Here is a 144,179-nt window from a genome sequence, read left to right on the forward strand (position 1 = left end):
ATTTCTGGGGAATCGAATTAGCCAATTCCCACGCGATTTGGAGATGGAACCGAGTAAAACGAAGGGTTTAAGAGCCATTGGTGCCATTCAATAGGATTTTTCTTCCGTGTTCGGGTTGAGATCCAGCTATAGCTTTGCGATTGAATTTCGGAGATGATCATAGCAGGGTTCCACATTTTATTTGAAAAGACTTTTAAGTTTCTATGTTTCCATATAATATAGCATGCTATCCATTTGGTGGCAAGCCATAAAGATGATCCAAAGGCGTTTTGTGGGAAACCTTGATCGGAGATGATGGCCCCGTTTATGTCGGAAATTGAATAGTTATTTTGATTCCACCAGTCAAGTATTTGTGTCCAGATTGAGGAAACCTTAGGGCAAGTGATCAGCGCGTGTTCAATGGATTCGATATGATGTTCGCATAAGGGACATAGGATGGTGTGTAGATCAATTCCTTTTTTATCTAGTTCACTTCTAGCAGGTATCTTTAGCTGTATGACCCTCCAAGTAAAAATGAAGACTTTTTGTGGGACGAATTTGTTGCGAGGTATATCAATGTTTCGAGAATGGATACCGTATTTGAGTGCATTGATCAAATTTGATAATGATGATGTAGTGAATATGCCAGAGGCGTCGAGGGTGAATTTCCATGCATCGGGGCGATCTGTGATACACACGGATGATATTAAATTGTTGAGTTCCGTCAGATCATCCAATGCCCGGCCGCTAGGTGGACGGGACCAATCCCAGATTCCAATAGACTTGGAATTATCATACGATATTCTGTCGGCAACAGATGCTTCTTTTTGAGATTCCAACATGTAAAGTCTATGGAAGAGAGATTTGAGGTTATCGGATCCGATCCATATATCGTGCCAGAAACTAATCGAGGTGCCATTACCGATGCGCTTTGAAATTGATGTTGTGAAGTGAGTTCCTAACTTGTCCGCAGCTTTTCCGGCCTTAATAATCTCCTTCCAAATGGTGCGACCTGAAATATTCCTGCATAAAACATTAGTATCCAACCCCCCTCCCGCCCCATAAATACTTTTTATAATTTTTACCCATAGAGCATTATGTTCATTTTTGAACCTCCACCACCATTTACAAAGAAGTGATATGTTTTTAGCAAAAAGAGACCCCACATTCAAACCCCCATTTTCGTATGGTAAGATAATCTGATCCCATTTAATCCAATTAATTTTGTTATCATTTGAAGAACCTCCCCAGAAAAATTTACGTCTTTTAGATTCAAGTATCTTAAGGATATCGGTAGGTGCATAGAATAGTGAGAAGTAGTATAGTGGAATACTACTAAGGATGGATTTGATGATCGTAAGGCGACCCCCGAAGGAGATGGATTTGGCAGCCCAATCTGAGAGTCTCTTGTCGAATTTTTCGACAATTGGTTGCCAAGAAGATGCGTGGGATGTCGGTACACCAATAGGGAGGCCGAGATAAGAGAACGGGGTAGAACCCGCGGAGCAATTTATGTAGCTAGCCATTAGTTCGGTTTCAGTGATGGATGTTCCAATACCATAAAGTTTACTTTTGCGAAAATTGACTTTGAGTCCTGAAATGTTTTCGAAGCACTTTAAGAGTTTAGAAATATTTTTGGCATTTCTTTTATTCCACTCACCAAAGAATATCGTATCATCCGCATATTGGAGATGTGTGATGACAAGGTTGTCATGGCCGATTTTTAAGCCTTGCAGATGACCATTGGAAAGTGCTCTTTTGACGAGGATATTAAGACCTTCGGCGACGATGATAAAAAGAAACGGCGATATGGGATCACCTTGTCGAATTCCCCGTTCAGGGGTGAATTCTCTTGTGGGAGAGCCGTTGATTAGTATGGAGATGGATGAAGATGAGAGGCATGCACGAATGAAGCTAATCCATTTAGGGCCAAAGCCCATGAAATGCATGGTATTGAAGAGAAAATCCCATTCGATGCAATCAAATGCCTTTTCGAAATCAACTTTGAAAATTAGGCCTTTTTGTTTTTTACGTTTTAATTCATCGATTATTTCGTTAGCAATTAGTACGCTATCTAAGATATTGCGGCCCTTGAGGAAGGCGGTTTGTTCGGAGCCTATGACTTTATGAATGACTTTGGCTAGACGGTTGGAGAGAATTTTCGTGAGGATTTTATAGTAGCTACTTATTAGGCATATTGGACGATATTCGTGCAGACCGATAGGATTAGGTTTTTTCGGGATTAAGGTGAAGAAAGAGGCGTTGCATCCTTTGGATATTTCCGAATTATCCCAGAACCAATCTAGAGCTTTTATGAGGTCGTTTTTGATCAGTTCCCAGTGTTTTTTAAAGAATTTCATATTAAAGCCGTCAGGACCAGGTGCCTTTGAACTATCACAATTAGAAATAGCTTCCCATATTTCTTTTTCGCTGAATTTAGATTCTAATATTTGATTGTCTAAAGAGGTGATATAGTCGAGGTGTGGATCGTTATCGAAAGGGCATTCATCACGAAGGTGTTTAGATTTAAAGAGGTTGTTAAAGTATGAGAATGTTTCCTGTTTTATAATGGTAGGATCTTCGGACCATGTACCGTTTATTGATAGACCATGGATGTTATTTTTACATGTTCGGCGCTTAATGCAGTTGTGGAAGTATTTTGAGTTTTCATCACCCTCGAGTGTCCATTTAATTCGTGATTTTTGTTTAAGCATATTAGTTTTCTTTTTTTCTTTATCAAGGTATTGCTTTTTTTCTTCAATCCATTTTTGTTTTTCCGATTCGAGTAGTGGTCTGGTTTCCGCAATGTGTTCCCAGTTATTACATTCGGTTTGATGTTCGCGAATTTGTGAATCAATGTTGTCAAGTTGTATGCTATGTTTTTTAAGTTCAAATTTGACATTTTTTAGTTTATTACGGAAGATGCAATCAGGTCTATTACCAGAAAGAGGAATCGACCAAGCACGTTCTATGACGGTGTCGGCATCATTAAGGTTTAGCCATGTGTCGAATACACGTATAGGTTTAGGGCCAGAGTCAAATGGGTTGTTTCTAAGGACGATGGGACAATGGTCAGAGAGATCGCGATCGAGGGTTTTGGAAGATGTGTTAGGCCAAAGTGTGAATATGCTATCGGAGACAAGAAAACGATCTAATTTACTAAATTTCATTGTTTTCTCACATATTCTTGTAAATCTTTTTCCCCCCAAAGGGAGATCAATTAAACCCGCGTTATTAATGAAATTATTGAAATTATCTGCCCAATGTTGGTTATATTCTGTGTTCATACGTTCAGATATATTTCGGACTTCGTTAAAATCACCAAAAATAATTTGGGGGATGGTGAGGGAGTTGGTGAGAGATGTAAGTTCGGTCCAAAATCTTCGCTTTTTAGGACTGGAGTGAGGGCCATATACGTTAATGAGAGAAATATCTGAGTCATAACCCGCCCATGATCCACAGATTGCAAGGAAAAATTCCCCCTCGATAGCATATTTAAAAGAAAAGACGTTGGTATCCCAAATAGTTAGGATACCACCGGATGCACCAACCGAATCCTTTTGGACGAATTTAAAGTCGGAATTTCCCCAGAAAGATTCAATAGTGTTTTCACTAGATTGCCCGCATTTGGTTTCTTGAAGTCCTAAAATCGATGGTCTTTCATTATTACAGATTCGTTTGAGCCAGCTTATTTTACCCGTTTGTCCAATTCCCCGAATATTTAAAGAGATTGTACACATAATAGAAAAATAGAAAAAACTTACAGTAAACGATGCAAGCGGATGGTGAAATCACTGGATGTTGCGTCGGATCCCGATACTTTTTCCGAATTCGTTCGTATCCAAACTGTTACTATTGGAGGGTCCTGCTTTACTGGTGTTTTTGGCGCGTAATGGTTCGTTTGAGATCCCTCTAGTAGAGTGTGATGAGATGCCCCCGACCATAGATGAGGGTTTACAACGTTTAGCCAAGTGTGAGATTCTTAGTTTTTGTCCGCTTCTCGCAAGATGTTTAATGTAGAGCATATTGGATCTTGGTCTAGTTTTTTCGGTTTCATGGGGGGTGTCTCGTGGGATTTTGGAAGTATCGTCTCTGCTAACCCTTTTAAAGGTGGTGGACGCGTGCGTTGAAGTTTTGGTGCGATTGGTTCCGATGTTGACGCTTTTTTTCTTTTTAGCTTTAACGTTGTCGGAGAAAAGTAATGCATCAAGCTCGAATGGATCGGAGTTTGCTTGTTGTGTGTCATTTGGTGCGGGCATAAAATTTAACGGGGAGTTAGGTTGGAGGGTTGAGAGGGGGGCGATTGAACCTTGAACAGTATCCATTGGGGCGGTATTCTCATGTATTAAAGGGTAAGAAGAGGATTGTATCTCGCAACCTTTTGGAGTAGTTTGATCAAAACCAGCCGAGACATCAGACTGCATATGTTCGATGATGTTAGAAGTTTGACCAGGGTTGTTGGGCTCATTAGCATTGGGCTGTGGAGAATCAAATGGCCCATGATTGATAGGATTAGAGGTTGATGGACCAAGGTGAGATTGACCTGCATCGGTTACATGTTCTGGTACATTAACAGCTTCGCTACAGTCTGTATCAGCTTCAGAATAAACAGACTCGGCGTCGACTGTTAGATTATGGGGATTGCACGTTTCATCGTGATCAGAAAAAATAGGTATAGGGGGTGGTTCATGTGTTTCGGGTTCACTTGATGGTTTGTGATTATGTGATAAGTATCCAGAATTTGGAGTATGGATGGGGGTTGAGGGATCTTGTATGTATTCGTTATTGATGGATGTCGAGAGGTTGGATGTTTGTTTTGGTGGGGTATCTATTTTTTGTTGAAGTGGTACGGTATCCATTCGTTTGGAGGAGTTGGTAGACGTGTGTTTTTCGGGTGAATTTGCGTTATGTGATTGACCGGGGAAGTGATAGGATGTATGATTATTCAAATTATTCTTACCTTCAACAAAGTTATCACAATCAAGATGAGATTCTTCGTCCGAAATTTGGTCATCCGATAAACTATCATCATCCCAATTTGATGAGTCGTCTAAATCTCCGTAAAGATTAAACATAGAAAAATTTTGTACTTCATTGATATAAACAGTGGTATGATTGGTGTCCCCGGGGTTGATAATAGCTTGACCGTTTATCGGGGAGAAATCACTTGTTTTGATGATAACCGAACCATGTGAGAGATCTTGGTTGTTTTCGTTGGTGATGGAACAATTAATCGTTTCAATAACGTCACCCCAATTCTTTGCAATATCTATAAAAGTAGATTCCAACCAACACGTAATAGGAACCCCGAAAATGTTGACATATGCTAAACGTCCCGAAGATTTATAAACTTCAGGGTCCCAAGGGTTAATATCCTCAAGCCATTTCCAAAGAGGGTGTTCCGAGTTATTAATCAAGTCGAGAGCCGGTTCAGATTCGTCAAATATGAGCATAATATCATGACCCCCCAAATATTTAATTGTAAAACCACCAAAGTTTTCACTTTCACAGATTTCATTAAAGTATTCTAAATATTCGAGATCTTTTACCTTAGCGATGACGGCTTGACCAAGGATTTGGATAAGTTCAGCGTTAGAGTTTACCTTGATCGACGGAATGTTGTTTTTCGTGGCCTGCCTGTTAAGAATCACATCCAGAAAGTTCCTGTCATCAACCTGTGAAGTGAAAGCTGCAGACGAATTGGTATAAGGTGCTGTTTTAGTAGATTTTTGTTTCACAACATGATTCTTGTCGATTGGATCATGAGCCTTATAAACCTTGAGCATATAATCGCCAACCACGATGAGACTAAGTCTTCTTGCAAGAGAGTCTTTGTGATAATCGGGCACATCAATGAATCTAACGAAACCAAATTTCCTTCCGCTTTTTAGAGTCTTCTTTGGGATGTATACCTCATGAATGTTTCCATATTTTTTAAATATATCCCAAAAGTCTATAGAACGCCACTCATCAGGAAAATTGTGGAAAAGGTAAGATGTTATTCGTTCCTTATTTATCGTTTTAGGGGTGCGATGGTTGCTAGAGTTATCCGTTTTAGGGGTGCGATGGTTGCTAGGGTTATCCGAAACGTGGTTAGGGTTTCCAAAACGTTTGATAAGGTTAATGGATGATTCCTTGTGTTTGAAATTGTTGTAAATCTGATGGAAAGAGGTATTGAATCTTGGGATATTAGGTCTAGTGTTGTGGGAGTTTCGGTTTAGGTTGTTCTTCACATTTTGCGAATTAGGGTTAGGGTTTTTGGGAGGTGTAGGGTTAGGGTTTTTAGGGGATGATTGCTGTTTGTTACGGTTAACCTCGACCCATATACCCTCATTGATCGGTATGTAAGTGATGTGTTGGCTAGTACTGGAAGTTGCAGGTATGTGGTGCGATTTAGGGTTTTGGTGTTTGGGGGTGAATGGGGACACAGGAATATTGAACATGATGAAAAACAGATACGACGGTGGGACAAACAGAGAAGAGTAGTGCAGAAAACTAAAATAAATTAGATCTAGTACGAAGATTACAGATTACCAGAGGTGTTAATCGGTGGATTCATGAAGCGGCGGTGTCACCAGAGAAACCAACTCTTCGATTTTTTTATTATGCATAACAATTGATGAAGTAAGGAAGAATTAGGGAAAAACAAAAAGAAATAATTGTTAAAAATCTATTTGTTTGCGACATTCATACCGGATTGACGGAATCAAAATTACCGGAAATCTTGTCAGCAACTAACTATCAATACTCATTTTTAAGAATTCGCTCCGACTCTTAACAAAGTTTTTCTTATTGTATGTTAGCGAGTGAAACTTTTTAAGAGGTATACCAACATTAACTAATATATTAATCAACAACAAAAAAGTTTAATATTATAATAATGAAGATAATAATGACAATAAAGTACTACGTACTACATAACTACAATTAAAATCAAAAAAGTACTAGCATAAACAACATAGCCTCATCTAATCTTCTCTCTTGCTACTCTCTATTTTAGAACTTATTACCCCATTATAAAATTATCATATAAATATAAATATAATATAATATATATAATCAGGATTAATTAATTAAAATTAACTAAGAAGCAGATGATGATGAGCCATTAGTCCCCATAACATTCCCCCCACCACCACTACTAACACTATCATTATTATTAATATTCTCCTGCTGCTGCTGTTGTTGATGATGATACTCATGCTGATTGTTTGAATTTGTATTTAAATTTGTAAAAAATTCAATTCCACCACCAGCTGAAGATCCGTTATCATCTTTTTTAACCCCAAACGTCATCTTATTGTTATGCATCCAAACTTTAAAAACCCCTTTTTCAACCCCAATTTCGCTGCACGAATTAACGATTAAATCTTCATCCTTTTTCTGCATCTTCCACTCGACTCGTTCAGCCAACTCGTGCATCTTCTGTTTCTGATCTTGTGTGAATTTCGTACGGAATCTTTTTTTTCCGTTGGAGTTTGATCTGATGACGGAGATCGGAATTGTGGGATTTTGGTTGTGGGTGGTTTCCGGTAAGCCGGAGCTGAGAGCTAGTAGCATGTGTGGAGCTGATGGGTAGTAAGAGGAGGAGATCGGCGGTGGGGATGGTGAGTCAGCTGGGCTGATGCTGGAACCTCTAGCTCCGGCGACGGAAATTGGTTGTGGTGGTGGCGGTGGGTGGTGGCGATGGTGGGGTTGGTACTCGATTATGTGTTGTGGAGGTGGGTTGGCAGGAAAAGATTCGTCAGGGTCACGGCGGTGGAAGTTCCGGTGGCAGCCGCACGCGGCGCATTTTAAAGAGGTGGGGTCGGTTGGGGTGGATGTCGGCGACGGCATGAACTCGCCGCAACCGTCAACGGCGTGGGCGCCCATGGCGGCGGCGTGGTTCTTTAAACATTCTTTGTAAGTGATGACTATTGGTGGTGGGGTAAGGTGGTGATGATGACGTGGCTTATGGCGTTTTAGTACTCCGTTGGTGAAGGGTGGTGGGAGGTGTTTTAGGGTGGTGTGATGGTGGATCGGAGAGTCAAGGTCAAGATTTTTGGCGGGGCTAGTGACGGCGGCGGTGGCGGTGGTGGCGGTGGTGGCGGTGGTTTGTGGTGGTGAAGGTAAGTCCATTAGAAAGTGAGTTTGAGTGAGTAATTAAGTGAAAAAGGTTTAGGGCCTAGGGGTCCATAGAAGGATGGAAGGAAATGAAAGGGAATTGAGAAGATTTGAAAGATTGATTTGATTTTTGATGAAATGAAATGAAATGAAATGAAATTTTTGGTAATTTAAATAATTAGATAAAACTGAAATTATGATTTGTAGATAACCTTGTTATGTATGTGGTGGTGCACTGTTTGAATTTCTGCTTAACCTTTGGTTATCTAATATATATCCTATGGTTATCTAATATATCCTATGGTTAACCCGAATTTCAAACAAGGGTTGGGTAACAAGTTTAATTTAATTCGGGCTTTTGTTGAACCGACCCATCATACACATTCTATTTTTGACATATGTGCCATCCAAAAATAGGATTTGGTAATCAATTCGTACGTAGTATGTCTTTATTTAACCATTCATTCACAAAATAGTCTATTGATTTGACTATTCGTATGTTTACAAGAAATTTCATATTAAAATCTCACTATTAACATTAGCATTGAGATCAAAGTAGAAGCGAAAAGGGTCATAGGATAACTTAATTACATCGAATTACTTTGCTCAGATCAAAATATAGATATTGTTCCTTGAGATCTTAAGTGAGCCTGGATGTTCAATAGCAATAACCCGCACCATATTTTATGACCTTTGTGCCGAAAGCCCTCTAAGTAAATTAAGCCTCTTCCCGATAATAACATGAAAAACTTTACTCATGATTACCAGTATTATGTCTTTGTTTAGATTTGACAAATGGACATGCGTTTTTTCTTTATTTATTATTATTATTATTATTTTTTTTTTTTTTGTCAAAAATAATGAAAACTTTTACAAAAGTGAAGTTATTTTTTAAAGAGAAAATTGCGCGGATAATCCCTGTAGTTTGTACTAGATTGCATGGATAACCATAGTTGAGGTTTTGAATGTGGATAGTCAGTGTGGTTTGTTAGAAGAACAAGGATAGTTAAAATGCCTAACGTTCGTTAACTTTTCTGTTAAATTTGAACACGTGCAAAGCATGTGAGGATATTTTTGGAATTTTCCCTACTCTTCTTCCTCTTTCATCATTTTTTCTTTGACTTTCTTTTTCCTTCTACAAAATTAAAAAAAAAAAAAAAAAAAAAAAAAAAAAACATTTATAGATTTACAGAAGCTACAAAATTAAACTCTTTATCTCCCTTATCCTCTTTGACTTTCAACAACTATGTAATTTTAGCACAATGATATTAAAATTCATCTGCTACTGATCTTCATGTGTTAATCATCATCATCATCATCTTACATTCATATAGATACATACAATCTGTTACTTATACAAACACACGCATCCGATACATACAAGATCAAAAAAGCATGAATTGACGAATTCTAACCTTACATCTGGTATCAGAGCTAAAGAGTCAAATCTCATAGATCCTAGCTTCAAAAATTCGCGTATATATCAAATTTTAACTGCTACTGTTCGTTTATTCTTCACTGTTATGAACTCAAAATTTGAAATTAACAATTGAAGAAAACTAAAAGTGCAAATGTGTTAGCAATCACGTCGTAATACTTTCTGGAAATTTATAGCTTTCAATTCCTTCAAATGATCACGAATTTGCAAAGTCAAAAATTAGGGCTAAAAAGTCAATTGTTTTTTCATCAATAAACTCGAAGTGTGGATGTTGTTTCTGGTTCAATTTATGAATTTCGAGCATTAGCAAGATGGTATCTAACAACTTTCATGAGGGAATCATACTCCAAAAACGCCCGGATTTCATTTTTAACGACAAGTGTTCTGTGAAAATGAAAAAAAATAGTGGTGAAAATGAACACTTGATGAAGATTGTATCTGGAAGTGTTTTGTGAACATCGGGACCTTTATGAAGATGAAAATCAATTGAACCAGTGAAGAAGCCTAATGTTTCTGGTTCAATTGATTTTGTTAACGAAAAGTGTATTACGAGAATAAAAAATTAGGGTTTGGTGGGATGAATCAGAGTAAAATAAAATGAAGATGAGGATGAAGAAGATAAACAAGTGAAGAGAAAGGTTAACTGATGAATATACCCTCACATGTTTGCACATGATCAAATTTAACGGAAAAGTTAACGGACGTTAGTGAATTGGACTATCCTTGCTCCTCTAGCAAACCACAGTGACTATCCACACTCAAAACCTCAACTATGGTTATCCATGCAATCTAGTACAAACCACAGGAACTATCCGCGCAATTTTTTTTTTTTTAAAAAGAAAACGTCAACTAACAAGGGATATAAAAAAAATTGGCAGTTATTAAAAGTTTTAAATGATTCAATTTAATAACATTTTAATTTTCATAATTCTATGTAAAACTAGATAATTATAATCTTTGAATATTTAAGAAATTTTACTTGTAATCTTAAGAAAGCAATTAGATATTAGATTTATCAAGCCTATTTATCTATGTTTTTTTATTTTTTCGGGTAACAAGCAACTGATAAAGTGTAACCTAAATAAAATGATAAAATACTATATATATATATATATATATATATATATATATATATATATATATATATATGTGTGTGTGTGTGTGTGTGTGTGTGTGTGTGTGTGTGTGTGTGTGTGTGTGTGTATGCAGGAGAGGTCCGGAGGGGGAATAAAGCGAGCGATCGCGTAGAGCACGGGGTTTTAAGAAACATGGAAACTAAGAAAATAAACTGAAGCAGCGATGACGAAACACAGTAGGCGCAAAAACAACAATTATGTAATAACCCGCCTTTTTCTGTTAATTTATTTTAACGTCGTCTTTGTTTTTAAAATAATATCTTTCGTTATCTAAATTCGTATCTTTCCGTCGACTAGCGTATTAATATTTACCGTTATTTAATTATAACATCTCTCGTTACCCTAGCGTATTTAAAAATTCGTTTGTTTAATTCACGCACCCGCTTTTAAACTCGAGGGACTATAGTTGCCAAGTGGGCAAACTAGTTGACTAGGTCAACTAGTCAACCCACCTCCCCACCATTCATTTCATCACCCACCACCATCTTCATACTTCCATTTTTCTCTCAACTCTCAACAACAAAGATTCATCATCCAAATCCAAATCAAGAAGCTTACAACAAAACAAATTGCATATTTGGAATCCTTGCATCATCCTCTTCAATTTGATACCAATTTCATAGCTTGGGGTAAGCTTTTCAAAATCTCTAATTTTCATAAATTAGACCTTTAAACTTAAAAGTGTGTTATTTAGTGTCTATAGCTCGAGTCTAACATGAATATGTGATTTATTTGCTCGATCTTGTTATTTTGAGTAACTAGCATGAACACTTGAAATGGGTTTGTCAAATCCTTGGTTTTGGGTGATTTAATGTTGTTAGATGTTAATGATATTGTGTTAAATGTGTTACTAGCATCATTAGCTTCAATTTGATATGTTGGTTGGCTTGGTAAGACCTCATTAACATGATTATTGATTTTGTGATTCTTGGTTAGGGTTTAGTAGCATTTAAAATGAACTCTTGATGCCTTGAATGCTATGAGACGTTGTTGGTAAGTGTTTAGTTGTATTGTATGCGAAATTACCTACGAAACGGCATATTATATGTGTGTAGTAAGTTCCCGAATCATGAAATGCGTTTTACGAACTTGAAACTTTAATGATGAACTTTTAACGATCATTCAATGAGGATTTTGTTGTTGTAAATGTTGGATTTGATTGATGAAATGTGTTTAGTTTTTTTCATCGTCAAAATACCTTTCCAACGATATAAGATACGCGTTTTGAGTGTTTACGGTTCATAAATTGTGTTTGATTGAAGTTTGGCTCGACACTTAGAAAATTTTAGCATTTCAGCAGCCCGGGTGTTTTGGATGCCATCACAAACCTTGGACGCCGTCCAGCCATTCCGGACGCCGTCCAGATGGTCTGTCAAGGACTGTCCAATTTTGCACTTTTTCGTTTAATTCCAACTATGCTACGCACCTCCGATTAACATGTAACTTGTTCTAACATGCTCATATATGATTATATAACTCAGAAAAATTGTCTGGGACCCAACCCGAACGTGTTTACTTTTTCGTTGACTTTGACTTGACCAAAGTTGACTTTTATTCAAACTTAACTAATACTTTGTTTAATCGTTTTAACCTTTCTCTTATACTTGATTCTTGCATGAAACTTGACAACTTGATCCACATGCTATATAATCAAGTCGTAACGAGCCATAGGGCTAATTGAACACATTTCGACCGACCTTGTGTCTTACCCGGTATTGATATAACTTACTTGTTTAGGTCAAGACTAAACAACTTTCATTGCACAACGTTTAATTACAAGTACTTTGGCATGCAACTACGGTGAGATCATAGTCCCACCTTTTCAACAACTTTTACTCTTTAAATTATGGGATGAGAAACATATACGTATCATACTTTTATGCTTTGAACACAAGTACGAAAACAAACATTCCACAGCAAGTTAGAACAAAAAGCCTCAATTCAATTATCATTAGTTACACTTGTAGGGTGTAAACGTGAACTTATGTTGTGTGGATCCATACGGGCTTGACGCGCCCTCATTCGGACGGTTTGCTACCGTTAGCGGATGAAATATATTTTCGGGTATAGTGTATGTTCTAGCACTACGTAACAGGGTACAAAACAGTTAAGTCTTGATAATTGGGTGCTCGTGAACGTACAACAACTTTGGAATGCAAACGATTTAGATAATCAACTCATACAAAATCTTGTGGTTCAAAAACAACGTTTACAAATACACCTATGATTTTACCAACGCTTTTTGTTGACATTTTTCTATATGTTTCTCAGGTTCATACTTGGCTACTTGATACATGCCTCCGCACACTTTAATTACTTGTTTGGGGTCAAGCATACATGCATACGCTAGCGATAGCACCTTTGGATTCAAACTTAATGTTTACATGCATACGCTATTGATAGCATTCGTGATTTTCAACTTATATTATGTCGCAAGTTATTTCTTTTATACTTATTAACTTTTGTACACTTATACTTGTTGTCGAACCGTTTGGTTTACTTAAAACTTTGCAAGCCATACACGTTTCAAATGAATGCGACATAATTTTGATCAAACGCGTCTCATTTAGGGACTATGACCACGTAACGAGACCTAAGTTGACAGCTCCGTCAATGGCGATTTTGTCGGGTAGTCACAGTTGGTATCAGAGCGATGGTTGTAGGGATCTAGGATGTGAATTAGTGTGTCTGACAGAGTCGTTAGGATGCATTAGTGAATCTAGACTACAACCGAATAGTTAATCATTTCATTCTGACTTGCATTTGCTATAGATAGCACTTACTTGACTACTTGTGCATTTATACTTGAATCTTTCTATGGTGAACTTCTTAATTATACCTAACTCTCATCATGCGAACTCGTACTCTGCCACTTTCGGGTAACACACGTAAATTCAAGATTCATACGCATAAGGATGCCGACGACTTCCTTAGTTACTGTGACGCCCGTACAAAACCATCGTATACGGTTCATCAACAACAGGATCATTACAAGGTCAAACACTATATGTTATTTGAAAATCAGTTTTGCATTCATAAAAAGATAGCGTTTTACAAAAGATAACGTGCTTCTTATGAATAGAAGCGTTAACATAAGTATGTGACCCAAAGGTAGTTACAAAGCCATTGTTTGAAAAAATAATGTAAGTTACGAATGCAAAAGAAAAGTTCCATGATTGAGACATCTCTAAGTAATGCAGCGGAAATCTAACACAGCAGGTCTGTAACAGCGAGTCTATAACACCAAGACAGCAAGTCTAACAGCGGAAGCAACAACGTTTAAGAACCTGAGAAATACATGCTTAAAAAGTCAACACGAATGTTGGTGAGCTATAGTTTGTTTGTAATCAGTAATGTAGACCACGAGATTTCAGTGCTTCAATAAGCAGTTTAAATCAGTAATTCAAATCAGTATGATAAAGTATATGCTTATCCGTGGGCACCCGGTAACTAACTTAACGTAATAATAATACCCCCTAAAAGTACACTTGGCGAGTGCGTATGTCCTAGAAGTATCAAACACCCGTTAAATGCTAGCGCGACTAGCCCAAGTGGGGATGTCAAACCCTATGGATCCATATCTAATATTCGCGTTCACCGGTTCAAAACCAATGATTAAACGTTACCGTGCTAAGGGAAATCTTTATGCCGTTATATAACCCACACATATGTAAAGTTTAAGTACTCGTGTCAAGTAAGTAAAACATAAAAGGCGCATGTATTCTCAGTCCCAAAAATAGTGTAAGTAAAGAGGGAAGCTATAACTCACAGTGAATAAGCAGTAAAGTCGATATGAAACGTATGCAGGTAGTAAGTCGGTCCGAAAGGTCGTCAACCTAAGTCGAAGGTCACTAGGTCAGTATGTTGTCCCAAAAGGGTTAAAATTGAATAAATTAAGTTTAAGTGTCAGCATCAACATCATCATTATCATCATCATTCATCAACACTAAGGTAAGTTTAACAAGAATAGAGATCGAAACAAAAGGCTGACTTCGGACAGCTGTCACGACCTCTATACAAATCGAAAAGATACGTAGTCAGTGGCCATGGCTCCGTATGTGAGTCCTCTAACCGTTGACCAGTTTTTAGAACCTAACTCATCTTCGTTTGACCATGGTGACGGTTTAAGTGCGAGTAGGTCAGAAATTTCAGCACAACGTTACAAAGGCGTAGTGACTTTCGGAAGGCTATAAATCCTAAACCGTATATCGGATTAAGTCGAGGCCTAAACGTAAAGTCATCTAATCGAAACGAACTATCTGAAAATCAATTTTCAAGAATCCCAGGAATCTGATCAGACCCCCAAAAAACAGCAAACAAGTGCTCCGGTGAGATTCTTGGTGTTTGATGCTCATCACGGTTCTCATCCTTGATGCTTGTAAGCTTCAAGTGTACAACTCGTTGATGTTTTAGCATCACTTTGACCAAGGTTCAACCATCAATACACAACTAAGAGTAAAATCTATCATTCTTCAAGTTTTGAACACCAAGATTGTCTCTTTATTGCATAGATCCAATAAAGCTTCAACCTTTGTCCATTTTACACAAGTTTATGCATCTCCATCATATATGATGATGAAGACTTGATCTTTATCATCACAACAAACACAAAAAGGTTTCAAGTAAGTGAGATCTACAATAATAACTTAGATCTCATGTATTAAGAAAACCCTAAGCTAGAAAGCTTGGATCTTTACAAGATTAATGAGACCATAAGCTAGAAAGCTAAGATCTTTAACAAAATAATGAAAGTAATGAGACCATAAGCTAAAAAGCTAAGATCTTTAACATAATAATGAAACCCTAAGCTAGAAAGCTTGGATCTTTAGTGTTCTTGAAGATCTTGAAGCATAAAGCTTGGATCTTTAAGATACATGAAGATTATAAACACAAGTTTTAATCTTTATAACAAAACAAAGAAATCACAAGCTAGATCTAACAAGTAAATGAAGATACCAAGCTAGAAAGCTTGAATCTTTCATGTTCTTGATGGATTCATACCCAAGTTTGAATCTACAAGATATAACAAGATTAAAAGCTAAAAGCTAGATCCATTAAATGATGATGATGATGTTGACTTTATGAAGAAGAAAAGAAGAAGAAGAAAATTTAAAACTTACACTTTTTAGAGTGAGAAAGACTAGATAGAGAATTAGAGAGTAAGTGTGTGTAATTTGTAAATGAGAGCAAGTGTGAATTGTGAAGAAATAGCTTGGTATTTATAGGAAATGAGGGTGGTGGGGAGGCTCCAAAACCGTAGCCTTTGGGAGGGGACAAGGGGGACCAACTTTTGCTTTTTGATTAATGGTTGTCTAAAGTTGGTGCTTATGTTAGGATCACATGCAACATTAAGGATAATGCTTAACAAAAATGCTAGTATGTTCTCACTAATAAATGGGCATTTGTCTTTCATTATTATGGGTCACTAACTTATTATAATTGGGCTAATTAAATAGTCCACTAGCTAGTGTAGGGTGGGCTAAGGTCCAACAAGGTAGAAAGTCCAACAAGACTAACTAGTGTGCTCTAGTAAATTACTAAGCGTAATTAAGCATCCAAAAACCCAAGTAATTGTTATTATAAAATAACAATTAGTATTTCGTAGTCATAATATCCCGATTATGAACAAAGTTAAACGTGTATCAAGTACATAGCTCGTTTCAAACTTCAAGTGACACCAACGGTCGTAAAAGATTTCGAGGATCAAGTTAAGTGATTACACACTTAATAGCTTGTTGTAAGATATTAATGAAAGTAATTAATCATTAAATAAGATCCCAGAGCATAAATTAGCTCAGTACGCACATATACGCAGTTTCGTGAAAGCACAAAGCCCAAAAGCAAGTCGAAAAAGCCGGGTCGTTACAGTTACACTGGATCAGGAACTTTATCTCTCAGGTTGTTATTCACCACCGTTCCAGCTTACTATCCACAAGTGCTGTAAATTTTCCACCACTATGGCAATCATTAACCACTACCGATGTTACACCGGTGATCTTCACTATCTACCACTTCTTGTTACTACCACCACTACTTTAGATGAGTATCGTCATCACAGCTTATCACTACGGTTGCGTACTACTCGTTATCCTAATTCGTTACTCTTTTCATACCTAAAGACATTATTGTTTGACTTGAACCGCATTGACGTGAACAATCAGTTATACACTTCCCTCGGGAAACGCATCTTCAGAGTTGCACTAATTCTTTCGATTAAATACAAGTCACGTTAGAGATGCCGTTACACTTTGTTCATTTTAAATCTTCACGATTACACGAACTTGACTCTATGGAGTGATGTGGGAATGGAGGTATGAGTTAGCGTAATATAACGACACTCGATCAATGTGGTTATATTATGGTAAGTCATACCAAAGTTCTATTGACTCGTGATGGTGATTGGACTCGATCAACCTAATCACCACCATGTGCCATGTACGTGACTTTATTTTTCCTTGTTGCCATCCGAAAACTTCGAGAATATTGATAACAACCATACGAGGGACACATCTTGATATTGCCAAATCATATTGATGCTTCTGAATAAATGACCAATTCTGTCAACTTCAAAACATATGTTACACGTGTATACTATCTCGTTTTCGCCCACTTTTATCGACGAACTACGAAATGCATGATATGCTCACATCGAGGCGGAAACTCCTCTCACATTACACTCGTACTTCCACGTAAGGAAATCATTTATCTAAATTCTCAATGGAGAGAGTGACTCTTCACGTTATACTAGTATTCACCACGAAGGTGAATAGTCCTACCGAACATTTTCAGAAACCGATAAAAAACTTGTTCTAACAAACGTTTTCAAGTCCTAACAAACTTTTTCAAATATATCTTAAAGAAATATACCTCGTTTTGGATCGAGATGCTCGTTTCACTTCTAGACTTACAAAAATCCTTGGAAACACGTTTAAACATGAGTACCGCGTATCATCCACAAACTGACGGACCAAGCAAACATACGATTCAAACCTTGGAAAACATATCACGAACTTGTACTGTTGCCGATAATTGATTCCTCTTACAATGATAGTTATCATTCGAGTATTAACGCCGCACCTTTTTGAAACTTTATATGGCCGCAAATGTCGTTCTCCTATTTGTTGGATCGAAGTAGGTGACAAGAAAACCACCGGACCCGAACTCATTCATGAAATAACCGTTAAGATCGTTCAAATCCAAGAAAGGCTCAAGACGGCCCGTAATCACCACTATGCCGATGTTAGATGTAAACCTCTTGAATTCTAAGTGGGTGGCTGCGTAATGTTAAAAGTCGCACCTTGAAAAGATGTGATCCATTTCGGAAAACGTAGAAAGCTAAATCCACGATATTTTGATCCTTTTGAAATCTTGGAGCTTATTGGACCCGTTGCTTACCGTTTTGAACTCCCAACTCAATTGAATTCTGTTCATCCTACGTTCCATGTATCAAACTTAAAGAAGTGTCTTGCCGAACAAACTCCACTTCATAGGAGAACCAGTTGAAATTATGGATCGTGAAACCAAACTTTAAAACAACGTAAAATCTCGATTGTCAAAGTTCGTTGGAATGCCAAAAGAGGACCCGAGTTCACGTAGGAAAGACAAGATCAAATGAAAAGAAAGTACCTCACTTATTTGTAGAATTTGCAACGCAAGGTCTTGAGGAAGAAACAACGACTATTACTTCCAACTAAATTTCAGGACGAAATTTCTTGTAAGGTGTAGGTAATGTAATAACCCGCCTTTTTCGTTAAATTATTTTAACGCCGTCTTTTTTTAAAAAAAATAATATCTTTCGTTATCTAAATTCGTATCTTCCGTTGACTAGCGTATTAATATTTCTCGTTATTTAATTATAACATCTCTCGTTACCCTAGCGTATTTAAAAATTCGTTTGGTTAATTCATGCACCCGCTTTTAAACTCGAGGGACTATAGTTGCAAAGTGAGCAAACTAGTTGACTAGGTCAACTAGTCAACCAACCTCCCCACCATTCATTTCATCACCCACCACCATCTTCATACTTCCATTTTTCTCTCATCCCTCAACAACAAAGATTCATCATCCAAATCCAAATCAAGAAGCTTACAACAAAACAAATTGCATATTTGGAATCCTTGTATCATCCTCTTCAATTTGGTACCAATTTCATAGCTTGGGGTAAGTTTTTCAAAATCTCTAATTTTTATAAATTAGACCTTTAAACTTAAAAGTGTGTTAGTTAGTGTCTATGGCTCGAGTCTAGCATGAATATGTGATTTATTTGCTCGATCTTGTTATTTTGAGTAACTAGCATGAACACTTGAAATGGGTTTGTCAAATCCTTGGTTTTGGGTTATTTAATATTGTTAGATGTTAATGATATTGTGTTAAATGTGTTACTAGCATCATTAGCTTCAATTTGATATGTTGGTTGGCTTGGTAAGACCTCAATAACATGATTATTGATTTTGTGATTTTTGGTTAGGGTTTGGTAGCATTTAAAATGAACTTTTGACGCCTTGAATGCTATGAGACGTTGTTGGTAAGTGGTTAGTTGTATTGTATGCAAAATTACCTACGAAACGGCATATTACATGTGTGTAGTAAGTTCCCGAATCATGAAATGCGTTTTACGAACTTGAAACTTTAATGATGAACTTTTAACAATCATTCGATGAGGATTTTGTTATTTTAAATGTTGGATTTGATTGATCAAATGTGTTTATTTGTTTTCTTCGTCAAAATACCTTTCCAACGATATAAGATACGCGTTTTGAATGTTTACGGTTCATAAATTGTGTTTGATTGAAGATTGGCTCGACACTTAGAAAATTTCAGCATTTCAGCAGCCCAGGTGTTTTGGACGCCGTCCCAAACCTTGGACGCCGTCCAAGTCTTCATTATTGTACGCCGTCCAGCCATTCCGGACACTGTCCAGATGGTCTGTCAAGGGCTGTCCAATTTTGCACTTTTTCGTTTAATTCCAACTATGCTACGCACCTCCGATTAACATGTAACTTGTTCTAACATGCTCATATATGATTATATAACTCAGAAAAATTGTCCGAGACCGAACCCGAACGTGTTGACTTTTTCTTTGACTTTGACTTGACCAAAGTTGACTTTTATTCAAACTTAACCAATACTTTGTTTAATCGTCTTAACCTTTCTCTTATACTTGATTCTTGCATGAAACTTGACAACTTGATCCACATGCTATATAATCGAGTCGTAACGAGCCGTAGGACTAATTGAACACATTTCGACCGACCTTGTGTCTTACCCGGTTTTGATATAACTTACTTGTTTAGGTCAAGACTAAACAACTTTCATTGCACAACGTTTAATTACAAGTACTTTGGCATGCAACTACGGTGAGATCATAGTCCCACCTTTTCAACAACTTTTACTCTTTAAATTATGGGATGAGAAACATATACGTATCATACTTTTATGCTTTGAACACAACTACGAAAACAAACATTCCACAGCGAGTTAGAATAAAAAGCCTCAATTCAATTATCATTAGTTACACTTGTAGGGTGTAAACGTGAACTTATGTTGTGTGGATCCATACGGGTTTGACGCGCCCTCATTCGGACGGTTTGCTACCGTTAGCGGATGAAATATATTTTCGGGTATAGTGTATGTTCTAACACTACGTAACAGGGTACAAAACAGTTAAGTCTTGATAATTGGGTACTCGCGAACGTACAACAACTTTGGAATGCAAACGATTTAGATAATCAACTCATACAAAATCTTGTGGTTCAAAAACAACGTTTACAAATACACCTATGATTTTACCAACGCTTTTTGTTGACATTTTTCTATATGTTTCTCAGGTTCATACTTGACTACTTGATACATGCTTCTGCACACTTTGATTACTTGCTTGGGGTCAAGCATACATGCATACGCTAGCGATAGCACCTTTGGATTCAAACTTAATGTTTACGTGCATACGCTATTGATAGCATTCGTGATTTTCAACTTATATTATGTCGCAAGTTATTTCATTTATATTTATTAATTTTTGTAAACTTATACTTGTTGTCGAACCGTTTGGTTTGCTTAAAACTTTGCAAGTCATACACGTTTCAAATGAATGCGACATATTTTTGGTCAAACACGTCTCATTTATGTGACGACCCGGGAATTTCTGACTAAATTTAAACTTAATCTTTATATGATTTCGATACAATAAGCAAAGTATGTAATGTTGAGTCTAGAAAATTTTGAAACGATGTTCATATATTCAATTGACCTTCGACTGCTCTCGACGATTCCCGAACAATTAATTGTAAATAGATTTGTGTGTATGTATATAAAAATAATAATTCGAAATATTATTTGAAGTATTATATGTGTTGTTATTAAAAATTAATAAAATAAAAATAGGATATTATAATAAGTATTATTTAAAATATATCTCTATATATAAATAAAGTATATTAAAAATAAATATTAAATGATTGTAATACTCGTTTGATGTTTCGATTGATATTAAGCAAGTTAAATTCAAACTTATGTAATTTTAAAATAATCGGTGATACGAAAATGAGTTCTATAAATTTTAGGTTTATTAAAAATGTATTTAGGAACTATTTGTTAAGTATGAGCACTTTTTATATTTTACCCATAAATGAGAGCGACAGTTGATGTAATTTTTATTTAACAAATTAAGGACCGAATTTTATACCATAATGACCGAAATAAATAAAGGTGATTAATATAAAATTATGGAAATTTTCTGAAGATGTTTATCCGCCAGTGATTAACTACAGAGTACGATATAATACCTCTATAAAACTGTCGGTAGGTAAATTTTAAATACCATTCCGAGTGGTACTGTTATCACACGTTTTCTTTGATTTTAAGGTTCAATTATTATTATTATTATATTATTATTATTAACCCACTATCTCAATTATATATATATATATATATATATATATATATATATATATATATATATATATATATATATATATTCTTATATATGCACAAGTGATAGAAGTTTACACCCGACAACCACAAAACATTGGCCATTTTTTTCTTCACCCTTATTCTCTTTGTGAGTCACCATCCACTATATTTGTATACTATATTTTTTTTACAGAATCCTATATACCTATGATTAAATAGATATATAAGCTTACCTATAGATTGTATTATCACACCATCTTTGATCCTACTTCTTTTTGATTATCCAGCCTCACCTCCATCGCCAACAAAGAACAACCTACACGCCGCCACTAGCCTCCCATCCTTGGCCATGACCACCGTAACCATCTTGCATATCACCATTATTATGTTTTTGCTTCGGTTCAAGAGCACCACAACTAGCCACCTCCATCAACAAACCATGACCCCTGATTTAGTGACCACCACTGTTGTAGTGACCCGAACTTTTCCATGTTTATATATATATTAAATGAAATTGTTATTTACATGATTAAGTGTTTCCAACATGTTAAATAATCAAACTTGTTAAGACTTAATTAATTGAAATAGGTTTCATATAGACAATTGACCACCCAAGTTGACCGGCGATTCACGAACGTTAAAACTTGTAAAAACTATATGATAACATATATATGGATATATATATAGTTAACATGATATTATGATAAGTAAACATATCATTAAGTATATTAGCAATGAACTACATATGTAAAAACAAGACTACTAACTTAATGATTTAGAAACGAGACATATATGTAACGATTATCGTTGTAACGACATTTAATGTATATATATCATATTAAGATATATTAATACATCATGATATCATGATAATGTAATAATTTAACATCTCACTTGATTTAATAAATAATGGGTTAACAACATTTAACAAGATCGTTAACCTAAAGGTTTCAAAACAACACTTACATGCAACGACTAACGATGACTTAACGACTCAGTTAAAATGTATATACATGTAGTGTTTTAATATGTATTCATACACTTTTGAAAGACTTCAAGACACTTATCAAAATACTTCTACTTAATAAAAATGCTTACAATTACATCCTCGTTCAGTTTCATCAACAATTCTACTCGTATGCACCCGTATTCGTACTCGTACAATACACAGCTTTTAGATGTATGTACTATTGGGAACCATCATTTGGCAACTAACATGAAATATCTCATAAAATTACAAAAATATGAGTAATCATTCATGACTTATTTACATGAAAACAAAATTACATATCCTTTATATCTAATCCATACACCAACGATCAAAAACACCTACAAACACTTTCATTCTTCAATTTTCTTCATCTAATTGATCTCTCTCAAGTTCTATCTTCAAGTTCTTAGTGTTCTTCATAAATTCTACAAGTTCTAGTTTCATAAAATCAAGAATACTTCCAAGTTTGCTAGCTTACTTTAATCTTGTAGAGTGATCATCCAACCTCAATAAATCTTTCTTATTTACAGTAATATATCTTTCTAATACAAGGTAATACTCATATTCAAACTTTGATTCAATTTCTATAACTATAACAATCTTATTTCGAGTGGAAATCTTACTTGAACTTGTTTTCGTGTCATGATTCTGCTTCAAGAACTTTCAAGCCATCCAAGGATCCTTTGAAGCTAGATCCATTTTTCTCATTTTCAGTAGCTTTATCCAGAAAACTTGAGGTAGTAATGATGTTCATAACATCATTCGATTCATACATATCAAGCTATCTTATTCAAAGGTTTAAACTTGTAATCACTAGAACATAGTTTAGTTAATTCTAAACTTGTTCGCAAACAAAAGTTAATCCTTCTAACTTTACTTTTAAAATCAACTAAACACATATTCTATATCTATATGATATGCTAACTTAATGATTTAAAACCTGGAAACACGAAGAACACTGTAAAACAGGACATACGCCGTCGTAGTAACACCGCGAGCTGTTTTCGGTTAGTTAATTAAAAACTATGATAAACTTTGATTTAAAAGTTATTCTTCTGGGAAAATTATTTCTCTTATGAACATAAAACTATATCCAAAAATCATGATTAAACTCAAAGTGGAAGTATGTTTTCTAAAATGGTCATCTAGACGTCGTTCTTTCGACTGAAATGACTACCTTTACAAAAATGACTTGTAACTTATATTTCCGACTATAAAACTATACTTTTTCTGTTTATATTCATAAAATAGAGTTCAATATGAAACCATAGCAATTTGATTCACTCAAAACGGATTTAAAATGAAGAAGTTATGGGTAAAACAAGATTGAATAATTTTTCTTGTTGTAGCAACGTAAAAATTGGTAACAAATCTATATTAATCATATCCTAGCTAACTTATATTGTATTATACATGTATTCTAATATATTATGTAATCTTTATGCAAATGTTTTGACATATCATATCGACCCATGTGTATATATTATTTGGAACAACCATAGACACTCTATATGCAGTAATGTGGGAGTTAGCTATACAGGGTTGAGGTTGATTCCAAAAATATATATACTTTGAGTTGTGATCTAGCCTGAGACATGTATACACTGGGTCGTGGATTGATTTAAGATAATATATATCAATTTTTTTCTGTACATCTAACGTTGGACAACTAGTTATAGGTTACTAACGAGGACAGCTGACTTAATAAACTTAAAACATCAAAATGTATTAAAAGTGTTGTAAATATATTTTGAATATACTTTGATATATATGTACATATTTGTTATAGGTTCATGAATCGACCAGTGGCCAAGTCTTACTTCCCGACGAAGTAAAAATCTGTGAAAGTGAGTTATAGTCCCACTTTTAAAATCTAATATTTTTGGGATGAGGATACATGCAGGTTTTATAAATGATTTACAAAATAGACACAAGTACGTGAAACTACATTCTATGGTTGAATTATCGAAATCGAATATGCCCCTTTTTATTAAGTCTGGTAATCTAAGAATTAGGGAACAGACACCCTAATTGACGCGAATCCTAAAGATAGATCTATTGGGCCTAACAAACCCCATCCAAAGTACCGGATGCTTTAGTACTTCGAAATTTATATCATATCCGAAGGGTGTCCCGGAATGATGGGGATATTATTATATATGCATCTTGTTAATGTCGATTACCAGGTGTTCACTATATGAATGATTTTTATCTCTATGTATGGGATGTGTATTGAAATATGAAATCTTGTGGTCTATTGTTACGATTTGATATATATATAGGTTAAACCTATAACTCACCAACATTTTTGTTGACGTTTAAAGCATGTTTATTCTCAGGTGAATACTAAGAGCTTCCGCTGTTGCATACTAAAATAAGAACAAGATTTGGAGTCCATGTTTGTATGATATTGTGTAAAAACTGCATTTAAGAAACATATGTCGATATCTTTCTATTGTAAACCATTATGTAATGGTCGTGTGTTAACAGTATATTTTAGATTATCATTATTTGATAATCTACGTAATGCTTTTGAAACCTTTATTGATAAAATAAAGGTTATGGTTGTTTTAAAAATGAATGCAGTCTTTGAAAAACGTCTCATATAGAGGTCAAAACCTCGCAACGAAATCAATTAATATGGAACGTTTATAATCAATATGAACGGGACATTTCAGTTTGTATCCGAGCGTTGGTCTTAGAGAACCAGAATTTTGTATTAGTGTGTCTTATCGAGTTTGTTAGGATGCATTAGTGAGTCTGGACTTCGACCGTGTTTACTTGAAAAATGATTGCTTAACAAATTTTGTTGGAAACTATATATTTTTAACATGTGAATATTATGTGATATATTAATCTCTTAACGTGTTTGATATTATGTGATAGATGTCTACCTCTAGAACAAGTTCCATTGACTCACCTAATAATAATGAAGAGTCAAATGTAAATTGGAATGATTCGTGGACTGATTCACAAGTTCCCGAAGAGGAACCGGAAGAAGAGTCGGAACCGGAAGAAGAATCGGAACCGGAAGAAGAATCGGAACTGGAAGAAGAAATAGAACCAGTGGGGGAAATAATAAAATGGTTAAGTAGAAGAAAATCCTCAACCAACCAACCAAAGTTAATTATGGTCAATGGTGTTTTCGCCAAGGAAGCAAAGTATTGGGAGGATTACCAATTCTCCGATGAATCGGATCCCGACAAGGATTCCGATGATGTTATAGAAGTTACCCCAACCCAATTTAATAAGGCAAAAGAGAGCAATAAGGGAAAGGGCATAAAAATAGAGAAATTTGATTCCAAACCCGATGAACTTTATATGTATCGTCAATACCCGTATTTCTTAAGTTGTGACAATAACCCGGGAACCTCTAAACCACCAGGTTTTTCTAAACCAATGTGGAAAACGACGGCTCGTATTAGGGGAACATCATATATCCCTAGAAACTTGGCAAAACGAACCAAAATCGAAGAAGAAGAAACAAGCGAGTTGGAATAAGATAGTTGTATTCGTGTGGTGTAATATATGTAATATAATGTGCTTATGCTTTATGATATATGTAAAAATTGCTTGTATTAATTAGTATTTTTTTTATGAATCTAACTCTTGTCTATTTTACAGTTTAAAAACACAAAATGGATAGACAACCCAATATTTTAAGAGACCTACCCGGAGACATGATTGATGAAATCTTGTCTAGAGTCGGTCAGAATTCCTCGGCACAACTATTTAAGGAGAGATCAGTTTGTAAGACATTCGAAGAACGTTCCAAGAATGCCTTGGTTTATAAAAGGCTTTCGTTCGAAAGATGGGGGATATCACATTGGGAAATCCATAAGTTACGATGTGTTTACTTTGACGCATATATTGCGGGGAACCCAAATGCTATTTTACGCAACGGGTTAAGAAATTATTTTGACTCAATATATCCGAATATAGGACTTCGTGATTTAGAAAAAGCGGCTAGCATGCAACATAAAGAAGCATGTTATGCTTACGGGTTAGTAATGTTCGCTTCTCACCAAAGTGAGAAAAAGAACATCGGGCTACAACTATTAAACAAAACGTTCCCACAAGTGACGGAGTCGGTAATTGGGGTAAGAAATGAGGTTTTTAGATTGTTACGGGACTGTTGGATATTACGTAACCCTCGTCTCTTTGACGACATTACAACACGCTGTCTTATCAACGGCCATAACGGTTATGTTCCACAAGACCAAGGATGGAAAGTAGTCCTAGTAAAACCAGAATGCATGACTTGTTTCTGGACGTATGAATTACGTGTCTTTATTGCCTTTACTGAATGACTTGTGTACTAGCTAGAATTATCTTCACAACTATCTTGTAACAAAGTTATTGTGTGCTATATTTCATGTTATATGTAAAATAAGTGGTATTGTAAGCTTGTAAAATATTGTGTAAAAGTTTGAACGCGAAATATTATTATAATCAGTTTTTCATATAGAATTGTAGTAGTTGAATTGTATATTAGCTACTAAGTATGAACTTAACGGGTAGGTACTACCCGAATTTAAACTTATAAAACGCTAATATGAAGAAAAAGCTTTTATAAAAGAGTTCATATTATGCTACGAGATACTATTGACTACTCTTAATATTCTGTATGATTAACTTGTTTCATTTGACTATTTGAAGGAAATGGCACCGACTACTCGACAAACCATGAATATGAGCGAAGAGGAATTTTGTACCTTTCTTGCTGCAAATATAGCCGCAGTACAGGCTGCGCTACATACCAACAATAACTCCGAATCTAGCAATGCAGCTAACGGCGCAAGAAATCGTGTAGGATGCACCTACAAAGAATTCACTGCCTGCAAACCTTTGGAATTTAATGGAACCGAAGGACCGATTGGATTGAAACGGTGGACCGAGAAGGTCAAATCGGTGTTTGCCATAAGTAAGTGTACTGAAGAGGACAAAGTGAAGTACGCTACGCATACCTTCACAGGTACTACGTTAACATGGTGGAATACCTATCTAGAGCAAGTGGGACAAGATGATACTTACGCACTACCGTGGTCAGCATTCAAGCACTTGATGAATGAGAAGTACCGTCCCAGAACTGAGGTCAATAAGCTCAAGACAGAACTTAGAGGGTTACGAACCCAAGGATTTGATATTACCACGTACGAAAGATGATTCACAGAATTATGCCTATTGTGTCCGAGAGCGTTCGAAGATGAGGAAGAGAAGATCGACGCATTTGTGAAAGGATTACCGGAAAGAATCTAAGAAGATATAAGTTCACACGAGCTCGCCTCCATACAACAGGCATGTAGAATGGCTCACAAACTAGTGAACCAGATTGAGGAAAGAATTAAAGAACAGGCGGCTGAAGAGGCCAATGTGAAGCAAGTCAAAAGAAAGTGGGAGGAAAACGGTGATAAGAATCACCAATACAACAACAACAGCAATTACAACAATAATCGCAACAACTATCCCAACAATCGCAACATCAATCGCAACTACAACAAACGACCCAACAACAACAACAACAACTACAACAATCATCCCAACAACAATAACAACCGCAACAACAACAACAATCAGAAGCAGCTATGCAAAAGGTGTGAAAAGTATCACTCGGGGTTCTGCACCAAATTTTGCAACAAGTGTAGAATAAATGGTCATAGCGCTGCCAAGTGTGAGGTCTACGGACCAGGGGTTAACAGAACGAAAGGAACAAATGGTGTTGGAACGAGTAATGGCGGAGCAAGTAGTGTCGGAGCAAGTTATGCCAATGTAGTTTGTTATAAATGTGGAAAACCGGGCCACATTATTAGAAATTGCCCGAACCAGGAGAACAAGAATGGACAAGGCCGCGGAAGAGTTTTCAATATTAATGCGGCAGAGGCACAGGAAGACCTGGAGCTTGTTACGGGTACGTTTCTTTTTGACAATAAATATGCTTACGTTTTATTTGATTCGGGTGAGGATAGAAGCTATATGAGTAGATATTTTTGTGCTAAATTAAGTTGTCCATTGACGCCGTTGGATACTAAATTTTTACTCGAATTAGCAAACGGTAAATTAATTTCGGCAGATTATATATGCCGGAATCGAGAAATTAAACTGGGTAGCGAAATATTTAAGATTGATTTGATACCAGTAGAGTTAGGGAGTTTTGATGTAATAGTTGGCATGGACTGGCTGAAGAAGGTGAAAGCAGAGATCGTATGTTATAAAAATGCAATTCGCATTGTACGAAAAGAAGGAGAACCCTTAATGGTGTACGGAGAAAAGGGCAACACGAAGCTACATCTTATTAGTAATTTGAAGGCACAAAAACTGATAAGAAAAGGTTGCTATGCTGTTCTAGCACACGTCGAGAAAGTACAAACTGGAGAAAAGAGCATCAATGATGTTCCCGTCGCAAAAGAATTTCCCGATGTATTTCCGAAAGAATTACCGGGACTACCTCCACATCGATCTGTTGAATTTCAAATAGATCTTGTACCAGGAGCTGCACCAATAGCTCGTGCTCCTTATAGACTCGCACCCAGCGAGATGAAAGAACTGTAAAGCCAACTGCAAGAACTATTAGAACGTGGTTTCATTCGACCAAGCATATCACCATGGGGAGCTCCTGTTTTGTTTGTCAAGAAGAAGGATGGTATATTTAGGTTGTGTATTGACTACAGAGAGTTGAACAAACTTACCATCAAAAACCGTTATCCACTGCCGAGAATTGACGACTTATTTGATCAACTACAAGGCTCGTTGGTTTATTCGAAGATCGATTTACGTTCTGGATATCATCAAATGCGAGTAAAGGAGGATGATATTCCAAAAACTGCTTTTAGGACGCGTTATGGTCATTATGAGTTTATAGTTATGCCGTTTGGATTGACTAACGCACCAGCTGTGTTCATGGACCTTATGAACCGAGTGTGTGGGCCATATCTTGACAAGTTTGTCATTGTTTTCATCGATGACATACTTATTTACTCAAAGAATGATCAAGAGCACAAAGAACATTTGAGAAAAGTGCTAGAAGTATTGAGGAAAGAAAAACTGTACGCTAAGTTTTCAAAGTGTGCATTTTGGTTGGAAGAAGTTTAATTCCTCGGTCACATAGTGAACAAAGAAGGTATCCAGGTGGACCCGGCAAAGATCGAAACCGTTGAAAAGTGGGAAACCCCAAAAACTCCGAAGCATATACGTCAATTTTTAGGATTGGCTGGTTACTACAGAAGATTCATCCAAAATTTCTCTAAAATAGCAAAACCCTTGACTGCATTAACGCATAAAGGGAAGAAATTTGAATGGAAGGATGAACAAGAGAAGGCGTTTCAATTATTGAAGAAAAAGCTAACTACGACACCTATATTGTCATTGCCTGAAGGGAATGATGATTTTGTGATTTATTGTGACGCATCAAAGCAAGGTCTCGGTTGTGTATTAATGCAACGAACGAAGGTGATTGCTTATGTGTCTAGACAATTAAAGATTCACGAACAAAATTAGTGGAATTAGGCGCGGTTATTTTTGCATTAAAGACTTGGAGGCACTACTTATATGGGGTCAAAAGTATTATATATACCGACCACAAAAGTCTTCAACACATATTTAATCAGAAACAACTGAATATGAGGCAGCGTAGGTGGATTGAATTGTTGAATGATTACGACTTTGAGATTCGTTACCACCCGGGGAAGGCAAATGTAGTAGCCGACGCCTTGAGCAGAAAGGACAGAGAACCTATTCGAGTAAAATCTATGAATATAATGATTCACACTAACCTTACTACTCAAATAAAGGAGGCGCAACAAGGAGTTTTAAAAGAGAGAAATTTAAAGGATGAAATACCCAAAGGATCGGAGAAGCATCTTAATATTCGGGAAGACAGAACCCGATATAGGGCTGAAAGAATTTGGGTACCAAAATTTGGAGATATGAAAGAAATGGTACTTAGAGAAGCTCATAAAACCAGATAATCAATACATCCTGGAACGGGGAAGATGTACAAGGATCTTAAGAAACATTTTTGGTGGCCAGGTATGAAAGCCGATATTGCTAAATATGTAGGAGAATGTTTGACGTGTTCTAAGGTCAAAGTTGAACATCAGAAACCATCAAGTCTACTACAACAACCTGAAATCCCGGAATGGAAATGGGAAAACATTACCATGGATTTCATCACTAAATTGCCAAGGACTGCAAGTGATTTTGATACTATTTGGGTAATAGTTGATCGTCTCACCAAATCAGCACATTTCCTGCCAATAAGAGAAGATGACAAGATGGAGAAGTTAGCACGACTGTATTTGAAGGAAGTCATCTCCAGACATGGAATACCAATCTCTATTATCTCTGATAGGGATGACAGATTTATTTCAAGATTCTGGCAGACATTACAGCAAGCATTAGGAACTCGTCTAGACATGAGTATTGCCTATCATCCACTAACTGATGGGCAGAGTGAAAGGATGATACAAACGCTTGAAGACATGCTACGAGCATGTGTTATTGATTTCAGAAACAGTTGGGATCGACATCTACCGTTAGCAGAATTTTCCTACAACAACAGCTATCATTCAAGAATTGAGATGGCACCGTTTGAAGCACTTTATGGTAGAAAGTGCAGGTCTCCAATTTGTTGGAGTGAAGTGGGGGATAGACAGATTACGCGTCCGGAGATAATACAAGAAACTATCGAGAAGATCATCCAAATTCAACAACGGTTGAAAACCGCCCAAAGTCAACAAAAGAGCTACGCCGACATTAAAAGAAAAGATATAGAATTTGAAATTGGAGAGATGGTCATGCTTAAGGTTGCACCTTGGAAAGGTGTTGTTCGATTTGGTAAACGAGGAAAATTAAATCCAAGGTATATTGGACCATTCAAGATTATTGATCGTGTCGGACCAGTAGCTTACCGACTTGAGTTACCTCAACAACTCGCGGCTGTACATAACATTTTCCACGTCTCGAATTTGAAGAAATGTTTTGCTAAAGAAGATATCACTATTCCGTTAGATGAAATCCAAATCAACGAAAAACTTCAATTCATCGAAGAACCCGTCGAAATAATGGATCGTGAGGTTAAAAGACTTAAGAAAAACAAGATACCAATTGTTAAGGTTCGATGGAATGCTCGTAGAGAACCCGAGTTCACCTGGGAACGAGAAGATCAGATGAAGAAGAAATACCCGCATTTATTTCCAGAAGATACGTCAACACCTCCAACTGCTTAAAATTTCGGGACGAAATTTATTTAACGGGTAGGTACTGTAGTGACCCGAACTTTTCCATGTTTATATATATATTAAATGAAATTGTTATTTACATGATTAAGTGTTTCCAACATATTAAGCAATCAAACTTGTTAAGACTTGATTAATTGAAATAGGTTTCATATAGACAATTGACCACCCAAGTTGACCGGCGATTCACGAACGTTAAAACTTGTAAAAACTATATGATGACATATATATATATATATATATATATATATATATATATATATATATATATATATATATATATGGATATATATATAGTTAACATGATATTATGATAAGTAAAAATATCATTAAGTATATTAGCAATGAACTACATATGTAAAAACAAGACTACTAACTTAATGATTTTGAAACGAGACATATATGTAACGATTATCGTTGTAACGACATTTAATGTATATATATCATATTAAGATATATTAATACATCATGATATCATGATAATGTAATAATTTAACATCTCATTTGATTTAATAAACAATGGGTTAACAACATTTAACAAGAACGTTAACCTAAAGGTTTCAAAACAACACTTACATGTAACGACTAACGATGACTTAACGACTCAGTTAAAATGTATATACATGTAGTGTTTTAATATGTATTCATACAATTTTGAAAGACTTCAAGAAACTTATCAAAATACTTCTACTTAACAAAAATGCTTACAATTACATCCTCGTTCAGTTTCATCAACAATTCTACTCGTATGCACTCGTATTCGTACTCGTACAATACACAGCTTTTAGATGTATGTACTATTGGTATATACACTCCAATGATTAGCTCTTAGTAGCCCATGTGAGTCACCTAACACATGTGGGAACCATTATTTGGCAACTAGCATGAAATATCTCATAAAATTACAAAAATATGTGTAATCATTCATGACTTATTTACATGAAAATAAAATTACATATCCTTTATATCTAATCCATACACCAACGACCAAAACCACCTATAAACACTTTAATTCTTCAATTTTCTTCATCTAATTGATCTCTCTCAAGTTCTATCTTCAAGTTCTAAGTGGTCTTCATAAATTCTACAAGTTCTAGTTTCATAAAATCAAGAATACTTCCAAGTTTGCTAGCTTACTTCCAATCTTGTAGAGTGATCATCCAACCTCAAGAAATCTTTTTTATTTATATTAAGATATCTTTCTAATACAGGGTAATACTCATATTCAAACTTTGATTCAATTTCTATAACTATAACAATCTTATTTCGAGTGGAAATCTTACTTGAACTTGTTTTCGTGTCATGATTCTGCTTCAAGAACTTTCAAGCCATCCAAGGATCCTTTGAAGCTAGATCCATTTTTCTCATTTCCAGTAGCTTTATCCAGAAAACTTGAGGTGGTAATAGTGTTCATAACATCATTCGATTCATACATATAAAGCTATCTTATTCGAAGGTTTAAACTTGTAATCACTAGAACATAGTTTAGTTAATTCTAAACTTGTTCGCAAACAAAAGTTAATCCTTCTAACTTGACTTTTAAAATCAACTAAACACATATTCTATATCTATATGATATGCTAACTTAATGATTTAAAACCTGGAAACACGAAGAACACTGTAAAACCGGACATACATCGTCGTAGTAACACCGCGGGCTGTTTTGGGTTAGTTAATTAAAAACTATGATAAACTTTGATTTAAAATTTATTCTTCTGGAAAAATGATTTTTCTTATGAACATGAAACTATATCCTAAAATCATGATTAAACTCAAAGTGGAAGTATGTTTTCTAAAATGGTCATCTAGACGTCGTTCTTTCGACTGAAATGACTACCTTTACAAAAATGACTTGTAACTTATATTTCTGACTATAAACCTATACTTTTTCTGTTTAGATTCATAAAATAGAGTTCAATATGAAACCATAGCAATTTGATTCACTCAAAACGGATTTAAAATGAAGAAGTTATGGGTAAAACAAGATTGGATAATTTTTCTTGTTGTAGCAACGTAAAAATTGGTAACAAATCTATATTAATCATATCCTAGATAACTTATATTGTATTATACATGTATTCTAATATATTATGTAATCTTTATGCAAATGTTTTGACATATCATATCGACCCATGTTTATATATTATTTGGAACAACCATAGACACTCTATATGCAGTAATGTGGGAGTTAGCTATACAGGGTTGAGGTTGATTCCAAAAATATATATACTTTGAGTTGTGATCTATCCTGAGACGTGTATACACTGGGTCGTGGATTGATTCAAGATAATATATATCAATTTTTTTCTGTACATCTAACGTTGGACAACTAGTTGTAGGTTACTAACAAGGACAGCTGACTTAATAAACTTAAAACATCAAAATGTATTAAAAGTTTTGTAAATATATTTTGAATATACTTTGATATATATGTACATATTTGTTATAGGTTCGTGAATCGACCAGTGGCCAAGTCTTACTTCCCGACGAAGTAAAAATCTGTGAAAGTGAGTTATAGTCCCACTTTTAAAATCTAATATTTTTGGGATGAGGATACATGCAGGTTTTATAAATGATTTACAAAATAGACACAAGTACGTGAAACTACATTCTATGGTTGAATTATCGAAATCAAATATGCCCCTTTTTATTAAGTCTGGTAATCTAAGAATTAGGGAACAGACACCCTAATTGACGCGAATCCTAAAGATAGATCTATTGGGCCTAACGAACCCCATCCAAAGTACCGGATGCTTTAGTACTTCGAAATTTATATCATATCCGAAGGGTGTTCCGGAATGATGGGGATATTCTTATATATGCATCTTGTTAATGTCGATTACCAGGTGTTCACCATATGAATGATTTTTATCTTTATGTATGGGATGTGTATTGAAATATGAAATCTTGTGGTCTATTGTTACGATTTGATATATATATAGGTTAAACCTATAACTCACCAACATTTTTGTTGACGTTTAAAGCATGTTTATTCTCAGGTGAATACTAAGAGCTTCCGCTGTTGCATACTAAAATAAGGACAAGATTTGGAGTCCATGTTTGTATGATATTGTGTAAAACCTGCATTTAAGAAACATATGTCGATATATTTCTATTGTAAACCATTATGTAATGGTCGTGTGTAAACTGTATATTTTAGATTATCATTATTTGATAATCTACGTAATGCTTTTGAAACCTTTATAGATAAAATAAAGGTTATGGTTGTTTTAAAAATGAATGCAGTCTTTGAAAAACGTCTCATATAGAGGTCAAAACCTCGCAACGAAATCAATTAATATGGAACGTTTATAATCAATATGAACGGGACATTTCAACTGTGACCACCACCGTCTTCACCATCCTTCACCACCCTACAATCCCTTCCATCACCACCTTCCATCTCTCTCTCTCTCTCTCCCCTCTCTCTCTCATCCGAGAACCACCATCGAAACTATTTTTTTTTCTCTCATCGTTGTTTCTTCTACTTGATCAATCACCGCTGCAACCTTTTGCTCGTATACAACCATCAACCACTTTTACAACCAAACACCACCTCATTACCATTGTGGTTGTTACTGTTTTGTTCATGTCCGTAAACCACCAAAACCAAAACTATCGAAACCATTAAAACTGCAACTGTTATTCTTCCTGTTTGAACCTCACCACTCGCCACTTCTGCTTCCATTGTGATGTTTCTGTTTCAATCATCGTAATACCACCCAAAAACTGCCACCAATTACGGTTACTGCTGCTACATTTTTCTGTTTCACTCGACTATTTCTGTGAGAATTATACACGAAGACAAATGAAGATGATAATATAGCCGCTAGATTATGTTTCTATTTATGATTAGCAAAGGATGATGAGGAATTGATGCAAGAAAGATGAGGACTGTGATATTTGATGATGATGATGATCGTGATGACAAAGATGATGATGATTGGCGAAAGTATGATGATGATGGTGATGGTAGATAACCTGGAGGTTGATGACGATGTTAACAGTAAACGAGATGATGATAGAAGTCGTTAGTAATGATGATTAATTGGATGATCAAGAGAAGACAGGCTAGAAATAGTTAAAATGAATTAAACTGGGAATTAAAACAGAAAAGTAGGAATAGAGGGACGGTTAGGTGTGTTTGCGTTCGATCGAGAGGTCCCTGGTTCGAAACTTGGCATAGGCAGTTGTACATATTTTTTTTGTTAAAAATGAGGCTGGGCTGTTATCAAAGTGAGGAGTTGGGCCGAGATTTTCATGTTGGGCCGAGAGTAATTAAATTGCTGTTGGGTCGATGGCTCGGTTTAAATAAATTTAAGTTGCATCATAAAATAGAAAAGTTGGAACAGAGGAGTGGTATAAGAGTGTTGTTGGGGTTTTGAGAGGTCGCGGGTTTAAGTCTCGTCTGGGAAATCTCTTTTTAGAAAAAGCTTTGAGAGGGTATACAATTTTTGTTTTTCTCTATCATTATTATTATTAGTTGTTATTATTATAAGTATTACTAATTACTAATGTTATTATTATTATTTTTATAATTTTAGTATTAATATCATTATTATGAATACGATTATTATTATTATGAACCTAATAAACTTCATTATCATATTAATTAATATTAAAACTAGTATCAGTATAAATATTAGAATTATTATTATTATAAACATAAGTATTATTAGTAATATCATTAGTAGTAATAAAATGGTTAAAATTATTATTATTATTATTAAGTATTAAGTATGAATAGCAAAATGATTATTACCTTCATTATTAAATTTTTCATTTTTATTAAAAACTACTATAATAATAGTTATTATAAGATTTAGTATTAAAACTATCATTAACCGTAAAGATTAATATTTTTATAGTTATTATTATACCATTACATTTATCACTAAGATTATTAACATTATTATTTTTATTAATAATATTAAGTATTATCATTTTTACCATTACAAATGTTAATTTAGTATTATTACAATTACTAGTTTCAACAAACAAATGATATATATAAAAATATATTTAACAAACATAACTTAACTATATTAATGCTTTTTATATACAAAAAGAATACATTTATTGAAATAATGAAAAATATATATAAGTTGAGAATATAAAAGTTAAATCACTAATAATAATAATATATATTTTTTCGATTACAAGTATATGTTTTAATATATATACAAATGATATAGGTTCGTGAATCCGAGGCCAACCCTGCATTGTTCAGTTGTTCAATGCCGTCATATGTATTTTTACTACAAAATACAGTATTGTGAGTTTCATTTGCCTTTTTACCCTTTATATTTTTGGGCTGAGAATACATGCACAATTTTTATAAATGTTTTACGAAATAGACACAAGTAATCGAAACTACATTATATGGTTGAATGATCGAAGCCGAATATGCCTCTTTTTGCTTGGTAGCCTAAGAATTAGGGAACATCACTAATTTTAAGAATTAGTGCACGCCTAATTGGCGCGAATCCTAAAGATAGATCTATTGGGCCTAACGAACCCCATCCAAAGTACCAGATGCTTTAGTACTTCAAATTCGTTTTTATCATGTCCGAAGGATTTTCCGGAATGATAGGGGATATTCTTATATGCATCTTGTTAATGTCGGTTACCAGGTGTTCAATCCATATGAATGATTTTTGTCTCTATGCATGGGACGTATATTTATGAGAACTGGAAATGAAATTCTTGTGGTCTATTAAAATGATGGAAATGATTGATTATGATAAACTAATGAACTCACCAACCTTTTGATTGACACTTTAAAGCATGTTTATTCTCAGGTATGAAAGAAAGCTTCCGCTGTGCATTTGCTCATATTAGAGATATTGCTTGGAGTCATTCATGACATATTTCAAAAGACGTTGCATTCGAGTCGTCGAGTTCATCAAGATTATTACTAAGTCAATTATAGTTGAATATATTATGAAATGGTATGCATGCTGTTAACTTTCGATGAAATGAGAGTTTGTCTTTTAAAAACGAATGCAATGTTTGTAAAATGTATCATATAGAGGTCAAATACCTCGCGATGTAATCAACTATTGTGAATCGTTTATAATGTATATGAATGGATCCTTTCAGTTTGTATCAGAGCGATGGTCTTAGCGAACCAGGTCTTGCATTAGTGTGTCTAACTGATAGTTGTTTAGATGCATTAGTAGGTCTGGACTTCGACCGTGTCTGCATGTCAAAAGTTTTGCTTATCATTTAGTGTCGAAAATTATTTGCTTATCATCCTTAAAGTCTAGGCACGTCTTACTGCCTCTATTGCATAGACAGTGTATAGATAAATTAATATCTTAGCGTATATGTTATTGTTACCTTTGCCGGACAACTTCCGTAGATTCCTCCGTAACTTATGGGATTTTAGTATTATATATGCATATGTAAATTATGTATTATGGGGTACTAATCTACATCCTATAATCTATTTCTTATCGAAAATCCTTCATCTGATCGTACAAGATGAATCCCTCAACCAGTTCGAGGCCCTCAGATTTCGATATCTATTCCGATAGTTATTTTGACAGCTATTCTGACATGGATATTCATCTAAGCTCTGAAAGCAGTGTAAATGAAATGAATCAACCAATCAGCCATCCCCAATTCATCTGATGGGTTCGTAGCCTACTTAATCATTGGAGGCAAGAAGAAGGTGATCCCTTCCATCCACCACATTTCCCTCTTGGCGAAGAACCTGATGCACTTACCGGCAAACCTATCTGAAACACCATTTTCAGTCTCATTTCCAGGGTAGCTCGTCACGATTATATTCTTTCCATAATTCTAAATCTTATTCACCCACTCGTTCCAACCAACAATCATCCCGGAATAATATAAGAAGTCAACGAATTTCGCGCTCGAGTAGTGACTTTGGAAAATATGGTGCAAAATTTACCAGCTTCATCAACATCACCAGCACCAACAGTACCATCAGTAACAGCACCAGTACCACCAACAACCCAAGTTCAAACATCACACGCCTCAACATCTCATTTTGTATCTCGAGCATAATCATCGTTCTACGTATCGTTCTACATCAATTATCTTCATTTTTCATGGCGATTATGTAATCTCTAATGTTTTAGAGATTATATATTCTTGTTCTAACGGTAAATCAAATGAGCCTAATATCATATTGACTCATTAAATCCATGATTACATCTGAAGAAAATATATATGTATATATGTTTTCATAAAGGTTGTAATTAAAAATTCTTTTGTACAAACTGTTAATGGTGAAAATATTTTAACGGGTAGGTAATACCCAAGGAATATTTAGATTTCACATTAATAAGTTATATTGTACATTCTTCGAATCTGATTCAACGGTCATTTACCATCTTACTTACATCCACCGATATACGCAACCGTTCACCACAGAATGGCCATTTTCATTCAATTACATATTTGGATTTCGACTTATCAGAATCCAATAAGTGGCATAATGAAGAAAACATTGGACAAAATAAAATTTGTTAGAAACAAACAAATTAACTATGAGAAAATTTGTTAAGAATCCACGCTAACTATTCCTAGCTAACTGTTCATAGCTAACTGTTAATTCCTTATTTCAATTTATTTATCGCAATTTAATTATCGCAATTTATTTATCGCAATTTAAATTCTCGCAATTTTATTTATCGTCATTTAATTTTTGTTATTTATTTTACGCACTTTAAATATCGGGACACGTATACAAGGTTTTGACATATCATATCGACGCATTTATATATATTATTTGGAATAACCATAGACACTCTATATGCAGTAATGCTTGAGTTAGCTATACAGGGTTGAGGTTGATTCTATAATAATATATATACTCTGAGTTGTGATCGAGTCTGAGACATGTACACGGGTCACGATACGTATTAATTAATTCGAATATTATATATTAAACTATATATGAATTATTGGACTGTTAACTATGGACTATCGACTGTGGACTAATAACATTGGACAATTAAAATGAATTAAAATATTGATTATAACATATGAAACTAAATATTTCTTCAAGTTTGCCACTTGATTTCATCCTAAACCTCATTGTATCTTGACGATTACAATCTTCGTTCAAACCTTTCATGATTCTTGAAAACACCTCAATCGAGAGGATGAACCAACCGCATATCATCTACGGAAGGAAAGATTGATGCATATAGTTATGCACCTGAAAACGCTCAAAACCTGAGTAAACGTTTAACACGTATCTGTGCTAGCTCCTTTGGCGTTGTTATTACCGAAAATAACTTTACAATCCCTCTTCAAAGTAGCCAATTTTTTCACAGCTCCAGCAAGTCAGCTTCGACTTTTCGTTCGAAACAACCTTATTATAACCTTGATATAAACGTTGTCTTTTCGTCATCGTTACCGGGTAACCATTTATATTCCACCACATTAGCAGTAAACTTACCAACAACCTTGTTGATCTTTGACTTTCCGAAGAATCATTACAGTTATCGAAACCCTATCATATACTAATTCACATCTTGTAATGAGAACTGCCATACCAATTACCGAGAATCAGCAAACAGTATTTTGAAATCTCGCAACATGTTTACAACAACAGTTATATGTATACACATAACATTTATCTTATAGAATTATGATCTTCCATTCTGAAATCCTGAAGAGAATTCAGTCTACAAATCAATACTCTGAATGTTGAAAAGTTTAATGAAGTAGCAGAAACTGTAGACAACCGTAAACGACCTTAACAGTTAAAAGTATGATGATAAAGAAGGATACGTTGGAAAAGCTCAGAAAAGTTGGAACTGGAAAACGGATTGAGCTAACCACGAAGGAGACCAAGGACAAATATAAGGACCATACCCTATATTCAAAGAATCCGGGTAATTCTGGATCCGTTGAAATCTTTAGAGAATATCTTGCTCCGAAGTCATGTTAAAATCTTGCGAAAAATTTTTCTTCATCAACCATCGAACTTAGAAATTCTAAAATATCATCATAAATATCTTCGATATTTCTGAAGATATCTTCATAAATATTCTTGTTCGATATTAATTATCTCTCTGCTCTATCTATGTTATATCATAAAAGAAACTGTTTTAGTTTCTAAAATTCTGAAAAGTTCGAACTTAAAATATGAATGTTATTGAAGAAGTGTTGGGAACTGAAGCATGAGTTAGTATAATATAATGACACTTGATCAATGTGATTATATTACAGTAAGTCATGCTGAGTTTCTAATGAAGCGTGATGATTCACAGACCATAACGTCATCATGTGCCATGTTACATAACTCTTTCATTCTGCTTAACTTCTGAACATATCAAGGAAGTATATTCTTGATAGTTCTATTCTTAGTGATTCAGGTAATTTGACAAATCAAATTATGCAATTACTTTCTTTCTTGTTTAGAACATTAAGTCCATTCGAAGTTCCATACTTACGAATTCTGGACCATTACTTGATATGCTTACTGAATAGAAGAGAAAATAGAGCATAAAGCTTTGACGTGTAAATGGGGGTATAAATCGCAGCAAATATGAGAAAGCATTAACTGTGGATGATAATGATTATAGGAGACAGAAGCAGGCACATCAAAATATAAGAGAAAATATAAAACCCAATAACAACACGGAGGTTACAAACCATGGACATTAATACGAATAGCAATATAAAGACACGGTATAATTAAGAATAGTATCACCCCAAGGGCGAAGTAGAAGAAAACAGATTCCTCCGGTGGAAAGTGGAAAAGGAGAATGATTGTTGCGATAGTAAGGATAAGGACAAGGATCAGAACTGGATTAAGCATTTTCATAATCTTTTGAACGTATGAAACTAAGAAAGAAAGTATAGGAATGGTGAGAATAATGGAAAGGAAGAGCTTAATTTATAATGGAAATATCAGACAGAGTAATCGAGGTAGATCACCATATTTAATTATAGAGATCTTAATTTCCTTATTCGCCGAAGAATTAAATCTTTTAGATTTCGAAGACTTTCTTTATATCCCTTGAATTCTGGAATTCAACCAAGACAACGTCAAAAGTTAAGACGCACCTTATTTTCTAAAATCAACAGTGACTACATCATCAGTTAGGATAAACCTGCATATACTCATTTCACTCTTTTGTGATAGCTTTCATTCGTACTCTTTGAATAATCGAATTGTTTTATCCATATTACTCAATGATGATAAAACTCTATTTATCAACTCATATTCGTCGTGAAAACATTTTTATTGTTAACCATGACCACCTCACTCAAATTTCGGGGCGAAATTTCTGTAACGGGTATGTACTGTGACGACCCGGGAATTTCCGACTAAATTTAAACTTAATCTTTATATTATTTCGATACAATAAGCAAAGTATGTAATGTTGAGTCTAGAAAATTTTGAAACGATGTTCATATATTCAATTGACCTTCGACTGCTCTCGACGATTCACGAACAATTAATTTTAAATAGATATGTGTGTATGTATATAAAAATAATAATTCGAAATATGATTTGAAGTATTATATGTGTTGTTATTAAAAATTAATAAAATAAAAATAGGATATTATAATAAGTATTATTTAAAATATATCTCTATATATAAATAAAGTATATTAAAAATAAATATTAAATGATTGTAATACTCGTTTGATGTTTCGATTGATATTAAGTAAGTTAATATCAAACTTATGTAATTTTAAAATAATCGGTGATACGAAAATGAGTTCTATAAATTTTAGGCTTATTAAAAATGTATTTAGGAACTATTTGGTAAGTATGAGCACTTTTTATATTTTACCCATAAATGAGAGGGATAGTTGATGTAATTTTTATTTAACAAATTAAGGACCGAATTTTATACCATAACAACCGAAATAAATAAAGATAATTAATATAAAATTATGGAAATTTTCTGAAGATGTTTATCCGCCAGTGATTAACAACAGAGTACGATATAATACCTCTATAAAACTATCGGTAGGTAAATTTTAAATACCATTCTGAGTGGTACTGTTATCACACGTTTTCTTTGATTTTAAAATTCAATTATTATTATAATTATATTATTATTATTAACCCACTATCTCAATTATTTATATATATATATATATATATATATATATATATATATATATATATATATATATATATATATATATATATATATATATATATATATATATTCTTATATATGCACAAGTGATAGAAGTTTACACCCGACAACCACAAAACATTGGCCATTTTTTTCTTCGCCCTTATTCTCTTTGTGAGTCACCATCCACTATATTTGTATACTATATTTTTTTTACAGAATCCTATATACCTATGATTAAATTGATATATAAGCTTACCTATAGATTGTATTATCACACCATCTTTGATCCTACTTCTTTTTAATTATCCACCCTCACCTCCATCGCCAACAAAGAACAGCCTACACGCCACCACTAGCCTCCCATCCTTGGCCATGACCACCATAACCATCTTGCATATAACCATTATTATGTTTTTGCTTCGGTTCAAGAGCACCACAACTAGCCACCTCCATCAACAAACCATGACCCCTGATTTAGTGACCACCACCGTGACCACCACCGTCTTCACCATCCTTCACCACCCTACAATCCCTTCCATCACCACCTTACATCTCTCTCTCTCTCCTCTCTCTCATCCGAGAACCACCTTCGAAACTATATTTTTTCTCTCTCATCGTTGTTTCTTCTACTTGATCAATCACCGCTACAACCTTTTGCTCGTATACAACCATCAACCACTTTTACAACCAAACACCACCTCGTTACCATTGTGGTTGTTATTGTTTTGTTCATGTCCGTAAACCATCAAAACCAAAACTATCGAAACCATTAAAATTGCAACTGTTATTCTTCCTGTTTGAACCTCACCACTCGCCACTTCTGCTTCCATTGTGATGTTTCTGTTTCAATCATCGTAATACCACCCAAAAACTGCCACTAATTACGGTTACTTCTGCTACATTTTTCTGTTTCACTCGACTATTTCTGTGAGAATTATACACGAACACAAATGAAGATAATAATATAGCTGCTAGATTATGTTTATGTTTATGATTAGCAAAGGATGATGAGGAATTGATGCAAGAAAGATGAGGACTGTGATATTTGATGATGATGATGATCGTGATGACAAAGATGATGATGATTGGCAAAAGTATTATGATGATGATGGTGATGGTAGATAACCTGGAGGTTGATGACGATGTTAACAGTAAACGAGATGATGATAGAAGTCGTTAGTAATGATGATTAATTGGATGATGAAGAGAAGACATGCTAGAAATAGTTAAAATGAATTAAACTGGGAATTAAAACAGAAAAGTAGGAATAGAGGGACGGTTAGGTGTGTTTGTGTTCGATCGAGAGGTCCCTGGTTCGAAACTTGGCATAGGCAGTTGTACATATTTTTTTGTTAAAAAGGAAGCTGGGCTGTTATCAAAGTGAGGAGTTGGGCCGAGATTTTCATGTTGGGCTGAGAGTAATTAAATTGCTGTTAGGTCGATGGCTCGGTTTAAATAAATTTAAGTTGCATCATAAAATAGAAAAGTTGGAACAGAGGAGTGGTATAAGAGTGTTGTTGGGGTTTCGAGAGGTCGCGAGTTCGAGTCTCGTCTAGGACATCTCTTTTTAGAAAAAGCTTTGAGAGGGTATACACTTTTTTTCCCTCTCTATTATTATTATTATTATTATTATTATTATTATTATTATTATTATTATTATTATTATTATTATTAGTTGTTATTATTATAAGTATTACTAATTACTAATGTTATTATTATTATTTTTATAATTTTAGTATTAATATCATTATTATGAATACGATTATTATTATTATGAACCTAATAAACTTCATTATCATATTAATTAATATTAAAACTAGTATCATTATAAATTTTAGAATTATTATTATTATAAACATAAGTATTATTGGTAATATCATTAGTATTAATAAAATGGTTAAAATTATTATTATTATTATTATTATTAAGTATTAAGTATGAATAGCAAAATGATTATTACCTTCATTATTAAATTTTTCATTTTTATTAAAAACTGTTATAATAATAGTTATTAAAAGATTTAGTATTAAAACTATCATTAACCGTAAAGATTAATATTTTTATAGTTATTATTATATCATTACATTTATCATTAAGATTATTAACATTATTATTTTTATTAATAATATTAAGTATTATCATTTTTACCATTACAAATATTAATTTAGTATTATTACAATTACTAGTTTCAACAAACAAATGATATATATAAAAGTATATTTAACAAACAAAACTTAACTATATTAATGCTTTTTATATACAAAAAGAATACATTTATTGAAATAATGAAAAATATATATAAGTTGATAATATAAAAGTTAAATCACTAATAATAATAATATATATTTGTTCGATTACAAGTATATGTTTTAATATATATATATATATATATATATATATATATATATATATATATATATATATATATATATATATATATATATATATATATATATATATATATACAAATGATATAGGTTCGTGAATTCGAGGCCAACCCTGCATTGTTCAGTTGTTCAATGCCGTCATATGTATTTTTACTACAAAATACAGTATTGTGAGTTTCATTTACCTTTTTACCCTTTATATTTTTGGGCTGAGAATAAATGCGCAATTTTTATAAATGTTTTACGAAATAGACACAAGTAATCAAAACTACATTATATGGTTGAATGATCGAAGCTGAATATGTCCCTTTTTGCTTGGTAGCCTAAGAATTAGGGAACATCACTAATTTTGAGAATTAGTGCACGCCTAATTGACGCGAATCCAAAAGATAGATCTATTGGGCCTAACGAACCCCATCCAAAGTACCGGATGCTTTAGTACTTCGAATTCGTTTTTATCATGTCTGAAGGATTTCCCGGAATGATAGGGGATATTCTTATATGCATCTTGTTAATGTCGGTTGTAGTGACCCGAACTTTTCCATGTTTATATATATATTAAATGAAATTGTTATTTACATGATTAAGTGTTTCCAACATGTTAAGCAATCAAACTTGTTAAGACTTGATTAATTGAAATACATTTCATATAGACAATTGACCACCCAAGTTGACCGGTGATTCACGAACGTTAAAACTTGTAAAAACTATACGATGACATATATATGGTTATATATATAGTTAACATGATTTTATTATAAGTATATATCTCATTAGGTATTTTAAAAATGAGTTATATACATAAAAATGAGACTATTAATTTAAGAAACTCGAAAACGATATATATAACGATTATCGTTATAACAACGTCTTACTAGGTACATATGAATCATATTAAGATATTGATACACTTGGTTAATTATGTTAAATGATAAGTAAATATATTATTAAGTGTATTAACAATGAAATACATATGTAAAAATAAGACTACTAACTTAATGATTTCAAAACGAGACATATATGTAACGATTATCGTTGTAACGGCATTTAACTGTATATATATCATACTAAGATATATTATATATCATAATATCATGATAATATAACAATTTAACATCTCATTTGTAATAATAAACAATGGGTTAACAACATTCAACAAGATCGTTAACCTAAAGGTTTCAAAACAACATTTACATGTAACGACTAACGATGACTTAACGACTCAGTTAAAATGTATATACATGTAGTGTTTTAATATGTATTCATACACTTTTGAAAGACTTCAAGACACTTATCAAAATACTTCTACTTAACAAAAATGCTTACAATTACATCCTCGTTCAGTTTCATCAACAATTCTACTCGTATGCACCCGTATTCGTACTCGTACAATACACAGCTTTTAGATGTATGTATTATTAGTATATACACTCCAATGATCAGCTCTTAGCAGCCCATGTGAGTTACCTAACACATGTGGGAACCATCATTTGGCAACTAGCATGAAATATCTCATAAAATTACAAAAATATGAGTAATCATTCATGACTTATTTACATGAAAACAAAATTACATATCCTTTATATCTAATCCATACACCAACGACCAAAAACACCTACAAACACTTTCTTTCTTCAATTTTCATTCTTCAATTTTCTTCATCTAATTGATCTCTCTCAAGTTCTATCTTCAAGTTCTAAGTGTTCTTCATAATTTCCAAAAGTTCTAGTTTCATAAAATCAAGAATACTTCCAAGATTGCAAGTTTACTTCCAAGTTTTCTAAATCCATTCCAAGTAATCATCCAAGATCAAGAAACCTTTGTTACTTACAGTAGGTTATCTTTCTAATACAAGGTAATAATCATATTCAAACTTTAATTCAATTTCTATAACTATAAAAATCTTATTTCGAGTGGAAATCTTACTTGAAATTGTTTTCGTGTCATGATTCTGCTTCAAGAACTTTCATGCCATCCAAGGATCCTTTGAAGCTAGATATATTTTTCTCATTTCCAGTAGGTTTATCCAAGGAACTTGAGGTAGTAATGATGTTCATAACATCATTCGATTCATACATATAAAGCTATCTTATTCGAAGGTTTAAACTTTTAATCACTAGAACATAGTTTAGTTAATTCTAAACTTGTTCGCAAATAAAAGTTAATCCTTCTAACTTGACTTTTAAAATCAACTAAACACATGTTCTATATCTATATGATATGCTAACTTAATGATTTAAAACGTGGAAACACGAAAAACATCGTAAAACCAGATTTAATCCGTCGTAGTAACACCGCGGGCTGTTTTGGGTTAGTTAATTAAAAACTATGATAAACTTTGATTTAAAAGTTGTTATTCTGGGAAAATGATTTTTATTATGAACATGAAACTATATCCAAAAATCATGGTTAAACTCAAAGTGGAATTATGTTTTCTAAAATGGTCATCTAGACGTCGTTCTTTCGACTGAAATAACTACCTTTACAAAAACGACTTGTAACTTATTTTTCTGACAATAAACCTATACTTTTTATGTTTAGATTCATAAAATAGAGTTCAATATGAAACCATAGCAATTTGATTCACTCAAAACGGATTTAAAATGAAGAAGTTATGGGTAAAACAAGATTGGATAATGTTTCTCATTTTAGCTACGTGAAAATTGGTAACAAATCTATTCCAACCATAACTTAATCAACTTGTATTGTATATTATGTAATCTTGAGATACCATAGACACGTATACAATGTTTCGACCTATCATGTCGACACATCTATATATATATATCGGAACAACCATAGACACTCTATATGTGAATGTTGGAGTTAGCTATACAGGGTTGAGGTTGATTCCAAAATATATATAGTTTGAGTTGTGATCAATACTGAGATACGTATACACTGGGTCGTGGATTGTTTCAAGATAATATTTATCGATTTATTTCTTTACATCTAACTGTGGACAACTAGTTGTAGGTTACTAACGAGGACAGCTGACTTAATAAACTTAAAACATCAAAATATATTAAAAGTGTTGTAAATATATTTTGAACATACTTTGATATATATGTATATATTGTTATAGGTTCGTGAATCAACTAGTGGCCAAGTCTTACTTCCCAACGAAGTAAAAATCTGTGAAAGTGAGTTATAGTCCCACTTTTAAAATCTAATATTTTTGGGATGAGAATACGTGCAGGTTTTATAAATGATTTACAAAATAGACACAAGTACGTGAAACTACATTCTATGGTTGAATTATCGAAATCGAATATGCCCCTTTTTATTAAGTCTGGTAATCTAAGAATTAGGGAACAGACACCCTAATTGACGCGAATCCTAAAGATAGATCTATTGGGCCTAACAAACCCCATCCAAGGTACCGGATGCTTTAGTACTTCGAAATTTATATCATATCCGAAGGGTGTTCCGGAATGATGGGGATATTCTTATATATATGCATCTTGTTAATGTCGGTTACTAGGTGTTCACCATATGAATGATTTTTATCTCTATGTATGGGATGTGTATTGAAATATGAAATCTTGTGGTCTATTGTTACGATTTGATATATATAGGTTAAACCTATAACTCACCAACATGTTTGTTGACGTTTAAAGCATGTTTATTCTTAGGTGAATACTAAGAGCTTCCGCTGTTGCATACTAAAATAAGGACAAGATTTGGAGTCCATGTTTGTATGATATTGTGTAAAAACTGCATTCAAGAAACTGATTTCGATGTAACATATTTGTATTGTAAACCATTATGTAATGGTCGTGTGTAAACAGGATATTTTAGATTATCATTATTTGATAATCTATGTAAAGCTTTTTAAACCTTTATTTATGAAATAAAGGTTATGGTTTGTTTTAAAAATGAATGCAGTCTTTGAAAAACGTCTCATATAGAGGTCAAAACCTCGCAACGAAATCAATTAATATGGAAGGTTTTTAATCAATAAGAACGGGACATTTCAGTTGGTATCCGAGCGTTGGTCTTAGAGAACCAGAAAATTTGCATTAGTGTGTCTTATCGAGTTTGTTAGGATGCATTAGTGAGTCTGGACTTCGACCGTGTTTTCTTTAAAAAATGATTGCTTAACATTTTTGTTGGAAACTATATATTATTAACATGTATATATTATGTGATATATTAATCTCTTAACATGTTTGATATTGTGTGATAGATGTCTACCTCTAGCACAAATCCCACTGACTCACCCAATAATAACGAAGAGTCGAATATATATTGGACTGATTCACAAGTTCCCGAAGAGGAACCGGAAGAAGAATCAGAACCGGAAGAAGAATCAGAACCGACCAAGGTTAATTATGGTCAATGGTGTTTCCGCCAAGGAAGCAAAATATTGAGAGGATTACCATTTCTCCGATGAATAGGATTCCGACGAGAATTCCGATGATGTTATAGAAATTACCCCAACTGAATTTAAAAAGACAAAAGAAAATAATAAGGGAAAGGGCATAAAAATAGAGAAATCTAATTCCAACCCCGATGAACTTTATATGTATCATCAACCCCCGAAGTCCTTAAGTTGTAACAATAACCCGGGAACCTCTAAACCACCAGGTTTTTCTAGACCAATGTGGAAAACGACGGCTCGTATTACGGGAACATCATATATCCCTAAAAACTTAGCAAAAAGAACCAATTTCGAAGAAGAAGAAACGAGCGAGTCGGAATAAGATAGTTGTATTCGTGTGGTGTAATATATGTAATATAGTGTGCTTATGCTTTATGATATATGTAAAAATTGCTTGTATTAATAAGTATTTTTTTATGAATCTAACTCTTGTCTATTTTATAGTATAAAAACACAAAATGGATAGACAATCTAATATTTTAAGAGACCTACCCGGAGACATGATTGGTGAAATCTTGTCTAGAGTCGGTCAGAATTCTTCGGCACAACTATTTACGGCGAAATCAGTTTGTAAGACATTCGAAGAACGTTCCAAGAATGCCTTGGTTTATAAGAGACTTTCGTTTGAAAGATGGGGGATATCACATTGGGAAACCCATAAGTTACGATGTGTTTACTTTGACGCATATATTGCGGGGAACCCAAATGCTATTTTACGCAACGGGTTAAGAAATTATTTTGACTTAATGGATCTGAATATAGGACTTCATGATTTAGAAAAAGCGGCTAACATGCAACATAAAGAAGCATGCTATGCTTACGGGTTAGTAATGTTCGCTTCTCACCAAAGTGAGAAAAAGAACATCGGGTTACAATTATTAAACAAAACATTCCCACAAGTGACGGAGTCGGTAATTGGGGTAAGAAATGAGGTTTTTAGGTTATTACGAGACTGTTGGTCATTACGTAACCCTCGTCCCTTTGACGACGTTACAACACGCTGTCTTATCAATGGCCATAACGGTTATGTTCCACAAGACCAAGGATGGGAAGTAGTCCTGGTAAAACCAGAATGCATGACTTGTTCTGGACGTATGAATTACGTGTCTTTATTGCCTTTGCTGAACGACTTGTGTACTAGCTAGAATTATCTTCACAACTATCTTGTATCAAAGTTATTGTGTGCTATATTTTATGCTTTATGTAAAATAAGCGGTATTGTAAGTTTGTAAAATATTGTATAAAAGTTTGAACGCGAAATATTATTATAATCAGTTTTTCATATAGAATTGTAGTAGTTGAATTGTATATTAGCTACTAAGTATGAACTTAACGGGTAGGTACTACCCGAATTGAAACTTATAAAACGCTAATATGAAGAAAAAACTTTTATAAATGAGTTCATATTATGCTACGTAATACTATTAACTACTCTTAATATTCTGTATGATTAACTTGTTTCATTTGACTATTTTAAAGGAAATGGCACCGACTACTCGACACACCGTGAATATGAATGAAGAGGAATTCCGTACTTTTCTAGCTTCAAACATAGCCGCAGTACAGGTGTCACACCCCCAAAATGGACCAGGGGTAATTGTGACCAATCATATCATAACACAGTTGTATAAGCGAGAACGACTCTAAATGAGACGTTTTATTTATTAAATAAACAGCGGAAGCATTATTCAAAGTTTTACATCATAAGAGTACAGTAAATGGAAAATGTCTTAAACAAAATGATAAATATGAATGATGGACTCCATGCAAGCAGCAAAGCCTACATCAATCATCTAGTAGCAAGTAGCTGCTAGCTCAATCATCACCTGAGACAAAACACGCTTAAAGTGCCAACCAAAAAGGTTGAGTGAAATTCATAGGTTTATAAATAATATCCAAAGTTTTAGACCACAAGATTTAGTTTAAAGTTGATTGATATAGAAATATCAATCTAAAAGTGTAGCTGCATTTTGTAATATCGCTACTAAACAAGTTTACCCTATGACACCTTGTACTGTCAGTGTCGTGGAATCATTATTATGTAACCAAAGACCAACGGTCGAATGGTTAGAGACGTTACTCTCAATAGGCCTACTCACAATAATTAAGTTTTCATTTAAACGTAGCAATTAACGATATTACGGTAGGGATTTAGCATGAATCAAAGCATGACAGCATAGTTAACAATTTAGTACTTGTGTCTAAGCGTAAAACAGTTATAAAGCAAGCATGTGTCTCACCCCAAAAGTTGTAAAACAGTTATGAAACAGTAAAAAGTGGGGCTATGAAGTTCACCTTAGTAGCACACGAAAGAATTGAACGGAAGGACGTGACCGAGATCTCAACCTAGAGATAGAACGTATGATCAGACATTGCCTAAAAGACAATAGTATATAGTACTATATTGATAGTAATGGTTCACTAAAGAATTTCCATTTTCAGAAGGTTACTATTTATGAAAAGTTTCCACTTATAGTAATTTTCCAATTTTAGAAAGTTCGGGTTAATCTTTAGCAAGATGTTGTATAATTTTACTCAAACTTCGTTGCTATCAAATAAGTCAGGAATGACCAGATGTAACCGGGGACCCATGATTCTTGACCAGAATCTAAGTCATGGCATTCGAGATCCACAAGCTTACCCATAAATATCATTCACTTACGACCGTGAGTAGCGATGAAGTTCACATGAATTATACATTATCTTTGATTAACCTTCACTTTAGGTGTATACACACAACGAATTATAAATGTACTTAATAATTATATATGTGATAATATAACCTAAGTTTTATTTAATATTTAGTTATTATACCTTAGTATGTCTTATATATATTAAATATAATTACCTTTAAATAAATACCTAAATTACTTCAAAAATAATAGTGTTTTATTAATCGAACATTATTCAAAAATGTCTAAATAATAAATTAAATATCTAAAAATTACATACATAATTTTTATAGTCTTAGTTAATCATATAGATTAGTAGAAAAATTTAAGAAAATATTTTTATTATATTTTTGTATTTATTTTTGTTTTTACCCTTAATGTATTCACAAAACAATTTTAATTCTATATAATTACTAAATAAAAATAAATAATTATTTTTATAATTTTTATAAGTTTCTATCAGTCTAATAACCTATAGAAAAATATTTAAAAAAATATTTTTTATTATTTTATATTTATTCTTAATTTACCTTCTAATTACATAATAATAGAGTTTAATTATATAATAAATACCAATTTGACCCAAGTAATTATTTTTATAATTTTTTTCAGATCTATATAAGTTTTAAAAACTTAATAAAAAATTATATTTATTTTATTTTTGGTTGAAATTATTTATTACGAATTTTACATTATTTTTATGTTTAAACACTACATAATTCGTATTTAATTATAAATAATATTCCATAAATTATCAAAATTATTTTTATGCATCATAACACTTATAATACTAATTATAACATATAAACATAATTAATTTTAAATTTTACAAAGAATATACAATAAATATAAATATAAATAACAATATTGAAAAAAATTAATAAAAATAGAAAGTACCTCAAATTTTCTTCAAAGTTTTGAGAGAATAACTTAAGTTTTTATGTTTGGCAAGAAAAAATGAATGAGGAGCCATGTATTTATAGGTAAAAAATGGTTGGTGAAAAGAAAAAAAATAATAAAATAAAGGTGCCAATTTTGATAAAATAATAAAAACATGTTAAAAATGTTTTTAATAAGTTTTTGTTTTTGAAAATATTTAGTCAAAATTCATGGGCTCATTATTTAATTTATTAAAAAAAATCTTATTTCTTTTTATTTTTATTTTTTTTATAAGCTAAAAATATATATAATGATTAAAATAACTTATCATTTAATTAATAATTATGTTACATATAGTTTTAAATATAATACGCATTAATATTAACTAAAGTTATTTTATATAATTAGTGTAAACTTTAGTTAACAGAATGTGTCAACTAAAAATAAATATTTGATCAACGTCGAATTTAATTATATTTTACGTATGGATAACAACCCTATAGTCAAATTAGTCAATTCAGGTATGGAAATATGAGGGTTGTTATAGTACCTACCCGTTAAAAGAAATTTCGTCCCGAAATTTAGTTGTTGCCATTAATCGGTGTTGTTTGTATATAGACGAGGATATTTATGTTTTATTTGGTTCTCACGTTCCCAGGTATGCTCGGGGCCTTGAGTGAATTCCAACGGATAGAATATTGTTCTGTTTCAAGAATTAAAATCATACATATCATAATTTCTACAAGTTCTTCTACGAAGTGCATTTTATTATTAATGCGGAGATTATTCAAAATGATGATGTTATACAAGTCATTTCAGTAAATTGGATATATAAAATGTGTTATGAATAATATCGAGCTCATTTAAACCTTGAGCGTTTATGCCACAATGTTAGGGTAGACAAAACATAGAGTAGTTCATGAAAATTATAGTCATGAAGTTTAATAGAGATCATCATTGTTTACAACAAGAATATTATAATGATGAATATAAGTTGAAGAATAAAGTTTTATCACTATTGAATAATATGGATAGAACGATTCGATTATAGAAAGAGTATAAACGAAGCTATCGTAAAAGAGTGAATGAGTAAATTAAATGTTCGCCTTAACTTTTGACGTAGTCACGATTGATTTCCTTAATTCAAGGGATTAAAGGAAATCTTCGTAATCTATAAAATTTGATTATCCGGTATTCACGGAATTTTGGGATTTCTTTGATTAAATGCGATGAATTGCCTCGATTGCTGTGTTTGGAAATTTTGCTATAAATTAGCTTCTTCCGTTTCATTATCTTCACCACTTCTATACTTTCTTCCTAGATTCATACTTCCAAAAGATTTGTTAATATGCTCAATCCCGTATTGATATTTGTTATTATATTGACCATATATGCAGTCATGCTTCTTTTTCTTTTACCACCAGAGGAATCTGTTTACTTCTACTATGCTCTTGGGGTTATAGTGTTTTTAATTCTCCCGTGTCTTTATGTCGCAATACGCATTGATATACACGATTTGTAATTTCGGTGTTGTTATCGGGCTTTGTATTTTCCCTTATATGTCGGAGCTCTTTACCTTTTTATTCTGCTCTCGATTCTAAGTTAAGCGAGTAATGGTCCAGAATTTGTAGGTATGAAGTTTCGAATGAACCTAATGTTCTAAGCGTAATATCACGATTTGATTTGGTAAATTACCAGAATTACTGAGGATAGAACTATCAAGAATATATGTTCTTGATATGTTCAGAGATTAAGTAGAATGTAAGAGTCGTGTAACATGGCAAATAATGATTATAAAGTCTATGAATCATCATCTTCCATTAAAAATTTAGCATGACTTACTGTAATATAATCACGTTGGCCTGACGTCATTATATTATACTAACTCATGCTTCAATTTCCAACATTTCTTCAAAACATTTATAATTTAAACTTGAATTTTACTGAATATAGAAACTAAAATAGTTTCCTTTATAAAGATATCGCAAAGAGATACTTAATTGTGGACAAGAATCGTTATGAAAATATCTTCAGAAATATAGAGGATATTTATAACGACATTTTGGAATTTCTAAGTTCGAAGGTTGATGAAGAAAAATTTTCCGCAAGCTTTTAACATAACTTCGGAGCAAGATATTCTCTAAAGATTTCATCGGATCCAGAATTACCTGGATTTTTTGAATATAGGGTTTGGTCCTTGTATTTGTCCTTGGTCTCCTCCATGGTTAGCTCAATCCGTTTTTCAGTTCCAAATTTTCTTTTGAGCTTTTCCAACGTACCATTCTTTATTATCAAACTTTTGGCCATTGAGACCATCTACAATTTTGCTGTTTCCTCTGCATTTAATGCAGCCATATTTGATTCATCGGTTATCAATCCGAGATGGTTTCAAGAAATTTCATTTTTAGATGATTAAACGCTGATTGTAATCGTCAACGGTTCTAATGGTTGATGAATAGGCGTTGTTGATTTCAAAAGTAATGAAAGATAATTTTGGTGGTTTGATGTGATAATTCATCATAGAATACGAATGAATATAATTCATGAATGTAGTGATCTTTAGGAAGATTACACTTGCTAAAGCTTTACTTGGATTCCGATATGTCCAAATCAGAATAGGTAATTAAATTTGTATGAAAATGGTTGTTCTTTAGTGAACGGATACATATGTGGATGTAAGTAGTATAGTTACTAATTATTGAATCAGAATTTGAAGAATGTACAATGTAAGATATTGATGTGAGATATAAATATTTCTCGGGTTTACCTACCCGTTAAAATATTTTCACAATTAACAGTTTGTACAAAAGGATTTTTAATTACAATCTTTATGAAGATATACGTTCATATATGTATTCTTCACGTATAATATAGATTTAATGAGTTAATATACTATTAAAATCATTTGATTTGCGGTTGAAGCGAGAATAAATAATCTTCAAAACTTGAGAGATTACATAATCATCGCAGAATCTTTCTTTAATGAAGTTATGAATCAATACTCCATCGTTCATTGTTATTGATATACCTCGGTATATGATGTTGATGCTCGTGGAATTCTTGTGAAATTCACAAGGCACGAATGATGTTTTCTAAAGAGTTTTGAGTACATCAAAAATGAAAGTGTAAAACCAAACATGTATTTGAATAATACACTTAGTTTATTATGAAATGGAGTTTATTGTGATGAAGCAGTGATTAACGAGGAATGTATATCATAGCATATTAGTGATATGAATTAACCAAGTAGTACATACTATTAAAGATTCACACGTAATAGCTTAATACGAAAAGATTTATTATTGTTCCAAACCATATATATATATATATATATATATATATATATATATATATATATATAAAGTATACATATATAATTTTCAGGAAGAATGAGTCAATACATCTTAACTCATTATTACTAATATTCCTTGGTATCTATGGGGCGTATGATGTTGATATCCGAGGTACAGATTATGGTGTTTGTTATTGGTGAAGCTGATGTTGTTGGTGGTGATGCTGTTGGTACTGGTGGTGATGCTGGTTATGCTGCTGGTGCTGCTGCTGGTGCTCGTAGGTTTCGCACCATATTCTCCAGAGCCACCACTCGAGCGCGAAGCTCATTGACTTCTTCTATTATTCCGGGGTGATTGGCGGTTCGGACAAGTGGATGAATAAGATCTAGAATTTTAGATATTATATATTCGTGACTGGATACCCTGGAAATGAGGGTGAAAATAGTGTTCCGAACGGGTTCGCCGGTAAGTGCTTCAGGTTCTTCACCAAGAGGTGAATTCGGTTGGTGGAAGGGATCACCTTCTTCTTGTCTCCATTGATTAAGTTTACTACGAACCCATCCCCAATTCATCCAAAATAGATGATGACTAATTGGTTGGTTCATTCCGGTTACGCTGCCAGAGGAGTTCGAGAAATCATGTGAGAAATCCATATTATCTGATCGGAATAAGGGTTTTTGTTATGAGATGAGTGTTGAATATTGAATGATATATTTGTCTTCTTGATATACGTATATATAGCAAAAAGATTTTCGTAATTTACGGAGGAAATTTAGGAAAAGTGTTAGACAAAGTTTATTATGATAGATATGATAAGATATAATAATATATGATGTGTCTATAATCCAATAATAACAGTATGACGTGTCGAGATCATAAAATGATAAGTATGTAATCTGATAATCTTTCGATTAAAGACTTTCAATTCGTAATGGCCTATTCAGGTCTAGGGGCTTGAGCTATAGGATCCTTTAAATCGGTAATCCAAACCCTTCCATTCTAGAGTTTCGTAGACGCCATCCGTCAAGAAAATTCAATAACGAGAAATAAAAGGTATAAAAGTAATGAATATGAGTAGTGATGACATTATAATGTCTTTGAGATTCTCGATAACTCAATGACATTTTTCGGTTCACAAACTGATGCATAAAGGCATAAAGCATATAGGTACGAGATATAACAGGGAGTTATATACGTTTGAGTATGAATAGTAACAAATATAGGAGTTTCAAAAATTCATGGATAATATTTCATGTAATACATATGTAATACACAAAACCATGATAAATGACATAGGAATGTCGAGAACGGTGTCGCATTTAAATGTGGTGGCGGAATTGAATAGTACTTAGGAGAATGAGCAGAGTTCTTAGATTGGCTCGGCATTCTAAGATAAGTAAAGTTTCTAAAGTATAGTGTAGCATATAACAGTTAAAGGAAATAATTAAAGGCACTATAGTCAAAGGAAGTTGTAGTCCTACATTGCTAAGGTACCTAATTGTATAAGGCACACATAGGATGCAATCCTGATTCTCTACAACAACCTGCTCTGATACCAATCTGTCACACCCCCAAAATGGACCAGGGGTAATTGTGACCAATCATATCATAACACAGTTGTATAAGCGAGAACGACTCTAAATGAGACGTTTTATTTATTAAATAAACAGCGGAAGCATTATTCAAAGTTTTACATCATAAGAGTACAGTAAATGGAAAATGTCTTAAACAAAATGATAAATATGAATGATGGACTCCATGCAAGCAGCAAAGCATACGTCAATCATCTAGTAGCAAGTAGCAGCTAGCTCAATCATCACCTGAGACAAAACACGCTTAAAGTGTCAACCAAAAAGGTTGAGTGAAATTCATAGGTTTATAAATAATATCCAAAGTTTTAGACCACAAGATTTAGTTTAAAGTTGATTGATATAGAAATATCAATCTAAAAGTGTTGCTGCATTTTGTAATATCGCTACTAAACAAGTTTACCCTATGACACCTTGTACTGTCAGTGTCGTGGAATCATTATTATGTAACCAAAGACCAACGGTCGAATGGTTAGAGACGTTACTCTCAATAGGCCTACTCACAATAATTAAGTTTGCATTTAAACGTAGCAATTAACGATATTACGGTAGGGATTTAACATGAATCAAAGCATGACAGCATAGTTAACAATTTAGTACTTGTGTCTAAGCGTAAAACAGTTATAAAGCAAGCATGTGTCTCACCCCAAAAGTTGTAAAACAGTTATGAAACAGTAAAAAGTGGGGCTATGAAGTTCACCTTAGTAGCACACGAAAGAATTGAACGGAAGGACGTGACCGAGATCTCAACCTAGAGATAGAACGTATGATCAGACATTGCCTAACAGACAATAGTATATAGTACTATATTGATAGTAATGGTTTACTAAAGAATTTCCATTTTCAGAAGGTTACTATTTATGGAAAGTTTCCACTTATAGTAATTTTTCAATTTTAGAAAGTTCGGATTAATCTTTAGCAAGACGTTGTATAACTTTACTCAAACTTCGTTGCTATCAAATAAGTCAGGAATGACCAGATGTAACCGGGGGCCCAGGATTCTTGACCAGAATCTAAGTCATGGCATTCGAGATCCACAAGCTTACCCATAAATGGCAACCTAGACATCATTCACTTACGACCGTGAGTAGCGATGAAGTTCACATGAATTATACATTATCTTTGATTAACCTTCACTTTAGGTGTATACACACAACGAATTATTAATGTACTTAATAATTATATATGTGATAATATAACCTAAGTTTTATTTAATATTTAGTTATTATACCTTAGTATGTCTTATATATATTAAATATAATTACCTTTAAATAAATACCTAAATTACTTCAAAAATAATAGTGTTTTATTAATCGAACATTATTCAAAAATGTCTAAATAATAAATTAAATATCTAAAAATTACATACATAATTTTTATATTCTTAGTTAATCATATAGATTAGTAGAAAAATTTAAGAAAACGTTTTTATTATATTTTTGTATTTATTTTTGTTTTTACCCTTAATGTATTCACAAAATAATTTTAATTCTACATAATTACTAAATAAACCCAAATAATTATTTTTATAATTTTTATAAGTTTCTATCGGTCTAATAACCTGTAGAAAAATATTTAAAAAAATATTTTTTTATTATTTTATATTTATTCTTAATTTACCTTCGAATTACATAATAATAGAGTTTAATTATATAATAAATACCAATTCGACCCAAGTAATTATTTTTATAATTTTTTTCAGATCTATATAAGTTTTAAAAACTCAAAAAAAAAATTATATATATTTTATTTTTGGTTAAAAGTATTTATTACGAATTTTACATTATTTTTACGATTAAACACTACATAATTCGTATTTAATTATAAATAATATTCCATAAATTATAAAAATTATTTTTATGCATCATAACACTTATAATACTAATTATAACATATAAACATAATTAATTTTGAATTTTACAAAGAATATACAATAAATATAAATATAAATGACAATATTGAAAAAAATTAATAAAAATAGAAAGTACCTCAAATTTTCTTCAAAGTTTTGAGAGAATAACTTAAGTTTTTGTATTTGGCAAGAAAAAATGAATGAGGAGCCATGTATTTATGAGTAAAAAATGGTTGGTGAAAAGAAAAAAAATAATAAAATAAAGGTGCCATTTTGACAAAATAATAAAAACATGTTAAAAATGTTTTTAATAAGTTTTTGTTTTTGAAAATATTTAGTCAAAATTCATGGGCTCATTATTTAATTTATTAAAAAAAATCTTATTTCTTTTTATTTTTATTTTTTTTATAAGCTAAAAATATATATAATGATTAAAATAACTTATCATTTAATTAATAATTATGTTACATATAGTTTTAAATATAATACGCATTAATATTAACTAAAGTTATTTTATATAATTAGTGTAAACTTTAGTTAACAGAACGTGTCAACTAAAAATAAATATTTGATCAACGTCGAATTTAATTATATATTACGTATGGATAACAACCCTGTAGTCAAATTAGTCAATTCAGGTATGGAAATATGAGGGTTGTTATAACAGGCTGCGCTACATACCAACAATAACCTTGGATCTAGCAGTACCGGAAATCGTGTAGGATGCACCTACAAAGAATTCACTGCCTGCAAACCTTTGGAATTTGATGGAACCGAAGGACCGATCGGATTGAAACGGTGGACCGAGAAGGTCGAATCGGTGTTTGCCATAAGTAAGTGTACTGAAGAGGACAAAGTGAAGTACGCTACACATACCTTCACAGGTTCTGCGTTAACATGGTGGAATACCTATCTAGAGCAAGTGGGACAAGATGATGCGTACGCACTACCGTGGTCAGCATTCAAGCACTTGATGAATGAGAAGTACCGTCCCAGAACCGAGGTCAATAAGCTCCAAGGATTTGATATTACCACGTACGAAAGACGATTCACAGAATTGTGCCTATTGTATCCGGGAGCGTTCGAAGATGAGGAAGAGAAGATCGACGCGTTTGTGAAAGGATTACCGGAAAGAATCCAATAAGATATAAGTTCACACGAGCCCGCCTCCATACAACAGGCATGTAGAATGGCTCACAAACTAGTGAACCAGATTGAGGAAAGAATTAAAGAACAGACGGCTGAAGAGGCCAATGTGAAGCAAGTCAAAAGAAAGTGGGAGGAAAACGGTGATAAGAATCACCAATACAACAACAACAGCAATTACAATATAATCGCAACAATTATCCCAACAATCGCAACATCAATCGCAACTACAACAAACGGCCCAAAAACAACAACAACAACAACAACAACAACAACAACAACAACAACAGCAACTACAACAATCATCCTAACAACAATAACAACCGCAACAACAACAACAATCAGAAGCAGCTATGCCAAAGGTGTGAAAAGTATCACTCGGGGTTCTGCACCAAATTTTGCAACAAGTGTAAAAGAAATGGTCATAGCGCGGCGAAGTGTGAGGTCTACGGACCAGGGGTTAACAGAACGAAAGGAACAAATGGTGTCGGAACGAGTAATGGCGGAGCAAGTAGTGTCGGAGCAAGTTATGCCAATGTAGTTTGTTATAAATGTGGAAAACCGGGCCACATTATTAGAAATTGCCCGAACCAGGAGAACACGAATGGACTAGGCCGCGGAAGAGTTTTCAATATTAATGCGGCAGAGGCACAGGAAGACCCGGAGCTTGTTACGGGTACGTTTCTTATTGACAATAAATCTGCTTACATTTTATTTGATTCGGGTGCGGATAGAAGCTATATGAGTAGAGATTTTTGTGCTAAATTAAGTTGTCCATTGACGTCGTTGGATAGTAAATTTTTACTCGAATTAGCAAACGGTAAATTAATTTCAGCAGATAATATATGCTGGAATCGAGAAATTAAACTAGGTATCGAAATATTTAAGATTGATTTGATACCAGTAGAGTTAGGGAGTTTTGATGTAATAGTTGGCATGGACTGGCTGAAGAAGGTGAAAGCAGAGATCGTATGTTATAAAAATGCAATTCGCATTGTACGAGAAGAAGTAAAACCCTTAATGGTGTACGGAGAAAAGGGCATCATGAAGCTACATCTTATTAGTAATTTGAAGGCACAAAAACTAATAAGAAAAGGTTGCTATGCTGTTCTAGCACACGTCGAGAAAGTACAAACTGAAGAAAAGAGCATTAATGATGTTCCCGTCGCAAAAGAATTTCCCGATGTATTTTCGAAAGAATTACCAGGACTACCTCCACATCGATATGTTGAATTTCAAATAGATCTTGTACCAGGAGCTGCACCAATAGCTCGTGCTCCTTATAGACTCGCACCCAGCGAGATGAAAGAACTGCAAAGCCAACTGCAAGAACTATTAGAAAGTGGTTTCATTCGACCAAGCACATCACCATGGGGAGCTCCTGTTTTGTTTGTCAAGAAGAAGGATGGTACATTTAGGTTGTGTATTGACTACAGAGAGTTGAACAAACTTACCATCAAAAACCGTTATCCACTGCCGAGAATTGATGACTTATTTGATCAACTACAAGGCTCGTCGGTTTATTCGAAGATCGATTTACGTTCTGGATATCATCAAATGCGAGTAAAGGAGGATGATATTCCAAAAACTACTTTTAGGACGCGTTATGGTCATTACGAGTTTATGGTTATGCCGTTTGGATTGACTAACGCACCAGCTGTGTTCATGGACCTTATGAACCGAGTGTGTGGGCCATATCTTGACAAGTTTGTCATTATTTTCATCGATGACATACTTATTTACTCAAAGAATGATCAAGAGCACGAAGAACATTTGAGAAAAGTGCTAGAAGTATTGAGGAAAGAAAAACTATACGCTAAGTTTTCAAAGTGTGCATTTTGGTTGGAAGAAGTTCAATTCCTCGGTCACATAGTGAACAAAGAAGGTATCCAGGTGGACCCGGCAAAGATCAAAACCGTTGAAAAGTGGGAAACCCCAAAAACTCCAAAGCATATACGTCAATTTTTAGGATTGGCTGGTTACTACAGAAGATTCATCCAAGATTTCTCCAAAATAGCAAAACCCTTGATTGCATTAACGCATAAAGGGAAGAAATTTGAATGGAAGGATGAACAGGAGAAGGCGTTTCAATTATTGAAGAAAAAGCTAACTACGGCACCTATATTGTCATTGCCTGAAGGGAATGATGATTTTGTGATTTATTGTGACGCATCAAAGCAAGGTCTCGGTTGTGTATTAATGCAACGGACGAAGGTGATTGCTTATGCGTCTAGACAATTGAAGATTCACGAGCAAAATTATACGACGCATGATTTGGAATTAGGCGCGGTTGTTTTTGCATTAAAGACTTGGAGGCACTACTTATATGGGGTCAAAAGTATTATATATACTGACCACAAAAGTCTTCAACACATATTTAATCAGAAACAACTGAATATGAGGCAGCGTAGGTGGATTGAATTGTTGAATAATTACGACTTTGAGATTCGTTACCACCCGGGGAAGGCAAATGTGGTAGCCGACGCCTTGAGCAGAAAGGACAGAGAACCCATTCGAGTAAAATCTATGAATATAATGATTCACACTAACCTTACTACTCAAATAAAGGAGGCGCAACAAGGAGTTTTAAAAGAGGGAAATTTAAAGGATGAAATACCCAAAGGATTGGAGAAGCATCTTAATATTCGGGAAGACGGAACCCGGTATAGGGCTGAAAGAATTTGGGTATCAAAATTTGGAGATATGAGAGAAATGGTACTTAGAGAAGCTCATAAAACCAGATACTCAATACATCCTGGAACGGGGAAGATGTACAAGGATCTCAAGAAACATTTTTGGTGGCCGGGTATGAAAGCCGATGTTGCTAAATACGTAGGAGAATGTTTGACGTGTTCTAAGGTCAAAGCTGAGCATCAGAAACCATCAGGTCTACTTCAACAACCTGAAATCCCGGAATGGAAATGGGAAAATATTACCATGGATTTCATCACTAAATTGCCAAGGACTGCAAGTGGTTTTGATACTATTTGGGTAATAGTTGATCGTCTCACCAAATCAGCACACTTCCTGCCAATAAGAGAAGATGACAAGATGGAGAAGTTAGCACAATTGTATTTGAAGGAAGTCGTCTCCAGACATGGAATACCAATCTCTATTATCTCTGATAGGGATGGCAGATTTATTTCAAGATTCTGGCACACATTACAGCAAGCATTGGGAACTCGTCTAGACATGAGTACTGCCTATCATCCACAAACTGATGGGCAGAGCGAAAGGACGATACAAACGCTTGAAGACATGCTACGAGCTTGTGTTATTGATTTCGGAAACAGTTGGGATCGACATCTACCATTAGCATAATTTTTCTACAACAACAGCTACCATTCAAGCAATGAGATGGCGCCGTTTGAAGCACTTTATGGTAGAAAGTGCAGGTCTCTAATTTTTTGGAGTGAAGTGAGGGATAGACAGATTACGGGTCCGAAGATAATACAAGAAACTACCGAGAAAATCATCCAAATTCAACAAAGATTGAAAACCGCCCAGAGTCGACAAAAGAGCTACGCGGACAGTAAAAGAAAAGATATAGAGTTTGAAATTGGAGAAATGGTCATACTTAAGGTTTCACCTTGGAAAGGCGTTGTTCGATTTGGTAAACGGGGGAAACTAAATCCAAGGTACATTGGACCATTCAAGATTATAGATCGTGTCGGACCAGTAGCTTACCAACTGGAGCTACCTCAACAACTCGCGGCTGTACATAACACTTTCCACGTCTCAAATTTGAAGAAATGTTTTGCTAAAGAAGATCTCACTATTCCGTTGGACGAAATCCAAATCAATGAAAAACTTCAATTCATTGAAGAACCCGTCAAAATAATGGATCGTGAGGTTAAGATACTTAAACAAAACAAGATACCGATTGTTAAGGTTCGATGGAATGCTCGTAGAGGACCCGAGTTCACCTGAGAGTGTGAAGATCAGATGAAGAAGAAATACCCGCATTTATTTCCAGAAGATACGTCAACACCTCCAACTGCTTAAAATTTCGGGACGAAATTTATTTAACGGGTAGGTACTGTAGTGACCCGAACTTTTCCATGTTTATATATATATTAAATGAAATTGTTATTTACATGATTAAGTGTTTCCAACATGTTAAGCAATCAAACTTGTTAAGACTTGATTAATTGAAATAGGTTTCATATAGACAATTGACCACCCAAGTTGACCGGTGATTCACGAACGTTAAAACTTGTAAAAACTATACGATGACATATATATGGTTATATATATAGTTAACATGATTTTATTATAAGTATATATCTCATTAGGTATTTTAACAATGAGTTATATACATAAAAATGAGACTATTAATTTAAGAAACTCGAAAATGATATATATAACGATTATCGTTATAACGTCTTACTAGGTACATATGAATCATATTAAGATATTGATACACTTGGTTAATTATGTTAAATGATAAGTAAATATATTATTAAGTGTATTAACAATGAAATACATATGTAAAAATAAGACTACTAACTTAATGATTTCGAAACGAGACATATATGTAACGATTATCGTTGTAACGGCATTTAACTGTATATATATCATACTAATATATATTATATATCATAATATCATGATAATATAACAATTTAACATCTCATTTGTTATAATAAACAATGAGTTAACAACATTCAACAAGATCGTTAACCTAAAGGTTTCAAAACAACATTTACATGTAACGACTAACGATGACTTAACGACTCAGTTAAAATGTATATACATGTAGTGTTTTAATATGTATTCATACACTTTTGAAAGACTTCAAGACACTTATCAAAATACTTCTACTTAACAAAAATGCTTACAATTACATCCTCGTTCAGTTTCATCAACAATTCTACTCGTATGCACCCGTATTCGTACTCGTACAATACACAGCTTTTAGATGTATGTACTATTGGTATATACACTCCAATGATCAGCTCTTAGCAGCCCATGTGAGTCACCTAACATATGTGGGAACCATCATTTGACAACTAGCATGAAATATCTCATAAAATTACAAAAATATGAGTAATCATTCATGACTTATTTACATGAAAACAAAATTACATATCCTTTATATCTAATCCATACACCAACGACCAAAAACACCTACAAACACTTTCATTCTTCAATTTACTTCATCTAATTAATCTCTCTCAAGTTCTATCTTCAAGTTCTAAGTGTTCTTCATAATTTTCAAAAGTTCTAGTTTCATAAAATCAAGAATACTTTCAAGATTGCAAGTTTACTTCCAAGTTTTCTAAATCCATTCCAAGTAATCATCCAAGATCAAGAAACCTTTGTTACTTACAGTAGTTTATCTTTCTAATACAAGGTAATAATCATATTCAAACTTTAATTCAATTTCTATAACTATAACAATCTTATTTCGAGTGGAAATCTTACTTGAAATTGTTTTCGTGTCATGATTCTGCTTCAAGAACTTTCAAGCCATCCAAGGATCCTTTGAAGCTAGATCTATTTTTCTCATTTCCAGTAGGTTTATCCAAGGAACTTGAGGTAGTAATGATGTTCATAACATCATTCGATTCATACATATAAAGCTATCTTATTCGAAGGTTTAAACTTGTAATCACTAGAACATAGTTTAGTTAATTCTAAACTTGTTCGCAAATAAAAGTTAATCCTTCTAACTTGACTTTTAAAATCAACTAAACACATGTTCTATATCTATATGATATGCTAACTTAATGATTTAAAACCTGGAAACACGAAAAACATCGTAAAACCGGATTTACGCCGTCGTAGTAACACCGCGGGCTGTTTTGGGTTAGTTAATTAAAAACTATGATAAACTTTGATTTAAAAGTTGTTATTCTGGGAAAATGATTTTTATTATGAACATGAAACTATATCCAAAAATCATGGTTAAATTCAAAGTGGAAGTATGTTTTCTAAAATGGTCATCTAGACGTCGTTCTTTCGACTGAAATGATTACCTTTATAAAAACGACTTGTAACTTATTTTTCCGACTATAAACCTATACTTTTTCTGTTTAGATTCATAAAATAGAGTTCAATATGAAACCATAGCAATTTGATTCACTCAGAACGGATTTAAAATGAAGAAGTTATGGGTAAAATAAGATTGGATAATTTTTCTCATTTTAGCTACGTGAAAATTGGTAACAAATCTATTCCAACCATAACTTAATCAACTTGTATTGTATATTATGTAATCTTGAGATACCAAAGACACGTATACAATGTTTCGACCTATCATGTCGACACATCTATATATATTTCGGAACAACCATAGACACTCTATATGTGATGTTGGAGTTAGCTATACAGGGCTGAGGTTGATTCCAAAATATATATAGTTTGAGTTGTGATCAATACTGAGATACGTATACACTGGGTCGTGGATTGATTCAAGATAATATTTATCGATTTATTTCTGTACATCTAACTGTGGACAACTAGTTGTAGGTTACTAACGAGGACAACTGACTTAATAAACTTAAAACATCAAAATATATTAAAAGTATTGTAAATATATTTTGAACATACTTTGATATATATGTATATATTGTTATAGGTTCGTGAATCAACCAGTGGCCAAGTCTTACTTCCCGACGAAGTAAAAATATGTGAAAGTGAGTTATAGTCCTACTTTTAAAATCTAATATTTTTGGGATGAGAATACATGCAGATTTTATAAATGATTTACAAAATAGACACAAGTACGTGAAACTACATTCTATGGTTGAATTATCGAAATCGAATATGCCCCTTTTTATTAAGTCTGGTAATCTAAGAATTAGGCAACAGACACCCTAATTGACACGAATCCTAAAGATAGATCTATTGGGCCTAACAAACCCCATCCAAAGTACCGGATGCTTTAGTACTTCGAAATTTATATCATATCCGAAGGGTGTCCCGGAATGATGGGGATATTCTTATATATATGCATCTTGTTAATGTCGGTTACCAGGTGTTCACCATATGAATGATTTTTATCTCTATGTATGGGATATGTATTGAAATATGAAATCTTGTGGTCTATTGTTACGATTTGATATATATAGGTTAAACCTATAACTCACCAACATTTTTGTTGACGTTTAAAGCATGTTTATTCTCAGGTGAATACTAAGAGCTTCCGCTGTTGCATACTAAAATAAGGACAAGATTTGGAGTCCATGTTTGTATGATATTGTGTAAAAACTGCATTCAAGAAACTGATTTCGATGTTACATATTTGTATTGTAAACCACTATGTAATGGTCGTGTGTAAACAGGATATTTTAGATTATCATTATTTGATAATCTACGTAAAGCTTTTTAAACCTTTATTTATGAAATAAAGGTTATGGCTTGTTTTAAAAATGAATGCAGTCTTTGAAAAACGTCTCATATAGAGGTCAAAACCTCGCAACGAAATCAATTAATATGGAACGTTTTTAATCAATAAGAACGGGACATTTTATCGGTTACCAGGTGTTCAATCCATATGAATAATTTTTGTCTCTATGCATGGGACGTATATTTATGAGAACTAGAAATGAAATTCTTGTGGTCTATTAAAATGATGAAAATGATTGATTATGATAAACTAATGAACTTATCAACCTTTTGGTTGACACTTTAAAGCATGTTTATTCTCAGGTATGAAAGAAAGCTTCCGATGTGCATTTGCTCATATTAGAGATATTACTTGGAGTCATTCATGACATATTTTAAAAGACTTTGCATTCGAGTCGTCGAGTTCATCAAGATTATTACTAAGTCAATTATAGTTGAATATATTATGAAATGGTATGCATGCTGTCAACTTTCGATGAAATGAGAGTTTTTCTTTTAAAAACGAATGCAATGTTTGTAAAATGTATCATATAGAGGTCAAATACCTCGCGATGTAATCAACTATTGTGAATCGTTTATAATGTATATGAACGGGTCCTTTCAATTTAGGGACTATGACCACGTAACGGGACCTAAGTTGACGGCGCCGTCAATGGCGATTTTGTCGGGCCGTCACAAATTAAATGCATAGAAAAAAAACAAAGTGCACTAGCACTCAAGCAAAGCCAAAGGACTTTTTAAGAAAAAAACTATATTTTCCGTTAGGGCCAAAAGGCCAATTCCAGGTTTAGGTACTTACATTCTCGTGATCGTCCCTCTGTGTATATGTATGTGTATGTGTATGTGTATGTGTATGTGTATGTGTATGTGCATGTGTATGTGTATGTGTATGTATATGTGTGTGAAAAAGGTACAAACCAAGGGAGGCTCGGAGGGGGAACAAAGTGATCGACCGCTCAGGGCACAGAGTTTTCATGGAACAAATTATATATATATATATATATATATATATATATATATATATATATATATATATATATATATATATATATACACACACACACACACACACACACACACATACACACATAATCGGAGTTTTGAAAGACATGAGAACAAGAGAAACGCAACTTTAGCAGAGAAGGCGAAGCACAATAGGCCCAAAAACAACAATTAAAGACCCTAAAAAAGAAAAAAAATCAAAGTCAATTAGCATTTAGCAAGCCTCAAAGGGGGGTTTTTTTTTTTTAAATGCTTATATTGTTTGTTTAGGCCTAGTGGTGTTTTTTAAATATCTTATCTTATTCTTTATCTTTTTTTATTTCGTTATAGATAATTAAATTTTTGGGACCGGCGTTGGTACAAACTCATGATGGTCGTTTATATATGTTATATTGTACATATTGGTATTTTCGTTTATATATGTCATTTATAATTTCTATTAAAATTCTATAATGATGATGTCATTATTAGGCTAATACTTTTGTTATGAAAAAATCAAAAAAAAAAATTTAGGTCACTTAGATGATGTCAATAATTCTAAGTATTTTATAATTAAAAAAATTGTACTTATAGTGACTATTTATTTAATAACTTAAATAAATTATTACTCCATAATTTTCTGTTTCGAATATATAAAAAGCATGAGTACAGTCAGACACCTTTTCTCACGCCTCCTTCTCTAGCACGCCTCCTCTCTTTAGCTTCTTCTTCTTCTTCCTTTTAATGTTTCTTTTTTAGCTGTACACATCTCCTAACGAATCCTCAATAGTTTATTCTTTTTCCTTTCAGGTTAGAGTTTCTTCTCTTCATTCAATAATTTAATTTTTGAATCGTTCATCATCTTTATCGATTCACCTGGTTAGACTTTTGCACGCATCATTAAAAAAAACTCTAGACAAAAAACACGCATCCTCTCCTTCTTCACTCTTCACCTCCAGCTGTACAATTTAACATTATCATACCTCTGCTTTCAATCTAGACGATTGAATCTTCATTCTATCCAAAAAATCATCATCTTCACTTCTGATTGTTACAAATGCCTCAATAATTAGACGAACTCTTCATCATTCTTTCAGAAAAACCTCAATAACAGGTTAGTATTGGGTTAGTCGATTTGCCCTAATTTTTACTTTTTGAAGAATTCTTTCTAATAGTAGTACATGTTAGTTGATTTACTTTAGATTATTTTTTTTTTCTTTTATGTTTATTGAAGTTAAGGTTTTGATTTTTACTTTTGTTATTTTAAGATGTTTTGGTTGCTGATACAAGTTGAATGGGTGCTGATTCAAAGCAGAGGTATGATACTTGTTGGTAAGTTTGTTTATCTACTAATTTTACTCTTACCAATGTTCATTATTGAAAGTCACCATATATATAATTTTGATTCGTTAAGTTGTTAACTTTGAAGAATATGAAGTTTTTTTTACTTCACTTGCTAGAAAGAAAACAGAAATATCATCTTTTTTTATTGCAAAGGAAACTGAAATGTCAATATGATATTTGTAGGTTTCAAACAAAGCGCGTGGGCAATGAATGTGAGTTTACGCAAATGTTTTATTGTTTTAGTCCAAGATTTTTAAATTTAAATAGTATTTATTTTTGAGATCCCATTTATGGGTTAATTTAACAATTATTTGTTAGATTTTATTTATTATTTTTGTAGCTATTACAGTGGTAGGATAGTAGGCAATTCAAAATCAAATGGTTAGATGGTTTTAACTAAGTTGGGAAGAGTACGAATTCTGAAGATTATTCAAATTAAATATAAATCGTTTGTATTTATTTCAGATTCTAATTGAAAGTGATGAATAATCGATATTCATTAAATGACTTTCTTACTTAGAGTTTGTAGTGAGTTAGGCTCTAATGTCATAGACTGTATTTTTTAAAATAGTTATTTAAATAATGAGATAAAACATATAGTAGATTTTTTTAACTATCTTCATATAATTTTAGTTTGATCTTTTTATGCTCTTCTATAGTGAGAATCATTTGGGTGAAATATTCTGAATTCATATTATTATTTTGAATGTGTGGAATTTTGTTTGTAGGTGACAATTACATCCTTTTCATTTTAAGTTTAGGTTGTAGACAAACGCTAGGAAATTTTAATCAAAAAACTTATTGAGTCACAATTTATAAAGATTCAAGCAAAGAAAAGTCTGTTTCTATGAGAGAAGATAAAGAATAATCAACAAAGTGGTTCAATATGTAGTATGTGTAATTCACTTAAGTTATCCGAACTTAAGTGAATAGGTTCTAATGAGCTTGGTGCGACTGAGGATCTTAGTAGAGATTGTAGTAAAATCGACCCTTTTATAGGTGACAAACTTAACCCATTTCTTCAATGTTGATTACTTTATTTAACATGTTGGCTTCGTATAAATTGTAACTTTGAAAATGTCTTTTAAGTGTTTTTCTTGAACACACCCGTGATTTCATGGGTCATTCAACTAGTATTGTACATATCGGTATTTTTTTGGTATCACATAAAAAATGTGATTTTGTGATTCAACTAGTAATATACAGTTTGGTCATTAAATATAACCATCCAGGCCTAGCCTGGGTGGCCACCAGCACTTTCAGTGAAGGGGAGGTCTCGGGTTCAATCCTAAGGGGTGCCCGCATTTAATGATCAAATTGGAGAATGCCTTACCTGGTAGCGGTGGAGGGCTGGCTTGCCGTTTACCCGGGGTTTACCTGCGGTGGGGGGGGCCAATGTGCTCTGGCCCATAGTGGGGTTCCTCGTAAAAAAAAAAAAAAAAAAAAAAAAAAAAAAAAAAAAAACCTCTCTCGAGTTTGAAATACAGTACGGAGTATATGCTAATTTATGTTAATTGAATTGACTACTTAAAATATAATCAGGTTGACTGGGAATATATTTTTTCATAGACTCACGTGACCTTAGAAAAATGCACGTTGACTTCGTATTAATATGTTTAAGACAACATGAAAAGGGTTTTGAATCATATTGTTATAAACAATGCTTGTCATAAGTCAAGTAACAACAACAAATGTAGTACTCCGTAGTAGTAGATAGGTTAAAATTTTTTTTTTTTTTTTTTTTTTTTTTTAAGTTTATAGTGGGTGTTTGAAATTCGTTTTAATAATAGTTATTTTTTATCATCAAGATTGAAACATGTAAATAATCTATTATTAGAGTTTTACAATAGTATTTTGAAATTGATTATTTGCGTTTATGGACTATTAATACATAGTGATCCGGTCATAAATGGCGATCAATATTGATGTTAAGGGTTGAAGTTTATATGTATATTTGAGGTTTAAAATGCTAGTTCATGAGGTTTTTATAACGAGTAACGATTCGGGGCGAAAACGTTAAAAATGGAGTTTAAACGAGAAAAAGGCAAGAAAAAGGAGCACAGCCGCAAATTGCGGCTGGGGGGCGCAAATTGCGCCTGAGGCTGGAACAAAAACATCATCAGGTTCAAAAGTGGCGCATTTTGCCGCCTGTTTTTTGCGACTGGCCGCAAATTGCGGCAACGAGGTGCAACTTTCGGCTGGGACTATTTTTGGATAAAATTTGAGGCCGAATTTGGTGGGATTCTACTTGGGAAACACTTTACATGATCTCTATAAATAGGAAATCATAAGCTACATATTTATTATCATTCCCATCATTTTCTAGAGCCCTAATTACACAAAAACACATCACAAAACATCATCATTCAAGGATTCAAGTCAAGATTAAAGAGGTGTTCTTCAAGCAACTTCAAGAAATCATCATGTTCGTCATCTTCAACATGAGTGGCCAGTTTCTTTATCTTTATTTCTTCCATTAACAATTAATGCATGTATTTATCATTCAAATTTTATATGGTTTGTAAGATTATGAAACTTATGTCTTTTGGATTGTAATGTTATGAACCAATTATCTATTGATTAATGCAAGTCTTATGATTTTGATTATTGCAAGTTGAGTTATAGTGATTTAACATTGTGTTCTTGATCAAACTTAGTGTTAATTAGATTAAGGATAAAGACATAGTGTCTAGGTTGCATAGTTCAATCTCAAAATAGTTAGAATTGATAGACCTAAGAAATCTTGTCTATGAGATTTGATCAATACTTGATGAACATAAGACTTGTTTGAATGAATGCATGCTAAATTGGAATTGTGAAGGAATAAAGGCTTTTAATCTCATTGTTTACATTTTAATCTTGTAATTGTGCTCTTAGCTTAAGTATTTAAGTTTCCATTTAGTTGGTTAATCTTAGTTACTCATTAGTTAAACAAACAACCGAATCCTGAAAATTGCTTGCTATTAACCACTATTTTTCGTGAAACGAATCCTGCTTGCCCTATCTAAAGTAATGTAATTAGGTTCATTTTTGACCGACCCTTCAACACCGATCACATAGCTTTTGGATCAACTATGGAGGAGAATTGCATTATGGTTGGATTTAAAGGTTAACGCTTTTGAAAGCTCAGAGGAATTTACTCTTTGGTTCGATTCGTAGTATGTAGTTTCATCGAAGAAATCCATAGTTTATGCTATTGTGGCGTCTACATGTTGGTTTATTTAAAGACACATAAATGAAGTTTTATATCCTAGATCGGCTATGAGAAAAGGCAATTTATTTGTATTTATACGTTTATATTCTTATTCATGGATGTATCATAGTGGTAGAAGATATATTAGCTGGAACAACTAGCTTTTGAAGCCATTGTAATTATGTTTTTTTATGTCCTCTTAGTTCTTTACTACATGCTTAAATAAAATTTATCTTGTCGCTAAAAAAACCACATGTGACACCCCGTACAAAACCATCGTGTACGATTCGTCAACAACAGGATCTTTACACGGTCAAATACTACATGCTGTTTGAAAACTAGTTTTGCATTCATAAAAAGATAGCGTTTACAAAAGATAACGTAACACAAAGGTCGTTACAAAGTCATTATTTGAAAATAACATAAGTTACGAATGCATGGTAAAAGTTTCATGATTGAGACATCTCTAAGTAATGCAGCGAAAATCTAACACAGCAGGTCCATAAGAGCAAGTCTATAACACCAAGACAGCAAGTCTAACAACAGAAGCAATTATCGTCTAAGCACCTGAGAAATACACGCTTAAAAGTCAACACGAATGTTGGTGAGCTATAGTTTGTAAACAGTAAAGTAATGTAGACCACGAGCTGTCGTATTCAAAACAGTATGAAAAGTATATGCTTGTCCGTGGGCACCTGGTAACTAACTTAACGTAATAATAATACCCCCTAAAAGTACACTTGGCGAGTGCGTATGTCCTCGAAGTATCAAACACCTGTTAAATGCTAGCGCGAATAGCCCGAGTGGGGATGTCAAACCCTATGGATCCATATCTAATATTCGAGTTCACCGGTTCAAAAACCAAAGATTAAACGTTACCGTGCTAAGGGAAAAGTTTATGCCGTTATATAACCCACACATATGTAAAGTTTAAGTTCTCTTGTCAAGTAAGTAAAACATAAAAAGCGCATGTATTCTTAGTCCCAAAAATAGTAAAAAGTAGTAAAGGGAAGCTATAACTCACAGTGAATAAGCAGTAAAAGTCGATACGAAACGTATGCAGGTAGTAAGTCGGTCCGAAAGGTCGTCAACCTAAGTCAAAGGTCACTAGGTCAGTATGTTGGCCCAAAAGGTTTAAAAGTGAATAAATTAAGTTTAAGCATCATCATTCATCATCATAAAAGCTAAGTAAGTTTGACAAGAATGGAGATCGAAACAATAGGCTGACTTCGGACAGCTGCTACGACCTCTATACAAAACGAAAAGACGCGTAGTCAGTGGCGATGGCTCCGTATATGAGTCCTCTAACCGCTGACCAATTTTCAGAACCTAACTCGTCTTCGTTTGACCGTGGCGACAGTTTAAGTGCGAGTAGGTCAGAAATTTTAGCACTAGTGACTTTCGAAGGGCTATAAATCCTAAACCGTATATCGGATTAAGACTAGGCCTTAACGAAAAGTCATCTACTCGAAACGAAATAACTGAAAATCCATTTTCCAGAAGTCCAGGAATCTGATCAGATCTTGAAAAACAGTAAACAAGTGTTCCGGTGGGGTTCTTGGTGCTTGATGCTCATCACGGTTCCCATCCTTGATGCTTGTAAGCTTCAAGTGTACAACTCTTTGATGGGTTAGCATCACCTTGACCAAGATTCAACCATAAACCTACAATATGTTAAGACCAAGTAAAAACACAACTCATTTAAGAGTCTTAGATGGATGATGAACCAAGGTTACATCATATCCTTAGTCTTAACACAAATACAAATTCTATTTACAACTAAAGCTACAAACTTTACTTCAATCAAACAAATATGAACAAAATCTTAATCAAATGAAGTGATGGAACCCTAAGCTAGAGAGCTTGGATCCTTTTCACACAAGTTATAAGATTACAAAGCTAGAAAGCTTGAATCTTTGGTGTTCTTGAAGATCTTGAAGCATAAAGCTTAGATCTTTAAGTTACATGAAGACCATAAATACAAGTTTTGATCTTTATAACAAAGTAATGAGATCATAAGTTAGAAAACTTAGATCCAACAAAAGGTATGAAGATTCAAAGCTAGAAAGCTTGAATCTTGGTTGTTCTTGAAGATCTTGAAGCATAAAGCTTGGATCTTTAAGTTACATGAAGATTACAAATACAAGTTTGAATCTTTATAACAAAATAACAAGATTAAAGCTAAAAGATTTAGATCTACAAAATAGGTGAAGATTCAAAGCTAGAAAGCTTGAATCTTTCATGTTCTTGAAGGATTCAAATCCATGTTTGAATCTACAAGATGTAATCAAGATCAAAAGCTAAAAAGCTAGACCCTTTAATGATGAAGATGATTTCGTGAAAGAGAAAGGAAGAAGAAGAAGAAAAATCAAACACTTACACTTTTTAGAGAGAGAAAGACTAGAGAAAGAATTAGAGAGTAAGTGTGGGTAAAATGCAAATGAGAGCAAGTGTAAAATGGATAGAAAAGGCTTGTATTTATAGGTGGTGAGGGTGAGGGTGGGTGGTGGTGGCCGTAGGTTTTCAAGGGGACAAAGGGGACACCTTTTTCACTTTTTGGTTAATGGTTGTCTAATGTTGGTGCTTATGTTAGGATCCCATGCAACATTAAGGATAATACTTGAGAAAAATGCTAGCATATTCCCTTTAATAAATGGGCATTTGTCTTACTTATTAATGGGTCACTAGTTATTTATAATTGGGCTAATTAAATAGTCCACTAGCTAGTGTAGGGTGGGCTAAGGTCCAACAAGGTAGAAAGTCCAACAAGACTAACTAGTGTGCTCTAGTAAATTACTAAGCGTAATTAAGCATCCATAAACCCAAGTAATTGTTATTATAAAATAACAATTAGTATTTCGTAGTCATAATATTCTGATTACGACAAAAGTTAAACGTGCACGCAGTACGCAGTTCGTTAAAAACGTCAAGTAATACTAACGGTCATAAAGGCTTCCGGGGGTTAAGTTAAGTATCCTACGTACTTAATGATACGTTTTAACATATAAATGAAAGTAATCAACATGTAGGGAGTTCCCAGAGTATAAAATAGCTCAGTACGCACAAATAAACAGTTTCGCGAAAACACAAAGCACAAAAGCAAGACGAAAAAGTCGGGTCGTTACATTACCCACCTGTTAATGAAAATTTCGTCCCGAAATTTTTGGATGAGGTAGACGTTAGAGTCGGGAAGAGGTGAGGATACTTCTGCATCATTTGATCCTCTCATTCCCAAGTAAACTCAGGTCCTCGTTTTGCATTCCATCGCACTCGGACGATCGGAATCTTGTTGCGTTTCAAGGTCTTGACCTCACGGTCCATAATTTCGACAGGTTCTTCCACGAAATGGAGTTTGTCATCAATCGTAAGCTCCTCAAGTGGTATGACGAGTTCTGGTTCCGCAAGACACTTCTTCAGATTCGACACGTGAAAAGTAGAATGAACGGAGCTCAATTGTGTCGGAAGATCCAAACGGTAAGCAACAGGTTCAATACGCTCTAAGATCTCGAAAGGACCAATATATCGCTGATTCAACTTCCCACGCTTTTCGAAACGGATTACACCTTTCCAAGGTGCGACTTTCAACATAACGCGGTCGCCGATTTGGAATTCACGGTCTCCACGTTTAAGGTCGGCATAACTCTTTTGATGATCACGGGCCGTCTTGAGTCTCGCTTGAATTTGGATAATCTTCTCGGTTGTTTAATTTACGAGTTCAGAACCGGTGAGTTGCTTTTCACCTACTTCAGCCCAACAAATAGGAGAACGGCACTTGCAGCCATACAATGCTTCGAAAGGTACGACATTAATACTCGAATGATAGCTGTTGTTGTAAGAAAATTCAGCTAGTGGCAAATGCTTCTCCCATGCTTTTCCGAGATCAATTACACAAGCACGTAACATGTCCTCCAGGGTTTGAATCATGCGTTCGCTCGGTCCGTCGGTTTGCGGGTGATGCGCAGTACTCATATCTAAACGTGTTCCCAAAGCTTCTTGCAAAGAACGCCAAAATCTAGAAGCGAAACGGGCATCTCGGTCTTAAATAATCGATAGGGGTACATCGTGTCGAGATACAACTTCCTTTATGGATAGTTACGTGAGTTTCTCCATCGTATCAGTTTCCTTCATGGCTAGGAAGTTTGCAGATTTGGTAAGACGGTCAACGATAACCCAGATGGTATCATAACCTCCTACCGTCTTCGGTAGCTTCGTGATGAAATCCATTGTTATTCCTTCACACTCCCATTGCGGGATTTTGGGTTGTTGGAGTAATCGAGACGGCTTCTGATGTTCGGCTTTGATCTTGGAACAAGTCAAACACTTTCCAACATAAGCTGCAACATCCCTTTTGAGGTTCGGCCATCAATATTGAACCTTGAGGTCGTGGTACATCTTACCAGCTCCTGGATGAATCGAATACCTTGACTTGTGGGCTTCGTCTAGAATAAGGCTCCGTAAATCTCCATATTTAGACACCCAAATTCTGCCGGCAAAGTATCGGAGTCCAGTCTCCTTAACCTCAAATCGAGAAACGAGAATGTTCAAGTGCTCATGAGAAATATTCTCCTCCTTGAGAGCCTCATCTTGAGCTACGCGGATCTGGCTGTTGAGATTCGTCTGAATGGTGATGTTCAAGGCACGGACACGAAGTGGTACCGTTCTCTCCTTTCGGCTCAAGGCATCGGCTACAACATTTGCCTTTCCAGGATAATAACGTAGTTCACAATCATAGTCGTTCAATGTCTCAATCCATCGACGTTGTGTCATATTCATCTGCTTCTGGTCAAATATGTGTTGGAGGCTTTTGTGATGGGTGAAGATAGTACTCTTGGTTCCATAAAGATAGTGTCTCCATAGTTTGAGTGCGAAGATAACTGCTCCAAGTTCAAGATCGTGGGTAGTGTAGTTTCGCTCGTGAATCTTCAGTTGTCGGGAGGTGTAAGCAATAACCTTCTTCCGTTGCATTAGTACACACCCAAAACCATTTTTCGAGGCATCGCAATAAACAACAAAATCATCACTGCCTTCGGGAAGAGATAGGATAGGTGCAGTGGTCAACTTCTGCTTCAAGGTTTGAAATGCTGACTCTTGCTCTGTTGCCCAAACGAACTTCTTCCCCTTATGAGTTAACGCAGTCAAAGGATGCGCAATCAAAGAGAAACCTTCAATGAATCTATTGTTGGGTTTTAACAAGTTGCATAATACTTAGAACATTTTAAGAAACAAATTAAAGCGGAAGCATGTAAGTATTAACATTTGGAACTTGTAAACCTTTAACCAATTAAAGTTAAAACCCAATTAGGATCAAGTTATGAAATATGCTTACAAACTACAAGCAAGTAAAGAGATTATACCTTCTCCTAGCTTGTTGTTAGATGATGATGAAGATGATGATGAATGGAGCTCCAAAACAATGAAACCTCAAGTAGCTATACCCCAAGCTTGACACCAACACCTTGTACTTTGGTTAGGATTTAATTAACACTTGAATTAGCTTGCAAAAAAATGAAATGAACCCTCTTTGTTGCTCAAAACCCCACGGCAGTTTCAGCTCAAAGGGAGCAGATTTTTGCAAGTTTTTTTTTAGTATTTTGATGTGTATAGCATGTGTTTTTAGTCTCCCACATTCCTTGGTACTTATGCCCATGATACTTGAAGAAACCATACACATGGCTAGTCAAAGTGCATGCTCCAATGCCACTTACTAGTTAGTTTTTAAATAAGTTTTATAAAAGTTAAATTTTTATAAAACTAATTTATAAAACTTCCATCTTTAATTTATATACACATTACATTATATAAAACCAATTTATATAAAATGTAATATAAATTAATTAATTATTTAACCTATAAATAATTAAATCCATATTATATAAATTATTCCATAATTTATATATATATACACATCAAGTAATATTTAAGAAAACCATTTTTCTTAAAGTTCAAGTGTCGCGTATTTGATCAATGAACCAATCGTTAAAATCAAATACTAATAAGGTGTCGGTAAGCTTGTTATTGGGTATGACCCGACTTAGATCATAACATGTTAGCCACATTAATTTAATATGTCTCTCGGGCATACAGAAAAACCTACAATCTCCCACTTGCACGAGAAACATAAGAAATTAATGCAAGTGATGGATACAGCCTAACACACCGTCCATCACCCCTAATATGTTATGACTTTGTACCATTCAATAACATCATCCCTTTCGAGCTTCCTACTCGAACTGATATATGTAGGTGAATCTTTCATTATATCCTTTTGTCCTAGATGTCATGTTAAATCCAAGAGATACAGAGTGATCACTCTCTTATAGATTTAACTTTTCAGGCCTTAAACATCTGACTCTCAACGAATAAGAGGGACAAATTCCATCTTGACTACATACGTCCTAGATATACACTTTGTAATATACCTGAGTTCTTCCTTATGTACTACCATGTTTCAGAATAGCGAAGGAAAGAATCAAGGCACAGTACTTGGTGAATATCCGAACCCAATATGTATCTCAGGTCAGAGGATACAATGATATTCGCCTTTACTCAAGATTACATGTGATCAACCACAAAGGCTCTATACAGTAATTCTTGAGAGCGGGTCTTCCAATATTTGTTTCCCACAAATATCTATGAACCTTGGTTGCAACCTTGCCCCACATTCAACCTATGAATGTATACCAATCCGAGTTCATAACAGTCTGAACCTTACACTTGTTCCCACAAATGTGATCGACTATGGAAATTTAGAATAATTGCTAATTCATGGATGAAATATGCAAAATAGGAACATAACTCAAATAAATTAACACCATAGTTATATTAATGAGTTTGAATAATTTCGTTCCGGTACAATACATAAAATAGATCATATCCAATCACTAGAATATCGAAGCCCTAATGCACAAACATGTCCCTCATGTTTTGGCCCATGTAAAAGCTTCGTGAGTGGATCCGCAACATTTTGATCTGTATGAACTTTGCGAATACATATCTTTCCTTTTTCAACTTCATCCCTTATGTAGTTGAATCTCCGCTCAATGTGACGAGTCTTTTGATGGGCACGAGGTTCCTTGATTTGAGCAATCGCACCCTCGTTATCACAAAAGATCTCAAGAGGGTCCTGAATGGAAGGGACCACTCCTAAGTCGTCGATGAATTTCTTCATCCATGTAGCTTCCTAAGCTGCCAGTGAGGCGGCAATGTACTCCGACTCTGTAGTGGATAACGCAACAACCTCCTGTTTCGAACTCTTCCAAGAGACCGCACCACCATTTAACATGAAGACATAACCGGATTGTGATCGAGAGTCATCTCGATCAGTTTGGAAACTCGCATCCACGTAACCTTTTACAGCGAGTTCCTCCTCACCAGACCCATATATTAGAAACATATCCTTAGTCCTCCTAAGGTATTTCAATATGCTTTTAACAGCAATCCAATGACTGTTTCCTGGGTTATTCTGGTATCTACTTGTCAAGCTTAGAGCGCATGACACATCCGGTCTAGTACATATCATTGCATACATGATAGACCCAATAGCAGATGCATATGGGACTTTCTTCATTCTCTCTTGTTCATCTTTCGTGGTAGGACACTGAGATGAACTGAGAACGGTTCCTCTTTGAATAGGTACCAAACCTTTCTTAGAGTTTTCCATCTTGAACCTTTTCAAGATTTTGTCAATGTATGTACTTTGACTTAAACCTATCAATCTCTTGGATCTATTCCTATAGATCCCAATCCCCAATATGTATTGTGCTTCTCCAAGATCCTTAATGGAGAAGCAACCTTTTAGCCAAGTTTTGACCTCTTGCATTGTGGTTATATCATTCCCAAACAATAATATATCATCCACATATAGCACAAGGAACATTATAGAGCTCCCACTAGCCTTCTTGTATACACAAGCTTCATCACCATTTTTAATGAAGCCAAATTTCTTTGCCTCTTCATTAAAATGATGATTCCACATTCTAGATGCTTGTTTCAATCCGTAGATTGATTTCTTTAACTTGCATACCTTTTTAGGATTTTTCGGATCAACAAAACCTTCGGGTTGTACCACATAAACATCTTCCTCAAGATATCCATTTAGGAAAGCGGTTTTGACATCCATTTGCCATATTTCATAGTCATAGTAAGCAGCAATGGCAAATAATATCCTAATAGACTTTAGCATTGCCACTGGCGAGAAAGTTTCATCATAATCAATCCCTTGAGTTTGAGTGAAACCTTTTGCTACAAGTCTAGCTTTGTATGTATCCAAGTTTCCATGTATGTCGGTTTTCATTTTGAAAAGCCATTTACAATCAACTAGCCTAGAGCCAGGAGGTTGCGTAACAAGTTCCCAAACTTGGTTGTCATACATGGATTGCATCTCAGATTTCATGGCTTCCTGCCATTTATCTTTATCAATCCTTGATAAAGCATCTTGGTAGTTTGTTGGTTCATCCAAATTAACTGTATAGCAACCATCTATGAGAAAACCATATCTCTCAGGAGGATTGCTAATCCTACCAGATCTACGAATGTCTTGTGTATTTTGATCATCCATTTGATCACTATCAACATTTTCATGTTGAGTGCTAGTGTCAACCAATTGTGTATCATCTATTTGATCACTATCAACATTTTCATGTTGAGTGCTAGTGTCAACCAATTGTGTATCATCTATTTGATCTTGAACCTCTTCAAGATCTATCTTCCTTTCACTATTTCCTTCTATTAGGAACTTAGTTTCAAGGAATTCCGCCTTCCGAGCAACAAATACATTTTGTTCAGATGGATCATAGAAATAGTATCCCATATCATCCTTGGGATATCCTATGAAGATACACTTCGTGGATCGAGCATTCAACTTATTAGGGACGTAACGCTTAGGATAAGCTTCACATCCCCATATCTTTAAGTATGATAGAGAAGGAGGTTTTCCAAACCACATCTCGTGAGGAGTTCGTTCCACTTTCTTGGTTGGGGCCATATTTAAAATACGAGCCGCGGAGCTTAGACAATAACCCCAAAATGATAGAGGTAACGAGCTTCTTGCCATCATAGATCGAACCATATCCATTAGGGTTCGGTTCCTCCTTTCGGAAACTCCATTAAGTTGGGGTGTTCCGGGTGGAGTAAGTTGTGAGATAATCCCACAACTCCTAAGATGATCTTGGAAAGCATCGCTTAGGTATTCACCTCCTCTGTCGGTACGAAGTACCTTAATTGTCTTATTGAGTTGATTTTGTACTTCGTTTTGATATTCTTTGAATGCTTCAAACGTTTCGTCCTTGTGTCTTAATAAGTAGACATATCCGAAACGACTAAAGTCATCAATGAAAGTAACGAAGTATCTTTCACCATTCCTAGTCATGGGCTTAAAGGGTCCACATACATCCGAATGTATTAATCCCAATAAGTCTTTAGCCCTTTCATAAGTTCCTTTGAAAGGTGCTTTAGTCATCTTGCCTTGTAAACAAGATTCACATACATCAAACGAATCCATTTCATTTGATTTCAAAAGTCCATTCCTTTGAAGTGTATGCATTCGGTTCTTGTTTATGTGACCAAGGCGACAATGCCATAAATAGGAATCACTCAAATCCCTTTTGAGTTTCTTGGTGCTAGTGTGGTATATAGAGCTTGATGATGCGTCATCATGAACCAATTCATAAATTCCATTTGAAGGTGAAGCCTTGAAATAGAATACATTATCTAAATAAATGTGGATATCATCATTAACAAAATTAGGATTAAAACCACATTGTTTCAAACGGGAAACAGAAATAATGTTTCGACATAAGTCGGGTGCATACAAAACATCATTCAAAATAAGTTCCAAGCCACTTGGAAGTTTTAACACAAAGTCTCCTTGAGCTTTCACTTGCACTTTAGCTCCATTCCCCATGAAGAGACTTGATGTTCCCGTTTGCTTGTTACTTCTTTTGAACCCCTGCAAAGAATTGCAAATATGAGTTCCACATCCCGTGTCTAATACCCATGTATTAGAAGAAGTAATACTAAGCTCTATATATACCACATATATATTACCTGAGGTTTGCCCTGCATCCCTCTTGTCCTTCAACTCCTTAAGATAGACCGGACAGTTTCGTTTCCAATGACCCATCTCACCGCAACCGAAACATGGGTCTTCCTTGGGGGTTGCCTTCTCGGCTACCTTTTGCTTCTTAGCCTTGTTGATGGTTGGGGTAACCATCTTCCCCTTCCCTTTGCCTTGATAGGCGGGTCCTTTTCTCTTAGCCACCTTTGGCTTAGAGGTCTTACCTTTGGACCCACCTTGATCGATTGCTAACACGGGTAAAGCCCTTTTATCCATGCTAGTTTCCGCCGTTCTAAGCATACCGTGAAGCTCACCTATGCTCTTATCCATCCCATTCATATTGTAATTAATTACAAATTGATCAAACCTTTTTGATAGGGAGTTAAGGATAAGATCGGTGGCTAACTCATTTGATATGTTCAAGTTAAGACGGTTAGCTCGATCAATAAGGTTTTTCATCTTAAGTACATAAGATGAAACCGATTGGGTGTCGTCCATACGACAAGCATGTAGCGCCCGAACCGTTTCGAAGCGTTCGACACGCGCTTGTTGGAGGAACATCTCCTTCAATTGCGTTATCATGTCGTATGCACTATGATGCTCGAAATCCTTTTGGAGTTCGGGTATCATAGTCCCAAGCATTAAGCATGAGACTTGAAGGGAGTCGTGGCAATACTTATCGTAAAAGGCCATTGCCTCCTCATCATCCTCATCCGGTTGATCGGGAATGGGGTCCTCAAGTACATACGCTTTATCCTCTTGTTTGAGGACAATCCGAAGATTGCGGAACCAATCCATAAAGTTGGTATGGTTGAGTTTGTCTTTCTCTAAGAGAGACCTTAATGATAGGTGGTTTAGGTTAAGTGGTGCGTTTAGAATGTTGTTGTTGTTATTGGCGGCCATCTACAAAATTAACAAAGTTCGTTTAAGTATCGATTTTAATTTAACATTCAATACCCTTTAAATCAAATTGAATTATTAAATTCTAGAATCCAACGGTAAACCAAATTTCGGTTAGGTGACCTTTATCCCGCAATTTGATTTAGCTAGGTAGTCAATAAATGACAATTGCAATCCATTTGCAACTTCTAGAGTATGGGATCATGCAATCCTTTTGCATGGCATATTTATCCCATCAACGCCTATTTGTTCCTCATGCTTCGGTGACCCTAAGTTCATGATTCCCAGATCAAGTCGTCCTACTTGTATAGACTTGTAAATTTAACATACATGTGGTTAGGTGACCTTTATCCCACAAGCATGCGAAATTTACCTTAATCATATTAGTTTGCTCATAACGGTTAGGTGACCTTTATCCCATCATGAGTTCCCTAATACTTTTAAGTGTCACACAATAGGATGGCGTTTAACTTGTTTGCCTTGTTAATAAGGGATTTTAAGTTTTCATTAATTCTAGTTTGAGAAAACTTTTGCACCATACACCAACATGCATTTAGTGTATGGTTTATTTGAAAATCCATTTTCATGTTTTGTAATTAAGCCAATTACTTGATATAAACCATTTTATATGTATGATCCTTATCATGTTCTTAATAAGCGTTTATTAATGTCCTTTTACCATTTCAATTTAACCATTTAAATTGTCGTTTTGCATGTTGTTAATAGCGTCTAATTTAACCAATTAAATTTTAGTTTTGTTTGTTGTTTACATGTGTGATTAACTTGTAGCATACAAACATACAATCCACAATCATACAATAACAACCAAGCATGCAAAACAATATGTTCACAATCAAGCCATTTTTGGTAAGCATTTTGTTTAGCCGAAAACAAAATGCCACCGGGTAAGGGTAATAACACAAAGTAGGAGATTTTAAAACTCCCACTTAATCTTGCATCCAAATGCTTCTTCTTGTGTTCTTCATCTTGCATCTTCATTTTTACAAAAAATATATCCTAATACATTTTTCTCTAAAAAATGAAAATACAACCTAATCTATTTTACATACCAAATATAAAATAAATTACATAACCAAAGTAATAATATTACAAACCAAATTGCATGAATATTACAACCACATGAATGAATTAATATTACATACCAAATGAATGAATTAATTCAACCAAACATGCAACCATTCAAACAAAAGGCCAAGGCTTGATTGTGAACTTCAACATACAACAAAATGACCAAAATGGAGCAACCAAAACCCATTTTGGGTCCATACAAATTCGGCCAAAAAATTAATCCCACCCAAACCCAAAGTTTTTGCATTTTACTTGCATGCATGTTCATAAAATGCAAAATATAGTGGGTTTAATAAATCATCTCGAAGCATATTTCAACAACTTCGGCTCTAGATACCATTGTTGGGTTTTAACAAGTTGCATAATACTTAGAACATTTTAAGAAACAAATTAAAGCGGAAGCATGTAAGTATTAACATTTGGAACTTGTAAACCTTTAACCAATTAAAGTTAAAACCCAATTAGGATCAAGTTATGAAATATGCTTACAAACTACAAGCAAGTAAAGAGATTATACCTTCTCCTAGCTTGTTGTTAGATGATGATGAAGATGATGATGAATGGAGCTCCAAAACAATGAAACCTCAAGTAGCTATACCCCAAGCTTGACACCAACACCTTGTACTTTGGTTAGGATTTAATTAACACTTGAATTAGCTTGCAAAAAAATGAAATGAACCCTCTTTGTTGCTCAAAACCCCACGGCAGTTTCAGCTCAAAGGGAGCAGATTTTTGCAAGTTTTTTTTTAGTATTTTGATGTGTATAGCATGTGTTTTTAGTCTCCCACATTCCTTGGTACTTATGCCCATGATACTTGAAGAAACCATACACATGGTTAGTCAAAGTGCATGCTCCAATGCCACTTACTAGTTAGTTTTTAAATAAGTTTTATAAAAGTTAAATTTTTATAAAACTAATTTATAAAACTTCCATCTTTAATTTATATACACATTACATTATATAAAACCAATTTATATAAAATGTAATATAAATTAATTAATTATTTAACCTATAAATAATTAAATCCATATTATATAAATTATTCCATAATTTATATATATATACACATCAAGTAATATTTAAGAAAACCATTTTTCTTAAAGTTCAAGTGTCGCGTATTTGATCAATGAACCAATCGTTAAAATCAAATACTAATAAGGTGTCGGTAAGCTTGTTATTGGGTATGACCCGACTTGGATCATAACATGTTAGCCACATTAATTTAATATGTCTCTCGGGCATACAGAAAAACCTACATCTATGATAGTAACCGGCGAGACCTAGAAATTGGCAAATATGTGTAGGAGTAGTGGGAGTTTCCCACTTGCTGATAGCTTCGATCTTTGCGGGATCAACTTTGATACCCCGGTCGCTCACAATATCACCCAGAAATTGAACTTCCTTCAACCAAAATTCGCACTTGGAGAATTTGGCATAAAGTTGCTCTTGTCTCAAGAGTTCTAGTATTAGTCGAAGATGTTGCTCGTGTTCTTCTTCGCTTTTAGAATAGATGAGGATATCATCTATGAAGACGATAACGAACTTGTCCAGATATGGCTTGCATACTCGATTCATGAGATCTATGAATACAGCAGGTGCGTTGGTTAAACCGAATGGCATCACGAGAAACTCATAATGACCATAACGGGTTCTGAACGCAGTCTTCATTACATCGCTCTCCTTCACCCTCAACTGGTGATAACCGGATTGCAAATCGATCTTAGAGTAAACGCTTGATCCTTGCAGCTGATCGAAAAGATCATGAATTCTGGGAAGGGGATACTGATTCTTAATCGTCAATTTGTTGAGTTCACGGTAGTCGATACACATGCGGAAATATCCGTCCTTCTTCTTCACAAACAAAATAGGTGCGCCCCAAGGCGATGAACTTGGACGAATAAATTCACGGTCTAGCAATTCCTGCAGTTGACTCTGCAACTCTTGCAGTTCGGAAGGTGCTAGTCGGTAAGGTGCTTGAGCTACGGGTGCAGCTCATGGCACTAGATCGATCTGAAACTCCACTGATCTCGGCGGTGGTAATCCTGGTAATTCTTCTGGAAAGACGTCGGGAAATTCGTTCACAATTAGCACATCCTCCACACTTTTCTCTTCAACTTCTAGCTTCTTCACATGCGCCAAAACAGCAAAATGTCCCTTCTTCATAACCTTTTGTGCCTTCAAGCAACTAATAAGGTTCAACTTCAGACTACATCTATCTCCGTAAACAATCAGAGGCTCACCATCTTCGCGTGGTATTCGGAGAATCTTCTCACCACAGATAACTTCGGCTCTTACCTTGGACAACCAGTCCATACCGACAATCACATCAAAGCTTCCCAACTTGATGGGTATCAATTCAATCTCGAAATCTACACCGGCTAAGTTTATTATACCTCTTCGGCCAATTTGGTCAACTTTCTCAAGTTTTCCATTGGCTACCTCAACAAGCATACTCTCCTCCAAAGGTACTAACGACCAATCTATCTTAGAGCAAAAGTGTCTACATACGTAACTCCTATTGGCACCAGTATCAAACAAGACAGAAGCTAATAGATTGTTGATAGTGAATGTACCTGTGACCAAATCAGGATTCTCACGGGCATCTTGGGCGTTCATGTTGAAGACTCTTCCACGTGCTAGCCCGGCATCCTTCTTCTTGTTCGGGCACTCATTCTTGAAGTGGCCCTGTTGACCACACTCAAAACACTTTCTTGGTCCAGTAGGGTTTGTCTTCACAGCTGGGGTGGTGATCTTGCAGTCCCTGCCAATGTGCCCAGTCCTCTTACACTTTTCACAGACCACATTGCAGTACCCTGTATGATGCTTGTAGCATCTCTTGCACTGCGGGAGACTACTCTTGTAGTTAGGGTTTGAGCTAGGGTTCGAGTTGGGGTTCCTCCAGTCGTTGTTTCCCTTGAAACCCTCATGCCTCTTAGTTGGGTTCTGATCAAAGACCTTCCCTTTGTTGCCTTCCCACTTACGCTTCTCATAACTAGCTCCTGATTCTGATTTCTCTTTCTCTGGTTCCTTGCGGATGATCTGGTTCATCAGGGTGTGTGCCATGCGCATAGCTTCTGGGACATCTGTTAGTTTTGAAGAGATAACATTTCCCTGAATGGTCTTGGGAAGTCCCCACAAGTATCGTTCCATTCGCTTAAATTCAGGGGTAACCATCGTGGAGCACATCAAAGCTAACTCTAAATACCTTCGGTTAAAGCCATCAAGGTCGGTTCCCACAACCTTCAGCTTCCAAAACTCAGCTTCCATTTTCTGAATCCACGTTCTGGGGCAGTACTCCTCGATCATAGCCCCTTTGAATTCCTCCCACGGGTAGCATAAGCCTCGTCGATTCCTTTAGCCTGAGCAAGCGTGTTCCACCAGGTTAAAGCGCCGTCCAATAGAGTACAGGAGGCGTACTTAGTTTTGTTCACTTTTGAACAGTTGCTCACACGGAACACAGCTTCCAACTTCTCAAACCACCTTGTCAGTCCAACTGGCCCCTCAGTACCACTGAAATTGTGGGGCTTGCAGCTCTGGAATTCCTTATAGGTGCACCCGTTATGATTGTTCTGGTTATCGGGTGGAGCTTGGGGGTTGGAATTCGCCATAGCTGCAGCTACTCGAGCAGCAATCATTTCCTCAATCTGTGCCGCTGTGGGCGTTTCCCTTGGGACTCTTCCGTTTACCATTGTTCCTCTGAACAAAAGTTTCGACTCAATTTAAAACCCAGCATTCAATAATATTATAGCATAAGGCACCAAGTATGGGATCAACACAACACACAATTAATTAAGTAAAGCAACCAGATACAGATACCACAAAATCATCATACAGCAGCGTAAATAGAACACCGTACAAAATTTAAACAACAATAAGTTCTATTCATTAATAAGAAAGTTGCATACATCCGCATAAGGTTCGTACAACACATGAGTAAAACATGAAACTACTAACAGAGTTACATAAGAAAATCTAATACAATAATCCTACGGTGATGGTGGGTAAACGATGTCCATCAGGTGGGACATCTGTTCCTCGAGCTCAGTTACCCGAGCACGGAGGATATGCACTTCCCTCGTCAGTTCCTCGACGACGGGGGATGCTGGTGGGGTAGGCGGTGCAGATGGTGCCGGTGGTGCAGATGGTGCAGCACCAGAAGTAGATGGTGCGTAACGGGCAACCTTACGCACGAATGGGTCAGCAGGATATGGTACGACCCTCTTACGGGCTGTGACCCTAACCAACTGTCCATGTGCATCCACGAACGGTCTTCCTCCGTTAATTCCTGGGATAACGGTACCATCAAAACAATATCGCTTCTTCGGCGGGGTAGAGGGCGGCTGCACGGGCTCCTCCTCAGGGTCCTCCTCGAAATCATCCTCGGAATCCTCTTCGGAATCCTCCTTGCTGGAGTCATTGGATGATGAATCGGGTCTGAATCATCTGAAGGTGGATCTGCCCGGCCGGTTGTCATAAGTCGATATCTGCCTGGTGGAATCGGTACAACACGTCCATCAGCGGTGAGTCTAGCCCAATGCCCATGCTTGTTACGGAAAGGACCATCTCCATTTCCCCAGGAATTACAGCATCGCCGGAATGGTGCTGTGGCTCCGGGAGTCTAGGGCTGGGTGGTGCTGGAATCCTCTCGGGATCCTCGTCTCTGTTTGAGACGTCCATCAGGTCAAGCACGAGTCCACTAGAAGGTGAATCGCCAGAGTTGTCGAAGGATAGCGGTGAATCAGCAACAATCGTAGGCGAGGCAACAGTCGTCTCTGAGTCACTCTCGAAGTCAAAGGTCATGGGCAGCATGTTTGACATCTGAACAAGGAAAAATAACTTTTTCCATGTCAGTAAGACATATAGCAAGCACAAAATCAGGCATTACATCATCCTAGCAGTACATGACATGGTAATGGAAACAGTTCTAAACAGAAGTAACATGCAATAACAAGAATATGTAGCAGCATGCGGTAAGTTCTCATAGCAGTAACAGTAAGCATTAGCATGCAGCAGTTTTGCAGAAACAGGTAAACAAGCAAGTTATAGATTAGTCCTATCAGTGAATCCTACTTGGCTCGGTCAAGACTCACTAATGCAACCTAATTCCGTACAACCAATGCTCTGATACAAAATGAGACGCCCCGTACAAAACAATCGTGTACGATTCGTCAACAACCGGATCTTTACACGGTCAAATACTACATGCTGTTTGAAAACCAGTTTTGCATTCATAAAAAGATAGCGTTTACAAAAGATAACGTGACACAAAGGTCGTTACAAAGTCATTATTTGAAAATAACATAAGTTACGAAAGCATGGTAAAAGTTTCATGATTGAGACATCTCTAAGTAATGCAGCGGAAATCTAACACAGCAGGTCTATAACAGCAAGTCTATAACACTAAGACAGCAAGTCTAACAGCAGAAGCAATCATTGTCTAAGCACCTTAGAAATACACGCTTAAAAGTCAACACGAATGTTGGTGAGCTGTAGTTTGTAAACAGTAAAGTAATGTAGACCACGAGTTGTCGTATTCAAAATAGTATGAAAAGTATATGCTTGTCCGTGGGCACCCGGTAACTAACTTAACGTAATAATAATACCCCCTAAAAGTACACTTGGCGAGTGCATATGTCCTCGAAGTATCAAACACCCGTTAAATGCTAGCGCGACTAGCCCGAGTGGGGATGTCAAACCCTATGGATCCATATCTAATATTCGCGTTCACCGGCTCAAAAACCAATGATTAAACGTTACCGTGCTAAGGGGAAAGTTTATGCCATTATATAACCCACACATATGTAAAGTTTAAGTTCTAGTGTCAAGTAAGTAAACATAAAAAGCGCATGTATTCTCAGTCCCAAAAATAGTAAAAAGTAGTAAAGGGAAGCTATAACTCACAATGAATAAGCAGTAAAAGTCGATACGAAACGTATGCAGGTAGTAAGTCGGTCCGAAAGGTCATCAACCTAATTCAAAGGTCACTAGGTCAGTATGTTGGCCTAAAAGGTTTAAAAGTGAATAAATTAAGTTTAAGTGTCATCATCATCATCAATCATCATCATAAAAGCTAAGTAAGTTTGACAAGAATAGAGATTGAAACAATAGGCTGACTTCGGTCAGCTGCTACGACCTCTATGCAAAACGAAAAGATGCGTAGTCAGTGGCTAACGCTCTGTATATGAGTCCTCTAACTTCTGACCAATTTTCAGAACCTAAATCGTCTTCGTTTGACCGTGGCGACGGTTTAAGTGCGAGTAGGTCAGAAATTTTCAGCACAACGTTACAAAAGTTATCGGATTAAGTGCGAGTAGGTCCTAAACCGTATATCGGATTAAGACGATTCCTAAACGAAAATTCATCTACTCTAAACGAACTAACTGCAAATCAATTTTCCAGAAGTCTAGGAATCTGATCAGATCCCGAAAAATAGTAAACAAGTGCTCCGGTGGGGTTCTTGGTTCTTGATGCTCATCACGGTTCTCATCCTTGATGCGTGTAAGCTTCAAGTGTACAACTCTTTGATGGGTTAGCATCACCTTGACCAAGATTCAACCATTAACACACAATATGTTAAGACCAAGTAAGAACGCAACTCATTTAAGAGTCTTAGATGGATGATGAACCAAGGTTACATCATATCCTTAGTCTTAACACAAATACAAATTCTATTTACAACTAAAGCTACAAACTTTAGTTCAATCAAAAAAATATGAACACAATCTTAATCAAAAGAAGTGATGGAACCCTAAGCTAGAGAGCTTGGATCATTTTCACACAAGTTATAAGATTACAAAGCTAGAAAGCTTGAATCTTTGGTGTTCTTGAAGATCTTGAAGCATAAAGCTTAGATCTTTAAGTTACATGAAGACCATAAACACAAGATTTGATCTTTATAACAAAGTAATGAGATCATAAGTTAGAAAACTTAGATCCAACAAAATGTATGAAGATTCAAAGCTAGAAAGCTTGAATCTTGGTTGTTCTTGAAGATCTTGAAGCATAAAGCTTGGATCTTTAAGTTACATGAAGAATACAAACACAAGTTTGAATCTTTAAAACAAAATAACAAGATTAAAGCTAAAAGATTTAGATCTACAAAATAGGTGAAGATTCAAAGCTAGAAAGTTTGAATCTTCCATGTTCTTGAAGGATTCAAATCCATGTTTGAATCTATAAGATGTAATCAAGATCAAAAGCTAAAAAGCTAGACCCTTTAATGATGATGATGATTTCATGAAAGAGAAAGGAAGAAAAAGAAGAAAAATCAAATACTTACACTTTTTAGAGAGAGAAAGACTAGAGAAAGAATTAGAGAGTAAGTGTGTGTAAAATGCAAATGAGAGCAAGTGTAAAATTAATGGAATAAGGCTTGTATTTATAGGTGGTGAGAGTGAGGGTGGGTGGTGGTGGCCGTAGGTTTTCAAGGGGACAAGGGGGACACCTTTTTCACTTTTTGGTTAATGGTTGTCTAAAGTTGATGCTTATGTTAGGAGCCCATGCAACATTAAGGATAATACTTGATAAAAATGCTAGCATGTTCCCTCTAATAAATGGGAATTTGTCTTACTTATTAATGAGTCACTAGTTATTTATAATTGAGCTAATTAAATACTCCCTCCGTCGCACTTCAAATGTCCATCTTTCTATTTTGGGATGTCCCATATCAAATGTCCACTTTGTATACTAACCAATGAGAAGAGGCTATTCTGGAGAGAGAAGATTTCTGATTGGTGGAGAATGAAGTTAGTGGAATTTCCTAAAACTGTGTGCAAAAAGTAAGTAGACACTTGTAATGGGACGGAGGTAGTAGTCCACTAGCTAGTGTAGGGTGGGCTAAGGTCCAACAAGGTAGAAAGTCCAACAAGACTAACTAGTGTGCTCTAGTAAATTACTAAGCGTAATTAAGCATCCAAAAACTCAAGTAATTGTTATTATAAAATAACAATTAGTATTTCGTAGTCATAATATTCCGATTACGACAAAAGTTAAACGTATACGCACTACGCAGTTCGTTAAAAACGTCAAGTAACACTAACGGTCATAAAGGCTTCCGGGGGTTAAGTTAAGTATCATACGTACTTAATGATATGTTTTAACATATAAATGAAAGTAATCAACATGTAGGGAGTTCTCAGAGTATAATATAGCTCAGTACGCACAAATACGCAGTTTCACGAAAACACAAAGCACAAAAGCAAGTCAAAAAAGTTTGGTCGTTAGACCACAGTTTTAAAGAAACTCACCCCACTTACTATAGCATATTAATGTCTTGTTGTAACTTACAAAACACAACAACAACAACAACAATAATAACAACAGACTCAATCTCACATGTGTGAGGTATGGGAAGGTGAGACGTAGATAATCCTTCCTCTATCCTAGAATAAAGAGAAATCATTTATCCACCCCGAGTGAAACACTCACAAGAGTAGAGAATGTTCTCCCTCTATCTGTTTTACGGATAAAGATTGCTTCCAATAGGGATGAGATCGGTTCCGGAACCGTACCGAACCGTACCGGAACCGATTAGTACCGGTACCGAAATTGGGTAAATGGAGAACCGAAACTGTACCGAAATTTCAGTACGGTACCGGTTTCGGTACCGGTACGGGACCGGTATTTTTCGGTTTTTTACCCACTTGGTACCGCAATTTTTTGACAATGATGTAGATAATACGAGTGACATGGTTTAATCATGTATTGTTGTAACATCCCGTTTTCCTAGAATATGACTCAAGGTGCGTATTTAACCTTGTGTACATTTAATATTGCATCTATGATCGTTTGTTTATAGTTTAAATGTTAGAAAATGTTGAAAATAGTGTGATCAGGCCTCATGTCACGTCTGGGCACTATGTATCGCGTTTCAGCTAGTCGCGATACGCGACAGGTGAAGCTGGAACGCGACAGGTTAAAATCCTTCAATCTGTCCACTTTGTCGCATTCTGGTGAGGATTGTCGCATTCTGGTTGTCGCGTGATGCGACAGGTTATCGCGAAACGCAACAGAGGTCGATGTTTTACTTTTTTGTCCATTTTAAACGAAATCTTTTGGGGGTGTTTAGGTCTTTTCACTTATGTCCGGTTTTGGAGACTTAAAGGCTGGTTCAAGCTTATCCTAAAACATTAAACACTTTCTCAACCACAGCCCATTCAATTTTAGAGAGAGAGAGTTAGGGTTTAGTGAGAGAAAGCTCATTTAGAGAAGAAGAAGACCGAATCTCGCCCGAACCTAAGTTTTAAAGTTGTTCCTTGCGTCTCTAGCTACACTTTGATAGTCTTGGTAAGTCTTAACTCTATGTTTTGAGTTTTAATTAGTTTATGCTAGGGTTTGGTTCATTTGGAACTTGTATGACCCATTTGGAGGTTAAATGGGTGGGTTTTGGGTTAGATTGATGAAAGTAAACCCTAATAGCCAAAATCTAGGGTTTGGTCTCATGAATTGAGATTTATAAGGGTTAATTGTGTTGTTAGGCATTAAAACACTTGTTTAATGTTGAAAGAGTTGTAAATGGGTCATGTTTGACTAAGTTTGTAAGAGTAAGTGTTAAAATGGGTCGATTGGGTAATGTTGACCTAGTTTGGGTAAAATGAGTATGAAAAGACTCTAAATGGTGTTAGTTGATGATATTGGGCTAAAGTCACTAGCTTATAGTGATTTATAATGAGTCGTGGCCATTTATGGGCGGTTTTGGGTGTAAGTGAGTTATTTAATACTTTGGGTCATTAAATGCCCAAGTGTAAGTAATGTGGCAAATTCCACTAGTTGTATATTGAATGTGTACTTATGTATTAGGTACTTTGCTCGAAGCATTCGGGAGAAATTAATCACCACCAACGTGTTAAGGTGAGTGGAATAATTATATGCGTGCATATATGATGTATTTATTTATGTAGTATGAGTTGTGAAGTGTCGACGTGTTAAGACACCATTTCTCACGTGGCGAGTGATGTGTCGACGTGTTAAGACACCACTCGGGAGTGAAGCATCGACGTGTTAAGATGCCACTTCGAGAGATGTAACGAGTGAAGTGTCGATGTGCTAAGACACCACTCGGGGTGAAGTGTCGACGTGTTAAGGCACCACCCGGGTGAAGTATCGACGTGTTAAGATGCCACCCGTGGGGTTAGTGTACGACGTGTTAAGTGCACTAATGGTTGTTATGAACTCCGACGGTCCTTTAAATACCGTTCCCTCGTTCGATTGGTTAACCATGGTTGTGTGTGGATTGTAGCATATTATATTGTTAGAACTATATGCTATTGTTATGCTAGCTCGCATGGTGGAAGGTTTAGTATTATACTCGTGATGGTATGATTATTTATATTGCTAGCATGTATGCGGTAAATGTGTATGTGATTGCAAGTAAGTAGGTTGTATATGTAATCGTATAATTGTTGCACTCACTAAGCATTAGCTTACCCCTCTCGTTGTTTATCTTTTTAGATGCAGGTGCAGATAAGGGAAAATGGGTGGTTGGGCACTAGGTGTCCTTTGATGATGTTTGTTGGAGATTTTGAAGTTGGCCTAGCGTTTTGGGTAGTTTAGCCACAAACCATGTTCGAAGTGTTGTTTGGATTAAAACTATCGTTTTTGGATAGGTCAAACTTGTATCACATTATTTAATGGCCTTCGTGCCTTATGTAAACACTAAACTTGTTGTATGTTTTAACGAAACGTGTGGAATGGTTTGCATTATTTAATTGGCGCGTAAATGTGTATTACTTTTTTAAAAAAAAATTATCGTATGTAATACGGGTTGGGTTGTTTCAATTGTTTATAAAAAATTTGAAAAAATTCATATAAAATTCGTCTAAATAAAGTTTAACAAAATAAACCAACTAAGCTTCGTCTAAATTAGTTCTATGAGAAAAATTATGAACATTTAACTATATAAGTACCTGCATATAAATCTGACATTATACATTACCAGAATAACTAAAATATGTTGAATCAATCAATTGTTAATACATCAAATTAAGTAACCAACCATTGAAAATATTTATAAAAAGAGTCGATAGAAATATAACATTCAATTGAATCACTTAAAACTTGCGAGAATAGTTGTATTGATATCTGTTAATGACATGAAACCTTAAAAGAAAGACATAGTAAATAATAACTTTCAACAATAAAACATCAAGAAACCGTGGTTGTTTCATCCTTAAGAGGTGGCGGGTCAAGCAATCAGACTGATCTTGGAAGCATGATATATTTATCACATGTAACTTAGCTTCAATATATACAATTATTATCAATTTTACTTGAGTTTTATTATGACACTGACTACGGTTTGTTGATGATGATGTTCGAGAAACAATGATGATGAATAAATCTTTGTTTTTTTAGAAAAAGTCGACACCGTAATAGGGATGTTTTTTATTGCTGATTATGATTTATATTATTCTAATATTCTAATTTATAGTATGTGTATAAGTTCGGTATCTAGTACCGAAATACCCTGTAAATACCGGAACTGGAACCGTAAAATTTCGATACCGAAAACATCGATTTCTTAAAACCGGAACCGATACCGATTACCGTTCAGTACCGTTTTCGGTACCGGTACCGGTTCGGTACGGGATCGGTTTCGGTTTTTCGCTCCATTTGCTCATGCCTAGCTTCCAAGGAGACCTCCGGCCCAAAAAGTAGAAGAAAATAAACAAAACAAATAAATAATAAATAAATAAAATAAATAAATACAGTAAATAATTTAACTAAAATGAAATAAATAAAAAATAAAAAGAATAAAATAGATACATACACGATAAAAAGTAATAAAAAATAGACGTAATGAAAAGAATAAAAAGAATAATAATAATAATAATAATAATAATAATAATAATAATAATAATAATAATAATAATAATAATAATAATAATAATAATAATAATAATAATAATAATTAATAATAATAATAATAATAGTAGTAATAATAATAATAATAATAATAATAATAATAATAATAATAATAATAATAATAATAATAATAATAATAATAATAATAAAGTAGTAGTAGTAGATAACTAATATAATAAAATAAAATAATATATCAATAAAATATATATAATAATAATGGGAAAGTAACCAATCGGGGGAAGCAAAAAACAAATTTTTTTTTCGTTTTTTTGGAATTTTTTTTTTCAGACATCAAGATCACACGAAAATATGAACATTTAAAAAAGACATTTCGTGATGAAAGTTATTATTTAGGCAGGAAAACGATCGGCAAAAATAACATTCAAGATAATATTGATCGTGAAGAATGTTAACGTTTTTTTCTCCTTCATGTTTTGTGAAGTAAAATTTTGCCCGATTTAGAGTTTACGGTTTAGTATTTTGGTGTTTTGGGTTTATTCCAAAAACCCAAAATCCCAAACCCTAAACCCTAAACTCTAAACCGTTCGTGTTAAAAACTCAATCTAAATCCTAAATCTAAACCCTAAACCTTAAACCCTAAATTTCTAAACCCTAATTTCTAAACCCTAATATCTAAAACCTCAACATACGCTCGAAAAACACGATAATTGTTATATATTACTTCTTCGAGCATTTTTTCCCGCCAAAATAAAAATATTTATCACAAAGTGTCTTTATTAAATGTTCATATTTTCATCCAATCTATAATGTTCGTGAACAATGTTTTTTCAAAAAATGAAAAAAAAATTGCTTCCCCCCGCTTCCCCCCAATTGGTTACTTCCCTCTTTATCCTACCACTATATATATATATATATATATATATATATATATATATATATATATATATATATATATATATATATATATATATATATATATATGTATATATATATATATATATATATATATATATATATATATATATATATATATATATATATATGTGTGTGTGTGTGTGTGTGTGTGGGGGGGGGGGGAACGTAACTCAGACTGCTGGGCGGAGCTCAAGACATATCGAGAGAATCTATACTAAAAGAACAATAAACATATATGACCACATACCAACAACCGGAAACACATCTAAATATACATATCTACAACCATAAACTTACATACATACATACATACATACATACATACATACATACATACATACATACATACATACATAAATCTGTGTTTAAACAATACATAAAACATACATGTATACATACCCAATAATAACCATTGAATACAAATGAAAAGAAATAATCCCTTTAAATGTTAACTATATTTCAATAATTTGATATTTTAGTGTTTTTTTCCTATTAAGTACGGAGTATCACATAACTTAATTTTTTCGAACACTCAAAAAATTGATATTCGGTTATTGTGATATCAAAAATATCATTTAATGCAAACACTATTCATATTTAACACTTTTCTCTTCTATTCTAGCATAGAGGAAGGATTGCTTACAATTTTATCTCCTCATATCTCGCATGTGCGGAACTGAGTATTGTTGTTGTTACTGCTGCATAATCAATCTACAACATGTTTTTGTATATAATATTACATCCTAGAAAAAGTATTATCGTTGATTTATTTCTAGGATAGAAACTACAAATTTGTTCATTGTTAGGGGGTATAAGTGGTTGTACTTGATTATCAATCTACAACATGTTTTTTGTATATGATATTACATCCTAGAAAAAGTATTATCGTAGACGAAACTTGTAGACAATTGCCTTCTAACCATGAAATAAACGAGTACCACGAATCAAAATGGGGCATACCACAATTCAGCCATAATCGAATTTTATGCCATAACTCGCGAGCTAAATCACACTCGAAAAACAAATGTTCTCGAGTCTCAACCCCATTGTTACAAATCGGGCACACAACGGAATTGATATCTATCCCTTTCGCGGATAGGTTCCAACGAACAGGAAGATAATCTAATCGGAAACGCCATAAAAATATGTTAACTTTGCGCGGGACGTGTTTGAACCAAATAGTTTCAATAGGAGACGAAGCAAGAAAATGTCGATCAATGTACTCTCTAGCATCTTTAACCGTGTACATACCTTCATTACTAATGGAACAAGACCAAGAATCAGGCCGGTCATTCAGAACCGGACAGCCCAGTTCCTCGAGTAAATCATTAAACAATTGATCGTTTCTACCCCTTAAATTCTCCCTGACCCACGCAATTTGCCAAACTCCGTTTACAAGCTTGTTTGCAACAGAATCATTCGGGGCCGAATCTAAGTGGTACAATCTGTTGAAACGCGAAGCTAAAGGGGCATTACCCGACCAATAATCGAGCCAAAAGCGAATATGACGGCCGTTACCGATAGTCATGCGAAATATATCAGTAGGAATAAGCTCATCAGTGCAACATTTGGAACAAGTGTTCACAATATTTGACCAAACTGTAGAATTAGATGAGGCAGTAACATTAAAACAATTTCCATGAATTGATTTTATGATAGTCACCCACATATCATTCGGACTTGTCAAATATCTCCATCTCCATTTATAAATTAACGCTAAGTTGAACGCTTTAAGACTTCCCACATTAAGACCGCCTTTATCAAAAGGAGCAAGAACTTTATCCCACTTTAACCACGCCATCTTCTTAACCGAATTGTTACCACCCCAAAAGAATCTAGCTCGAATTGATTCAAGTTTTTTAAAACAGTTTCGGGGCATTTAAACAACGACATGAGATAAATACCAATACTACCCATCACAGCTTTGACGAGAGTCAAACGACCACCTGCAGAAATAAGACTTGCCTTCCAAGAAGACAATTTAGATCGGAACTTCTCACATAACGTATCCCACTTTGCAATGGCTTTCATGGTCGAGCCAATAGGAATTCCCAAATACGTCGTAGGAAACGAACAAACTCGAGCCCCCACACTATTGGCAATAGATATGGTCTCGGAATCAACCACACCTAGTCTGAAAAAATCTCCAAAATAAGGATGATACGCCTCATCTCTTGGGCACTCCAGTCTGAAAAAATAATCACATTATCTGCATAAATAAAATGAGATAAATGAATGTTATCGATATCGACTTTAATCCCACGAATAAAATTTATTTCCATGGCACGACGAAAGGCTAAATGAAGGCCTTCCATAACAAAGATAAAAAGAAAAGGGCTAAGAGGATCGCCCTGTCTCAAACCCCTCTTCAAACAAAAATTTCGAGTTGGGCTGCCATTAACTAAAACCGAAGTCTTAGCCGAACATAAACAACCTTTTATCCACGAACACCATTTATGACCGAACCCCAGCGATGATAACATAAATAAAAGATACTCCTAATTAACAGAATCATACGCTTTCTCGAAATCCACCTTAAAAAGAAGCATCTTTTTATTTTTCTTCTTGTACCATGAAATAATCTCGCTTAACATAAGAGGGCCATCTAGAATCTGACGACCTGAAATAAACGCCAACTGCACTGGGCTAATAATCTTATCAATAACACCTTGTAATCTATTGGTCAATATCTTAGTGACAGTTTTATAGAAACAACCCACCAAAGATATAGGACGAAAATCATTAATGAGAACCGGATTATTAACCTTTGGGATTAACGAAAAAAATTCCGAATTAGCTCCTTTGGGCATATTACAGGAAGAGAAAAACTCTCTAACGTCCGTGCAAAAATCAAACTTGAATATATCCCAAAAATGTTTTAAAAAAACGAAACGAAATACCGTCTGGTCCCGGGGCTTTAGAACTACCACAACTCCAAACCGCATTTTTTATCTCTGCGTCATCAACATCCGCTTCATGACACTTAGCTTCATTATTGGATAAGCATATATTCGGTCTGATGTTGCCAAAGTCAGCATCAATTTGAAGGGCTTCAAATTTGGACTTGTAATAATCAAAGAATTTAGATTTAATATCATTAGGATCATCTATCCAAACCCCATCAATGAGTAAACCTTGAATATATAGAATGCGGCGTTTGCGTTTAAGAGAACAATGAAAAAAATTTAGTGTTTTCATCACCCTCTACGTCCCATTTAACACTAGCTTTCTGACGAGAATCAAGATCGATGAGTTTAGATAACTCCTCCTTTTTGGCAGCAAATTCATTTTGAAGGTCGACCTGCTCAATACTTGCAGTACCAGTGATGTGTCAAAACGTAACCTTTAAAATGAAGACAATATGCTTAATAATTAACACATAATACAGGTAACTAAAACCCGATCATGCAGTAACTAGCAAGTAAATTGACCAGTTCGATCCACAGGGAGAAGTTTGTTTTTAAGATTTTACCACTATTAATTATTCTAAAAGGGGGGGTTTTGTGTTTGAAGTTGTATTTTCGTTTAACGAAACAGTAAATAAATATAGTAATTAACAAGAATGAGAATGCGATGTTTACTTCTATGCTTGATAAATGATAGGGATTGTTCTTCTATAATTAAAACCGTTATGTAATAGTTACAATAGAGCAGTTTATATCAATTTCACAATTTCTATAAACTTAAGAGCTATGTTTAATCAACAAGATTCTTTAGTGGTTGAATTCACAAAAAACCTAGTTTACTAAAATCACTCTAAGTAAACTACATGATTGTATATTCTAAATATCGTTCAATTAACATCCTATACTCACATATAGGTGGCTAGATCACTAGGTGTTGAAGTATAAGCTATGGTCTTTGATAAATTCACATAAACCAAGTCATAACTTACATAATTGAACTAGGATACAAGGATGATTACAACTATGGATCTTTTGAAAGAACATGGTGATTTAGATTGATTAACTAATTAGATTCAACCCGGTTAAACTCACGTGAAACCTAAATTACAACAATCATTTGAGGTAATTTCATAACTATGTTGCTTTGGAATTTATTCAATTACCGAATTAAACACATAACAAAATCACTTAAGTTATGCATCTAATCGTCTAGATTACTAGGTGTATTAAAGTATAGATTGTTTTCCTAGTTAACTTACATTAATAGGTTTGCAATCCATATAATTGAAGTAATGAACTAAGCAAGCATAACAATGGTTCTTATGGTTGAACTAGATAATTTAATCAATCAAACATATATATAACTAGCATAACATCAAAGTATAGAACAATCTCAAGCCATAAATCTTACATTGAAGCAAACACACAAGGCTTTTAGCCAAACATAATCATAGTAGAACTAATGGAACAGTAAATACAATTCGAATTCATGTTTAAAAGATAGAGAACAAAAGTACCAATAGTGATGAATGATCCTAGCTTAATCTTGATGTTGAAAGAGTGGAGATTGACTTGCAGCCTTCCTTGAACCTTGAAAATCGTATTAGAACTGAGGGAGAACGTAGTAGTGAAGGTATCTAAAGTATGTAACCAAAGGCTCTATTAAATAGGCTAAAAAGTTAGGTAAAATGGCCAGAAATTGACCAGATGCGCCGCATCTCTTTACGTTCAGTAGATTCCAGCTCAATTCTGCACTCAGGACTGTCGGCAGGGGAGCAGATGCGCCGCATCTGGGACAGATGCGTCGCATCTGGCTTGGATGCGCCGCATCCATCTCAGATGCGCCGCATCTGAGGCTATTTTGGTCCAGAAGTCTTCATGCTCCGCATCTGAAACTGTCAGGAGTTATTTGGTGCATAGATGCGCCGCATCTAAAAGAGATGCACCGCATTTGGACTGTCTCAGTGGTTTTGGGCTGTTTTACGCGTTTAATCTTCGTTTTAACTCTGTTTTCGCTGTTGGTCTTCATTTATTCATTCACAATGGACTTTTACAAATATATATACGAATTACAATACATACGTACAACAATTACATACAAATGGAACAACTTTGGATTGAAATAACGGCAATAAACATATATAATTTTGGCGTTATCAAAATCCCCACACTTAAACCTTGCTTGTCCTCAAGCAAGACTTACAAGAAATCGAAATTTACTACAATAAATACACTTATTTAATTAAGAACATAAAAATGGGAATCACACTCACTCGATATAGTACACAAGATACACAAGTTATTTAGTAACACAATAACTCATGCTATATGGAAATCACACTCGGGTCACAATATATACGCACTCACACTTTTATTTCACATACGAATCAAACTCACGCGTTTTGAGTATACACACACCTTTGGAGTACACACGCTTTTATTTATTTCACAATGTAATACACATACCTTGAGTACACACATGAAATGAAATCACACCAAAGTCGAAAGGTGTGTTTTAAAGTCCACATTTCTTAAAAATTTGGATCCTTAGGGAAATTGGGACCTTTGCGAAAAACCTTTTATATTTTAAAAATTAGACATGTTAGTTTTTACACTAACAAGTTTTCCGGTTTTAACCTCAAAGTCCGGTTGAGGGTAACTGAAAACCGAAGCCTCAGTCGGCGCTTAGCAAGCTACTCGCCCCCATGATTGAAGTATCATGGAACTTGAAACCGGATGTCCTAAAAATGGTTTTATACAATATAGTTCATAAAATAGCATAAGTTTTAGAAGAAACTATATCATGTCCAAATATCATCGGTGAACTATGAGTTTGCACACCTCAATTTGTTATGGCATATGTATGTTGGCCGCAGTCAACATAGATGCGGTTGATCTTTCCGGAGATCATCCATCTGGGGATTAGATTCATTAGTCTTAAAAGCTAATTTGCAATGTGCCCCCCATTGTACGAGATAGATCCATCTCATAGTTAGGATAAGTCTGACCACCAAAAATCCTGTTTGATGCTGAGGTGAGGTGGATTTTCAGCCGATGATAGAGATGACTTTTCAAGATTTTTCGTTAACCTACAGCTGTTCTAGACTACATCTTCTAACATAAGTTAGCAAGTGTGTCATTTTGGAAGACTTGACTTCCTTCATAATCCTTACATAGATGAGCATTGGATTAGATTGTTAGAACAACAAATTACTTGATGATTCTTTTTCATTCAGAATGTGGTATAGCATGATGATTATATCTTTTATATGACTACTAGTTTTATGATTTTTAATAAAATAAAATCAATCATTTGGTTGTTTCTTAATTTGTTTTGTGATAATAATTTCGGTGTATACACCTAGTTTTAAAATCTACAAATTTTAAATAAAATTTGAATTTATAAAGATAAAAGTTTAAAAATTTTCACCATTTTAAGCCTTTTTAACCAAAATCAAAAACCCGAAAGAATTTATAACTTCCTCCGCACACTTGAGTTCATGTATCGCCCTCATTACATGAAATCAGAAAAATTTAAATTCAAGAGGGTTAAAGAGTGTAAGAGAGTTTATTACTTTCAAGGTCTAAAACCGAAGTTCACGTGATGGCGCTGAACTGAATACCAGCATAATAACATCATCCGTTTCTTGCAAAACAAAACAATCATCAATCAAGTATGTGCTGAACTTACTGCCAGTCTTTGTAAAAATGCAGCATATAGCTCAATTCTCACCTGTATCAATTCAAACAAAGCAAACATACGATTCACACAAATAAATGGGGGTGTACTCCATGTACTAAAAACCCCACTTATAATTATCTAAATTATTCAAATTACAATCATCCAAAATACTACCAAGTTATTACACACCAAACATAAAGATAAATTGTTTTTGAAACAAACCAACATCAATCAAGCCGTTCACACACTTCACCAATAATCATGTCAACTTCAGAAAAATCCCCAAAAAGAGTTACTTGGGCCAGCTCCGCCTTCATTTTAGTTTTTCGCGTCGTCGTCCTGAAATATTGAGGGGTTGTACCCCTGATAAGTTGCTTGAGCAGGGACGACAACGGTGTCTTCAGTAGGCGGGTTAGGAGGCGGAGGATAAGGCGCAGGATATGGATCACCCATTCGAACCCATGGTTCGTATGCAGGCCAAGGAGAGGGGGTATAGTTAGCGGAATCTGCAGCATATGACACAGTCTGTTCATGTATCCAGTTAAGCTGATTTTGCTGCCCCGCTTGAGTGTACCACGTTCGATCATTCCATACATTAATGTAATGTTGCATCTCCCTGTTACCTGTATCGTAGTGATCAATTACCTTTTGGGTGTTTCGATCATTATGGAGTCGCAAATCGGAAAACTGTCGCGCCATGTAAGCCTCCCAATCATTTCCCTGACCCAAACTACTTCCAACATTCGGCTGTGGATCTGGCTGCGGTTGTGGTTGTTCTGGTTGCCTGTTCACGGGATCCACATACCTAGTTAGAAGGCCGTTCGACCCCCTCGTCAAAATGTTTGCCCTTGTATAGCTTACTCTATCAAAGGCAATCATATGTTTCTCCTCTAACCCACTTGTATTGATACGAAAATGTTGGGCAATCCTGGTTACAAAATGGCCGCCCATGATTGGTGTAATCTCTTTCCTTTCTTCGAGAAGGAAAGTGAGAATGATTCGTGGAATATGAACATGGGAGTGATCCATTATCTTGTGAATGTACCAGATATCCAAGTTGGTAAGTTTTTCGCTACTGTCTTTTCGACAGTTTATGGTACTTGAAATGAATCTTTGGACGCATCGATGCTCGTAGGTACGTAGCTTGCTACAAGTCTGCTTGCTTGCACTATATGCGCTATTGCTCATATCCACCCATGCTTCTGAATGATTAAAAGAAGAAACATAGTATATACATTGATTTAAGTAATTTTGCATTAATTGATGTGGCAACCCTTCATAGATATCCAACGCCTTTACAAATTGTAGCAGTGTTAATGTTCGATCTTGTCCTCCAAGATGAAATCTCATAAAGGTACCGGATGTTGGTGACGTGTAATCAACCCTAAGTAAACCAACGAATTCTTTGACTAAAAGTGGGTACACTCTTTCTTGCATTCTGAACAGGTTTTCCCATGCATATATTCGATGGCCTTGATACGTTACTCGGAAAAGGTTGCGAAAATTTTGATATTCGCCGGCTTCTTCTAATGGTGTCCAATCGATATATTTCCCCGGATATACGTCTTTGTGTAGAAGTGCCTTCATCCGTTCATGATATTCCGGATGCCTCAAAACTGCATTGATCCATGGATCCGGAGTGGTTAATCCACGGACATTTAACTGCCGGTTGTCAATATCCATTTCTTCCTCTTCACCAGCATGTTCTTCTTCACTTGTTTCCTCATCTACAATTGACGGCGCTTTTTTCTTCTTTGATTTTGGGTTTGATGATGAAGATCTTGTCTACAAAAACACAACAAAACCAAATAAACAAAACAACAAACCAAGTTGATTAGCGTTAAAGAAATTCAAAACATCTTTCATATTGCAAAAGCCAAAACCATGTAGAACACGTTATATCGTACGTATTACACAAACTATCATGTCTATTATGGATGTACTTATCTCATTTTCAACAAACATGTACTAGTATGACTCATAATTTTTATCACTTCATAAGTTCAATCATATCTAGCATAATTAGTTTCACCAAAACAAGTGTATGAAACCATTAGCATTCATCAATAAGCATGTCAAACAATATGCAATCAATGGTTATCATACATTTAGACACTAAATTCTACTCAAGTCAACAATTTCATCAAAAAGCCTAAGCATACAATCCTTAACTTTCACAAGTAAAACTTTTCAATTCGAACAAACACTAAGTTAAGGCATATATGAGTTTAGCATAATCAATGCATTGCTTTAATTCCACTTAGAACACTTACTAGTCAACAAAAGTCAACATCTCCATTTTAAGAACCCTACAATTCAATAATTGTGCAATCGTGTAATTCAACTAAGGTTCATGCGGATTTGCTAATGCATACTAGTAATTGAACTCTAAAACATCCCAATTTAAACAAGTAATGGTCATTTTTTTGAAATCCCCAAATTCATGAAGAACCCTAATTTCTAAAGTAAATTTTTGAGCAATTAGGCATGAAATTCGAGCATGAATAAGGATTAGTGACAATAATACAAGCATATAATGACCAAAACATGAAGATTTAAATATCCCCACACTTAGAACAAGCTAAATCCGAATTTGAGAATGAAGAACACAAGAATCATGAAGAAATGAAGATTAATCTTACCTTTCTCATGTTAATATACGGATTAGATGCTCAAAGATGGGTTTAATCGGTTAATTTAGTGTTTGGAGATGGAATCCTTGAGAGAAAATGAGATGAAAGTCGGAGTTGTAGGTGAAAAAATGAATAAAAATGATAAACTCCCGTATTTGTGCAAAAAAAATGGGCAGTCTCCAACATTCAGATACAGATGCGGCGCATCTGTAGTAGATGCGGCGCATCTGAGGCAGATGCGGCGCATCTGGTGGCCCAAAAGTGGCGCATGACCTAATCTCGGTGCATCTGAAACTGTCAGCTTTTTTCTTGTCCTCAGATGCGGCGCATCTGGCCCTGTTGCACCAGCTTTTGATGTTTTTTCGCGTTTTAAACATTGCGGAAGGTCCCTAAACAACTTGGTTCATACTAAAATTCGAAAAATCACTCAAAACACTCAAAAACAATCAATCCTAAGAAACGCGACACATGAATGAGACTATGTACACGTTGTGAGGTTTATTAGTGAGTCGTTTACGCGACTCCTTCCCAAGCTAATTAGCGTTGGGGGAGAAAGTGATGTCATCTTGAACCGTGGTATTAACTCCATCAAAATAGAGTTTTAATCGATGACCATTCACTTTAAAAGTATTTCCATTTCCAAACAACTCAACATATCCCGATGGATATGCTTGTTTCACCAAATAAGGTCCCGTCCATCGGGACTTCAACTTTCCGGGAGAAAATTTAAACCGCGAGTTAAAAACCAATACCTTATCACCGGTTTTAAACTCTTTCACTTCTTTCAATCGGGCATCATGCCACATTTTCGTTTTCTCCTTATACGAGCTCGAATTCTCGTACGCCTCTAACCTCAACTCTTCCAATTCATGCATTTGCATGAATCGGTTTTCACCAGCCTTTTCCATGTCTAAATTACAAAGTTTCAATGCCCAGTATGCTCTATGTTCCACTTCAATCAGAAGATGGCACGCTTTACCATATACAAGTCTAAATGGTGTGGTACCGATTGGTGTTTTAAAAGCAGTCCTAAAGGCCCGCAACGCATCATCTAACTTGCGTTGCCAAATCTTAGGGTTGTTATCAATCGTCTTCTCAAGTATGCGTTTTAAGGCACGATTCGTGTTCTCCACTTGACCACTAGTTTGTGGGTGGTACGGAGTAGAGAAACGATGAGTTACGCCATACTTCTTCAACACTTTTTCAAGAAGGTTGTTGGCAAAATGTGTTCCTCGATCGGATATGAGTGCCTTCGGGATTTCAAAGCGCGAGAAGAGATTTTTCAAGAACTTCACCACCACCCTAGCATCATTCGTAGGTAAAGATTTCGCTTCAGCCCACTTAGATACATAGTCAATGGCTACTAGGATGTACTTGCACTTATGGGAACTTGGAAATGGTCCCATGAAATCAATTTCCCAAATATCAAAGATTTCACAAACTTGGATGCCGGTTTGAGGCATCTCATCTTTTTTCGTGATGTTACCCGTTCGTTGGCATGCATTACAAGTCCGAACGAAATTATGGGCATCTTTAAAGATCGTGGGCCAATAAAAGCCCGAGTCAAGGATTTTTCTTGCGGTGTAGTTTGGTCCGAAATGACCGCCGGTGGGCCCTTGATGACAATGCTCAAGAATTTGTTGAACCTCTTTTCCGTACACACAACGGCGAATCATTTGATCCGCACCAACATGAAATAGGTCAGGATGTTCCCAGAAATAGGACTTCAAATCCGCAAAGAATTTCTTCTTTTGTTGATAAGAAAGTCCTGTTTGAAGAATGCCTGACGCAAGATAGTTTGCAAAATGGGCAAACCATGGGATTTCAGATTCCTTGTCAACCCTCATTAGAGATTCATCAGGAAATGTGTCCTTGATGATTGTATCATTGAGTTATTCTAATTCGGGGTTTTCAAGTCGGGATAAATGGTCGGCGGCTAGATTCTCGGCTCCTTTCTTATCACGTATCTCAATGTCAAACTCTTGAAGTAAAAGAACCCAACGTATGAGACGATGTTTTGCATCTAGTTTCGAGAATAAGTACCTAAGGGCCGAATGGTCCGTGTAAACAATGGTTTTAGACAGCACCAAATATGACCGAAATTTATCAAACGCATAAACAACCGCCAGGAGCTCCTTTTCCGTGGTGGTATAATTAATTTGAGCTCCCGTTAGAGTTTTGCTCGCATAATAAATTGGGCGAAAATGATTATCGAGATGTTGTCCTAAAACAGCACCTAAGGCATAGTCGCTCGCGTCACACATTAACTCAAAAGGCATACTCCAATCCGGAGATACGATAATGGGAGCTTGTGTGAGTTTTGACTTTAGAATGGAGAATGCATTCTCGCAATTGGAATCGAAGTCAAATGGAGCATCCTTTTCAAGAAGTTTGGTCATTGGGCGGGCGATTTTAGAAAAATCTTTGATAAATAGTCTGTAGAATCCCGCGTGACCAAGAAAGCTTCTAATGGCCTTGACATTCTTTGGTATAGGTAGCTTAGAGATAACTTCAATTTTAGCTTTATCTACCTCTATTCCCGCATGAGATATCTTGTGACCAAGTACAATGCCCTCCTTTACCATGAAGTGGCATTTTTCCCAATTTAGGACCAAGTTTGCTTTCTCACATCGAATAAGCATACGTTTAAGGTTAAAAAGACACGATTCAAAGGAATCTCCAAACATGGAAAAGTCATCCATGAAGACTTCCATACAATCCTCTACCATATCCTCAAAAATTACCACCATGCACCTTTGAAAGGTTTCGGGTGCATTGCATAAACCAAATGGCATGCGGCGATAGGCAAAGGTACCGAAAGGACAAGTGAATGTGGTCTTTTCTTGGTCGTTGGGATCAATTGGAATTTGGAAGTAACCGGAGAAACAATCTACAAAGCAATATTATTCTTTCCCCGCTAATCGTTCAATCATTTAATCAATAAAAGGCAATGGGAAATGATCCTTTCTAGTGGCATTATTGAGACGTCTGTAATCAATACATACTCTCCAGCCGGTAACCGTTCTAGTTGGAACGAGTTCGTCCTTTTCATTTACAATAACGGTTGTACCCCCCTTTTTGGGCACTACTTGTACTGGACTAACCCAAGGACTATCGGAGATGGGGTAGATTAACCCGGCGTCAAGAAGCTTGACTACCTCCTTTTTAACAACCTCTTTCATGTTGGGATTTAGCCTACATTGTCTTTGTACTACTGGTTTGAAGTCATTCTCAAGGAGAATTTTATGTTTACAATAAGACGGGTTTATCCCTGGAATGTCGGTCGTTTTCCAGGCTATAGCCTTTTTATGGGTTTTCAAAACAGAGATTAACCTATCCTTCTCGTTACCAGAAAGATGTGAAGCAATAATTATCGGTAATTGAGATGTACCTTCGAGATAAGCATACTCCAAGTGTTTGGGTAGCTCCTTAAGCTCTAGTACGGGTGGTTCTTCCAAGGAATTCTTTATTCGGAATCTATCTTTATTTCTAATATCTTCAAATGATTCCTCTTCCTTGGGAATTTCTTCTTCCATGGTCTCATCATCCGTGACCACTTTCATCAATTCATCAAAAGCTTCATCAATATTGAAATACTCACTTTCACTTACCGGGGCAAACCCCGATGTATCAATTTCAAGTAGCTCCTGCAATTCATCCTCAACACAAAGATTTATAACATCAATTTGAAAACAAGAGTCATCGGTGGAAGTGGGTCTTTTCATGGCTTTGTTAATATGACAAATTATTCTCTCGTTTCCCACACCTAGACTTAATTATTCTTTTTGGACATTAATGATAGCATCTGCGGTGTTAAGGAAAGGACGTCCTAAAATGATAGGAACTTTTGTGTTCTCTTGCATTTCTAGAATAACAAAGTCGACGGGAAAGATAAGTGAGCCAACTTTTACAAGAATATCCTCGGCTATACCTATAGGAGTATCAAATGATTGATTTGCTAATCGAATACCCATCCGGGTTGGTTTCAAGTCTCCTAAGTCAAGTTTCAAATATAACGAGTAAGGCATTAGGTTAACACTTGCACCTAGGTCGGCTAGTGCATCGTAAACTACCGAATCACCCATCATACATGGGATGATAAAACTACCCGGATCTCCCAATTTTGGAGGTACATTTTGCTTTTTCAAGATGGCCGAACACTCCTCATGGAGGAATGTGGCAGAAACATCGTGGTATTTACCCTTCGAGGATATGAGATCTTTCAAAAACTTCCCGTAATGGGGCATACCCTTAAGAACCTCCGCGAGTGGCATGTTAATGCTGATTTGCTTGATCATATCCGCAAATTTCTGATATTGGCTCGCGAGTCTGTCTTTCTTCAATGCTTTTGGGTATGGAATAGGTGCCTTGTACACCTTCACTGGTGGTTCTTCACTTTTCTTCGATATGACCTCTGGTGGATCATTTTTCTCTTGTTCTTTTTCAACATGCTCATCTACATCAACAGGTACCTGCAAAATAGAAGGAGACAAAGGAACTTTCGGGGACTTCGGAATCTCCGGGTTAGTGGTTAAACCACTTCTAGTAGTTATAGCATTTACATGCTCATTCCTTGTTTGATTGTTAATGGGATTCACTTGAGTATTTGAGGGGAGAGCACCAGGTGGTCTCTCTGCTAGTAACTGTGAGATCCTTCCAACATCCCTTTCTAAATTCTGAATCGTAGCTTGTTGATTTCGAATTTGCTGAGTTTGAAGTTCCGCATTTTGCTCGTGTTTAACCATAAAATCACTCAAAAGATCTTCTAAACCGGATTTCTTCTCGGGTTGTGGTTGTACATGTGCTTGTGGTTGTGGTTGTGGTTGATTGTGTTGGAAATTATTTTGGTAATTTCGTGGAGGTTGATTACGATTGTTTATGTGATTGTAACCCGGTGGTGTATTTCTTTGATTTTGATTTGGAAAATTCCGGTAATTTTAGTAACCTGAATTTCCTCCGTGGTAATTGTTGTTTAAACTTGAAGGTCCCCCTATTTGATAACCATTGACAGGAGGGTATTTTCGGTTCATTGCATCAACCGCCGAAAAATCGTCAAAATTCATTTCACCTTTACGCAAGTAACCTAAGAAATTTGCTTGCTCTTTGGTTACCTTGGCACAATTCACACCCTACCCTGATAGCGTGCATTTCTTTGGTTACCTTCTTAATTTGCCTTGCTTGATTTGCCAATTGAACTTTTAATGCAGCGATTTCATCGTTGCTTTCATCATTAGCAACTGTTGATGATCTAGAGAACTCCATCTCTTGATGCCAATTGTGAGAATGGGCTGCTATATCGGCAATTATTGTGTGAGCGTCTTCGGGCATTTTTTTCATGATTGATCCTCCTGCTGCAACATCTATTTCCTTTCGGGTAGCCACATTGACTCCTTTGTAGAATATTTGGATCTTTTGGAATGTATTCAACCCGTGTTGAGGACATACCCTAAGCATTTTATTGAATCGGGTCCAAGCTTCATAAAGAGTCTCGTTAGACTTTTGCTTGAAGTGATTTATATCACTTTGCAATTTTACTGCTTTTGAAGTAGGGAAGAATTCTGACAAAAACTTGTCCATCATGTCATTCCAATCTTCAATATACCCTTCCAGTAATGAGTCTAGCCAATCTCTTGCATCATCCTTTAGGGACCATGGAAAGATTTTTAAACATGCAACTTCATCGGAGACATCTTGAATTTTGAAAAGCTTGCAAATGCTTACAAACTTACGAAGATGCTCGTTAGCATCCTCATTTGGGGCTCCACTGAATTGGCATGTATTGTCACCATGTGGAGAAATTGGCCCTTTATTTCAAAACCATCAGTCATCGTAGGCTGAACAATTGTGTGGCCCTGACCTGTTCTTGTTGCCTTCATTAATGCATCCATCGTTTGATTTGTATCAGTCATCTCTTCCTCTTCTTTAATAACGGGCTCGATGATTGGCTGAACAATTGGTTCAGAGTTAGAATCTAATGAAAGTGATTCTAAACCCTGAGCAATGGATTCTACTTCTTGAGCTCTTAAGTGTTCGTGAAGCTCTCTTTCAGGCTCAGGATATGAAGGAATTAAATTAGAGTTGGAAGAACGTAGATTCATGCACTAATACCTATCCTGCAATCACAACACCACAAATAAACCAATTGCAAAAACACAAACTTACAATAAAAAGTAACTTTTCTAGGAATTGAATTCCTACAAAAGGATCGAATAATTCAAAGTTTATTAAAATCTTTTAACAAAACCGCTCCCCGGCAGTGGCGCCAAAAAGTTAATGTGTCAAAACGTAACCTTTAAAATGAAGACAATATGCTTAATAATTAACACATAATACAGGCAACTAAAACCCCGATCATGCAGTAACTAGCAAGTAAATTGACCAGTTCGATCCACAGGGAGAAGTTTGTTTTTAAGATTTTACCACGATTAATTATTCTAAAAGGGGGGTTTTGTGTTTGAAGTTGTATTTTCGTTTAACGAAACAGTAAATAAATATAGTAATTAACAAGAATGAGAATATGATGTTTACTTCTATGATTGATAAATGACAGGGATTGTTCTTCTATAATTAAAATCGTTATGTAATAGTTACAATAGAGCAGTTTATATCAATTTCACAATTTCTATAAACTTAAGAGCTATGTTTAATCAACAAGATTCTTTCGTGGTTGAATTCACATAAAACCTAGTTTACTAAAATCACTCTAAGTAAACTACATGATTGTATATCCTAAATATCATTCAATTAACATCCTATACTCACATATAGGTGGCTAGATCACTAGGTGTTGAAGTATAAGCTATGGTCTTTGATAAATTCACATAAACCAAGTCATAACTTACATAATTGAACTAGGATACAAGGATGATTACAACTATAGATCTTTTGAAAGAACATGGTGATTTAGATTGATTAACTAACTAGATTCAACCCGGTTAAACTCACGTGAAACCTAAATTACAACAATCACTTGAGGTAATTTTTATAACTGTGTTGCTTTAGAATTTATTCAATTACCGAATTAAACACATAACAAAACCACTTAAGTTATGCATCTAATCGTCTAGATTACTAGGTGTATTGAAGTATAGATTGTTTTCCTAGTTAACTCACATTAATAGGTTTGCAATCCATATAATTGAAGTAATGAACTAAGCAAGCATAACAATGGTTCTTATGGTTGAACTAGATAATTTAATCAATCAAACATATATATAACTAGCATAACATCAAAGTATAGAACAATCCCAAGCCATAAATCTTACATTGAAGCAAACACACAAGGCTTTTAGCCAAACATAATCATAGTAGAACTAATGGAACAGTAAATACAATTCGAATTCATGTTTAAAAGATATAGAACAAAAGTACCAATAGTGATGAATGATCCTAGCTTAATCTTGATGTTGAAAGAGTGGAGATTGACTGCAGCCTTCCTTGAACCTTGAAAATCGTATTAGAACTGAGGGAGAATGTAGTAGTGAAGGTATCTGAAGTATGTAACCAAAGGCTCTCTTAAATAGGCTAAAACGTTAGGTAAAATGGCCAGAAATTGACTAGATGCGCCGCATCTCTTTGGGATGCGCCGCATCTCTTTACGTTCAGTAGATTCCAGCTTGATTCTGCACTCAGGACTGTCGGCAGGGGAGCAGATGCGCCGCATCTGGGACAGATGCGCCGCATCTGTCTTGGATGCGCCGCATCCATCTCAGATGCGCCGCATCCATCTCATATGCGCCGCATCTGAGGGTGTTTTGGTCCAGAAGTCTTCATGCTCCGCATCTGAAACTGTCGGGAGTTATTTGGTGAATAGATGCACCGCATCTAAGAGAGATGCGCCGCATTTGGACCTGTCTCAGTGGTTTCGGGCTGTTTTACGCGTTCAATCTTCGTTTTAACTCTGTTTTCGCTGTTGGTCTTCATTTATTCATTCACAATGGACTTTTACAAATATATACGAATTACAATACATACGTACAACAATTACATACAAATGGAACAACTTGGGATTGAAATAACGGCAATAAACATGTATAATTTTGGCGTTATCAACCAGCATCAATAATAGAGTCTAAATCAATTATCTTGTCCGTTATCTCTTTTAAACGACCAGCTTCGACGGATCTAGACGAGTGGATCCAACTTTTCAAATGGCCTTTTAGAAGATAATATTTAGCAACAATGTCCAAATTTTGGTTGGCTTTAATAGTGTCCCAAGCACTCCGAACCGTAGACTCAAAATCTGTTCGTGCAAACCACGAGCCAAAAATCTTAAAATAAGTCGGGCCGAAATCAACTTTATCTTGAAACAAAATAATAGGGGAATGATTCGAAAAACCTCGAGGCAACACTAATCCTTTTAAATCATCAAAAAAATTTAGCACATTGTTCGTAATGAAAAAATGATCGATCTTGCTGAATTTATTGCCCTGTTTGTTTCTCCAAGTGAATTGAAGACCACCTAACGGCACTTCATACAAATCATTAGACTCAATAAACTCATTAAAAATACTCGCATCTTGATAGCAAAAAATGGAACCATAATGTTCATCCTCATTTCTAACAGAATTCCAATCACCCATAAAAATATACTCACCGGGTGTGTTGAAACAAATGTCGAAATCTTAGACCAAAGAGTCGCTTTATCAGCCAAAGATTGAGGAGCATACACATTCACCAAAAAAACTTCTAAATTGACACGAAACCAAGTCCCTTTAACAATAACGAAATTATCGTCACACCAAATATGACTTTTACCAAAAACATTCGGGTCCCATAAAGAAATAATGCCTCCTGAGAAACCACGAGACAAACTTACAGCATAATCAAAATTATGATTACCCCAAAATGTTTTAAGACGAGACATATTAAAACGAGACAACTTTGATTCTTGAATACCCAAGAAATCAATATTTAACGTAACACATAAATTCTTGATCCAATTTCTTTTATCAAACATCAACGATCCACAACCATTGATAGATAATATCTTAATCTAAAACCAAAACAATCTGAATCACGGTTTAAAACTTTCTTGTTACCCTTAAAATTGTAACCCAACAATTCTCCAATACCAAAAATATCTTCACTTTGGTCTAAACTTTGAGAAGGATCAATGTCATGATTAATAATGGTAAATGGGGTATGACAACTTACCAAAGAAACGAAACACTGCTTGTCATTATCATCTTTATCAACCGAGAAAATCCAGGTGGATGTGAGTAACTCGTACTCCCATCACTTGAATTAGCAGAAACAGAATCAACAATCGGTTTAGTTGAGACAGACCCAACAGAATCATTAGGCCCAACCTTTAACGAAGCTGTATTAGATTCCTTGTCATTCTTTCCAGTAACAAAACAATCAAAATCAATACCTGCAAATTGCTTTAAGTGGTCAAAAGATGAATGTTTACCTTCTGTAAATGAGTACATCGATGTGTTACTACAAGCTTCATCCTTCTCCAATGTCTCGTCATCTTTTTTCTCTATTTCAATGGTCGAATCAATGTCGAAAAGCCAAGTGCCGACCTCATTAACTGTTATCTCCGATAATACGCCATTAGGTTCGCCATTAATTTCAACATTAACATTAACCACGGCTGAGATTGACATCTTGTTATACGTCGCTAAGCATACCCTACTAGACGATAATGGTAATTTGGAATTTGATTCAAAAAACAAAAATCGTCCAAATTGGGAAGCAAGTTTCTTACTAGCGTTCATACCCCACGCACATGTAGGCAATCCCGAGATCTCAATCCAAATGATTCTTTCGTCAACTACAAACGTGTTAGACGGTTCTTTCATGCAAGAAAAAAGTGATAACATATTGGGATTCAATTTAAATAGCATGCGGGATTCTATCGTGTCAAAGTGGAACCAAACCCATAGTCCACCAACATATTGAATCTTGAATTCTGAAAAACCTTCCACAATACATTGTTGATATACAGTGAATAAAGTTCCTAATTCCTTTACCTCGGCCATAACGATGTGATCATTGTCTGACATGTTGATCACGTCATCCGTATCCAACGTGATTTTCTTGACAGCAGGCTTATCCCCACGTAACGTAGAAGCATACGAATCACCAATAATGTTAATTGTTCCTTTCCGCACCGAATTCTCAGATGAAACATTTACAGCAGCAACAGGATCGGATTTAGGTCTAGAGGTCGGTGGAACCTGAGGTGGATGGGTATTTTGTTTTTTAGGAATATCGACCTTTGAAGCTTCCACATATAGGTGATGATTCCCTATCCACAAGTCCGCCAATCTGTTTTCCATCGCCACCACATTCTTCACCCCCATAAATCTTACAAACGCAAATCGTTTTCCTGTCCTCGCCCTTTTTTCCGATATAGATATCGGTTAAATACCCGTACTTATCGAAAACTTTTCGTAATGAGTCGGTATCTGCAGCTTCTGGGAAATTAGTAACGTAGAATGAATGAATATCATGATCAGATCGTTTTTGGAAATCAACGTTAACTTTCCTGTATTTTGGCTTCCCTTTACGTCTTTCTTTAGAGTACCAACCACCCTTATGAGGAACATCGTGTAGGTTGCCAACCATTGATTAAGATGCGTTTGATGATTGAAGATTGATAGGTGAAAGATGAAGTTTGAAGGAGTAGGTGATCTGCGGCGTTTGATCCCGCCGGAGTTTTAGTTTAGTGGATCTTGATCTAGTGTGAACGCAGGGAAAGGGAAAGTTGAAGTTTTTTTTTCTACTTTCAATGAAGTTAAAACGGGGTATAAGTGGTTGTACTTGATTCTTAAATTTTGTAATGGTGTTTGGAAATTTCACCCCTTTTCCGGAGTATGAGTATTGTTAATGTGTGTCATATGTTTCATATTAAAGTGTATTTATTTTTGGCAAATTTTCTTAAATATTAACGTTTGTATTTAAGAATTCTAAAGTTTCAAATACATACTAATTAATAAAATCTTTTCTTGCTTTAGAAAAAATTCTGAATTCAATCCGTTTTTGTATACACCTTTTCAGTTATTTTTAATTATAAATTCTTATATTCAGAAATTTATGTTTTCATTAAATATATACCTTTATGTATACTTCACCATAAAATGTCTGCATCTTACTATTTTACATCTGTTGCAAATATTTGTCCACTTACCAAAATACTCAACAAATATTATTATTATTTTTTTATTTTTTTATTTATTTATTTTTATTTTTTTTGACAAAGAAAACGAGAACTTTACAAATAAACTTAATTTCGGAAAGAGACAAGAAAACCAAGAATACAAAAGAGAATCACAACCGAGGCTCAAAAACACAAAACAAGAATCTACAAGAAAATCGCCCTAACGCTAACTAAAACCGAGCCTCACACACGCCCTAAACAAGCAAGAAGACAAACATATAAAAGAACCGATCCCTACACAACAAATAAGAACCGACCTTTTAAACATATCAAAAAATCAAACCAATCAAACACCATTGTTGTTGTTAACTCCACCATTCTCATTAGCTTTGAAAGTAAAGGTAGACTCGATTCCGATTTCTTCACCAATGGAGCTTCCCGGCAATTGAGAGTTCAAGCCACCGTTCCTAAATTCATCGAAAAAACCTCCTTCACATCCCGACGCCTTGCCTATATACTTCCACTTAACCGTCCCGTCATCTTGTGTATCTTTGGACTTCCTTTGAATCTCGAGACCCACTTCGTCATCATCACTATCATCCTGCAAACAAAAAGCATTATCATAAGTCACATATAGTCACATGTTAGAAAAACTTTTTTTTTTTTTTTTGATAAAATGACGTACGCATATATAAAAACGACGAGAACTTTCGTTCATGAATGAAAAATTCCGAAAAAGCGTTATAACGATCAAATGAACATACATCAAAACGAAACCACCATCTGAAACAAATCATATATCTAAAACACACTAGACAAACTAAATTCAAATCACAAACCAAAGAATCTAAACAAAGAAAAACATCACCCTAACAGAAAGAAATGATCATAAATCTATGACCAAAATTGAAAATATATAAAAGCTGAGAATACACAAGTAAAGACTACTATCTCATAAACAATAAAAAAAAATGTAATATATATATCACTTAAACGAGTTAAAGTAAACATGATTTTTCTATGTTTATTCACATCTATTACAAGTGAAATCTTATAAACAACGTAGACCCTAATCACTTTTAGGATGACAATGGATTGGATATGGATCGGGTGAGACCGTATCCGTATCCATATCCATATCTATTTATATTTTTTAGTCCATATTCATATCCATTTAAAAAAATTTCATCCATCCATATTCATATTCATATTAATCGGGTGAAGCGGGTTAATGGATAATCGTCCATATTCATTTAAATTTATTTTATTTTTAACAATACGATAAAAAAAAATAATATTTCTTAACAGTTTATGCGATTGAAAGTCACCGTTAAATCGATGTTAAATACATCACCGTTAGAGCACTAGGAGTCGTTTAGTGTTAAATCTCAGTGTTAAATTTAACACTGAATTTAACACTGAAGCCAAAATACAGAAAATGGTTCAGTGTTAAATCATTATTTAATTATTTTTTTAACACTTTTAATAATATTATTTAGTTTAATTATATATTAAAAATATAAAAACATATGCAATACTAAATTTCATTAATAAAAAAATTACATTAATTAAAAAAAAACACAATACTTCATAAAAAAACACTTATTAAAAAAATACATTACTTAATAAAAAACACAATACTTAATCCGTGTGACGACCCGAAAATTTCTGACCAAATTTAAACTTTATCTTTAAATGATTTAATGTTTTCGACACGATAAGCAAAGTCTGTAATGTTAAGTCTCAAAGTTTTGGAACTATATTCATGTAATCAATTATTCTTTGGCTGTTCTCGAAGATTCACGAACAATATATATATAACTTAATGTGCATATATATATATATATATATATATATATATATATATATATATATATATATATATATATATATATATATATATATGATTTCAACTTATTTAGTAACATTCGATTATTGATTCGATTGATATTTAGATAAGTTAACTAAAACGTTTAAGATGAACCAGTAAAACACTAATTTGCTACAGTATTTTCGAATTGCTACAGTACCCGAAAAGCTACAGTGTTTTCGAAAATCACTATTTGCTACAGTAAAAAAACTTTGCTACAGTAACTTTGCTACAGTAAAACACTATTTCAAAATGAAAATGTATATATGTATATGTATATACTACGAGACGATGATTTATAGAAGCAAATAACCAAAACACTTAATTGATTAAAGCTACACTTCGAGTGACATAGTTTATCAATGATTAAGTTTAATTTTTGATAAAGGTACACGTCGCGTAACGAAAAGTACAAAATTTCTAAACGTACGAAAGGACATTCAAAAAATCAGAACCGGGACATAAGTCGAGTGACGACGTACGACTTATCGGAACAAAAATTACAAGTCACCTATACACGAGAATATGATATAATATATAATTAATTAATTTAAATTATATATATTATATATTAATAAATAAATATGTCGAGGAGGAAGAGTTAAAAACATGTGTGAGCTGGAAATGGGAGCCATGCGATCGCATGGCATCCCCTCACATTAACCATGCGATCGCATGGTGGTGTTTGGTGGCCAACATCTATAAATCGAACGTTTTTTCTGATTTCTGATTCATTCTTCATTTCTCCATTCCTCCGTATTATTTATTATTATTATTATTATTATTATTATTATTATTATTATTATTATTATTATTATTATTATTATTATTATTATTATTATTATTAATCCTAATATTATTATTAGTAGTATATATACATAAAATACTACGACGAGGTCATGAGCGTATCACTTTCAAAATGAGTTTTCGTGCGGGATAGAGCTAAGAAAACTATGGGTTATAGTTATGGAGGTTATGGGTATTGCTTGGGGGTTATGACCATGAGTCAAAGGTCAAACCTAGTGTTTATCATCTCTGTTGCGTCTACGTACTTTCCTGCAATATTGAATCACAATATTGATACGTGAGCATTCATATCTTATCTTTTATATATTAATTGTGTATCCATGTCTAGTGCTCGAGTATATATATTTATGCATGCTTGTATGCTAAATTTCGTCGTTAAACAGTTTATGATGAATCACGAATTAAATACATATATTACTGATAAAAGGTATATGATATGCATGTTTTTGGAAAGCTGGCGAAAAATCAATAACTTTTCATTTAGAAATCGCGTAATTTCGAGGAACGAATTAAAAGATATGGTCAACTGAATTATGATTGACGTTAATTGGAATTGCTTTTAAATCGACAATTAATATTTAAACAACTTGTTTGTAAGATTGATAAATTGGATTTTTGAATATTACCAGCCGAGTAAATGAATCATTATATAAGGCACATCTCGTTTTGTTGAACTATTGTCAAAATTGACTTTTTGAAACGACTTTGGATAAATTTTGTATGTCGATCTCGAGCATTATGATTGTGATACACTATGACCTGACCTAGCTTGATAGACATTTATTGACCAACATATGTTCTCTAGGTTGAGATCTACGGTTATTTGGTATTCCAAGTTTCGGTCACATTTCGGTGAACGACTTTATGTGCTGCTAAAGTGAGTTTATAGATCCCTTTTTAATTGCTTTTGCAATCTATATTTTTGGACTGAGAATACATGCAATTTATTTTAAACGCAATGGATACAAGTACATACTAAATTCTACACCGATTTTGAACCAAAAATCCCTTAGCTTTGGTAACTAGTAACTGCCGGTTATAAGAACTGATGAGCGCGAGTAGTTATATATGGATCCATAGGGCTTGACATCCCCGTCCGTTCCAGGTATAGAAACCCTAGCCTGAACTATAAAGCGGACGTATGCTATTTGAGTTTAGTACACATTGGTTTGCGTGTATTGTACATGTTGGTTGCATGTATGTTAAAACATGGGTACTTATTATAACGTCAAAGTTTAGTTACCAGGGTGCTCAATCTTGTAGAATATTTTGATAAACGTTTCTGGATGAAACAACTGAAATCTTGTGATCCACCTTTATGTACAGATTATGCAAAACATTAAAACTATGAACTCACCAACCTTTGTGTTGACACTTGTTAGCATGTTTATTCTCAGGTTTCCTAAAAGTCTTCCACTGTTTGCTTATATGTTAGACAAGCTATGTGCATGGAGTCTTACATGGCATATTTTTTAAGGAAACGTTGCATTCACCTAATCATCACCATGTATCTTATTTTGACTGCATTGTCAACGGAAGTACTATTGTAAACTATTATTTACGGTGATTGTCTATATGTAGAAATCATCAGATGTCGAAAACCTTTGATTTAAATATTCATTTATGGTGTGCCTTTTCAAAAGAATGCAATGTTTACAAAACGTATCATATAGAGGTCAAATACCTCGCAATGAAATCGATGAATGACGTGTTCGTCCATACGGATTTGGAGCGATCGTCACAATCTGACTCCGACGTCTTACAATTAGCCCATACATGTTCAACCAAATACGATCATAGGCCCTCATGCACTTCCCTATCTCATAATTCTTTAGTCCTCCTCCTGTAAGTTTCGCACCTCTCGATCCAAGTTGTTTGCATATTACAAACGGGTTCGTAAACCCAATCATTTTCGGTTAGAGCAAAATCATTATCTTCAACAATTATATTGTGTAAGATAATTCACGTATACATCATTTGTTTCATAACATTGATGCTATATGCCTTTGCTGGTTGTTGTAATTGATGTGCGTAGAGGTGTATATGAAATAGCTTTATTTTTACAACGAAATACTATTAAATATGATACAATTTTACACAAGATATTTATTTATTTATAGAATGGATATACCTAAACCTTGCTACAATACTTATAGGCAGTGTACCTAATCGTACAGTAGTGTAGTTTTTAGTAAGTCCGGTTCGTTCCACAGGGAAAATCTTTTAAACAAAGCTTAACGCTATATTAGTTTTAATTTATAAAAATACAAATATATATAAGTAATATTATTATTATAAAAGGGGGTTTTTACCGTTTAATGACCGGTTTGTCGATTTAAAAACTTTAGTCGCAGTTAAAACCTAATGTAAAATATTAAAAATAAATACAACTTAATTTAAAGCGTTAAGTAAATAACGATAATGAAATTGCAATAAATAAAAATGCGATAAAATAAAATTGCGATAATTAAAAAGTACGATAATTAAAAGTGCAATTAAATACAATAACAATAAATAAAAGTGCGATAATTAAAAGTGCAATTAAATATAAAATAAAGAAAATTAAATATGAAATAAAGGAATTATGCTTATTTAAACTTCCGTAATCATGATGTTTGACGTGTTGATTTTAGTTTTATGCCCATGGGTTAATTGTCCTTTGTCCTGGATTATTCAATATGTCCGTCTGGTTTTTGTCCATAACAGTCCATCAGTCATAAATATAAAGTGCGAGTATCCTCGTCAAATTATCCTTATACCCGAAGTCAAATATTCCAACTAATTGGGGACTTAAACTGTAACAAGGTCTTAATACTTTGTTTAATAATTACACCAGGATATCGACTGCGTGTAACCCAAGGTTTTAATACTTTGTTATCAATTATGCCAAGTGTCCTTGTACATAATTTCACCCCTGTTTTAATAATTCTAGTGACTATTAATCCATTCCCGTGTTCGGTTAAATGAACGATTATTCGTACATATAAATATCCCGCCCATCGTGTCCGATCGAGTGTATATGGTTATTTATAGGTATGTCCAATTGTAAATCTTTATATTAAAATTAACAAACTATCATTTAGTTAAACAAATATAAAGCCCATTAATAGCCCATAGTCTAATTTCCACAAGTGTCGTTCTTTTGTCCAAACCCCAATTTTGGTACAAAGCCCAATTACCCAATTTTAGTAATTAGCCCAACATCATGATTACTTCGTTTTAAATAAGCATAATAATAACTTAGCTACGAGACATTAAATTAAAAAGGTTGAACATAACTTACAATGATTAAAAATAGCGTAGCGTTACACGGACAGAATTTCGACTTACACCCTTACAATATGCGCTAACATACCCTTATTATTAGAATTAAAATTAAAATTAAAATTATATATATATATATATATATATATATATATATATATATATATATATATATATATATATATATATATATATATATATATATATATATATACGTTGAGAGTTGGATGGATGGATATATATATTTGATGCACCAAACTGCGACTTTTATAGGCATGTGGGGTGGAAAAGGGCCTCATGTGATCGCATGAGCTTTGCCCTTCAAGGCCATGCGATCGCATGGCCAGCTGGGGAGGCTCAAAAGTCTTTAAAAAATTGGGCTGCTTATTTATTTATTATATAATATAATATATATAATTAAATTTAATTATATATATATTATATTATATTCTTGTACTTTGTTGACTTGTAATTTTTAGTCCGTTGCGTCGAGCGTTGAGAGTTGACTCTGGTCCCGGTTCCGGATTTTTGAACGTCCTTGCGTACAATTTAATAACTTGTACTTTGCATTTTGAATCTTGTACTCTTGTAATTCTGAGACGTTTCTTATCAATAATTGGAACCTCTTTGATTGTACTTTGTACTTTTGAGCTTTTTGGTCGTTTGCGTCTTCAATTCATCGAATCTGTCTTTTTTCTTCACCTTTTATTATTTAAACGAATATCACTTGTAAATAGAACAATTGAAACTAAAAGCTTGTCTTTCTTGAGGGATAATGCTATGAAATATATGTTCGTTTTTAGCATTATCAAATATTCCCACACTTGAGTGTTGCTTGTCCTCAAGCAATATAGTCTTGAAATACTAGAATCACCTCTTTATTCTTCACACTTTGTACATCAGTGATTTCTATACTGCGGTATAAACAATGGTAGTAATGACGTGGTTTACAGTCCCACATGACTATAAAATTTAGATCCTTTAAGGAAATTGGATCTTTATGAAAACATTTGATCTTTTGAAAATTTCATTCTAGCTTTTACCCTAGATAAGTTTTCCGGAATAACCCTTCACCGGTGTTTGCAAATTCTTTTTGTGGGTTTGGTGGGTTTCATATTTGAAATTTTTAGCTCAAAACTTGTGGTTTTGTGTCACCCACTTGCTAACCTTGTATTGGGAAAGCAACACGTCCAGTATACTTACTCCGTATATTACCTTTCGATAAACTACCGTCCGGTTGTAAAGGAAAGCGTTGAACAAGCAACTGTTAAGGCAATGTCCCCTGACATGCTTTTAATTATGGTCTATAATGTATCGGATGCAATTACTATCCTTGGTAGGAGCAATAGTAAAGCTCACCCTTATAATTTTTCGGTCTGGCACAAGGTCCTGTCTTTGACCATGCTATGCAACCACCGTTCTTACGGTTGACACCCGATTTGGTTCAGGTGACCTAATGAATTCCAGGTGAATTCCTAGGATTTTACGTTCAAAGGTAATGAACGCATTGAAAATGGGTTTTCAGAAAACAAATCGGTTTGTAATTTTGATCAAAATATTTTCTCGTTCAAGCTCGAGTTTAGATATCATCGAATTCCATGAGTTTGTAATTCTCAATCTTTAAGGTCAATCTCTAGGATTGAATAATATCAGTCTTAAAAGCTGATTTTTGATCTTTAAAGGAGATTATCCTTTCTGGGGATCTGATTCATTAGTCTTATCCAGCTAATTTACACGGCGTCCTTCCCATTTTACAAGACAGATCCTCTCATGATTAGGATAAGTCTGACCACTTGGCGACCCTGTTTGATGCTGAGGTCCGTGGATTTCCTGCTGATTTTAGTGATAACTTTTCTAGATTTTTCGTCAACCTACAGCTGGTCTGGACGACAACTTCATGACCTAAATCAAGAAGCGCGTTTCTTTTTCGGAAGACTTTACTTTCTTTTAATAATGGAATTGATTCATCGTGTAGATCCATCTTTCTTACAGTAAATCGGGTAAAACTTTTTAGAAATTGTCCAAAACAAAAGTATCTTCAGTTATTTGTACAAAAATATGTGATATATGTTTTAAATAACTTGGTAATTTTTCCCACACTTGGCTTTTTATTTTCCTTTTTATTGTCCTCTATTCCATTTTAAATGAATTCTAACATTTTGGTTTGTTTCTCAATTTATGTCCTTTCCGAGGTAACAATAATTTCGGTGTTAACACCTAGTTTTATCGTTCATAAATATGTATAAACATGATTTTGAGTTCATTTAATTGAAAATTTTGAAAAATTTTACTAGAATTGGGTAGTCAGTATATAAGACTAGGGCTGTTCTTTATTATCAGAGAGCACTAGATTCTAATACAACTACTGTGTTACTAGTATTTTTAATGGTAACCAAGTGTTTTAAGTTAAAAAAATTTTAAAATTCTGAAAGAATTTAACCCCTTCCCACACTTAAGATCTTGCAATGCCCTCATTTGCAAGAAATCAGTAACAATTTAAATTATTGAGGGTGATTAGCGTAGAAAAATGATTAAATTTTACCAAAGTTTCCAAACATATTGGCGTTTGTTTGCTGAATGATAAATGGTGCACATCATTTGTTCATTCCATCTTGTTGTTACATCACATTTGTTTTTCGTTTTATCGTCTAAAGTACTAGCTTTTGCTGAACTTAATGCCAGTATTTGAAAATGCGCTGTTTTACCCTGTTTTGTACAATCGACAATATACATACATACAAATATAAACATGCAAGGCAATTTGAAATGGGACTTAATAGCCCACTTTCAAATCCTAAATGTGAAATATTAGTACACAATAATAATAAAAATGATAAAAATTACATAAATATATCCAATAACATAAGTTTAAACATGAGAAAGTAGAAAGATAAAAACATAAAAATCATAAAAATAACCAATGGAACTAAATCATTCAGGATAGGGGTTCCAGTTCATCTCGTCAGGTGGGTTCCATTGTTGGTTATAGGTGTTCTGATAGGATTGGTTATAGTCATACCGGTTAAAGGGTGGTCGGATGTCGGGGTTGTGTGGCGGAAAATGAGCAGGTCGAGTAGGCACATAATTATTTGGTACCTGATATGATAGCTGGCTCATGATTTGGTGCTGATGAACTAACCAGCTATCATGTTGGCGTCGCCTATAATCCTCGTATACTCGCTCGGAGTTCCACTGCTCATACATACTATGTCTGGCCGCGTTCGTCATTGATTCCTCATCTATACGAACGTGGACGTCAAGAATAGCATCTCGAAAGACATCCCTAATCTCTTCCACCTCCTCCATTTCCTCGTCTGAGCCTCTCTCTACCTGAGGATGATTACCTTCATAGGGTAATGCCTGGTTGCGTCTACTCTTCAATACTTTAGCACCCACATAAACCCGCAATCCTATGGTCTCATCCTGTTCTCTACAAATCTGTAATTGACCCCCTTGGTTCCTATCAACACCTAAATACTCTCCAATGAGAGTAACAAAAATACCTCCTCCTATTATACTCCCGTCCTGCATTCCTTCTACCATTTTAGATAAATAAAAACCAACACAGTAAGAGATATTAACAAAGCTTCTCGGGTCTCGAATACACTTTAGGTAAAATAAATCATGTAAGGTCATTTTCTCCTTATTATGACCTCTCTGTGTAATCGAGTTAGCCAAAAATCTATGAATCACACGAAGCTCGGCTTTATTAATATGTAAGTAGGAGTGTTTTCCTCCTAGTGTAAAAACATTATAGTTTGAAATACGCCTCCAAACGGCGTCAGCGTCAAAGTTCCTATCTACCCTTTCACCACAATAAATCAAACACATACAATCGGGTAGTAGCAATTCACTAGGAGTGTAAATCTGTAATGCTCTGGCCATGTCCATCATGGACATTCTGTACATCCTACCGCCTGTAATGACCCGAACTTTTCCATGTTTATATATATTAAATGAAATTGATATTTACATGATTAAGTGTTTCCAACATGTTAAGCAATCAAACTTATTAAGACTTGATTAATTGGAATAGGTTTCATATAGACAAATGACCACCCAAGTTGACCGGTGATTCACGAACGTTAAAACTTGTAAAAACTATACGATGATATATATATGGTTATATATATAGTTAACATGATTTTATTATAAGTATGTATCTCATTAGGTATTTTAACAATGAGTTATATACAAAAAAATGAGACTATTAAATTAAGAAACTCGAAAACGATATATATAGCGATTATCGTTATAACGTCTTATTAGGTACATATGAATCATATTAAGATATTGATACACTTAGTTAATTATGTTAAATTATAAGTAAATATATCATTAAGTGTATTAACAATGAACTACATATGTAAAAATAAGACTACTAACTTAATGATTTCGAAACGAGACATATATGTAACGATTATCGTTGTAACGACATTTAACTGTATATATATCATACTAAGATATATTATATATCATAATATCAGGATAATATAACAATTTAACATCTCATTTGATATAATAAACAATGGGTTAACAACATTTAACAAGATCGTTAACCTAAAGGTTTCAAAACAACATTTACATGTAACGACTAACGATGACTTAACGACTCAGTTAAAATGTATATACATGTAGTGTTTTAATATGTATTCATACACTTTTTAAAGACTTCAAGACACTTATCAAATTACTTCTACTTAACAAAAATGCTTACAATTACATCCTCGTTCAGTTTCATCAACAAATCTACTCGTATGCACCCGTATTCGTACTCGTACAATACACAGCTTTTAGATGTATGTACTATTGGTATATACACTCCAATGATCAGCTCTTAGCAGCCCATGTGAGTCACCTAACACATGTGCGAACCATCATTTGGCAACTAGCATGAAATATCTCATAAAATTACAAAAATATGAGTAATCATTCATGACTTATTTACATGAAAACAAAATTACATATCCTTTATATCTAATCCATACACCAACGACCAAAAACACCTACAAACACTTTCATTCTTCAATTTTCTTCATCTAATTGATCTCTCTCAAGTTCTATCTTCAAGTTCTAAGTGTTCTTCATAAATTCCAAAAGTTCTAGTTTCATAAAATCAAAAATACATCCAAGATTGCAAGTTTACTTCCAAGTTTTCTAAATCCATTCCAAGTAATCATCCAGGATCAAGAAACCTTTGTTACTTACAGTAGGTTATCTTTCTAATACAAGGTAATAATCATATTCAAACTTTAATTCAATTTCTATAACTATAACAATCTTATTTCGAGTGGAAATCTTACTTGAAATTATTTTCGTGTCATGATTCTGCTTCAAGAACTTTCAAGCCATCCAAGGATCCTTTGAAGCTAGATCCATTTTTATCATTTCTAGTAGGTTTATCTAAGGAACTTGAGGTAGTAATTATGTTCATAACATCATTCAATTCATACATAAAAAGCTGTCTTATTCAACGTTATAAACTTGTAATCACTAGAACATAGTTTAGTTAATTCTAAACTTGTTCGCAAATAAAGTTAATCATTCTAACTAGACTTTTAAAATCAACTAAACACATGTTCTATATCTATATGATATGCTAACTTAATGATTTAAAACCCGGAAACACGATAAACACCATAAAACTGGATATACGCCGTCGTAGTAAAACCGGGGGCTGTTTTGGTTGGGATAATTAAAAGCTAAGAAGAACTTTGATTTAAAAGCTATACTTCTAGAAAAATGATTTTTCTTATGAACATGAAACTATATCCAATAATCATGGTTAAACTCAAAGTGAAAGTATGTTTTTCAAAATGGTCATCAAGATGTCGTTCTTTCGACGGAAATGACTACCTCTTTCAAAAATGACTTGTAACTTGTATTTCTGACTATAAACTTATACTTTTTCTATTTAGATTCATAAATTTAAGTTCAATACGAAACCGTGACCACTGGAATCACTCAAAACGGATTAGAAACGAAGAAATGGCGAGTAAAACAAGATTGATAAAAACTACTCATTTTACCTACGTGAAAGTTAGTAATAAATCTATTCCAACCATAACCTAATCAACTTATATTGTATATTATGTAATCTTGAGATACCATAGACACGTATACAATGTTTCGACCTATCATGTCGACCCATCTATATATATATTGCGGAACAACCATAGACACTCTATATGTGAATGTTGGAGTTAGCTATACATGGTTGAGGTTGATTCCAAAATATATATATAGTTTGAGTTGTGATCAATACTGAGATACATATACACTGGGCCGTGGATTGATTCAAGATAATATTTATCGATTTATTTATGTACATCTAACTGTGGACAACTAGTTGTAGGTTACTAAAGAGGACAGCTGACTTAATAAACTTAAAACATCAAAATGTATTAAAAGTATTGTAAATATATTTTGAACATACTTTGATATATATGTATATATTGTTATAGGTTCGTGAATCAACCAGTGACCAAGTCTTACTTTCTGACGAAGTAAAAATCTGTGAAAGTGAGTTATAGTCCCACTTTTAAAATCTAATATTTTTGGGATGAGAATACATGCAGGTTTTATAAATGATTTACAAAATAGACACAAGTACGTGAAACTACATTCTATGGTTGAATTATCGAAATCGAATATGCCCCTTTTTATTAAGTCTGGTAATCTAAGAATTAGGGAACAGACACCCTAATTGACGCGAATCCTAAAGATAGATCTATTGGGCCTAACAAACCCCATCCAAAGTACTGGATGCTTTAGTACTTTGAAATTTATATCATATCCGAAGGGTGTCCCAGAATGATGGGGATATTCTTAAATATGCATCTTGTTAATGTCGGTTACCAGGTGTTCACCATATGAATGATTTTTATCTCTATGTATGGGATGAGTATTGAAATATGAAATCTTGTGGTCTATTATTATGATTTGATAATATATAGGTTAAACCTATAACTCACCAACATTTTTGTTGACGTTTTAAGCATGTTTATTCTCAGGTGATTATTAAGAGCTTCCGCTGTCGCATACTTAAATAAGGACGAGATTTGGAGTCCATGCTTGTATGATATTGTGTAAAAACTGCATTCAAGAAACTTATTTCGTTGTAACATATTTGTATTGTAAACCATTATGTAATGGTCGCGTGTAAACAGGATATTTTAGATTATCATTATTTGATAATCTACGTAAAGCTTTTTAAACCTTTATTGATAAAATAAAGGTTATGGTTTGTTTTAAAATGAATGCAGTCTTTGAAAAACGTCTCATATAGAGGTCAAAATGTCGCAACAAAATCAATTAATATGGAACGTTTTTAATCAATAAGAACGGGACATTTCAGTTGGTATCCGAGCGTTGGTCTTAGAGAACCAGAAAATTTACATTAGTGTGTCTTATCGAGTTTGTTAGGATGCATTAGTGAGTCTGGACTTCGACCGTGTTTTCTTTAAAAATGATTGCTTAACATTTTTGTTGGAAACTATATATTTTTAACATGTGAATATTATGTGATATATCAATCTCTTAACGTGTTTGATATTATGTGATAGATGTCTACCTCTAGAACAAGTCCCATTGACTCACCTAATAATAATGAAGAGTCAAATGTAAATTGGAATGATTCGTGGACTGATTCACAAGTTCCCGAAGAGGAACCGGAAGAAGAGTCGAAACCGGAAGAAGAATCGGAACCGGAAGAAGAAATAGAACCAGTGGGGGAAATAATAAAACGGTTAAGTAGAAGAAAATCCTCAACCAACCGACCAAAGTTAATTATGGTCAATGGTGTTTCCGCCAAGGAAGCAAAGTATTGGGAGGATTACCAATTCTCCGATGAATCGGATCCCGACAAGGATTCCGATGATGTTATAGAAATTACCCCAACACAATTTAATAAGGCAAAAGATAACAATAATGGAAAGGGCATAAAAATAGAGAAATTTGATTCCAAACCCGATGAACTTTATATGTATCGTCAACACCCGTATTTCTTAAGTTGTGACAACAACCCGGGAACCTCTAAACCACCAGGTTTTTCTAAACCAATGTGGAAAACGACGGCTCGTATTAGGGGAACATCATATATCCTTAGAAACTTGGCAAAACGAACCAAAATCGAAGAAGAAAAAACGAGCGAGTTGGAATAAGATAGTTGTATTCGTGTGGTGTAATATATGTAATATAGTGTGCTTATGCTTTATGATATATGTAAAAATTGCTTGTATTAATAAGTATTTTTTTTATGAATCTAACTCTTGTCTATTTTACAGTATAAAAACACAAAATGGATAGACAACCCAATATTTTAAGAGACCTACTCGGAGACATGATTGATGAAATCTTGTCTAGAGTCGGTCAGAATTCCTCGGAACAACTATTTAAGGCGAGATCAGTTTGTAAGACATTCGAAGAACGTTCCAAGAATGCCTTGGTTTATAAAAGGCTTTCGTTCGAAAGATGGGGGATATCACATTGGAAAATCCATAAGTTACGATGTGTTTACTTTGACTCATATATTGCGGGGAATCTAAATGCTATTTTACGCAACGGGTTAAGAAATTATTTTGACTCAATATATCCGAATATAGGAATTCGTGATTTAGAAAAAGCAACTAACATGCAACATAAAGAAGCATGTTATACTTACGGGTTAGTAATATTCGCTTCTCACCAAAGTGAGAACAAGAACATCGGGCTACAACTATTAAACAAAACGTTCCCACAAGTGACGGACTCAGTAGTTGGGGTGAGAAATAAGGTTTTTAGATTGTTACGGGACTGTTGGACATTACGTAACCCTCGTCCCTTTGACAACGTTACAACACGATGTCTTATCAACGGCCATAACGGTTATGATCCACAAGACCAAGGATGGGAAGTAGTCCTAGTAAAACCAGAATGCATGACTTGTTTCTGGACGTATGAATTACGTGTCTTTATTGCCTTTGCTGAACGCCTTATTTATTAACTAGAATTATCTTCGCAACTACTTTGTATCAAAGTTTTATGTGCTATATTTCATGCTATATGTAAAATAGCGGTATTGTAAGTTTGCAAGTTATTGTATAAAGGCTTGAATATGATATTTTTTTTTTGTTTTGTTTTTCTGATTAGTTTTTCATATAGAATTGTAGTAGTTGAAATGGTATGTTAGCTACTAAGTATGAACTTAACGGGTAGATACTACCCGAATTAAAGAGTATAAAATGCTAATATGAAGAAAGAGCTTTTATAAATAAGTTCATATTAAGCTACGAAATACTATTGACTACTCTTGATATTCTATATGATTAACTCGTTTCATTTGACTATTTTGAAGGAAATGGCACCGACTACTCGACACACCTTGAATATGAGCGAAGAGGAATTTCGTGCCTTTCTTGCTTCAAACATAGCCGCAGTACAGGCTGCGCTACATACCAACAATAACCTTGGATCTAGCAGTACAGGAAATCGTGTAGGATGCACCTACAAAGAATTCACTGCCTGCAAACCTTTGGAATTTGATGGAACCGAAGGACCAATCGGATTGAAACGGTGGACCGAGAAGGTCGAATCGGTGTTTACCATAAGTAAGTGTACTGAAGAGGACAAAGTGAAGTACGCTACGCATACCTTCACAGGTTCTGCGTTAACATGGTGGAATACCTATCTAGAGCAAGTGGGACAAGATGATGCTTACGCACTACTGTGGTCAGCATTCAAGCACTTGATGAACGAGAAGTACCGTCCCAGAACCGAGGTCAATAAGCTCAATACAGAACTTAGAGGGTTACGAACCCAAGGATTTGATATTACCACGTACGAAAGACGATTAACAAAATTATGCCTATTGTGTCCGGGAGCTTTCGAAGATGAGGAAGAGAAGATCGACGCGTTTGTGAAAGGATTACCGAAAAGAATCCAAGAAGATATAAGTTCACACAAACCCGCCTCCATACAACAGGCATGTAGAATGGCTCACAAACTAGTGAACCAGATTGAAGAAAGAATTAAAGAATAGACTGCTGAAGAGGCCAATGTGAAGCAAGTCAAAAGAAAGTGGGAGGAAAATGGTGATAAGAATCACCAATACAACAACAACAGCAATTACAACAATAATCGCAACAACTATCCTAACAATCGCAACATCAATCGCAACTAAAACAAACGGCTCAATAACAACAACAACAACAACAACAACAACAACAACAACAACAACAACAACAACAACAACAACAACAACAACAACAACAGCAACTACAACAATCATCTTAACAACAATAATAACCGCAACAACAACAACAATCAGAAGCAGCTATGCCAAAGGTGTGAAAAGTATCACTCGGGGTTCTGCACCAAATTTTGCAACAAGTGTAAAAGAAATGGTCATAGCGCGGCGAAGTGTGAGGTCTACGGACCAGGGGTTAACAGAACGAAAGGAACAAATGGTGTCTGAATGAGTAATGGCGGAGCAAGTAGTGTCGGAGCAAGTTATGCCAATGTAGTTTGTTATAAATGTGGAAAACCCGGCCACATTATTAGAAATTGCCCGAACTAGGAGAACACGAATGGACAAGGCCACGGAAGAGTTTTCAATATTAATGCGGCAGAGGCACGGGAAGACCCGGAGCTTGTTACGGGTACGTTTCTTATTGACAATAAATCTGCTTACGTTTTATTTGATTCGGGTGCGGATAGAAGCTATATGAGTAGAGATTTTTGTGCTAAATTAAGTTGTCCATTGACGCCTTTGGATAGTAAATTTTTACTCGAATTAGCAAATGGTAAATTAATTTCAGCAGATTATATATGCCGGAATCGAGAAATTAAACTGGTTAGCAAAACATTTAAGATTGACTTGATACCAGTAGAGTTAGGGAGTTTTGATGTGATAATCGGTATGGACTGGTTGAAAGAAGTGAAAGCAGAGATCGTTTGTTACAAAAATGCAATTCGCATTATACGAGAAAAAGGAAAACCCTTAATGGTGTACGGAGAAAAGGGCAACACGAAGCTACATCTTATTAGTAATTTGAAGGCACAAAAACTAATAAGAAAAGGTTGCTATACTGTTCTAGCACACATCGAGAAAGTACAAACTGAAGAAAAGAGCATCAATAATGTTCCCGTCGCAAAAGAATTTCCTGATGTATTTTCGAAAGAATTACCGGGATTACCCCCACATCGATCCGTTGAATTTCAAATAGATCTTGTACCAGGAGCTGCACCAATAGCTCGTGCTCCTTACAGACTCGCACCCAGCGAGATGAAAGAACTGCAAAGCCAATTACAAGAATTTTTAGAGTGCGGTTTCATTCGACCAAGCACATCACCGTGGGGAGCTCCTGTTTTGTTTGTTAAGAAGAAAGATGGTACATTCAGGTTGTGTATCGACTACCGAGAGTTGAACAAACTTACCATCAAGAACCGCTACCCACTACCGAGAATCGACGACTTATTTGATCAACTACAAGGCTCGTCTGTTTATTCAAATATTGACTTACGTTCCGGGTATCATCAAATGCAGGTGAAAGAAGATGATATTCCAAAGACTGCTTTCAGAACACGTTACGGTCATTACGAGTTTATGGTCATGCCGTTTGGTTTAACTAATGCACCAGCTGTGTTCATGGACCTTATGAACCGAGTGTGTGGACCATACCTTGACAAGTTTGTCATTGTTTTCATTGATGACATACTTATTTACTCAAAGAATGACCAAGAACACGGTGAACATTTGAGAAAGGTGTTAGAAGTATTGAGGAAGGAAGAATTGTACGCTAAATTTTCAAAGTGTGCATTTTGGTTGGAAGAAGTTCAATTCCTCGGTCACATAGTGAACAAAGAAGGTATTAAGGTGGATCCGGCAAAGATAGAAACTGTTGAAAAGTGGGAAACCCCGAAAACTCCGAAACACATACGCCAGTTTTTTGGACTAGCTGGTTACTACAGAGGGTTCATCCAAGACTTTTCTAGAATAGCAAAACCCTTGACTACATTAACGCATAAAGGGAAGAAATTTGAATGGAAGGATGAACAAGAGAAAGCGTTTCAGTTATTGAAGAAAAAGCTAACTACAGCACCTATATTGTCATTGCCTGAAGGGAATGATGATTTTGTGATTTATTGTGATGCATCAAAGCAAGGTCTCGGTTGTGTATTAATGCAACGAACGAAGGTGATTGCTTATGCATCTAGACAATTGAAGATTCACGAACAAAATTATACGACGCATGATTTGGAATTAGGCACGGTTGTTTTTGCATTAAAGACTTGGCGGCACTACTTATATGGGGTCCAAAGTATTATATATACCTACCACAAAAGTCTCCAACATATATTTAATCAGAAACAACTGAACATGAGACAACGTAGGTGGATTGAGCTATTGAATGATTACGATTTTGAGCTTCGATATCACCCGGGGAAGGCGAATGTGGTAGCCGACGCTTTGAGTAGAAAGGACAGAGAACCTATACGGGTAAAAGCTATGAATATAATTATTCGTACTAACCTTACTACTCAAATAAAGGAGGCGCAACAAGGAGTTTTAAAAGAGGAAAATTTAAATGATGAAATACCCAAAGGATCGGAGAAGCATCTTAATATCTGGGAAGACAGAACCCGGTATAGGGCTGAAAGGATTTGGGTACTAAAATTTGGAGATATGAGAGAAATGGTACTTAGAGAAGCTCATAAAACCAGATACTCAATACATCCTGGAACGGGGAAGATGTACAAGGATCTCAAGAAACATTTTTGGTGGCCAGGTATGAAAGCCGATGTTGCTAAATACGTAGGAGAATGTTTGACGTGTTCTAAGGTCAAAGCTGAGCATCAAAAACCATCAGGTCTACTTCAACAACCCGAAATCCCTGAATGGAAATGGGAAAACATTACCATGGATTTCATCACTAAATTGCCAAGGACTGCAAGTGGTTTTGATACTATTTGGGTAATAGTTGATCGTCTCACCAAATCAGCACACTTCCTGCCAATAAGAGAAGATGACAAGATGGAGAAGTTAGCACGACTGTATTTGAAGGAAGTCATCTCCAGACATGGAATACCAATCTCTATTATCTCTGATAGGGATGGCAGATTTATTTCAAGATTCTGGCAGACATTACAGCAAGCATTAGGAACTCGTCTAGACATGAGTACTGCCTATCATCCACAAACTGATGGGTAGAGCTAAAGGACAATACAAACGCTTGAAGACATGCTACGAGCATGTGTTATTGATTTCGGAAACAGTTGGGATCGACATCTACCGTTAGCAGAATTTTCCTACAACAACAGCTATCATTCAAGGATTGAGATGGCACCGTTTGAAGCACTTTATGGTAGAAAGTGCAGATCTCCGATTTGTTGGAGTGAAGTGGGGGATAGACAGATTACGGGTCCGGAGATAATACAAGAAACTACCGAGAAAATCATCCAAATTCAACAAAGATTGAAAACCGCCCAGAGTCGACAAAAGAGCTACGCGGACAGTAAAAAAAAAGAGAGTTTGAAATTGAAGAAATGGTCATGCTTAAGGTTTCACCTTGGAAAGGCGTTGTTCGATTTGGTAAACGGGGGAAACTAAATCCAAGGTACATTGGACCATTCAAGATTATAGATCGTGTCGGACCAGTAGCTTACCAACTGGAGCTACCTCAACAACTCGCGGCTGTACATAACACTTTACACGTCTCAAATTTGAAGAAATGTTTTGCTAAAGAAGATCTCACTATTCCATTGGACGAAATCCAAATCAATGAAAAACTTCAATTCATTGAAGAACCCGTCGAAATAATGGATCGTGAGGTTAAGAGACTTAAACAAAACAAGATACCAATTGTTAAGGTTCGATGGAATGCTCGTAGAGGACCCGAGTTCACCTGGGAGCGTGAAGATCAGATGAAGAAGAAATACCCGCATCTATTTCTAGAAGATTCGTCAACACTTTCAACAGCTTAAAATTTCGGGACGAAATTTATTTAACGGGTAGGTACTGTAGTGACCCGAACTTTTCCATGTTTATATATATTAAATGAAATTGATATTTACATGATTAAGTGTTTCCAACATGTTAAGCAATTAAACTTATTAAGACTTGATTAATTGGAATAGGTTTCATATAGACAAATGACCACCCAAATTGACCGGTGATTCATGAACGTTAAAACTTGTAAAAACTATACGATGATATATATATGGTTATATATATAGTTAACATGATTTTATTATAAGTATGTATCTCATTAGGTATTTTAACAATGAGTTATATACAAAAAAATGAGACTATTAAATTAAGAAACTCGAAAACGATATATATAACGATTATCGTTATAACGTCTTACTAGGTACATATGAATCATATTAAGATATTGATACACTTGGTTAATTATGTTAAATTATAAGTAAATATATCATTAAGTGTATTAACAATGAACTACATATGTAAAAATAAGACTACTAACTTAATGATTTCGAAACGAGACATATATGTAACGATTATCGTTATAACGACATTTAACTGTATATATATCATACTAAGATATATTATATATCATAATATCAGGATAATATAACAATTTAACATCTCATTTGATATAATAAACAATGGGTTAACAACATTTAACAAGATCGTTAACCTAAAGGTTTCAAAACAACATTTACATGTAACGACTAACGATGACTTAACGACTCAGTTAAAATGTATATACATGTAGTGTTTTAATATGTATTCATACACTTTTTAAAGACTTCAAGACACTTATCAAAATACTTCTACTTAACAAAAATGCTTACAATTACATCCTCGTTCAGTTTCATCAACAAATCTACTCGTATGCACCCGTATTCGTACTCGTACAATACACAGCTTTTAGATGTATGTACTATTGGTATATACACTCCAATGATCAGCTCTTAGTAGCCCATGTGAGTCACATAACACATGTGGGAACCATCATTTGGCATCTAGCATGAAATATCTCATAAAATTACAAAAATATGAGTAATCATTCATGACTTATTTACATGAAAACAAAATTACATATCCTTTATATCTAATCCATACACCAACGACCAAAAACACGAACAAACACTTTCATTCTTCAATTTTCTTCATCTAATTGATCTCTCTCAAGTTCTATCTTCAAGTTCTAAGTGTTCTTCATAAATTCCAAAAGTTCTAGTTTCATAAAATCAAAAATACATCCAAGATTGCAAGTTTACTTCCAAGTTTTCTAAATCCATTCCAAGTAATCATCCAAGATCAAGAAACCTTCGTTACTTACAGTAGGTTATATTTCTAATACAAGGTAATAATCATATTCAAACTTTAATTCAATTTCTATAACTATAACAATCTTATTTCGAGTGGAAATCTTACTTGAAATTATTTTCGTGTCATGATTCTGCTTCAAGAACTTTCAAGCCATCCAAGGATCCTTTGAAGCTAGATCCATTTTTCTCATTTCCAGTAGGTTTATCCAAGGAACTTGAGGTAGTAATGATGTTCATAACATCATTCAATTCATACATAAAAAGCTGTCTTATTCAACGTTATAAACTTGTAATCACTAGAACATAGTTTAGTTAATTCTAAACTTGTTCACAAATAAAGTTAATCCTTCTAACTAGACTTTTAAAATCAACTAAACACATGTTCTATATCTATATGATATGCTAACTTAATGATTTAAAACCAGGAAACACGATAAACACCATAAAACTTGATATACGCCGTCGTAGTAAAACCGGGGACTGTTTTGGTTGGGATAATTAAAAGCTAAGAATAACTTTGATTTAAAAGCTATACTTCTGGAAAAATGATTTTTCTTATGAACATGAAACTATATCCAAAAATCATGGTTAAACTCAAAGTGAAAGTATGTTTTTCAAAATGGTCATCAAGATGTCGTTCTTTCGACGGAAATGACTACCTCTTTCAAAAACGGCTTGTAACTTGTATTTCCGACTATAAACTTATACTTTTTCTATTTAGATTCATAAAGTTAAGTTCAATACGAAACCGTGGCCACTGGAATCACTCAAAACGGATTAGAAACGAAGAAATGGCGAGTAAAACAAGATTGATAAAAACTACTCATTTTACCTACGTGAAAGTTAGTAATAAATCTATTCCAACCATAACCTAATCAACTTATATTGTATATTATGTAATCTTGAGATACCATAGACACGTATACAATGTTTCGACCTATCATGTTGACCCATCTATATATATATTTTGGAACAACCATAGACACTCTATATGTGAATGTTGGAGTTAGCTATACAGGGTTGAGGTTGATTCCAAAATATATATATAGTTTGAGTTGTGATCAATACTGAGATACGTATACACTGGGTCGTGGATTGATTCAAGATAATATTTATCGATTTATTTATGTACATCTAACTGTGGACAACTAGTTGTAGGTTACTAACGAGGACAGCTGACTTAATAAACTTAAAACATCAAAATGTATTAAAAGTATTGTAAATATATTTTGAACATACTTTAATATATATGTATATATTGTTATAGGTTCGTGAATCAACCAGTGGCCAAGTCTTACTTCCCGACGAAGTAAAAATCTGTGAAAGTGAGTTATAGTCCCACTTTTAAAATCTAATATTTTTGGGATGAGAATACATGCAGGTTTTATAAATGATTTACAAAATAGACACAAGTACGTGAAACTACATTCTATGGTTGAATTATCGAAATCGAATATGCCCCTCTTTATTAAGTCTGGTAATCTAAGAATTAGGGAACAGACACCCTAATTGACACGAATCCTAAAGATAGATCTATTGGGCCTAAAAAACCCCATCCAAAGTACTGGATGCTTTAGTACTTCGAAATTTATATCATATCCGAAGGGTGTCCCGGAATGATGGGGATATTCTTAAATATGCATCGTGTTAATGTCGGTTACCAGGTGTTCACCATATGAATGATTTTTATCTCTATGTATGGGATGAGTATTGAAATATGAAATCTTGTGGTCTATTATTATGATTTGATAATATATAGGTTAAACCTATAACTCACCAACATTTTTGTTGACGTTTTAAGCATGTTTATTCTCAGGTGATTATTAAGAGCTTCCGCTGTCGCATACTTAAATAAGGACGAGATTTGGAGTCCATGCTTGTATGATATTGTGTAAAAACTGCATTCAAGAAACTTATTTCGTTGTAACATATTTGTATTGTAAACCATTATGTAATGGTCGCGTGTAAACAGGATATTTTAGATTATCATTATTTGATAATCTACGTAAAGCTTTTTAAACCTTTATTGATGAAATAAAGGTTATGGTTTGTTTTAAAATGAATGCAGTCTTTGAAAAACGTCTCATATAGAGGTCAAAACCTCGCAACGAAATCAATTAATATGGAACGTTTTTAATCAATAAGAACGGGACATTTCACCGCCAAGGATAAATCTAAGAAAACTTCTATCATCTAACCTATCTACATCTACATTTAACGCTATAGTACTTATCAGCTTAACACACCATTCCTTATATACAGGTCTACGAATGGTGAAAAGACGTTCCCAATCTGTAAAAGAAGAACTGCCATACCTTTGAATCATTTGCTGTCTAACACGGTCAGCTAGATGGACCGTTTCCAAAGGATTCCAATCAATTACCCTCGGCACCTCTACCTCTTTTGTTACTAATTTGAATTTATTACTTTGATATGCCGGGTAATCTCTCCATCGTCTATCGAATCTCAAATTAGGATGCAATGTGTGTTCCGGAATTGTTGGGTATTCTACAGGTCGATGTGGCAGAAATACTGTGAATTCATTAGGTAACTGTAGCGGATCATAATAAGGTACGTGCTGATCAGGCTGATGTTGTGGTTCCTGTTGTGGTTGTTCTTCAGGTTCATATTGCATTTCTGGTTCCGGTTCTGGAGCTGGAGCAGGTTGTCTAGATGATGATGCTCCTGAACCTCCAGTATCGGCTTTCTGCAAAACACATTAAACACAAAATTTGTGCATCCAAATATGCATTAGTGTTAGCAAAATACAACTTAAAACAATCACAATAACATGTTAAATCAAAATTAAACTTATACACATTTTCACAATTTTTCACAATTCTACACTTTTTCAAATAAGCACATATGAAAATGTATACAAAGTTTATAAGTATTTAACTCAAATAATATGTCAAAATAGTCATTACTAACAATTAAACAAGTCTCAAATGGCAAATATATCAAATTAATCAAGTTCATGAATTTTCGCCTAAAAAGTCCTCTTTAATCTTTAAAAATTCATGTTTAGGATCAATGTTTGGATCATTTAACTACCTAAACATGTTACACTACTCAATTAAGCAATAATTCATGACAAAAATCGGCCATAACCTGTTTATATCAAAAAGCCCCAAATTGCTCAAGAACACAAACCCTAGATTTCTAAAAATTTTGAAGTTTTTGGCTTCAAATCATGTTAAATAGCATCAATCTAGGTTATACATGCATAAAATACTAACAATTTATCACTAATTACACTAGAAATTAACAAAATTACATTAGGTAAAATATTGGTAATTATCACAAAAACTAGGAATTTATAGAGTTTAGGGGTGTAATTTTTACCTTTTTGCTGAAGAATGTGAATCTAGGCATGATTAGAGCAAGAAATTTGACGAATTACGGTGAATTTTGGTGAAATTTGGAGAGAATTTGAGTGTGTTTTCGTATGTGTTTGTGTTGTGGTGTTGAAGAACAGCTTGCTGCCCTTTTGTGTCTGGCCTGATTTCCAGCCTCATGCGATCGCATGAGGTTGGAGTGTAAACCTCATACGATCGCATGGGGCTCCGGCTACAGTATTTTTGGCTTTTTTTTTAACCCTTATACTTTATAAAACTTATAATTAATTAAATTCTAAAAATTATGTTTTCCTTTAGGAGCGAGGGTGTTTCGGATCGTTGTCCTAGTCCGTCCCTCTACAAAATTTTAAAATTTCGTCAATTCAAAGCGCGGTTTTAAAAGTAAAGATTTTTGTATTTTTTAAATGTTTTTGGCATACTTTAGTTCAATAAGATTAAAAATAATGATAATAAAAATTCTCGTCCCTCCCTTGGGTAAAGCAATTTCGGTTCAATGACCTAGTCTTCAACTCACGACGAATTTTAAAAATCAAATTTTT

The 144,179-nt window shown here is 34.6% G+C and overlaps 2 protein-coding genes across 2 annotated transcripts; both read right to left on the reverse strand.

The window, feature by feature from the left end:
* Window positions 1-6,823: 6,823 nt before the first annotated feature.
* On the reverse strand, window positions 6,824-8,298 carry LOC139866062 (zinc-finger homeodomain protein 11-like). The gene has a single exon (XM_071854187.1). It carries the CDS (start codon window positions 8,095-8,097, stop codon window positions 7,063-7,065), a length of 1,035 nt encoding a protein of 344 aa, XP_071710288.1. The 5' UTR covers window positions 8,098-8,298; the 3' UTR covers window positions 6,824-7,062.
* An 870-nt stretch (window positions 8,299-9,168) lies between these two features.
* LOC139868645 (uncharacterized) lies at window positions 9,169-105,638 on the reverse strand. Its single transcript, XM_071856977.1, has 8 exons — window positions 105,570-105,638; window positions 101,935-102,034; window positions 101,634-101,840; window positions 101,251-101,533; window positions 100,638-100,921; window positions 99,654-100,572; window positions 97,540-97,632; window positions 9,169-9,217 (listed from the first exon to the last, which is right to left on the reverse strand). The coding sequence occupies exons 1-8, from the start codon at window positions 105,636-105,638 to the stop codon at window positions 9,169-9,171; spliced, it is 2,004 nt and encodes a 667-aa protein (XP_071713078.1).
* Window positions 105,639-144,179: the final 38,541 nt, after the last annotated feature.

This window comes from Rutidosis leptorrhynchoides, chromosome 9 (assembly GCF_046630445.1).
Source record: "Rutidosis leptorrhynchoides isolate AG116_Rl617_1_P2 chromosome 9, CSIRO_AGI_Rlap_v1, whole genome shotgun sequence".
Taxonomy (NCBI): Eukaryota; Viridiplantae; Streptophyta; class Magnoliopsida; order Asterales; family Asteraceae; genus Rutidosis; species Rutidosis leptorrhynchoides.

Excerpts from the sequence above, each read along its gene's own strand:
- LOC139868645 (XM_071856977.1), bottom strand. The coding sequence starts at position 105,638 with ATGAAGGCGGAGCTGGCCCAAGTAACTCTTTTTGGGGATTTTTCTGAA. Across the intron at positions 101,841-101,934 it reads TGTTAAATGGGACGTAGAGG|ATGATCCTAATGATATTAAA; the intron begins GTGATGAAAACA and ends GGGTTTGGATAG. Across the intron at positions 101,534-101,633 it reads TAAAGCCCCGGGACCAGACG|GAGCTAATTCGGAATTTTTT; the intron begins GTATTTCGTTTC and ends ATATGCCCAAAG.
- LOC139866062 (XM_071854187.1), bottom strand. The coding sequence starts at position 8,097 with ATGGACTTACCTTCACCACCACAAACCACCGCCACCACCGCCACCACC.